The sequence below is a fragment of the Budorcas taxicolor genome, chromosome 16, assembly GCF_023091745.1.
Source record: "Budorcas taxicolor isolate Tak-1 chromosome 16, Takin1.1, whole genome shotgun sequence".
Taxonomy (NCBI): domain Eukaryota; kingdom Metazoa; phylum Chordata; class Mammalia; order Artiodactyla; family Bovidae; genus Budorcas; species Budorcas taxicolor.
The window spans coordinates 27,872,661-27,986,203 of record NC_068925.1 but is presented as its reverse complement, the minus strand read 5'-3'; the positions used below and the strand labels follow the sequence as shown (position 1 = coordinate 27,986,203).

Sequence of the window (113,543 nt, the reverse complement as noted above, 5' to 3'; positions counted from 1 at the left end):
CAGGGATCAAACTTACACCCCTTGCGGCGGAGGGTGGATTTTTAACCCCTGGACTGCCAGGGAAGTCCCAGGAATCAGCATTTTAAGCAAATGTTTCATGGGAGTTTCACACACCCTGGATTTGTTTCCTGGGGCTGCTGTAACCAGTTAACAAACTTTGTGGCTTAAAATAGCAGGAATATGTTCTCTCTCAGTTTTGGAGGCCAGAAGTCTAAAATCGGTTCCACGGGGCTGAATCCAAGACGGTGGCAAGGCCACACCCCTTCCAGAGACTCGGGGAGGATCATTCACGGCCTCTGTCCGCTTCTGGTGGCTGCTGGCATTCCTTGGCCTGTGACAGCATCACCCCAGTCTCTCTGCCTCTGTGGGTACCTTCTCCTGTTCTGTCTGTTGTTAAATCTCCCTCACCCTCTGTCTCATGAGGGTACTTGTTATTACACTTGAGGCTATGATGGTCTCCTTATTTTAAAATCCGTAACTTAATCACGTCTGCAAAAATCCTTTTTCCACATAAGGTATATACTATTCACAGGTTCCAAAGATTAGGACTAGATATCTTTGGGAGACCATTTTTCAGCGTCCCTCACCCCCAAATTTCAAAAATCACTGATATTCCTGTCCTTAGGGTAGACCAGGCCTAGGAAAATTGGAGTGCTGAGAAAAACAATCAATGCAAGGTCCCAGAGCCTGTTTTTCTACTGAGATTAGAACCCACAACTCTCTTTTTTTTTTTTTAAGATGATACTTCCAATCCAAATTGAGGACTGGCAGAATTTTTATTTGATCTTTTTGATCTTAAGTATGAATCTCCCTTACCCCATGCCCAGAATTTGAGTTCTAACGGCACCGAATTATAGAATTAGAATATAAAATACTTCTCATTTGCTTTCTTCCATAGTATGCATACAATAATTTCAAAACAATGACGAAAATTTTACTACTAACTGTATGATTAGTGAAAATAGTGTAAGATTTTTTCTTGTGGTTTCATAAGTTTTTCTTCCAAGATATGTCATATTGAAGGTTGTAACCAAATAACTTGTGTTTTTTAGCCACTTTGAATCTGAATGGTGTGCTACCAATATGTTCATCCCATTTTATTTTATGGATTTTTTTAACGACAATTTTTAGGATTAAATATTTACATGTTCCAAGTTAAACCTATAAAATAAGCCGAGTTTCTATTCTGGACCGCCCCTCCCTATTTCCTTCCTCCCCTGTATGTAATCACTCTTCATATTACGTTTTCTTTCCTGTATTAATTTTCTATTTCTACTGTAACCAATTATGACAAACTTAGTGGCTTTAAAACAACACAAATTTGGTTTCTATAGTTACATTGGAGAAGGAAATGGCAACCCACTCCAGTATTCTTGCCTGGAGAACTCCATGGACAGAGGAGCCTGGCAGGCTATAGTCTATGGGGTCATGGACACAACTGAGTGACTAAGCACAGCACATATTACATAGGTTAGAAGACTGATAGCCTTCACTGTGCAGAAAGCAATTTGTCAGCAGGCTCTGCACCTTTCTTAAGGCTCTACGGGAAAACCCATCTCCTTGCTTTTTGCAGCAAGGATGGCTTTTAGAGGCTATCCACAGAACCCACAACTCTTGATCCTCAGGCCTTCTCTTTCTGGTCCTGGTTCCCAGGAATAATGATGACTGATTATTTACTGAGTGCTTCTTATGTACTCTTCTAAGCAAATTCTATGTCCTATCTCATCACTCTTCCAAACAACCCTATATAAGGTAGGTCCTACTATTACCTTCCATTTTACAGTTGAGAAAATTGAGGGGATGAGAGGTTAAATGACTTGCCCCAGGTGACAGGGCTAATTACTGGTGGAGTTGGGATAGATGCCCAGGAAAAGGCCAAACCCTTCACTCATAGGTGGGGCCCCTTTGCTTGGGGTTACTCTGATGCTTTCCATGACTCACCCTTCTCTGATATTTCTATCTTTCTAGATATGAAATATGTAGCCAAACTTTTCTGGAAAGAAGGGTGACCCCTCCAACCCCTTTCTTTTCTGCTGAGAACCAATTCTTTGGTAAATACTGGCCTTAAGCTACCCAATAGGCCTTCTCATCTCAGCTGATGGTGCCAATGACGGGTAAGCAGGTCTTGCAAAGAGATGGGGATGGGTGACTGTGATCTTCACGAATGTCTTAGGCTTATGGCCTGGGAGGGGCCCTGGAGGGTTCCTAGCCTCCAAATTGTGTGCTGAAAGGCAGAAGGCGAGGGCAGGGCAGGTTCACCTGCACCCTGGGTACATATTTGCTCCTGGCCCTGACTCCCTGCCCTCTGGAGCGGGGCGGGCAGTGGGGTGGGGGCCCTCAGGTGAAATGTTTACCTGCTCCACCCGCCCCTCCCCTGCTTCGCATGCCTTATAGCTTCCCTCCCAGCGGGGCAGGTCTCTGAGAGCACGGAGCAGCCCTGCCCTCTGTCTACCCCACCGAGCCCTTGGCCATGGCAGCCCCGGCGGCCCGCATAGCCAGGCAGCGCGCGGCCGCTGAAGGCCTTGGCTCCAGCCAGAAGGCCGTGAAGTACTTGGGCCAGGACTTCGAGACCTTGAGGCAGCAGTGCTTGGACTCGGGGCTCCTATTTAAGGACCCAGAGTTCCCAGCGTGCCCGTCAGCTTTGGGCTACAAGGATCTCGGACCTTGCTCCCCTCAAACTCAAGGCGTTGTCTGGAAGCGGCCCACGGTAAGGAGGTGGGCATGCTGCTGAGAGTCAGGGTGGAAGTCCCTCACTTCTGGGCAGTAGTTGAGGGAGAAGTTATGATTCTTGACCCTGTTCCTGGATCCCATATTTCAGACAACCACCACCCTCTGCACCCCCACTTAAAATTTATTTTTCAGAGACAGTAAAGTATAGGGGGAAGAGTATGCATGGGTTTTGGAACAAGACAAGTTAGATTGGAATCCTGGGATCAGAATCATCCCTTACCTCCAGCTATCTCCTCCCTTTCTGTTTTCATCCTATCAGTTTTACAAAACAGTTGCTCCCCTGGAGAAGGAAGTGGCACCCCCTGCAGTACTCTTGCCTGGAGCATCCCATGGGCAGGGGAGCCTGGCGGGCTGCAGTCCATGGGGTCGCCCAGAGTCGGGCGCGACTGAGCACTGCCTCTGAGCATAACTCCCTGGCCTGGCCTCCCTCCAGCCCTCCCATGGCCATTTCCCAGCCCTCTCTGGAGCCTATCTGGGTACTTTGAGATGTTGGCAACATCCAGGCTGGGTTTATAGTCTAATGTCAGGAGTTGACAGCCATGTTTCATTTCAACGAATGGTTTCTTTTTTCTTTTCTTTTCTTTTTTTAGGCCTGTTTTGGGCCAGGCGTTGGCTCTGCCCTGTTTGGGAAGGTGGTTGGGGAGAAACTGTGGGCTCAACTGTGGTCTCAGCTCTGATGGAGGTTGTGGGGAGGCAGACAAGTGAATACAGGACTGACATCCTGGGCAGAATGGAGGAAATGCTAACAGAGACGTAAACCATGCGTGTGGGACCCTGGGATGTTAAGACTGAATGATGGGAAGACGTAAGGGAAGAGGATGCATTCGAGTGGAATGAAAGACCCCAGGGAGCCTGGGGGAGGTGAGATGGATGAGTTGGGAGGGAAGAAAGCTTCATTTGGTGACCAAAGTCAGGTATCATTAGCCTTTGCCTAGTGTTTCTCCTTTGTTTGAAATTCCTTTATATACATATATATATATGTATACTGTGTTTAGTTGCTCATTTGTGTCCTACTGTTTGCTACCCCATGGACTATAGCCTGCCAAGCTCCTCTGTCCCTGGAGATTCTCCAGGCAAGACTACTGGAGTGGGTTGCCATGCTCTCCTCCAGGGGATCTTCCCAACCTGGGGATTGAACCCAGGTCTCCTGCATTGCAGGCAGATTCTTTATCATCTGAGCCGCCAGGGAAGCCTATGTGTATATATATGTGTATGTGTGTGTATATATATATTTGTGTATATATATATATGTATATATTTGTGTGTATATATGTGTATATATATGTGTGTGTATAATATATGTGTGTGTGTATATATATATGTGTGTATATATATATTTGTGTGTATATATATATATGTGTATATATATATGTGTGTGTGTATATATATGTGTATATATATATACATTTGTGTGTGCCAGGACTTAGCTGTGGCATGCAGGATCTTTAGTTGTGGCATGTAAACGCTTAGTTGCGGCCTATGGGATCTACTTCCCGGAGCAGGGATGGAACCTGGGCCCCCTGCATTGGGAGCAGAGTCTTGGCTGCTGGGCCACCAGGGAAGTCCCTCCTTCGTGTGAAATTCTTCGAGCCCTCACCTCCTCAACCACGTTCTGCCCCTAGACTGTGTCTTCACCTGGCCTCACTATCCACATAAATTTGCTAATTTCAGAATGGAGCTCTGATTTGTGCCTGTCAGCAAAATGCTATAAAATCCAGACGATGAGGTAGTAAGTAGAACCTGATTAATGTGAAACCTAAGTACTCCCATTATTGAGAGTTTTCAGATGAGTGAATAAAAGCCTGTCACAATTTACCCTCTCCATTCCCAGTCATCAATAAGGATTTGCACATGGCTGCTTTCGGCTAGGCTGTGCTTGCACATCACGCGGCATGTTATGGGACCCAGCTTTATCCTGTACAGTCTTACAGGTTTTTGAATAGGCTCCTGACTTGGTAATGACCCTGATTCTATTACTAGAGATGTGCCTCAGGATCTGGGGAAATCAGTTTGTTCCCAAATGCTTCATTTCCTTCTTCCTTGAGGTCTCTCAGGGGCCCGCAAGAAGGTTGGGGGTGTCCAGAAATGAGGTGCACCAAGGAGTTGATTTGCCTTCTTCCCTCCTTCCCCTCTCTTCTTCCCCTCCCCACTCCCTCTTTCTTCCATCTTTCCTTCCTTCCTTCTTTTCTTTTTTTTAGGTTGTGGTAAAATACACACAACATGAAATTAACCATCTTAACCATTTTAAGTGTATAGTTCAGTAACAATAGGAGCATTGATTGCTCCTATTGATGGCTGTGCAACTGTTGTTACCAACCATCTCCAGACCTTTTATAGCTTGCAAACATGAAACTCTGTACTCATTAAACAATAACTCCACGTCTCTGCTTCCCTTCTACTTCTGTCTCTATGAGTTTGACTATTCTGGGTACCTCCTATATAAGTGAAATCATGCAATGTTTGTCCTTTTATGACTGGCTGATTTCACTTAGCATGATGTCCTCAAGATGCATCTATGTTGTGGCATGTGACAGCATTTTCTTTTTAAGATTGTATAGTATTCCACTGTATGAATATTTCATGTTTTACTCATTCATTCATCCATCAATAGACACTTGGGTTGCTTGCATCTCTTGGCCATTGTGGATATGGGTGGACAAATAGCTCTTTGAGACCTCTGCTTTCATTCCTCTTGGGTCTGGATCCAGAAATAGAATCAGTAGATCATATGGTAATTTATTTTCGATTTTTGAGGACTAACTATATTGTTTTCCACAGCCAGTGCACCGTTTTATATTCCCACCAGCAGTGTACAGGCTTCCAATTTTCCCATATCCACAGCCTCACCCTCACTGGTTTTCTGTTTCGTGGTGGTGGCCATACCAGGGAGTGTGAAGTGCAATCTCATCGTGGTTTTGATTTACATTTCCCTAATGATTAGTGATGGTAAGCATCTTTTCATACTTTTTCCCATAAATTTTCTTTCTTTTAACATTTTCTCTATTTATTTTTGGCTGTGCTGGTCTTGGTTGCTGCGTGGGCTTTCTCTAGTTTTGGGGAGTGGGGGCTACTGTCTACTTGCGGTGCTGGGCGTTGTGGTGGCTTCTCTTGTTGCAGAGCATGGGCTCTCGGGCCCATCTAGGAGCTGCAGCTCCTGGGCTCTACAGCACAGGCTCAGTAGTTGTGGCACGTGGCCTCCCCTGTTCCTCACTATGTGGGATCTTTCCAGACCAGGGATTGAACCCGTGTCTCCTGCATTAGCAGGTGGATTCTCTACCACTGAGACATCAGGGAAGCCCTCGTGTGCTTGTTGACCATTTCATACATCGTCTTTGCAGAAATGCCTGTTCAAGTGCCCAGTTGTCCGTTGAGTTGTCTGTTTTTTGTTTTACTTGCTGCTCTTGAGGGTGGCCCTTTACCTCCTGGTTTTAGGCACCTGAAGCCAGCTGCCCGGGTGTGGCTCTTAGAACCCTTGTTCCCACAAAGATGTTAATTTTTATTTCCTTTTGGGAGAAAGGCGATGAGATGGGCTAAATTTATATGGATATTTGTTTTTTCCCCCTCTCAATTATACATAAAGCTTGATACTTGGATGTTTTCCAAAATCATAAAATTTGACATCCTGCCCCCGCTGGGTGTTTCTGCCTATTTGAAGTCCTGAGTGAGAGGTTTGGGTGGGCTCTTGAAGGGTTGGAGGACAAGTTTGTGCACATGGACGATCTAATGGTCAAGCTTGGATTCTCAGGAGAAACTTTTGGCTATTTATGATCCTAAGACAACACTTCCGCTACTAGTGTTAGACATGGACCACAGTCCTGTCACAGACGATATGACTGCCTGTGAGAGCGAGGGGTACTCCTAGAAGTGGCTTTCATTTCCCAGCTTCCCCATGGCCCTGGGTTGATGCCCAGCCCGGCCTCTGTGGCTTGAGGGATGCTCAGTGGGTGCAGGCCCCGGTTCGGCCCAATCAATGGTTTTCTTCTCTGTCCTTTTTTTTTTCTTTCTGTAATTAAGCAGTTTATTGATCCTAAGGAGAAATACAGAGAGAGAGAGAAGTGAGACAATGTCAGCTGCATGGTAAGGACTCATGGAACAGCCAACTTCAGTTAAGAGAAACTGCTGGGTTGACCTTTGGGAGGTTCAGATAAGGATGAGGGGACGAGGCCTCAGGGTGGGGCTTCCACTTTGCCTGCCGCTTAGGTGAATGAATTTGGGAATTTTCAACTCAGCGTTGGTTTATTGAGTGCTGGTCATGTACAGATGCTAGCGTGGAGCCTTTGTGAGGTTTTGCTAGCTGGGGAGATGGTCAGATAGTGGACCAACAGCAGAATGGCCAAAAGCTTGGATTTGGGCGACAGGTGGATCAGGATTCTGGTTCCCTCTCTGCTGTTTGTTAGCTGTGTGGCTAAGTTACTGACCTCCCCAGGACTCAGTTTCCTCATCTATAAAATGGGAATAACATGGGACTTCTCTGGCAGTCCAGTGGTTAAGACTCAATGCTTCCACTGCGAGGGATGTGGGTTCAATCCTTAGTCAGGGAGCTAAGATTCCACATCCCACATGCCATGCAATTTGGCCAAAAAAAAAAGAATAATAATATGATTTACCTCATTGGGTTATTGCGAAGTTTGAATGAGAGGATGAATTTAGCCCAGTGCCTGGCATGTAATAGATTCTTGATTCTATGAGCTGTCTCTAGCTATTATCGTGAGACAAAACGTCCAGAGAGTGAAATGTAAATATGGACACAATGTACAGGAGTTCAGGGGCAGAAACAGTTAAACTGACTGTGGGATTGGGGCTGGTTAATTACTGCAGACATCTGAAGTGGAGGGGATGCTGGTGAAAGAAGAGGGCCATGATCAAGACTGAGAAGGCATGGTGTGAGCAGAGGCACCGGGCCATGGATGTGCATTCAGAGCTTGTTCAGAGGACGGCCGTGGCCTGGAGTCAGAGGAGAGAGAGCACCGTGGGAAGCAGAGGGCAAGCCTGGAAACGTCCAATGGGGCCAGACCCTAGCGGGACAGGAGTTCTGGGCTGAGTCCCATGGGCATAACCAATGCTGCTGCTGATGAATAGGACAGCATCATTGGGTTTCCCGGAAGTGCACAGCCAGGGCTCCTAAGATGCCAAACATCGACTATCAGACACTGACTAATATCCTAGGGGGCAGCGTTTCCAAGTCATCAAGTCACTGAGAGTGTGAGTTAAATCACTTCCTACTTTGAATTTCTTACTGATACCGGTATTTCTCTTGTGACTGTTCATTAGGGGCTGATATGAGGCTTGAGTAATTGAGTTTGTGGTGTGTTTTAATTACCTGAGAAATCGTAAACATTATTGCTAAAAAGACATGTTTGTTTTTGAGGAAGACCTCCCTCTTTGCAGGGGCTTGCCTCTTTTAAACATCTTTGACTGCCAGGTTACTTTGTATCTCTGATCTGATCTGAGTTCTGATAGAGTTAGTAATGGAGAGAAGACTTAGGAAATATTCTTCAGGCATAATGCTAAGATGTGATCTCCTTGCAAGGCTGAGGACATTCTGTGGCCCCTGAGAGATTCATACAACATATAAGTCAGGGAATTTCTTGGTTGTTTTCTCTTGGTGGGTGGTGGTGTACATTTCAGTCATGCTAATGAATAACATAATCAAATGAGCATTCCATCGCCTAGGAACCCTCTTGGGCTTCCCAGGTGGCTCTAGTGGTAAAGAACCCACCTGCCAATGCAGGAACCGTAAGAAAACGTGTATTCGATCCCTGGGTTGGGAAAATTCCCTGCAGGAGGGCATGGCAACCCACTCCAGTATTCTTGCCAGGAGAATCCCATGGTCAGAGGAATCTGGCAGGCTATGATCCGTAGAGGTGTCAAGGGTTGGACACGACTAAAGTGACTTAGCAGGCACACACAGGAACCCCTGAGCACCACTCTGGTTATAATGCTTCCTGTTATCTCTAGCCTTTGCAAACCACTCTGTTTTCCAAGCCAAACTTACCATTTTAGCTGAGCTTGGTAGACCTATTAGGTATGAGTCTAGTGTGCTTCTGACATATAGACAGTGTGACATGGGTAATTGAATGTACAGCTCGGGGGAGCGATTTGGGAGCATCAGCATATTCTATAGTTAGTAACTGAAGCCGCAGGTCTGGATGGCGTCACCCAGGGAGAAGGCTTCAGGCATGTTATTGCTCTGTGAGATGGGGTCATGCCCAGGACTGAGGACCCAGCTCAGGGGTTCCCTGGTCCTGAAGATGAACAGAACAGAGGAACTCTTGAAGGAGACTTGACAAGGAGTATAGAGGGGAGAAAGTCAAGAGCGAGTGAGGATACAGATGCCAAGAGAGGAGGGTTTCAGGTGGGAACAGGCAACAGTATCAAGTGTAAAGAGCAGTGAGATGGAGGAGACCGAAGCTCGTTCTATGAGTGCTGGTGACTCAGGTGAGAGGAGTTTCATGGAGCCCTGGGAGATCGGAGCCAGGCTTCGGGAGACGGATGGATGGATGGGAGATGAGGAGCTGGAGACTCTTTAAAGAAGGTTTTTAAGCAGAGAGATTCTGCCAAACCTCTGTTTGGTGTGCTCTCAGCCCTTCCTTCCTTATGACCCAGCAATCCCACTGCTGGGCATACACACTGAGGAAACCAGAATTGAAAGAGACACATGTACCCCAATGTTCATCGCAGCACTGTTTATAATAGCCAGGACATGGAAACAACCTAGATGTCCATCAGCAGATGAATGGATAAGAAAGCTGTGGTACATATACACAATGGAGTATTACTCAGCCGTTAAAAAGAATTCATTTGATTCAGTTCTAATGAGATGGATGAAACTGGAGCCGATTATACAGAGTGAAGTAAGCCAGAAAGAAAAACACCAATACAGTGTACTAACACATATATATGGAATTTAGAAAGATGGCAATGACGACCCTGTATGCAAGACAGGGAAGGAGACACAGCTGTGTATAACGGACTTTTGGACTCAGAGGGAGAGGGAGAGGGTGGGATGATTTGGGAGAATGGCATTCTATCATGTATACTATCGTGTAAGAATTGAATCGCCAGTCTATGTCTGACGCAGGATACAGCATGCTTGGGGCTGGTGCATGGGGATGACCCACAGAGATGTTATGGGGAGGGAGGTGGGAGGGGGGTTCATGTTTGGGACACATGTAAGAATTAAAGATTTTAAAATTAAAAAACAAACAAACAAACAAAAAAAAAACATTTGGTAATTAAGCCTCTAGAATCAAGTCTAGAATTAATGACTTAACATTGCTTCCTACCAAGACATTCTGACTTCTCTAATCTGGCAACTACCAAGAATAGCTATATCCATTTATATCTATGGGTTTTTACTCATTTTTCTATCATTACTTTCCCTTGCCACCTAAATCAAAATTTTCCAAATTTTCAAGAAAAACCCTCAAGCCCTACTTCTTTTATAAATTTTTTTTTAAAATTGAGGTATATTGATTTACACTGTTGTATTAGTTTCTGGCATATAATAAAGTGATTCACTTATACATTAAAAAAAAAAACAAAACAAACAAATTACATTCAACATTTCTTCTTGTCTCTCCATTTTTGTTAATTAAAATTTCAAATCTCTACCTTCTGCCCACCAGGAGAGGATGTCTGGACTCTGGGATCTTCTTGATCACCTGGGATTAGAATTTGCTGCTGCCCACTTTTAGAACCCCTAGTTTGGCTCATGCCACTTCTGTCTGTAAATTGCCGCTAGAAGGACAATTGGTGATCCAGTGGTTAAGACTCCGCGCTCCCAATGCACCGGCCCCAGGTTTAACCCCTGGTCAGGGAACTAGATCCTACATGCTGCATCTAAGACCTGGTGCAGACAGATTAAAAAAACAAAAAGTTGCCACTAGAGGTTGAAACAAACAAGCAGAACTAAGCTCCATTATTGGAAGGCTGGCTAAATAACTCATGGTACTTATAATGAAATGATAAAGCTCTATATGTGCTGAGCAAAGATATACAAGATAGAAAATGTACATATGTAAGGTGTTGGTCACTCAGTCGTGTCTGACTCTTTGTGATGCCGTGGACTGTAGCCCACCAGGCTCCCCTGTCCATGGGATTCTCCAGGCAAGAATACTGGAGTGGGTAGCCATTCTCTCCTCCAGAGGATCTTCCCAATCCAGGGATTGAATCTGGGTCTCCTGCATTGCAGGTAGAGTCTTTACCATCTAAGCCTCCAGGGAAGCCATATATATGTAAATATGCTTTTACATCAAAAGAGTTTCTGGAAGGGTATACAAGAAATGTTAACAGCAAGGAATCAAAAGTGAAAGGAATTTTTTTTGTTTTTATAGCATTATTTGCTGTTACTTTTTTTTTTTAACCCATGGGCACACACTATTTAAATAAAAAAAAGTTAGTGATTTTTTTTTTTTTAATATTTGGAAGAAAAAAAAGCCAGCCCAAAAGTGCTATCTCTGCCCATTTAGGCAGGAGCTTTATACAAGGGTGTTAGGGCTGCCACTCAGAAGCCTCCACCCTGCATGGTCCTGGAACCTCAGAATCCCAGCTCATAGCTGCATACCCACTCTCTCTGTCTGCCTTCAGCCCATCATTCTCTTGCTTCCCCTTTCCTTTTTGATCCACCATTTTTTTTTTTTTTTAAAATTTCTATGGAGTAAGATGGGCTTCCCAGGTGGTGCTAATGGTAAAGAACCTGCTTGCCAATGCAGGAGACATAAGAGACATAAGGTTCAATCCCTGGGTTGGAAGATCCCCTGGAGGAGGGCATGGCAACCCATTCCATTATGCTTGCCTGGAGAATCCCATGGACAGAGGAGGCTGGCGGGCTACAGTCCATGGGGTCACAAGTAGTCGGACATGATTGAAGTAACTTAGCACACAGTCACTCATGGAGTAAGATGGAAATATTTCCCATTCTCTGTGGTCAGACAGTCCCTGATGTAGCAAAACCAGGCTGGCTTCTTTTTTGTCCCTTGAGGTTCCCACCCTTTTCCCCTAAGAGTGTGCCTGGTGGTGAGGCAGACCCGCCTCTCCTTTGGGAACCACTCCTCACATCTGCTAAGTCACTTTAGTCATGTCCAGCTCTTTGCAACACGATGGACTGTGTAGCCTACTTGGCTCCTTTGTCCGTGGGATTCTCCAGGCAAGAATACTGCAGTGGGTTGCCATGCCCTCCTCCAGGGGACCTTCCACCCCAGGGACTGAACCTTTGTCTCTTATGTCTCCTGAGTTGCAGGCAGATTCTTTACCACTAGCGCCACCTGGGAAGCCCGTAGCCTGTCCTAGATTCTGCTTTTCTCATGCACATGCATCTTCTCCCATCTAATAAGTCTTTTCAGGCATAATCCCTCGTGGGCATTTCTCCCTTTTCTCCTTTTGTTTTCTGTGGTCTACATTCCAGTGTTAGGCACTAGGCTTTTCCTCTGATTTGTTTTTTTAAAGAAAATTTTTATTTATTATTATTTTTTTGGCCATGTTGCGTGGCCTGTGGGATCTTAGTTCCCCAGCCAGGGATCCAACCCGAGCCCCCTACAGTGGAAGCGCAGAGTCCTAACCTCTGGCCCGCCAGGGAAGTCCCTTTCCTCTGATTTTTACCCTGGATGTCTATCTTGGTTTCCCACGTAGGCTGAAAGCACTTGGAGGCCAAGAACCACGCGTATTCTTTCCCTCTGTGTCACCATGCTCCCATCTTTCCCCTGCCCGATATGGTGCAACCAGTACCATGTATAGAACAGGCATTGAGTACATACTTGCTGGGTAAACCAGAAAGAAAGAAGGCCTACAGGATGCCTTCTTGTGCCCTAATAGAGCCCTAGGGCCATGAGCTTGCCCGTGACAAATGCCACTCCGAGACAGATGAGCAGGGAGGCAATGGAGTGCAGGTCAGATGTGGGAGTGAGGTTGAGTTCTCCTCTCTGGACAGACACTTCCTGAAGCCCCAGTGTTTCCATCAGCACACAGGGTCCTCATCACTGAGGCAAGTGTTTAATGAGTGTCCGTAGGGTGCAGAGCATTTTCTTAGAGTGCTAAACATTAGCCTCATCCTTTCCCTAAAAGTAGGGGTGTTGTCCGAACGGTGAGATCATATTTCATCCCATCATTATCTTAGCCTTTGCCTTTCTCCTGCCTCCCCCGCCTTCACACCCACACACCCACACACCCACACTGTATGCATAGTGATAAAAAGCTTGCTCATGGGGGGAGCTGTGGGCTCCAGCTCCTGCTTTGCCACCCCTGGCTGTGTGACTGTGGGCAGCTCTCCTGCCTTCTCTGGGCTTCAGAATCCTCAGTGATAAAATGCGGTACTTGCAATAGATGATGCCTTGGGTTTCTTCCATGAATTTTATGACGATCAAGCTCCTTCACCGTCGGTGCCACCATCACTGGGCATCTTTGTGACTTGTGTTTTGTCCCCGATTTTTTCCAGGAATTGTGCCCCAGCCCTCAGTTTATCGTTGGTGGAGCCACGCGCACAGACATCTGTCAGGGTGCCCTGGGTGAGTCACTGGGGAGAGGCCTATTTGTTTTGGGAGAGGGCAGGTGTGTGTGTGTGATGAGTAACATCAGATTACGCTGTTAGGCTTGGCCGTCTACATTGGGTCTGCCCCTCACCTGTATGGGCCTTTGAGGCTGCGCTCTCCACTCTGGCTCCCACTCTCCAGGGAATACTGGAACTCCCTTTGGTTCCTTTTAACCAAGAGATTTTCCATATGCTCATTTAACCCTTTTTAATGCTAGAGTCACAAGCTAGGATTATAGGCATATGGTAGATAACTGTGCTTGGAGAGGGGCAATGGCAACCCACTCCAGTGTTCTTGCCTGGAGAATCCCAGGGATGGGGGAGCCCGGTGGGCTGCCGTCTATGGGGTTGCACAGAGTCGGACATGACTGAAGTGACTTAGCAGCAGCAGCAGCAGCAGCAAACTGTGCTGGTTGTGTTCTTTCTTTAAATATTTATTTATTTGACTGCTTCAGGTTTTAGTTGTAGCATGGTGCATCTTCAGTTGTGGCATGCAAACTCTTAGTTGCAACATGTGGGATCTAGTTTCCTGACCAGGTATCAGACGTGGGCCTCCTGCGTTGGTAGTATGAAGTCTTAGCCACTGAACCAGCGGGGGAGTCCCTGTGCTGTGTTTTGATAATAGTTTCCTGTAAGTGGACATGATTCGACCTGTGGAGTGGCCACATGTATACAATTAAGCGTGCTAAGTTTCTTCAGTCATGTCAGACTCTTTGTGGCCCCTTGGACCATAGCCTGCCAGGCTCCTCTGTCTGTGAGAGTCTCCAGGTAAGAATACTGGAGTGGGTTGCCATTTCCTCCTCTGGGGATCTTCTCGACCCAGGGATGGAACCCACATCCCTTAGGTCTTCTGCATTGCAGGTGGATTCTTCGCCACTAGTGCCACCTGCCGTCACAATGGATGCTCTCATCATGAGTAAGAAAAAAATCCTAGCTTTGTAGCCAAACTTTCTAACCTAGGCCAGGAATCATGGGATTAAGACCCTTCACTTCCCAATCTTTCATATTCCCTCCAAATCAGGCACAGTTAAGTTAGAGGAATAATGTATTTTGTTTTGTAAGTTCTTCCCTGGTGGCTCAGATGGTAAAGCGTCTGCCTACAATGTGGGAGATCCAGGTTCGATCCCTGGGTTGGGAAGATTCTCTGGAGAAGGAAATGGCAACCCACTCCAGTACTCTTGCCTGGAAAATCCCATGGACGGTGGATCGTGGTAGGCTACAGTCCATGGGGTTGCAAAGAGTTGGACATGACTGAGCAACTTCATTTTCATTTTTTAAGTTCTAGCCTTAAGTGTTGGAAACCAAGGTTCTGTTTGATAGCAGATTAGCATTGTTGATCTCATAAGCCCTCCTGATCCCAGGATCTCATGGTTTCTGCTTTGAGTTGGAGAACACTAACATTTTAGGGACAACATGGCTCTGAATTGATTTCACCGGCTTTCCAAACGGCCAGCCGGTGACAGCTGCAGGATATAGAACTGGAAACGAAGACAGGAGGAAACAAATCCTGCTTGCTTGAAAGTCAGCCAAACAAACAAAATCTCCACATCCATGTGTCCCCACCGCCCCTTATCTTTCTGGAGATTTCCCCTCTGTCTTTTTTCTCCTTGCACCGCAAACCTGTTCTCTTCAGCATGCTGGAAACCTTTATGATTTTGAAGATCACACTGGCATTCATTTTAAATGCTTCCAATGTTCTCTCCTTTAATGAGTATAGCAAATATCCCCTTAGCCAGAGCTCATGGAGCGTGAGTACAAAGCAGTGAGAACCATTTGGGTCTCACATAGTCATGTGCCCCAGTCCCTGAAAGCCACAGCCTCTGTGTCCCCAGCCTTTGAGTGAGGTGAGGGCTCCCAGAAGGGTTGTGTTCTGACCTCTTCTTGTTCTGGTAAGTGTGCTGTGCCTTTTTACTTCAAGCGAAATGTTTAACCTAATATAGCACGCATCTCAGGGAAACACAACTTCACATTTATGCTTTTAACAACTTCTTGCTGTAGAAGGGTTGACTTTGGAAAAGGTATTTAGTAAGAGTCTTTTAATTGATTGACTTGGAGAGATCCTCCTTCGAATAGTTTTAAGCTCAGAGGAAAGCGAGTTTCCCAAAAGAGACCAGAGCGTTACCATGGTGAGCGTGTGCTGCTGATGAAGCCGGCGGCTGGAGGAGCAGGAAATGAACCTGACTCCCCGAATCCAACTCACATCAAAGTGCTGGGGCGACGTCGTGGAGGCCGCCCTGGGTTAGCCCAGCGCTGCCTTGGTGGATTTTAATGAACAGAGCGGAAAGGCTTGTTGAGTCCAATTTCCTGAAGGGTGCTTGGTATGGGGCCAGAGGGCCTGTGGACCAGATGGAGCTGCAACAAGCATCGAAGTGGGTACCTGGGCGCTGGGCCTGCAACTTGGCCCCAGGGTGAATGCCAGGGGCTGAATGGCAGCAGTCCGTGTAGCCTATGAGACTTGGGCCTGGCGGCTTTAACAGTGGGTGGAGAGATTAAGAGGCGGTGTTACGTGGCACCTGTCAGGGAGTGACAGGGATTAATACTTGCCCAGTGCTTTGCAGGCTTGACAGAGTCCAACACAGTGCAGTGGGGTCTAGTGCAGATTTTAAATATTATTGTTACTTTTTTACAGTTTATCTATATAATGAAAATGATGTCCTTTACACTGCTTTGTGTCACTGTTGTTTTACTTTTATTTTTAGTACACACTGTTCAAAAATGACAACTGAAAGGTCCACAGTGAAAATTTGGCTTCCCATATATTTCCATCTATTCTACTGTTTCCCTGCAACCTTTTTAAATTCCATCCAGTATTTCTTTATACAAATTCAAGCAAATCTTAAAACGTAGTCTAATATGTATCTCTTTTTTGCCTTGAAGATAGCATTCAGGAAATACTGTTTGGCACCTTGCCATTATTTGTCATTATTTCACTTAATAAAATGTCTTGGAGATCTTTCCAAGACAGTATATGAAGCGCTTTGTTCTTTTTTTTCATTTTTATTTTTTGGCTGCACCTCATGCTATGTGGGAAAAGAAATGGCACCCCACTCCAGTACTCTTGCCTGGAAAATCCCATGGATGGAGGAGCCTGGTAGGCTGCAGTTCATGGGGTCGAGAAGAGTTGGACACGACTGAGTGACTTCACTTTCACTTTCATGCATTGGAGAAGGAAATAGCAACCCACTCCAGTGTTCTTGCCTGGAGAATCCCAGGGACAGAGGAGCCTGGTGGACTGCCGTCTATGGAGTGGCACAGAGTCGGACACAACTGAAGTGACTTAGCAGCAGCAGCATATATCATCTAGTTCTTGTGAGAGCTTCATGTGAGTCCTCACCCTGTGAGAGTCCTTGGCTCGCACCAGAGTCTGTGCTCACGTGCAGTCCAGGAGCTAACTTTCTTTGGAGACATCATTATAGGATGAAGGATTGGGAAGTCTGCAGTGCTAAAGGTTCGGTTGCTCCAGATAATTACTCACAGTGTTGTTTGCATTTTGTTGGGTGACTCAGTCTCTACCAGAGAACATGGTGGTTTGCCTTCACACACATTAACTGGGGGTCTGGTGATGAAACAGCCCCTAGACAAAAGCGCTCCCTGGATCCTCGGGCCTGGCGCTCATCACCTTGGTGCACTAAGAAGGGGTCCCCTTCAGCCTCAGCCTTTCCATGCTCCATCTTCCTGGCAGAGCCCACACTCACCAGATTTAGCAAGGGCCACACACGCAGTGTCCCTGCAGTATCAGGGGATCTAGGGGCCTCACCGTGTTACAAACGAGTAAGTTGTTAAGTGTGGGATCCCCTGCAGGGCACGCCTGTGGTGCCCATTTCCGGCGAAGGCTCATGGTTGGTACATCACCCGGGGAAGTTCAGGCACCTCTCCGGTCCCTCTGCTGTTTGTCCCCGCACTGTCTGTCTCTCTCGTTGACCCATGCGTGTTCCTCTGGGGCCACAGAAATAGATCCTGCCCACCATGAAGTTCATGTTTCTGGCTTCATTCACCTGATGCAATATGTCATGACCATCCACCGGCCAGGACTCCTTTGTCACTGGCTTCAGAAGTCCAACTCAGTCAACTTAAAGAAAAAGAAGTTGTTGGCTCCTCCCACTGGATGGGAAGGGAAGGGCAGCGCCGGCCTGGGGAAGGCTGGGTCCAGGGATCTAGGTGTTCCTGGAGCTCTCTCTGCCTGTCATGTCTCCGCTGGTCTCTGTGAGTCAGCTCCACCCTCTCCCGTGCCAGGCAGGCTCCAAGCAGTGAAAGAGACATCTAGAGTTCCAGATGTCAACTTGGTGCGATCATGAACCAGCTTTGGTTTAATCTCAGAAGAAGTCTCACCAGCAGTACGGAGTTCACAGCTGGAGTGCAAAGAGCCCTGCAGGGAGACCTGGGTCTTCACGGTCTGCCTGTGGCCGCATGACCTCAGTTAGCACAGCTGAACAGTGGGGATATAATCAAACCCAGCCTGCCTGGTGGTTGTGATGGGTAGGGAATTGACACGGCTCCTTGTTCTCCAAGCAGGGGGCAGTAAATGGGGGCAGAAGTGAATCTAATATCCCTGGGCGCCCTGCCTATATGCGCCATGGGACTGACTCTCTTCTGCGTCTCTATAATCCACAGTACCCGGAGATGTGGCAGGGCTCCATGAATGTTTACTTACATCTGATCTGTTTTCTAAAACCTTTGCCTTCTATCATTATTAAATCATGGAAACAGGGTAGCCTAAATCAGAGGCTACTTCTGTTTTTACTTCCTTCTATTGCCAATATCACTCTTAGCAATCAGGCTGGATCAAGCATTTGGAATATATTTGGAATAAAAAAATCCCATCCTGAAGTTGACAACATGTCTTTATTTTTCAGTTCAGTCACTCAGTCGTGTCCGACTCTTTGTGACCCCATGGACTGCAGCACGCAGGGCTTCCTTGTCTATCATCAACTACCAGAGCTTGCTCAAACTCATGTCCATCAAGTTGGTGATGCCATCCAACCATCTCACCCTCTATCGTTCCCTTCTCCTCCTGCCTTCAATCTTTCCCAGCGTCAGGGTCTTTTCCAATGAGTCAGTTCTTCACATCAGATGGCCAAAGAATTGGAGCTTCAGCTTCAGCATCAGTCCTTCCAAAGAATATTCACGGCTGATTTTCTTTAGGATGGACTGGTTGGATCTCCTTGCAGTCCAAGGGACTCTCAAGAGTCTTCTCCAACACCACAGTTCAAAAGCATCAGTTCTTAAGTGCTCAGCCTTCTTTACGGTTCAACTGTCATATCCATGACTACTGGAAAAACAATAGCTTTGACTAGATGGACATTTGTTGGCAAAGTAATGTCTCTGCTTTTTAATATGCTATCTAGGTTGGTCATAGCTTTTCTTCCAAGGAGCAAGCATCTTTTAATTTCATGGCTGCAGTCACCATCTGCAGTGATTTTGAAGCCCAAGAAAATAAAGTCTGTAACTGTTTCCATTGTTTCCCCATCTATTTGCCATGAAGTGATGGGACCGGATGCCATGATCTTAGTTTTTTGAATGTTGAGTTTTAAGCCAACTTTTTCACTCTCCTCTTTCACTTTCATCAAGAGGCTCTTCTCTTCCTCTTCACTTTCTGCCCCAAGGGTGGTATCATCTGTGTGTCTGAGGTTATTGATATTTCTCCCAGCAATCCTGATTCCAGCTTGTGCTTCATCCAGCCTGGCATTTCACTTGATGTACTCTGAATATAAGTTAAATAAGCAGGGTGACAATATACAGCCTTGACATACTCCTTCCCCAATTTGGAACCAATCTGTTGTTTCATGTCCTGTTCTAACTGTTGCTTCTTGACCTGCATCCAGATTTCTCAGGAGGCAGGTCAGGTGGTATGGTATTCCCATCTCTTGAAGAATTTTCCACAGTTGGTTGTGATATACGCAGTCAAAGGCTTTGGCATAATCAGTAAAGCAGAAGTAGATGTTTTTCTGGAATTCTGTTGCTTTTTCAGTGATCCAACTGATGCTGGCAATTTGATCTCTGGGTCCTCTGCCTTTCCTAAATCCAGCTTGAATATCTGGAAGTTCATGGTTCGCATACTGTTGAAACCTGACTTGGAGAATTTTGAACATTAATTTCTAGCATGTGAGATGACTGCAATTGTGCGGTAGTTTGAGCATTCTTTGGCATTGCCCTTCTATGGGATTGGAATGAAAACTGACTTTTTCGAGTCCTGTGGCCACTGCCAAGTTTTCCAAATTTGCTGGCATATTGAGTGCAGCACTTTCACAGCATCATCTTTTAGAATTTGAAATAGCTCAACTGGAATTCCATCACCTCCACTAGCTTTGTTCGTAGTGATGCTTTCTAAGGCCCACTTGACTTCACATTCCTGGATGTCTGGCTCTAGGTGAGTGATCACACCATTGTGGTTATTTAGGTCATGAATATCTTTTTTGTATAGTTCTTCTGTGTATTCTTGCCTGATGTTCCCTTGGTACCTCTAATTTTCTTGAAGAGATCTCTAGTCTTTCCCATTCTATTGTTTTCCTCCATTTCTTTGCATTGATCACTGAGGAAGGCTTTCTTATCTCTCTTTGCTATTCTTTGGAACTCTGTATTCAAATGGGTGTATCTTCCCTTTTTTCCTTTGCCTTTAGCTTCCCTTCTTTTCTCAGCTATTTGTAAGGCCTCCTCAGACAACCATTTTGTCTTTTTGCATTTCTTTTTCTTGGGGAAGGTCTTGATCCCTGCCTCCTGTACAATGTCACGAACCTCTGTCCATAGTTCTGCTGCTGCTACTAAGTCACTTCAGTCGTGTCCGACTCTGTGCGACCCCATAGACGGCAGCCCACCAGGCTCTGCCATCCCTAGGATTCTCCAGGCAAGAACACTGGAGTGGGTTGCCATTTCCTTCTCCAATACAGGAAAGTGAAAAGTGAAAGTGAAGTCACTCAGTCGTGTCCGACTCTTAGCAACCCCATGGACTGCAGCCTACCAGGCTCCTCCATCCATGGGATTTTCCAGGCAAGAGTACTGGAGTGGGGTGCCATTGCCTTCTCCAGGCACTATCAAATCTAATTCCTTGAATCTGTTTGTCATTTCCACTATATAAAATGTAAGGGATTTGATTTAGGTCATACCTGAATCGTCTAGTGGTTTTCCCTACTTTCTTCAATTTAAGTCTGAATTTTGGAATAAGGAGTTGATGATCTGAACCACAGTCAGTTCCTGGTCTTGTTTTTGCTGACAGTATAGAGCTTCTCCATCTTCAACTGCAAAGAATATAATCAATCTGATTTCAGTATTGACCATCTGGTGATGTCCATGTTTAGAGTCTTCTCTTGTGTTGTTGGAAGAGGGTGTTTGCTATGACCAGTGTTTTCTCTTGACAAAACTCTGTTAGCCTTTGCCCTGCTTCATTTTGTATTCCAGGGCTAAATTTGTCTCTTACTCCAGATATCTCTTGACTTCCTACTTTTGCATTTTAGTCCCCTAAGATGAAAAGGACATCTTTTTTGGTGGTAGTTCTAGAAGGTCTTGTATGTCTTCATAGAACCGTTTAGCTTCAGCTTCTTCAGCTTTACTGGTTGGGGCATAGGCTTGGATTACTGTGGTATTGAATGGTTTGCCTTGGAAATGAAGAGAGATCATTCTATCATTTTTGAGACTGCACCCAAGTATTGCATTTCAGACTCTTTTGTTGACTGTGAGGGCTACTCTATTGCCTCTAAGGGATTGTTGCCCACAGTAGTAGATATAATGGTCATCTGAATTAAATTCACCCATTCCAGTTCACTGATTCCTGAAATGTTGATCTCCACTCTTGCCATTTCCTGTTTGACCACTTCTAATTTACCTTGATTCATGGACCTGACATTCTAGGTTCCTAGGCAGTATTGCTCTTTACAGCCTCTGACTTTGCTTCCATCACCAGTCTCATCCACAAATGGGTGTTGTTTCTGCTTTGGCTCCATCTCCATTCTTTCTGGAATGGTTTCTCCACTCTCCTCCAGCAGCATACTGGGCACCTACCGACCTGGGGAGTTCATCTTTCCAGCGTCATATCTTTTTGCCTTTTCATACTGTTTGTGGGGTTCTCAAGGCAAGAATACCAAAGTGGTCTGCCATTCCCTTCTCCAGTGGACCACATTTTGTCAGAACTTTCCACCATGACCTGTCTGTCTTGGGTAGCCATACAGGGCCTGGCTCATAGTTTCATTGAGTGAGACAAGACTGTGGTCCATGTGATCAATTTGATTAGTTTTCTGTGATTGTGGTTTTCATTCTGTCCACCCTCTGATAAGGATAAGGATAAGAGGCTTATGGAAGCTTCCTGAGAGAGAGACTGACTGTGGGGAAACTGGGTCTTGTTCTGATGGGTGGGGCCATGCTCAGTAAATCTTTAATCCAATTTTCTGTTGATGGGCAGGGCTGTGTTCCCTCCCTGTTGTTTGACTTGAGACCAAACTGTCCTGGAGGTAATGAAGATAATGGTGACCCCCTTCAAAAGGTCCCATGCACACACTGCCACACTCAATGCCCCTGACCCTGCAGCAGGCCACTGCCGACCCATGCCTCTGCTGGAGATTCCTGGACACTCACAGGCAAGTCTGGGTAAATTTTCTGGGGGTTCTCAGGCCCTTTGCTAGATCCCCAGGTTGGGAAATCTGTTGTGGGTCCTAGAACTTTATTAACAGTGTGAGAATTTCTTTGGTATAATTGTTCTGCAGTTTGTGGGTTGTCTTTATTTTTCAAGGATTTCAAAATTCATGCAAACCAGCTTGTTGGCTTATCTATCCTCAGATCACCAAAAGTACTTAGGTCCCAGGGACATCAGGAATGACATTGTCCCAAGGCCCTGTGGTGGCTGTGAGTAAAGGAACACGGGGAGGAAGCCATCTCCTTCTGCTTGCTGGATCTTGTGGCCTCCAAGGGAGGACTCTGCTCTGAGTCAGCCTGTCTCTTCCAGGCTCAGCAGAACCACGCAGGCCCACCAACCTCGCCATACTGCTTTCTCAGGCGGGGAAACATCGAGACAGAGTATCACTTATGCCTACAGTTGTGAAAATGCAACTGGACTTTATGTGTCTTTGGGCATCTTTTGTGCCCTGCTGCTTTCAGGAATGAGGAGCAGGAGATTTTCTTCCTTAAGAAGGAGAGACAGAGAATTAAAGAATTTAGATAGGAATTAGCATGCTTTCTGAATAACAAATGTGAAACAATGTTTATCCAGGCTTTTGATCTAGTGATGATTTATTTTCCATGCGGAGCAGGATTAGTGAGGGAGCTAAACTTTCCTTTGAAGGGTTTGGTGAGTACTGGGGTCTCTGTCCTTATCTTGCTATTTTCCACTCTCCGTCTTCTCTCTCTCTCTGTGTTCATGTGTGTTTATCTCTTCCTTTCTCTAGTGGCTTGGTTTTCCTTTTCACCTTTATGAAATTGATGTCTTTTTCATCTTTGTTGTGTTTCTCCAGTAGGGTTTTTATATTTGATATTTTTGTTTCAAAAAAGGAGTGACTGGCTGGTTTCACTTGTCTCTATAGACAAAAAAGAGTGAACAGGGACACCTAAATCCAGGCACCTTCTCTGATGCAACCCTTGCATCGATTTTTCTCTGTGAGCCACACTCCCCCACCAAGAGAGGCCTGCTCTCCTGCAACAGAGGTCAGGCCCCCACAGCCCTCAGCAGTTGGGGCTGGTGTCAGCATCTTCACAGGCATTTTTCTTGATACCTTTTGATCTGTAGCATCCTTTGAGGGCTGGGGCAAAGTAAGTCAATTCACTAGTTACTTTTAATGAGAAATCCAGGGAAGCCTCAGAGAACTCAAAGGGACCAGACCCCCTCATTGGTTCTGGAGAGTACAGGGTTAGACTTCTGCAGATGACAGTAACTTGTAGCCCAGTCATTAAGTGAGATGGGGAAGTTTGCTTTTGTTAATGGTCTTCTCTTGCTTTCAGTGATTCCCCTTCTTTGTGAAATATCTTTCCCTCTATTTGATCCCTAGTGCTTACTGTCCTCATGTTTGGTGCCACTAACAGCACTGTCTCATCCACTCTGAGAAAAACGGCCCAGGACAGCCACTCACACTTTAGTATGAATTTGAACCAATGTATTAAGGAGGATTTGTATGTAGAACAGAATCTTAAGAGCATGAAAGAATTGGACTCTTACATCTTTAGTTACATTAAGGGCAGGAGAAGAAGGGGACGACCGAGGATGAGATGGCTGGATGGCATCACTGACTCAATGGACGTGAGTCTGAGTGAACTCCGGGAGTTGGTGATAAACAGGGAGGCCTGGCGTGCTGCGATTCATGGGGTCTCAAAGAGTCGGACACGACTGAGCGACTGAGCTGAACCCTCACTAAGTTACTTCCTTTTGGTATGAATGCAAGCAGTGAAGCACAGTAATAGAAATTGTGGATTATATTCATGTTACATACGATTGTTGCAAATATCTCAAAATACCACATATATTCATCTTACTTAATAATTATGCTGTTTATTAGACCCTATTCCAAATCTTTTATATAGAATATTAATAAAGAAGTAGAAACCTTACTATAATTTTTAAAACATGTTTCAATGATAGTTTCAATATAGTTTCTGTAGTCCTATATTTTATTTTATCCATTTAGAAACATTATACTGGGATCAGACCTTGATTTCACTGAACTGCCAAAGGGTCCAGACATAGGAAAGATTAAGAACTCTGTATTACTAGGATATTAGGTTGCTTCTACCAGGAGTAGATTTCATTTTGCAGCAAAGGGAATTTTATCAGTGCCCTTCAGAGATGTCCTGACTATCCCTCACTTCCTAAGAGAGATGCAAAAAGCCTTTGAGTTCCTAGGGAGACCACCTCTTGCCCTGGAGGTTACTAAATTGATAAGGAGGTGGCAAGTGATACCAGCTGGTGGGGGAAGTGCTTGTCGAGCTCCACCTTGGCTGAGCAGCCTGAGGTTTGGGTCTGAAAACCCAGTTCAGAGTGTGGTTGATTCCTGCTCAGAGAAGTGGTGGCAGACACGTTGGTCAGCCAAAAAGTTTGTTCAGATTTTTCCGTAGCAGCTTATGGAAAAACCCGAAAAAACTTTTTGGCCAACCCAATACTTCTGTCCTATATTTTTAGAGGACCATAACTGTAGCGTCATCCACGGACCCAATAGGACCCCCACTGTTAAGGCCCGACTCTGTGCCTCAGGGGACTCCCATCCCCGGGTTAGGTTCCCACATTTCAGACACCACCCCAGGGCCCAAGGACAATTTCCCCATCAGGCACTTGCTGTGAGTCTTGGGTTCCTTCCACCCTCTCTGGCTGCTTAGGGGGCATCCCACTGCCCCCTCAAATGAGGCCGGTCAAAGGGCATCACTCCAGGAGCCCGGGGGCTGGTGGCAGACAGTGTCGTTGACGGAGCACTGAGGATGCTACATCGGGTCCCCAAGCCTGCAGCGAGCCTGTGTGTGCTGTGTGCGGGGGCTCCTCACCGAGAGGAGCAGCTGAGCTGGAGGCCGCCTGGTGCAGGAGCAGGAAGTGTGAGGCTACCGGCTGTGCTTGGGGCTCCATGAAGTTTGGTTCAGTCTGGGGGCGTTTACTAGAAGCTTCCGCAGGTGCATCTGAGCTGCGGTCCACAGGTTATACCTTTGGTTCCCACCACCGCAGGACAGAAACATGGGTCCTCCTTTCCCCTCCTCTGCTGTCTCCTCCCTCAAGAGCTGGTCCTCCCGGAAGCAAATCCATGCCATCTGCTCACTGGAGGGAGGACAGATGCTTCCTTTGTTCTGAGAGGCTGCACTGATTTGAAGACGGAGAACAAGCAGTGTCTCCATTACCCTGGTTTAAGCCTTTTACAAGCCCTTCCCAGATGCTCGTCGCTTTCAGGGACTTTCTCCTGGCCCTGTCCATTTCTGTCGCCTCCCTCTTGCCATTTTGCCCTTTGCCTGCTCCTCTAGGCCAGGAGTAGGTAACAAGAGAGAGCAGTGGTGACTGTAGCAAGCGGGAGACCACACCCTGCACGGCAGGGAGCTGTCCCCCAGCTTGAATTGGATGGTACCCAAGGAACCAGGAGGCTAACCCCGACTGCCCTACCTTCAAATGCAGCTCCCTCGTGACTCTCACTCATCCCACCTGGCTTCCTTTTCCTTCATGGCATGTGTAACCACTTGGCACATGGATTTATTTAGCTTGTCTTTCCCACTAAAATGGAAACTCCATCACATGGAGGATTTCTACCCCCCCGCCCACTGTTATATCCTTACGCCCTAGAATATTGCTTGGCACAGAGTAGATGCTTAATGAATATTTGTAGAATGACTAGAGGAATTTTGGCTGGATTTGGTAGTTTTTAAGAGAAGCCAGAAATCCGGTTGTTTATGTGAAACCTCCCAATTCAGACACGCTCATCACTATGCTGGCCAGCACTGCCCAAGCCCAGCAGATCTGCAAGCCAGTGTGACTGGTTTATCCTCTTTTCTCCACACTATGGCCCTACTGGGCTCGAGTTATGCCATTGGCCCTTTGGATTTTCTGCATTCTAATTAACTTTTACCCTGCTGAGCCTCTTGAACTGCTGCTCACCATCCTTACTCTAGTGTTTCTTCGAAGAAACACTATTCTTTTGTAGACCAGCCCCAGGCACACCTGCCCTGGCTGCTGCTGGAAATTGCTTTCTCTGTGGTTCCCTGCCCAGCAACCTGGCTAGGGTCACCTCTGCCTCTCCTCCTAAGAGCTTTGATTCCTTTCTGTCTCTTTTTGCATCTTTTTGCTCTTAGTCACTGTACTCAGGATGTTTCCCCAGCATAAAAATACCTTGTTTTCTGTTGACGACACCCTACTGGGCTCCAGGTACTTTATATCTGAGCTCACTTACCTGCTCTTTTTTTGTTGTTGTTTGTTTCTTGGCTGTGCTGCATGGCATGTGGGATCTTAGTTCCCCAACTGGGGATTGAATCCCTGCCCCCTGCAGTGAAAGCACCGTATCTTAACCACTGGACTCAGGGAAGTCCTTTCACCTTATGTTTTAATATGTGGAAGGCCATCCTCATCTTGCCGTGGAGACTCTCCTTTAGGCTGTGTTTCATGTTTGTTGCACTTTGAGGACCCACATGTACATTTGAAAGCCTGAGGATCCCAGGACCGATTTGGGGGTGCCACACCGTTTACCATCGTTTTTGGAATTAGGCGTTTGATAAGCCATGGACTCTGGTTCAGGCTTCCTAAGTGGTACTAGTAAAGAACCCAGCTGCCAGTGCAGGAGATGTAAAAGAAGCAGGTTCGATGCCTGAGTCAGGAAAATCCCCTGGAGGAGGACGTGGCAACCCATTCCAATATTCTTGCCTGGAGAACTCCGTGGACAGAAGAGCCTGGCGGCTACAGTCCACGGGGTTGCAAAGAGTAGGACACGACTGAAGCGACTTAGCATGCACGCATGCTTATTCTGCCTCAGCACAAACAGTGAAGGATCACTTTTTACCTCATTGTGTTTCAGCCTTGGCCAGAGTGTGTGATGAATCTTTAGCACTTATCTTTTTATTTCTCTCTCCACTGGAACCTGGCTTCTGGCGTTTGAATCCAAAGGGTATTATAATTAAACTCAGTAAGCAAGCCAGTTCCTGGAAACTAGCTCTGAGATGTATTTACATAAACCCCCAATGTATTTACTTACTGATTTTTTTCCCCTCCTTTGAATCAATTTCATTTTTATAATCTATACAAGAAATTTCCCCTTCTAAATAGCATTAAAGTTATGATTTGAAACAGGGGGCTTGAGGATAGGATGACCTCAAGCAGTTCCATGTTATCAACCTTATTCCTTCAACAATAGGAGAAATTAGATGAGAATTGGCCTTGGGGAGGGGCTCCCTGAACAACTAGAAAGAAATTCTGAAATAATTTAAATAAGTTCCTTCAACTGTGAAGAGTTTTCTTTTTTCCTCCCCACTGATCACTTTGAAGGTAAAGCAAGATGGCCTCTGATTCAAAAGATGACCTGCCAACCTTTCCCATTTTCTTTTTCTTTTTTGATGCTGCATTAACTCTCTGGGATGCTCTGAGCTCCTGGAAGCTGAAGACCCCCCCACCATCATCCCCTCGCCCAGAATTACCCTCTGCCGAATGTAGTGATGGGTTCTAGCTGCCTTGGGTGCCCAGCTCTGCTGTCATATATGAAGGCTACCTTCTGGGTAGTCATGGGAACCAGGAGTGGCGATGCGAGCTGACCTATGGGGGGAGCCGCAGAAGTGGATTATTTAGTGAGCTTTAATATATATAGTGCAGCTTGAAAGGAGTGATTTTGAGGATGTAAAAATTATACTTGCCATAAGGAGTCATGCCATTATTGTTCAGAAAAATATCGATAGGATTTTGGGGGCTAATCCTGGAAAATGTATTGGTGATATTCCTCCCAGGGTTACCCCAGTATCACACCTCCTGCTTCTGGACATTCATAATATTAGGGATTGATGTGCCCTGGAAAAAAAACCATAGCCTTGACTGGACGGACCTTAGTCAGCAAAGTAATGTCTCTGCTTGTGAATATGCTATCTAGGTTGCTCATAACTTTTCTTCCAAGGAGTAAGTGTCTTTTAATTTCATGGCTGCAGTCACCATCTGCAGTGATTTTGGAGCCCCAAAAAATAAAGTCTGACACTGTTTCCACTGTTTCCCCATCTATTTGCCATGAAGTGATGGGACCGGATGCCATGATCTTCGTTTTCTGAATGTTGAGCTTTAAGCCAACTTTTTCACTCTCCTCTTTTACTTTCATCAAGAGGCTTTTTAGTTCCTCTTCACTTTCTGCCATAAGGGTGGTGTCATCTGCATATCTGAGGTTATTAATATTTCTCCCGGCAATCTTGATTCCAGCTTGTATTTCTTCCAGCCTAGCGTTTCTCATGATGTACTCTGCATAGAAGTCAAATAAGCAGGGTGAAAATATACAGCCTTGATGTACTCCTTTTCCTATTTGGAACCAGTCTGTTGTTCCATGTCCAGTTCTAACTGTTGCTTCCTGACCTGCACACAGATTTCTCAAGAGGCAGGTTAGGTGGTCTGGTATTCCCATCTCTTTCAGAATTTTCCAGTTTATTGTGATCCACACAGTCAAAGGCTTTGGCATAGTCAATAAAGCAGAAGTAGATGTTTCTCTGGAACTCTCTTGCTTTTTCCATGATCCAGTGGATGTTGGCAGTTTGATCTCTGGTTCCTCTGCCTTTTCTAAAACCAGCCTGAACATCAGGGAGTTCACGGTTCACGTATTGCTGAAGCCTGGCTTGGAGAATTTTGAGCATTACTTTACTAGCATGTGAGATGAGTGCAACTGTGAGGCAGTTTGAGCATTCTTTGGCATTGCCTTTCTTTGGGATTGGAATGAAAATGGACCTTTTCCAGTCCTGTGGCCACTGCTGAGTTTTCCAAATGTGCTGGCATATTGAATGCAGCACTTTCACAGCATCATCTTTCAGGATTTGAAACAGCTCAAGCGGAATTCCATCACCTCCACTAGCTTTGTTCGTAGTGATGCTTTCTAAGGCCCACTTGACTTCACATTCCAAGATGTCTGGCTCTAGATTAGTGATCACACCATCATGATTATCCGGGTTGTGAAGATCTTTTTTGAAGGCTGAGTGCCGAAGAATTGATACTTTTGAACTGTGGTGTTGGAGAACACTCTTGAGAGTCCCTTGGACTGCAAGGATATCCAACCAGTCCATTCCGAAGGAGATCAACCCTGGGATTTCTTTGGAAGGAATGATGCTAAAGCTGAAACTCCAGTACTTTGGCCACCTCATGCGAAGAGTTGACTCATTGGAAAAGACTCTGATGCTGGGAAGGATTGTGGGCAGGAGGAGAAGGGAACGACAGAGGATGAGATGGCTGGATGGCATCACTGACTGGATGGACGTGAGTCTGAGTGAACTCTGGGAGTTGGTGATGGACAGGGAGGCCTGGCGTGCTGCGATTCATGGGGTCCAAAGAGTCAGACACGACTGAGCGACTGAACTGAACTGAATTGATGTGTTCTGGGATCCTGCTTCGAGAAAAACGGTACCTTGCTCTAACGCAACCGTAAAGTGAAGAAGGTGTTCCAGTAAGGTGTGCTAGGTTCTTCATTTACAGGTACAGAAGGAGGTGGGGATTAGGTGGCAGATCCAGGGGTGGTTGACAGTGGGATGCTCCCAAGAGTGAAGTGATGTATGTCTTAACAGACATTTGAATCTGTCAGAATCAGGAAGAACTTTCATAGCTCATTCCTTCATTTTACCCATATTAAGTGTCTTCTTTGAACAAACTGGCACGGTGTCTCCTCTCCCAGTGAGGAGGGTTCCAGGCAACAGAAGGAATATAAGCAAGGCTCCTTCATCTAGGAAAAGCAAGACACCAGGGAGGACTTGAAGGAAAGTGGCGGGGCTGCAGCCCAGCGGAGCAGGGGCACAGAGGCTGGGGATAGAAAGCAGGGAGCTGCCAGATGGTGCAGGGCCGTGATGTTGGGGGAGGAATTCGGGGCTCTGGCCCTGGGCAGTGGGGCCATGTGGAAGCTTGTCACCAAGGGCAGGTTCCACTAGGTGTGCTGTAGTAGTGGGGAGAGTGGGAACACCCTTCGACAGACAAGCTGCAAGACGAGAAACCCTCATTATATGAGGATGAGCTGTATCAGAAGAGGCCCACCTTCACTGGTAAATAGTGTCTAAAAAGGTTTGGTGGATGCCACTTTGAAAAATGATACAAGAAATTCTGAAAAATGTTTTTTTAGATTTTTGTGGCACTCATGTAATAACTGCAGCTCTGTGCTAGATCTTAGAATGAATCAATTGTTGGCTTCTTTTTCCGGTTTGTGTTTTTATTTGATGTACAAGGACTGTCCTTTCATCCTTTTTCTTTCATGGGCCTCACAGATCCAGGTACTTCCAAAAGGCCATGTTAGATCTCCATGACTATAGTTTTTTTTTTTTCTTTTTCTTTTTTCATGTATACAGTTTAATGAGTTTCGAGACAGCATACACCTGTGAAACCATCACCACAATCAAAGTAATATCTCTCACCTCCAAAAGTTTCCTTGTGTTCCTTTGTTTCATTTTATTGACTTTTCTGGTAAGAACATTTCACATGAAATCTACCTTCTTAAACTGTTAAATGCACAATAGACTATTGTTAAATATAGGCACCATGTCAGATATAGTATGTCCTATAGCAGATCTCTAGAATTAATCTTAGACAACTGAAATTTTATATCAATTTAATATCTCTCTATTTCTCCCTTTCAATAGACCTTCAGTTCAGTTCAGTCGCTCAGTCGTGTCCGACTCTTTGCAACCCCATGAATCGCAGCACGCCAGGCCTCCCCGTCCATCACCATCTCCCGGAGTTCACTCAGACTCACGTCCATCGAGTCTGTGATGCCATCCAGCCATCTCATCCTCTGTCATCCCCTTCTCCTCCTGCCCCCAATCCCTCCCAGCATCAGAGTCTTTTCCAATGAGTCAACTCTTCGCATGAGGTGGCCAAAGTACTGGAGTTTCAGCTTTAGCATCATTCCTTCCAAGGAAATCCCAGGGTTGATCTCCTTCAGAATGGACTGGTTGGATCTCCTTGCAGTCCAAGGGACCCTCAAGAGTCTTCTCCAACACCACAGTTCAAAAGCATCAATTCTTTGGTGCTCAGCCTTCTTCACAGTCCAACTCTCACATCCATACGTGACCACAGGAAAAATCATAGCCTTGACTAGACGGACCTCAGTTGGCAAAGTAATATCTCTGGTTTTGAATATACTATCTAGGTTGGTCATAACTTTTCTTCCAAGGAGTAAGCGTCTTTTAATTTCATGGCTGCAGTCACCATCTGCAGTGATTTTGGAGCCCCAAAAAATAAAGTCTGACACTGTTTCTACTGTTTCCCCATCTATTTGCCATGAAGTGATGGGACCGGATGCCATGATTTTTGTTTTCTGAATGTTGAGCTTTAAGCCAACTTTTTCACTCTTCTCTTTCACTTTCATCAAGAGGCTTTTTAGCTCCTGTTCACTTTCTGCCATAACGGTGGTGTCATCTGCATATCTGAGGTTATTAATATTTCTCCTGGCAATCTTGATTCCAGCTTGTGTTTCTTCCAGTCCAGGGTTTCTCATGATGTACTCTGCATAGAAGTTAAATAAGCAGGGTGACAATATACAGCCTTGACGTACTCCTTTTCCTATTTGGAACCAGTCTGTTGTTCCATGTCCAGTTCTAACTGTTGCTTCCTGACCTGCATACAGATTTCTCAAGAGGCAGGTTAGGTGGTCTGGTATTCCCATCTCTCTCAGAATTTTCCGCAGTTTATTGTGATCCACACAGTCAAAGGCTTTGGCATAGTCAAGAAAGCAGAAATAGATGTTTTCCTGGAACTCTCTTGCTTTTTCCATGATTCAGAGGATGTTGGCAGTTTGATCTCTGGTTCCTCTGCCTTTTCTAAAACCAGCTTGAACATCAGGGAGTTCACGGTTCACGTATTGCTGAAGCCTGGCTTGGAGAATTTTGAGCATTACTTTACTAGCATGTGAGATGAGTGCAATTGTGAGGCAGTTTGAGCATTCTTTGGCATTGCCTTTCTTTGGGATTGGAATGAAAACGGACCTTTTCCAGTCCTGTGGCCACTGCTGAGTTTTCCAAATGTGCTGGCATATTGAGTGCAGCACTTTCACAGCATCATCTTTCAGGATTTGAAACAGCTCAAGCGGAATTCCATCACCTCCACTAGCTTTGTTCGTAGTGATGCTTTCTAAGGCCCACTTGACTTCACATTCCAAGATGTCTGGCTCTAGATTAGTGATCACATCATCATGATGATCTGGGTCGTGAAGATCTTTTTTGTACAGTTCTTCCATGTATTCTTGCCACCTCTTCTTAATATCTTCTGCTTCTGTTAGGTCCATACCATTTCTGTCCTTTATCGAGCCCATCTTTGCATGAAATGTTCCCTTGGTATCTCTAATTTTCTTGAAGAGATCTCTAGCCTTTCCCATTGTGTTCTTTTCCTCTATTTCTTTGCATTGATCGCTGAAGAAGGCTTTCTTATCTCTTCTTGCTATTCTTTGGAACTCTGCATTCAGATGCTTATATCTTTCCTTTTCTCCTTTGCTTTTCGCCTCTCTTCTTTTCACTGCTATTTGTAAAGCCTCCGCAGACAGCCATTTTGCTTTTTTGCATTTCTTTTCCATGGGGATGGTCTTGATCCCTGTCTCCTGTACAATGTCACGAACCTCATTCCATAGTTCATCAGGCACTCTATCTATCAGATCTAGGCCCTTAAATCTATTTCTCACTTCCACTGTATAATCATAAGGGATTTGATTTAGGTCATACCTGAATGGTCTAGCAGTTTTCCCTACTTTCTTCAATTAGAGTCTGAATTTGGCAATAAGGAGTTCATGATCTGAGCCACAGTCAGCTCCTGGTCTTGTTTTTGTTGACTGTATAGAGCTTCTCCATCTTTGGCTGCAAAGAATATAATCAATCTGATTTCGGTGTTCACCATCTGGTGATGTCCATGTTTAAAGTCTTCTCTTGTGTTGTTGGAAGAGGGTGTTTGCTATGACCAGTGCATTTTCTTGGCAAAACTCTATTAGTCTTTGCGATTGGTTCAATTGTTGATTTTTTAAAAGAAAAATATTATTTATTTATTTGGCTGTGCTGGGTCTTAATTGTGGCACACAGAATCTTTAGTTAAGGCATGCAGCATCTAGTTCCTTGACCAGGGATCAAACCTAGGCCTCCTGCATTCAGAGCTCAGAGTCTTACCTGCAGACATCCCTGGAAGTCTCAGTTGTTGACTTTTGAGTGGTGTGTTTTTTCTGAATAATTAAAAAAAAGACAAGGCCATGGGATGTGACACCTTCCACTTCTCCCTTGACTTTTGATGCAGAATCATGGAAGCGTTCAAGGCTTCCCCACTTTCCCCAAGGTCCATTCTCAATCCTTTATTGCTCTCACTGTTCCCTTGCAGTACCCACTGTGCCTGGAACCCCATCTTCTCTTCCTTAGCTGGCACTGCTGTCACTCTGCCAGGTTCTTTTTGGGTTTGGTTCAGGAACAGGTCTCCAAAGTCACTTTCATCAATTTCGCAAAATCCTGCAAATGATCCTCTTGCCCAGACATCTAGGGCATAACATTTTATATGGTGGGTTAATTCCATTTGCTTTGGCTTCCGAGGGCTCCGCGGGGTGTGGGAATGCAGCGGGCTGATCATCTTGCTGGGCTAGACCTGACTCTGACGCTGACTGACCTTGAGCTGCTCAGGGCCTCAGTGTTATGAATCTGGAAAGTGGGGACTAGAGGCCTGCTTCACCCAGTGCAGAGCTGGAAAGGTTCAAATGCAGGAAGACACCCTCCTGCTGTGGGGAACACTAACAAGGACAGGGGCACTCATGCGATTTCAGGGAAACTCTTGGAAGATGAAGGGCTGAGTCTGGAATGCCTTTTCCTCTCATTTTCCATTTTGTAAGAACTCACAGAAACCATCAGATTAATCTACCTCAGGACTTGGCAGGATTTATTGGGGATGGGATGTGCACAGTCCTTTAGCCCAGAGTACACCTGCAGGTTCCAAGAAGGTGCAGGCACTTTACACATGACCCACATCGGGAAGTGCTAATGCTGCATGGACCCGGGCATTGAAGCTGGATGTAGGCGCTCATGTCTGCCTTGTGAGTGTGACCTGTTCCCGGATGTGTTTCCTTTGACCCAGGAAAGAGACCGCAGCAGACAGAGCCTGAGAGCCCCTGGCTGCTATTCCAGGAGGCACAGAGGCTCCTGTTTGGCCTTAGAAAGGCCACTGGAGTCGTCGCTTCTGAGCAGAAATGTTGCTTATCGAGGGAGACTTCCTGAAAGTTCATCTCAGGCAGCCTCTCTGGAGTCTCTGGGTTTGGCACTTAGCACATGTCTGAGATCTAAAGCTGCTTTCATCTTCCTCAGGAGCCCTGCCTAGCGAAGTGGGGAACTACACTTAGTCCAGTTCAGCCTGAAACTTTGTCCAACCCAGTAGTTGAGCTTCTTTGGTGTAGCTCGGTCCCTTGGGGTAACTGTTTAGCCTTCCAGATCCCTCTCCTCTGCCTTCTCCTTCCCAAGATGATGACCGAGGCCCAAGATGGCGCCAGAGGCCCGGTCGGCTGGGGCCCCGTGTGCACACTAGCTGTGTCTGCCAGGGTTGCTCAGCCTGCTTCCTGCCTGCACGCTGGTGGCCTCTGCCTTTCTTTTGTTGTTGTTGAGGCCACAGGGGAGCTTGGGGGATTTTCTGAGCGTCAGCTCATGGCTCACTATATTCTTAATTTTGTGGAGGCTGCCCACTCCCTCTGTGTTGTAGAAGTTTCCCCACAGTGGTTTTCTCTGAATCCCAACTGGGGAGGGTCCAAGAGACGTTGTTCTCTGGGCTCATCTCACCCCATTCGGGTCCCTGCTTCTTGCTCTGGAGCCCACCTCTTATTGCTCATCCCTCTCTGCCCTCCCTGAAGCTGTATTAGTAAATGGAGTTGGGGTAGAGAGAAGCTGGCTTACCCTCAGGGGACCATTAATCAAGATACTCAAGAGACCCTCTAAAAATATGTCCGCTGTTACATGTACACCCGTGTGTGTCTCTCATATTTTTTATGTCCTGATGTCCTCTCTACCCAACTGAAAGTTGCTATTTATGTTTAAACATCCCTCTTGCTACAAATAAGTTCTTTTTGCTCAAATGATCCTGTACGATAAATTGTGAGATGTAAACCCATTTTACAGATTAGAAAACCATGGATCATAAGAATTAAGGAGTTGCTAGCCTTCTGCAGTGATCAATGCAAAGAAATAGAGGAAAAGAACACAATGGGAAAGGCTAGAGATCTCTTCAAGAAAATTAGAGATACCAAGGGAACATTTCATGCAAAGATGGGCTCGATAAAGGACAGAAATGGTATGGACCTAACAGAAGCAGAAGATATTAAGAAGAGGTGGCAAGAATACATGGAAGAACTGTACAAAAAAGATCTTCACGACCCAGATCATCATGATGATGTGATCACTAATCTAGAGCCAGACATCTTGGAATGTGAAGTCAAGTGGGCCTTAGAAAGCATCACTACGAACAAAGCTAGTGGAGGTGATGGAATTCCGCTTGAGCTGTTTCAAATCCTGAAAGATGATGCTGTGAAAGTGCTGCACTCAATATGCCAGCACATTTGGAAAACTCAGCAGTGGCCACAGGACTGGAAAAGGTCCATTTTCATTCCAATTCCAAAGAAAGGCAATGCCAAAGAATGCTCAAACTGCCTCACAATTGCACTCATCTCACATGCTAGTAAAGTAATGCTCAAAATTCTCCAAGCCAGGCTTCAGCAATACGTGAACCGTGAACTCCCTGATGTTCAAGCTGGTTTTAGAAAAGGCAGAGGAACCAGAGATCAAACTGCCAACATCCTCTGAATCATGGAAAAAGCAAGAGAGTTCCAGGAAAACATCTATTTCTGCTTTCTTGACTATGCCAAAGCCTTTGACTGTGTGGATCACAATAAACTGCGGAAAATTCTGAGAGAGATGGGAATACCAGACCACCTAACCTGCCTCTTGAGAAATCTGTATGCAGGTCAGGAAGCAACAGTTAGAACTGGACATGGAACAACAGACTGGTTCCAAATAGGAAAAGGAGTACGTCAAGCCTGTATATTGTCACCCTGCTTATTTAACTTCTATGCAGAGTACATCATGAGAAACCCTGGACTGGAAGAAACACAAGCTGGAATCAAGATTGCCAGGAGAAATATTAATAACCTCAGATATGCAGATGACACCACCGTTATGGCAGAAAGTGAACAGGAGCTAAAAAGCCTCTTGATGAAAGTGAAAGAGAAGAGTGAAAAAGTTGGCTTAAAGCTCAACATTCAGAAAACAAAAATCATGGCATCCGGTCCCATCACTTCATGGCAAATAGATGGGGAAACAGTAGAAACAGTGTCAGACTTTATTTTTTGGAGCTCCAAAATCACTGCAGATGGTGACTGCAGCCATGAAATTAAAAGACGCTTACTCCTTGGAAGAAAAGTTATGACCAACCTAGATAGCATATTCAAAAGCAGAGATATTACTTTGCCGACTAAGGTCCGTCTAGTCAAGGCTATGGTTTTTCCTGTGGTCATGTATGGATGTGAGAGTTGGACTGTAAAGAAGGCTGAGCACCAAAGAATTGATGCTTTTGAACTGTGGTGTTGGAGAAGACTCTTGAGAGTCCCTTGGACTGCAAGGAGATCCAACCAGTCCAACCAGAAGAAGATCAACCCTGGGATTTCCTTGGAAGGAATGATGCTAAAGCTGAAACTGCAGTACTTTGGCCACCTCATGGGAAGAGTTGACTCACTGGAAAAGACTCTGATGCTGGGAGGGATTGGGGGCAGGAGGAGAAGGGGATGACCGAGGATGACATGGCTGGATGGCATCATGGACTCGATGGACGTGAGTCTGAGTGAACTCCGGGAGATGGTGATGGACGGGGAGGCCTGGCGTGCTGCGATTCATGGGGTTGCAAAGAGTCGGACACAACTGAGCAACTGAACTGAGCTGAACATGTTACTTGGCAGGCAAAGCGGGGCCTGAAAATTTAAACCCAGGCTTTCTGAGGGCAAAAGCCGTGCTATTTTGACTCCTTTTAAGCTTGCTGGCTTCCTGAAGGCAGGGGTCATGTCTTTTACATCTCTCTTGTCCCAATGTCCTATACCAGCAATGCTTGCCAAGTGCTGGTGAGTGATGGTGACTGACATACAAGACATACTCCCTAAACCTGAAGGAAGGGAACCTCCCAGAGATGTTTTCCAAGGAGGGCTGGAGGCAGGTATGAGGCGGGGGAGATGTACTAAATGATTCAAAGAGGATTGGAATGTCAATGGAGGTTTCTGCTAGGATGCAAGGAGTGTGAATGTGGTTGATTCATTCATTCCCCTGGTCCTGTGCACCACCAGACCAGCCTGGGCAGGCACTGCTCCAGGGAGGGAGTGATGTGGCTTGGGGGAGCAGGGAGAGGTTGACAGTAATGTCAGAGTAAACAGGACCCCTGAGGATGCCAAAAGACCCTTGCAGAGCTGGAGCCGACTCTCCTGGGCTGGCAGGCATCTGTGCTTCTGGGCCAACCCTGAAGAGAGGGCAGAAGGGTTATCTGGGATGGAGGCTGGCCACCGAGGCTGCAGAGAGGGGGTGAGGGGACCCAGTGGCACTTATGTCATGCAAGTTCAGGAATGTCTAGCTTTGCCTTGACCTGCAACGGTGAAGGCTGACGTCTGTATGATTTGCAGAAAAGACGAATGGTAGAATGATATAGCTCAGGAGGTCTGCAAGAGGTCAAACGGCCACTCTTCCAAATCCAGGTAGAGGGGCCTAAGTCTAATCATGCTCCACCTGGGATCCTGAGATGAGCGAATGCTGGAAGCGGGCTAAGGTGACACCCTACTCTGGCTTGGGTGCCAACCTTGAGGAGCAAGTCAGAGCTTTCCTTTGGTTGATAACAATTTCTTTGGCAAAGACAGGTGTGAAAGAAGGAAGGGGGAAGAAGAAAGTGGCTTCCAGAAGACTCTAGGAGTAATGGACTAAGGAAACATTGTTATCATCCTCATCAGTGACATTTTCATACTGAGCCATTGTTGAGAATTGGAGACATATGCAAAGCCATTTTGTCCAATCTTTTCCAACTCAGACTTCCCTCAGCCCCCGATTTTGCTGTGGATGTTCTGGCTCATGAGGTCTCAATGGGGGTGGGAGATGATCCTCCATCCCCTATCCCAGGGCATGTTGGCAGTGTCTGGAGACATTTTTAATTGTCATGCTGGGAGGCAGGTGGTCCTGGCACCTGGTGGGCAGAGCCCAGAGGTGCTCTTGAACATCTACAGAGCACAGGATGGCTGGCAACACAGAGCCATCCAGCCAAGTGTCAGCTAGAGAGACCTGCTCTGGCTGGATATACTATGTTATGGGAGATTTTTTATTAATATTTTTCCTTTTTAAAAAATTTAGAGTAAGTTGATTTGTAATGTTGCGTTAGTTTCAGTTGTACAATGAAGTGATCCTGTTTGAAGAATCATAAATAACATATATGTATCCTTTTTCAGATTCTTTTCCATTAGGTTGTTAGGTTCCGTTATGATGTTGAATATAGTTCTCTGTGCTTCCATTATGTCCTTGTTGCTTATTTTATACATGATAGTGTATATCTATTAATCCCAAACTTATAGGAGCTTTATTAACTAGGATGCTGTGCTGTGCTTAGCCACTCATGTCTGACTCTTTTTGCAATCCTGTGGACTGTAGCCCACCAGGGTCCTCTGTTCAAAGGGATTCTCCAGGCAAGAATACTGGAGTGGGTTGCTATGCTCTCTTCCAGAGGATCTTCCCAACCCAGGGGTTGAACCCAAGTCTCCTGCACTGCAGGTGGATTCTGTACCATCTGAGCCATCAGGGAAGCCCAAGTATACTGGATTGGGTAAGCTATCCCTTCTCCAGGGGATCTTCCTGACCCAGGAATTGAACTGGGGTCTCCTGCATTGCGAGCAGATTCTTTCCCAGCTGAGCTACCAGGAAAGCCCCTATTAACTAGGATAGTAAGTCTAAATTCTCAGTCTGATTCTGGTCTTATGCAGCATGAATGTATGCTGTATTATTTTCCCGGTTCAAGATCTCAATTGCTAAATGGGCTAAGTTATGAGACTTTCTTGCTTGTAATTAAGGTATGAGTTTTCAGATCAGGTCGGTCAGTTTCCTACTGGAATGATTTCATTCACTGAAGCATTTTATGCTGAGGTCTATGAAGACATGAGCTCACTGCCTGCCTCTAGTCAGCTTTTGGTCTAGCCAGAGAGCTGGGAATTGTCAACAAAGCGAGAATGGCCACAAGCATGTGTGTATGTGTTTGAGTTCATCCAAGAAGGCAGGAGTTGGATGCAGAGGGCTGGAAAAGGCCTGTCCACCCATGGGACGGAGGGGAGGAGAGAGGCATCAGTGATTGCTTGGTGCTGATGGGTAGAGTGAAAACAGCAGCCCGAGTGTGAACCCCTGCAGCCATCTTACAGTGAGAAGCGGGCCCAGGAAGCCTCGGCTGTGACAAAACAGTAAGGATGGGTTTTTAGGAAGCAAGCACACAGTGACACGTCAGAGTCTCTGCGTTACATTCAGATATGCAATCGTCACGCAGTCTGTATCCTCGCTTCTCTCAGCTTGCTGGGGAGCCCCAGTTTCCACCAACCGTGAGTGGGAGGGACCTGGCAACTGGCCAATAAAAAGTATTTCCTCCTCGGCCTGTTTCGGGTTCTTGTCCCTTTTGGGTAAATGCTCCTCCTTCAGTCTCTCTATTTGGGTGATTTTTTTTTTTTTTTTTTTTTTTTTTGCTTCTTCAGGGCTGGCCCCTCTCCAGCCTCCCCAGGATGGCGCCTGCATGGAAGGAAAGGCCAAATGTCCTCCAGGCTATTTGAGGAGAGTGGCTGGCCCTTGTGTCCCCCTGGTTTCGTGGAGCTGGGAATGGTGTGCGATGTGCGGTCTGTGCTGCTGGTGCTGTTGGGGTCCAGTGGACCTTCTTCCCTGGCTGACCTAGGCTTGCCTCAGTATGCTGGCACACCTCCATGGCCTTGAGCCAGGCGGTCACCCACGGCCTCTGTGGTGGGATTGACCTGCCTTCTGTTCCCTGCCCTTAGCCCTGATGGCAGAGGAAGACTTGAGGGTGCTCTTTTTTTTTTAAGCATATTAGTATTTTTATTTATTTGGCTGCAGTAGCTATTAGTTGCGACATGCAAACTCTTTGTTGTGACATGTGGGATCTGGTTCCCTGACCAGCAGTCAAACCCTGGCCCCCTGCGCTGGGCGCGTCGAGTCTCAGCTGCTGGAGCGCCAGGAAGTCCCTAGAGGGCGCTCTTTACCACCTTCTCGCATCTCCCCGCGCAGCGCCCCCACCCCGCCAAACCCCGTGCTCTCCGTGGTGCCATTTTTATTCTGCTCCCCGTGTCCTCGGTGGGAAGCTGGGCATAAATCCTCTCTGCTCTGGCTTCCTCTTTCAAACTCCGTGGTTTTGCTATTGTTGCTGCTCCGGCTATTGGTAAACCTCCCGGTGGAAGAGGAATGATGACAGGGGTTCCAATGTCTGACCTTTTCTCTCTTTTTTTTCTCTTCCTCTCTCCTCCCGGTAGCCCAGAAGCATCTCCACTTCTTCCCTTGATGCTTGAAAAATTCGTTTAGACTATAGCCCCAGTTCTTGATACCTAGGGCTTATCCTAACACTGGGTGTTTAGATCATCAAGCTTTGATGGTAACATGTAAATGGAATTTTTGAATTTGGAGTTTTTCGTTTGTTTGTTTTTAACAAAGCCTGACCCTGAATTATTGTTTCCTCAGTGGCTTAAAACATGTTTTTCACAAAAGCAGGGCAGCAGCTCCATTATAATGACTGGGGTCTACCTGCTGTTTACGAGAGCCCTGAGGCCTGCTGATGCAATGAGTGGGAAGTTTGAGTGGAGTAAAAGAATAAGTCAGCTTATTATTTTAATAAATATTAAACCCATTAAATATCTAACCTGAAGAAGGAGTGGGAAGAGCAAAGCTCGGGTGGTTCCAGACTTCCCACGAGGACACGGGTACAGGAGCCATTCCCTAGCTTCCTGGTCGGTGACTCTAACCGGGACCTGCCCTCGTTGGAGGGTGGTTGGGGAGGAGGGCCTTGACCATCACGATTCTTTCCCAGTTTTTTCTGCCACTAAACTTAGATCCAAAAGCCACTCGGTCGCTTTTGGATATTAACATTGTGCTCAAAGATCAAGCTGTGCGTCCACGGAGGAGAAGTCGATGTATATGTGCAGGTGTCCAGGCAGATCCCCAGACACATCTCTGAAATGTTCTGAGCGACAGCATAAACGTCCATCCTCCCAAGAGGGTTCTGGGAAGAGGAACACGCTCATTTGGATCCATGCCTTAGAGAAAGCATCTTTGTGATGATTGTGCATCACGTCTTACGGAGTCCCTGGCAGGCATCCCAGAGCCCGGGTACCCGCTGCATCTCCTCGCAGCTCTGTGCTGGCTGCGAGAGCCAGGCAGACCCGGGGAAATGTCAGGAATGAGGCAAGTTAAGAACAAATTAAACTCTCCTCCAGCTGGGCAGCCCCTTTGATGTCAGCAGCTGAGGGACACTTTGTGTCCTTGCGGTGAATTGTAGCATCTAAGGAGTGCGCTGGTTGGGCTGTTGGAAGCAGCCTGTCTGGCAGCAAGAGCATTGGTATCAGAAGAGAACCAAGGTGGCAACTCGTGAAGGGAGGTGTGCTCGGATCTCTGAGAGGCCACCAGCCTCAGGGAGGGTTGCGGACCAGCCACTGCCCACTCCCAGAGGCCTGCGCCTCTGCGGTGGTCTTCCCTCGTCTCCCTCTGCCCTCTAGCTCTAGAGGCTGAGGCCCCTGATATTGGCGGAGCTGCCTCTTGTCACGTTCAGGGCATGTCCTCCTTGGGCTCCACCTCTCCACACACCAGGGATGTTCAGGTGCAGACATGTGAGGTGCTGTTGGGAATTTGCAGAAGAACAAAAATATGAATCATTGATTCATTTGGTCATGTATGTGGGGCTAAGTCGCTTCAGTTGTGTCTGCCTCTGCAACCCTCTGGACTCCTCTGTCCCTGGGATTCTGCAGGCAAGAATACTGGAGCGGGTTGCCATTTCCTTCTCCAGGGGCTCTTCCCCCACCCAGGGATTGAATCTGCGTCTCTTATGTCTCCGGCATTGGCAGGTGCGTTCTTTCCCACTAGCACTACCTTCACATATTTACAAATTTTTTAAAACTCTTAAACATTTTTTAAGTTATAGTTGATTTACAACTTTTGTGTACAGCGAAGTTATTTGGTTATACATATATAAATTCTTTCTCACGTTCTTTTCTACTGTGGTTCATTACAAGGTATTGAAAATAGCTCCCTGTGCTATGGTAGGACCTTGTTTATCTGTTTTATTTAGTAGTTTGTTTCTGCTAATCCCCAAAGTTTCATTTATCCTTCCCCATCCCCCTTTGGTAACCGTTAGTTGTTTACCATGTCTATGAGTCTGTTTCTGCTTCGTATATAAGCTCATGTGTATCACATTTTAGATTCCACATATAAGTGAAATCATGTGATACTTGTCTTTCTCTTGCAAACATTTATTTTTATTCATTAAACATTCATGGAGTCCCTGCTATGTGTTGGCTACCTGCTGGGGATGCCAAGATGAAGGGATCCGTGTGCCTGTTCTGCAGGAGGAGATTGCAGAGGACTGGGTGGGGGCAGGGGTGGGGACGACGGCGGGGAAGCCAGTCTCATTCAAGAGGCCCAGAAAGGCGCTGGGGGCCCTGGGGATGGAGCACATGGGGCACCGAGATGGGTCAGGAATTGCACCGAGAAGTCCTGGATTGGCCAAAAAGTTAGTTCAGGTTTTTCCTGAACAGCGTACAGAAAAATCCGAATGAACCTTTTTGGCCAACCTGATATAAACAAGGTCTTTGGGAAACACAAAGAAAAATAGGTGACCTGCGCCTGGAGGATGAGAAGCATCCGGGAAGGCTTCATGGAGGAGGAGAAAGGGGATGGTCTGAGAGCAGGGACTCTACAAGCCGGGTGGATGGGTGAGTGAAAACGTGAGCTGGGAAAGACCAGGGCATGGTGTTTATGCAGATCCAAGTTCATCTGGAGACCGGACTCACGGTGGGAGGACAGTGGGAGGCAGGCAGGGGAAGTAGGAAGGAGGCATGTCGTGAAGGGTCTTGATGCTCCATTAGTTTTTATCTTGCTCTTGAGAAGTGGAGGAAGTCGAAGATTTCTGAGCAGAGGAATGAGATGGTCACATGTTAACAGGAAGAAGGCTGGAATGAGAGAAGGGAATATGTTATTTTATCCACTCTTTGGAAGTTGTCTGTGAACGAGGTGCTGGCCTCCTTGAGTCTTCTTTAATGAGAAGCTGCAGTCCCACGCCTGCTGTACCAATTTTTATCTCCTCCAGCTACTGGGTTTGGTCCCACCTGGAGGCCCTGCTGCCGTAGGGAGGAGGGCATTTGTCAGTGAGAGTGGGAGGCAGGGAGTAGGCTGACTTCTGGGTCAGAAAAGCTCTTCAAAAAATAACTGTGTGTGAGAGAGGGAGAGAGAGAAAATACATGAGCCTGATTGGGTGAAGGCAGAGGGAAAGGAATTACTATGGGACCAAACCAGAAACCTTTCTGTTGAGAGAGATGAGGGCAGGTAGACCAAAAGGCTTTCTGGGATGACCTGTGATGGAGCTGTTCTGAGCAGGTGACGGATGCTCGGAGGTAGGTTCCTGGACCACTATTTACTTACTGCCTGCTCAGGTAGCCTGCATCTGAGAGAAGCTTGGTGTGTTCATCTTGGACTATGTATGAAACCTGGGCCATTGCACTGAAAGAAAACAGAGAGTTGGACAAGGTCCTCAGAGGAGGGTTGAAGGGACTCCCTCTGAAGATAACCTCAGGATGTTCAGATTTTGTTTCTGTGGACAAGGTGAAGGCTGTGACACACAGGCTGGGTTTTGGAGCCATTTGAGTGGGATAGGAATGGGACAAACTGGTCACCAAACCCTAGACTCCTAGAAGTGGGGCTCTGGAATGAAACGGGGAGGACGCAGCTGTTGGACATAGGATGGACTCATTCGTTCATGCAACAAGCAGCACACACGGGACCTGAGATCTCAGGGACTGGTGTAGAACAAGCAGGCAGATGGATGTGACACAGGTCTACATCAATTCCAGGATGCGAGATCCACCCCAGGATGCTAACAGGATGCTAAGGTCAGTAAGGGGTGTCTGGGGCCTGTGCTTCACCTTTGGAGTCAACACCATGGGGGATTAAGATGCCCTCCATGGAGGCAGCACTCAGGGGCTTGGGCCTGGGGGTGCCCTGACTGGCACAGAAAGCATTTTTCTGTTTTCTTTTGCATTTACTTGGATCTCCAAAGTGACCAGCGCTGAGCCCTATCATTTTTAACCTCTCTTAATTTTTATTTGTTGTGCGTAAAAGTATGATAATTTCATGCTAATTAATATCTCAGGAGTGTTATAAGCAATGAGAGATCAAGCCTGTCATGGTGAGCTCTGAAACGTAAAAGGGCAGACACTCTTCCAACAGACACGAAGAGGCAACTCTGTTACCTCTGGGTCTGGAGCCAGGAGCAAGGCCAAGGAGCAAGGAACACACACACACACCCCTGCGCTCACCACATCGCTTCAGTGTTTCCCCCCACCAAACGTTTTCTCTTTTTAATATGTATTTATTTGGCTATGTCGGGTCTTGGTTGCAGCATGTGGGATCACATGGGCTTTTCATTGCATCACATGGATTTTCCGTTGCAGCGCACGGACTCTCTACTTGTGGCACGTGAGCTCAGTAGTGGTGGCGTGTGGGCCTAGTTGCTCCAAGGCATTTGGGATCTTAGTTCCCTGACCAGGGATCAAACTCGCATCCTCTGCATTGCAAAGCAGATTCTTAACCACTGGACCACCAGGGAAGTCCCCAGATGTTTTCTTAACGTTGCTGTTAAGGAATCAAAGAGGCTGATTTTTGCTTCTTTTCTGTCTTCTACTCCACTCTTGAGTGCTTAGGACATGTGGAATGGTCTGTGTGTGTGTGTGTGTGTGTGTGTGTGTGTGTGTGTGTGTGTGTGTGTGTGGTGGTGAGGGAGGAGCTAAGAACTTCCAAGAAGGCTGTGGGACCTTCACACACTGAGGAAGAGAGTCCGACTATCTGACCTAGAAGGGAGTCACATGGCTCTGGCCTGAACGGGCCAGTGAATCAAAGAAAGCAGCGAGCCTGCAGGCCCGGCCTGACCAGTGTGTGTCCCCCTTGACCCGGCACAGGTGACTGCTGGCTGCTGGCGGCCATTGCCTCCCTCACCTTGAACCGAGAGCTGCTGTACCGTGTGGTTCCCAGGGACCAGAGCTTCCAGGAGAACTATGCAGGAATCTTTCATTTTCAGGTATCCCGCCTAACTCTCAGCAATGACCCTACTTTCCGTAGTCTGGGGACCCACACCAAGAATCGGAAATCTGGGCTTGGGGCGCAGTAGCCTAGGTTCTAACAATCCCTCCAGGGCATTCTGACGAGTCCTTGAGTTTGAGAACCATTGCTTTGACGTGTTCATCCAATCACCCACACGCCTATCCCCTCCCGTCTCCTCAAGGCCACGTGGCCTTGAGGAAAGCACTTGGAGTGAGGGTCAGGAGATGTGGGCTTGAGTCACCCACTGCTGCCGCAGCGTGGTGCAGGTTCCCTTATTCACAAAGTCGGCCTCTGAACTTGTTTTCCGCTTTCACTGGCGTCTCCCGTGGGCATGGTCAAATAAGACAGATCCTGCTCTTAAATGACAGATCCAGTTCATTAAAGGCTGGAGCATTGACCAGCTCAGAGGCTCCTTCCGAGGTCCCCTGAGGACGCTGATTCTGCCTGGCAGCTCATCCCTGTAAGCGGATGCTGTATTTCCCTCCCCCAGTTCTGGCAGTATGGAGAGTGGGTGGAGGTGGTCGTGGACGACAGGCTCCCCACCAAGGATGGAAAGCTGCTCTTCCTGCATTCCGAAGAAGGCAGTGAATTCTGGAGCGCGCTTCTGGAGAAGGCCTATGCCAAGTAAGTGGTGCAGGTAGGAGCTGGGAGACCACGCAGAGCTGGGGAAGCTTGCCTCCTCCCTCCTCGACTCTGGGTGCCCTTACCAAGTCTTTCCCAGCACCCAGACCCCACATGTACAGTATCCTCAATAACTGAGAGAAACAGAAATTTGGGCTAGGAGTTCAAAGCTCAGCTCTGTCCCACATGAATGTGTGAATTGGGATGCTGGCTTTGTCTTCTTAAAGCCTCCAGGTCAGTTCTTAGGTCAATGTGAGTTCTTTAAAGAGTAATGAAGAAGAATAAAGCAAATATGCTTAGATATCAGACTCACCAAAGTCTCTACACTTTGTTTGGGAGTCAGTCTTCTTCACTGGCATTCAATGTTCAAAGCCTTCTTTGGGGTTCTTTTAATTCATTTTATTGATGAATAAAATGCAACCCCTGTTCCTTCCCAGCCCTATTCCCAAAGCAAGCCCCAAAGGAGGCCTCTCAGCCTTGAGGGAGGGTCCCCTTCATCCTTACTCATGCCCTCAACTCCCCCAAAACCCAAGATGTCAATGTCAGCTCTGGAATGATTATACTTTGCTTTTTATTTTTATGTATTATTTTTTGGCTGTGCTGGGTCTTCATTGCTGCATTCAAGCTTTCTCTAGTTGCAGTGAGTAAAGGGTATCTATTTGCAGTGATTGGGCTTCTCTTTGGGGTGGCTTCTCTTGCTGTGGAGCACGGGCTATATAGGCATGCAGGCTTCAATAGTGTCCTGTAAACCTGTGTCCCCTGCATTGGCAGGCAGATTCATAACCACTGGACCCCACCAGGGAAGTCCTGCGCTTTGCTTTTTGAAAGAGCACTTGCCTTTGTGAGAGGTGTTCTGAGATCCGTTCCTGGCAGTGTGCTGAGCTGGCCTTGTGAAACTGTGCCTAAACCCCTCCTTGGCCCACAGACAAAACTAACTAAGGCCCTCCTGTGCCCTCCAGGGTGCGCCGCATCCTAGCAGCGCCCCTGCCCCATCCCACGTGCCCCCCTTGCTAACGGCTGTGGATGATACCCGTGTTCTTTCTTGTCCAACAGGCTCAACGGTTCTTACGAGGCTCTCACTGGAGGGTCCACGGTGGAGGGGTTTGAGGATTTCACAGGTGGGATCTCTGAGTTTTATAACCTGAAGAAGCCACCGGCCGGTCTGTTCCAGATCATCCGGAAGGCCCTCCGCTCGGGGTCTCTGCTGGCCTGCTCCATTGACGTGAGCTGGGATGGCTTCTCTTTGCTTCTCCTCTCTGTGTGTGGTAGGGAAGGGACCAGATCGGGGGCTCGAGGCTGGGAAGGCTTTGGGCCAGAGTCTGGGGCTTACGGGGTAAGGTAAGTCCCATGATAATATTGGTCCCTAGCTGGTGGGAGCTGGTGGCAAGACCTAATTAATGGATAGGAACCAGAGTTTGGTCTCATACACTCAGAAATTTTAAGAGCCCCATGTGTCAAGCCCCTTTAGTTCTGCAGGAATTGCCCTAAGAATGCAGTCTTGACCCCTCTATCCTGGGCCTTACCTTTGCTACCCCCTTTTGGGATTTTGGAAATACAGTGATCAACAATATATGACGGGGGCTTGGAGCTCACTGAAGAAAAGGGAAGAGGTTTTGAACTAGGGGTGAGGCTCTGTCTGGGGGATGGCAGTATGTGATTCCAAGGTGGCCTGGACACCAGAGCCTGGATGCCACCAGCCCCTCCACCTGCTCTTTCTCTCCTTACCTGGTGGTCTCACACATATGAATGACCAGGCAGGAACAACCTCCCTTTCTCCTCTCTATAAAAACCCCAGCAGGATATGTGTGTTTTTTTGTAGAGAAGTGCTGTGGACCCTGGGGAGGGTATGGGACTATTGAGGAGGGACTCTAGGGACCCCCGTTGGTGAACTGGGACCAGTCCAGAGGGGTTGTCATGGTTAGTCTTCTGCAGGCAGTTGTGGGATCCCTGTTGGGGAATAAATGACTTCCCAGCTTCCTATGTCATTTTAAAGGCTTGTAAGTCATTTTCCAGGAGTGGCAGGCAGGCCTGATCAAAGAGGAGGGGATGGAGAGAGCTCTGTTTACCTGGGGCTAATTGCTCTGCCTGCATATATCCCCAGTCACACTGGGACCCTCTGGCTGTGTAGCATGTGCTTAGAAGCCTTGTAGGACTGGTCCCAAGAAGGTCAGGGTCAGCCACTCTGAGTAGACTTCTTTATTCTCAATTCAGGTCTCCAGTGCAGCCGAAACGGAAGCCATCACCAGCCAGAAGCTGGTTAAGGGTCATGCATACTCTGTCACTGGAGTCGAAGAGGTAAAATTGGGCAGGGATGGATGGGTAGGGTAATGCATGATGGAATTACTGTAAATCCCTGGCATCCTAGAGAGAAAGAGAGGGGATCACCACCTAGTGCTTCCCAGCCCTGCTGGGGTGCAGCCTCTGGTTGCACAGAGCTCCTGACACCCTCCTGCTCATTACAAGGACCCTTCTTCCACTAACCCACTCAGAGATGGATTATGTAACCTCTCTGAGCCACAGCTATATGGGTTCTAACTAAATGCAGGCTCTCCTCTGAGATGTGGCCAGAAAGAGACAGAAGGTTTTGGAGGAAAGTTGTAGAAATTGTCAGTTAGATCCACACTCTTTCTAGGAGGTATGTTTGTACAGGTAAAGCACTGGAAACCCATAGGATTCTCAAGGCGAAAAAGGCAGCAATACCTGCCCCAGCTTTCAAGGTGGGGGGTGTGATAGTGAGAGGAACGCAGATATTCCTTACTCTCCAACCCAAGGAGAAAGCATGGGCTAAGCTTTTCATTATTTTTATTTACTATAGTCTGCCTACTTCCAAAAAGGATGCGCAGTGGTTTGCAATGAAAAGCACAGACTCAATGAAACCCTACAACAAAGGCAAAATACAGAAGACAGTCCAAGCTAAAGACAGTGCGCCACTGGAGAAACTGATTTTGCTTTGGGTTTCCTGAGGGCTAAGGCAAAAAGGGAAATGCAATGGTGTCTTAGTTTATGTTATTTATTAAAAAGGCCTTAATGTTCACTGTGTGTATTTGTGTTTTACAAATACGCTCCTTAATGAAGTCAATTCCCAAACTTGAATTCAGCATATATGTGTAAACACTGGGTTGAGGCCATGATGGAGGATATGAAGGAAGGTCAGATACTGAAGACTGAATAGTTCATCGTGTTTGTGTATGTGAGCAAATACACAAATGGGGTTCCATAGCGAGTAGGGGAAGGTGGATGAATGTATGGGCTTTCAGACAGGCTGCCTGGGTGCCTGTCTTCCACCTACTACTTACTAACTAGGTAATCTTGGATAATTCAACCCATCTGTCTAGGTCTCAGAAGTGTTGTTTTTTTAAAATTTTTATTGGAATATATTTTATTTACAATGTTGTGTTAGTTTCAGGTGTACAACAAAGTGAATCAGTTATCCATGTACATATATCCACTCTGTCTGTGTCTCAGAGTTTTGAGGGAGATTAAAGTGAAGATAATAATAGCACCCAGCTTATAGGATGGTTGTGAAGTTTAAATGAGGTGATAAGGCATCTGAAAGGCCCAGCTTGGTGCCCAGGTCATAGCACCAGCTCATGAAATGCTAACTGCTCTGCTCTTAGTATTTGTTGAGGGGGCATTTGTTATCAATGGGTCTCATATGTTAAGAACTGAGTCAGTCAACTATGGAATTTTAAGTCAGGTTAAAGCGACAGATGCTTGTTTTTTTTTATGCTAGACTCACTATTTATTCAACCAGATTGTGAAAAACAGAGCTAAGGCCTGAAAAAATGTGTGAAAAGAAGACATGTTTAGGGGCCTTTGAGGAATTGAATGCAAGTCCGCTCAGGTGTAGACACGAACGCAGGGCGGCAGGGGTGGGTGTGGAGATTCAGTTGCCTTTGTGTGTGGCCCTTGCAGGTGGATTTCCGGGGCTGTCCAGAGAGGCTGATCAGACTCCGGAACCCGTGGGGCGAAGTGGAGTGGAAGGGGGCCTGGAGCGACGAGTAGGTTCTCCCTTCCCTCCCTGTCTGTGCCCACCTCCCTCTGCGGGGAAGGCGTCAGGCAAAACGCGCGCAGTGATTCTGAGACCCCCAGGGCAGTGCGCTCGCAGCGCTTCCTGTCCGCAAATCACACAGCCTGTTTAGAAAACAACGTTAGACGGTTCCAGGTGGGGAAAAGCCAAACAAAACCCACTCAGCAGTAGTCTTTGATTCCTTGCTGTGCTCTGGCATTTGCAAGTTTGGCAGCTCAGTGGAATTTTACTTAGCGCCCGAGGGTTCACTTGTTTTCTGTGTACCACGGTGGTCATCCAAAGGTGAGACCCATCACTCTCGATCGAATTCTTTCCACTTCGCAAAGTCTGGTTACTCTGACAAAGGCCAAACCCCTCAGCACGAGGAAGAAACGCGCTTAGAAAGAGGAACTGAATCTTAGAGGTGCCACTGGCCGCCGCAGGCAGGAGGATGAACGGGACGGGTGCCCGCTCGCTGAGAGCTCATTTCTGGCGGGTACTGATCTCTCCGGACAAAGCCGTTAATGACTACTGGAGGGACCCAGGCCTCTCAGAGATGGTGCCTGAACCCAGACCTTCCGTGGTGTCCCGGGACAGCTGTGTTCTGGAACCAGTGCCACCGTGGTGCGGGAAGATGGAGAGAGCATGGTCTGGTTTCCGCCCTAGTTAGCGCTGCTGGCACGGGGGAGGCAGGTTGGCGCCGCTGGGGGTGGATGAGCACACACCAGTGTCATGGATGAAGAGCCGCCAGAAATGGGAATGGTCATACAAACACCCTCCCCAAAAAGCACATCCTTAAGCCTCATATGTACCCCATGTTCTGTCTGTACGGCATGAGGCCACCAGGGCTTTGGAAGGTAACTTTATTACTTTTATGAACTAATCACACATCATTACTGCTCTTAACTGCAGTCCTTCCCTTAGGTTTGTGTCCCGAAGAAACACAGGTCCCCAGGGCCACAGATGGCCTCCTGTATTAAAGACTTGTCATTCTACTGCCTGTGATGGAGCAAAACCCAAAACCTTAGTTCCACCAACTGCCCCAAAAGCGTGTCATGGCTGAATGAAATCAAAACCCTGAGTTTTGGCCATTTTAAGCAGCAGCTGTTTCCCAAGCTGTTGACAGGGTGTATGGGACTTCATCTCCTTTCCCTGATGCCGCTCAGTCTATAACAGGCTGGGACAGGTCCAGGGGTTCGAGGTGATGACTGGTGGGCCCCACCATCTGGAGACACAGCCTGGGGTGTTTATATATGGGTGTTGTAGGGGAGGGTGCTGCAGCTCTTTGAGATGCCCCCTAGCCTCAGCCCAATGTCTTTAAATTAAAAAAAAAATTTTTTTCCAGTTAGTTTCAAGAAACCAACTGGGATATTTAGGTCAGATCTCAACTTCTCCAACTTGTCTCCTAATCTTTGTTTATGACAAGCACATTCTGAGCTTTGGTTCTGATTCAGTGACTGTTTCCATGAATTACAGAGGCCCTGAGAGCTCCTCTGCCTGATCCTTAGGGGACCTGAGAGCCCCCCTGGAGGGAGAGGCTGGGCTTAGTCCTGGTGTTCATGCAGCCAAGGGGAGGTCTTCACGTTTTGCCAAAAGCATTCAGAGAAGGGATTTTTTTTTTTTTAAAGATGGATCTCGATGCTGCTTAGTTATTTAGACACTGCATACATATTTCAGGGAAACCTCACTTCTTAAAGGTCAGGTAGCTGGAGATGGCATTTGAACAAACTATGTGGGTATTGCCATGGAAAGGCTGCCAGCAGGGGGCCTCGCAGGGTGCCATTACTCCAGGGAAACTGTCACAGAACTGGGTGTGATTGGCAGGCTCGGCAAGGGGACTACGTTTATGTGTCCGAGATGCTTAGCCCCTCTCACGGTATCTTCACCTCAGATAAGCCAGAAGGATGTCTCCCCAGCTGAGAAGAGGAGGAGGTGGCCTTTCTCTGCTGGCCATTCTCACAGCTCTCCCCCCGGACTTGCCCAGGCCTGTGATCCAGGGCCTGGGGGGCTGAATCAGACGTGAATGTAGAACTTGGCTGGAGAGTGAAATTAGAGCAAAGCCATGGCCCAGGCTTCCTCCTGCTGCATGTCTGGGCTCACCCTGCTCGTGTGCCTGTGGAGTCCCGTCCCTTCCCCAGCTGCACCCCCTACCGTCTCATACCCTCCCCACCTCAGTCATTTCAGTATCCCCCACGTTTGGGGTTGGTGGTGGGGCTGGGAGCTGGGGAGGGTAGGAAGCTGAGAGCTGCAGTAAACAGCTTGCTCTGCAGCAAGCTCTTCAAGAACCATCACCTCTGCTTCCTTAAAAAACAACAACTTTATTCTTTCTTTCCCAGTGCACCGGAGTGGAATTACATAGACCCCAGGCAGAAAGAACAGCTGGGCAAGAAAGCCGAGGATGGAGAGTTTTGGTGAGAGGGTCTGCAGGAGTGCTGTCCTCTTGGCTGTGGGTTCCTTCCTGGTTTGCACATGGGCAGTTCTCTCCAGGTGTTCCAGGAAGTCAAGGTGGTTTCCGGCCAGGGGGCTTCTTTCTTCTTCCCCTTTTACTCCAGTAAAAGGTAGAAACCAAGATATCTGGGCCTCAACATGGATTAGCTATGAACCTGACTTTCTCAGTTTCTGTATATTTTCAAAGTCCAAGGTTTAGATTAGCATCAAAATACGATAACTTCCTTCACTCCCTAAGGAAGATAATACGGACACGGTTAGACTGTGTGGCTTAGGGACCATCTCTAGGCTGAACACCAATCAGAGTTAACCAGTCACCTCGAGGTGGTGACCTGGTTCATTTTACTTCCCAGGGTCTCTGCAGTTTACGGTTCAGTCTCTTTGCTGGTTGGTTGAATATACGAGGGGAGCTTTTTAAGAACAGAGATGCAAGCAATAGTGAGGAAGTTGCCAATACTGTACACTTTCTTCACTGCTGTTAAAATACCATTGTTTGACTGGTAAATTATAAGTCATTTAAAAAGAAATAGTGAGACATTTAGCCAATGATCACTGCATATTTGTACAGTGGCGTGTAGGAAAGATTTAGTTGGCCCATGGCCTCTGTTCTGTCCTGTGCCCACTGGGCCACACCTTCCAACCACCTTTCCAGCCCAGCTCTCTTGACCAAGAGCTCACTGATCCCTTTGCCCCCAGGATGTCTTTTTCGGATTTCTTGAGGCAGTTCTCTCGGCTGGAGATCTGCAACCTGTCCCTGGACTCACTGAGCAGTGAGGAGGTGCACAAGTGGAGCCTGGTGCTGTTCAATGGGCGCTGGACTCGGGGCTCCACGGCTGGAGGCTGCCAGAACTACCCAGGTGAGATGGGGGGAGGAGGGTAATGCTGTGTCCACCTTGTCTTCTGTATTGTCCTCCCTGGGCTGGACATCCTTATCCGTTAATCTTGGGACAGTGCCTTTGCACTCTGTCCTCTGGCTCCTGACACCACGTGGTGGCCCAGCCTCTTTCTGGGGCTTGGAGGCCAAGGCAGCAGGGGTGGGTGGTGACTCTGCAGCCCCTTACCTGCGGCTCGATCTCAGCATCTCTGTGTGTTCAGACTTTCTGCCCCTTGCCCCCAAAGGCTATTCTTCTTTGTACTAACCATGCACTTGGCATCCTGCACCAAGGTCTCTTGTTCTTCTCTGGGGCTTCCTCCATCTCCACCCGGCCCAGCTGGCTGGCACTGGCCCACTGCGCCCTAGGACAGGTGCAGTGCCACTGTGTCAGGAGACCACATCCGAGTGGCTGTTCTGCTTTGTTGTACCTAAGTTGGAGGTGGCGGGGCCTGACAGCCTGATCAGGGGTGGTCACACGCAGGGCGTGGGAGTGGCCACTCTCTGCTCCCCCTGGGAGTCATCAGAGCACCCTCCCTGGTGGGGAGAGTCTGGTGCAAACCACTGCTGCTGTGCTAACCTGGGCCCTCATCCTTAAAGGTGGGAAGCCTTCCCGTTGGCGGGAGATCACTAATGTCTACACATACAGGCTCCTCCTAGGTCGAATCACCTGAGGCAGCAGCAGAGGAAGAAACTCCGAAAAACAGCCCCACAGCTCTCAGGAGAAATGAAAGAAAGCAAAACCCGCCCTCTCCACTTCCCACCTCCCCAGGCTCCATGCTCCCTCTCTTAGTTTGATGTTGACATTGTTGATGGACGTATAAGCGCTGGGCTTCGTTCTCAAGACGGAGCTCAGTGCAGGCCTGTGCTCAGGGTGTGGAAGCAGCATTAGAACAAAGTCCCACGTGGGTGGAATCCTGGGGCTTGACTGGGTCTCTGGTTCTTTGTCCCCCTCCAACCTAAGCTCCCATTTCTGATGGCCAAGATGAACACTGAGCAGAGACGGAGGAGGGAGTTCCTTTCATGCCACAGTTGCTCAGACGCTCAGTCTAATGGCTCTGGGACCCTGGGAGGGTCATTTCCCTGTTCTAAGCTTCAATTTCCCAATAGTCAAAGTGGAGGGATAATACTAGCTTTTGGAAGTGCTTTGTAAACGGTGTAGTGTTATACAAATGGGATGTATTATTTTTATGACCCATTCTCTTCTTCGAACTCCGTTAAGGAGTAAACAAAAATATGTAGGGATTGCAGTGATGTTGCATTTGGGAGAAATTAAAATATGCTCACCATTAGCAAGCTCTTAGAAAATGTGTTGGAAATTTGCATGGATCGTTTTTTTGGGAGCTTTGCACTGTAGGGGGTGCCTAAGGTATCTGTATGCACGAAATTGCGACCCCATCTGTGCCGCCAGCTAGCTGTCGAGAAGAGATGGATGGTTCCTGCCCTTTGGTAATGATGTAAGTACAGAAGATTGCAGAATTGTCTCTGGCTCCTCTGGAGTCGGCAGATATTTGGCTTTAAAATCTACACACTTGTGTCCTAAAAAAAAATAAATAAATAAAAATGGAAGTGGAGGTTCTGGGAAGGTGGGATTGTAATTTTATTGTTAAGAAAGTATAATAACCAGTGGCTGTTGGTCATTTGTGAAAGCCTTGTTATTTCATCAAATTGGACCCTTATTTAGAGGATCCCTTCTTCTCCTACTACTCCCCGCCCCCTGCCCCCTGCCCTGCCTGCCCCCAGGCACATCATTATTGACATTGTTGAGGCCCTGGCATGGAGATGGCCCATCGAGCCCGTCTTCCTCAATTATGTTCTGCTACTTGAGTCTGACATAGAATTGCTGTCTGCCCCTGGGTGACCCATTTGCCCTCTCTGTGCCTTACCTTGTACAGTCGCTATTTGGAGAGATTTTTCTTAAAAGATTATATTTGAAATGAAGCAGTCTTTTAAAATATCCACAGGTGGTGTGGCAGACATGCTTCTTAATCGCCAGTTAGGCTTCCCAGGTGGTGCTAGTGGTAAAGAGCCCGCCTGCCAGTGCAGGAGACATAAGACACTTAGGTTTGATCTTTGGGTCAGGAAGATCCCCCGCAGGAGAGCATGGCAACCCTCTTCAGTATTCCTGCCTGGAGAATCCCATGGACAGAGGAGCTTGGTGGGCTCTGGTCCATGGGGCCACAAAGAGCTGGAGACTACTGAAGTGACTTGAAGTGCTAGTCAACTCAGTTGTGTCCAACTCTTTGCGACACCATGAACTATAGCCCACTGGGTTCCTCCATTCATGGGATTCCCCGACAAGAGCATTGGAGTGGGTTGCCACTTCCTTCTCCACTGTACCCTTGAGGGAGTGTATCTCATCACTGGCTGCAATGCCGAATCATCTAGAGAGGCCTCGGGGCCTCTGGACAGAGGATCTGTAACCAGGACTGTTTCAGGCTGTGATCTGAAGCAGGGGCCCATCAGATGGGGCTTCCTGGGGGCAAGAGTGGTCATCTTTACAGCCTGTCAGGAGAGGCCCCCTTGGTTCCTAGTCTTCACTGGACTTTTCTCATCTGAGCCGGAGACCTGCTTGTTCCCCAGACACCTCCTTTCTCCAGGAGTTGGGCTCATCTTCACAGGCCAGGAGCTGGGAACAAGGAGATGTTAACCATTTCCCCAGGAAGACGTGGCCTTTCCCAGAGGGACCTCGTGTAGCCCTGGGACCTCGGGACCTTGAATATCCCAGTCAAGCATATCAGGGCCCCTGGTTGATGAAATGGACAAGTGCAAAGTTTGCACATGCTGGGGGTGTGTGTGTGCTGGTATGTGGGCAGGGTAGGGAGATAGGAGGAAATGCCGATGACCTTGGGAAGCAATCTTGCTGAGGCCTGCTTACCTGGCACAGTTTGGCCAGAGTTATGTTTTCTGGGGATGATCACAGTTCCTCCCTTTCATTCTGTTCTTCCTGATCTCCTCACCTGCCTTGTGGGGAACCACCGTCTCCTGGGTGACTTCCAGCCACTTACTGGACCAATCCCCAGTTCAAAATCCATCTGGATGAGGTGGACGATCACCAGGAGGAGAGCGTCAGTGAACCCTGCTGCACGGTACTGCTGGGGCTGTTGCAGAAGAATCGCCGGCGACAGAAGAGGATGGGACAGGGCATGCTCAGCATCGGCTATGCTGTCTACAAGGTACTCTGCAGCTGGAGTCAGCCATCATGGCACACCTAATGTCTTTGGTCAGAATATTTTGGCCAGCAATTGAAGTGCATCTTTCTTTTTGTTTGGCTGTTCCTAATCAAGCTTTTTCCGTGCTCCCCTAAAATGCTTCTCTCAATGGCCTCACTGAGGCCTGAATTTCACAATTAGAGATTCATTCCTTTGGCTTAAATCTCTATTATTAACATCGAGATGTGTAATTCATTAAACTTTTCCCTGTCATTGCCTGTTCAGTGTAAACATACTTATTAGACTCTTTCCAGGTATAGGCTTCTCAGGGGACAGGAGCCAAGAAGGTGACACAGGAGTTTGAGGACATCACAGAGTAGGGACAGGGAAGCTGGTTATGGAAGCCAAAGACAAACACCCTCCTCTTGGGGTAACCCCAAGACACTTGTTGGGACACACCAGGCTGGGGTAAAAGGAGCCACAGGTCATTTTCAGTTCTGGTATCTCTGGACTGAAGGTCATAGCTGGCTCTTGGCCCAGGCTGCAGTGCCTGGCTTAATACCCCAATTTGCCCCGGTAACCACCTCAGTATAGATTTCACAGCCTCACAGATATGTTCGAGCAAGACCTCTGGGTCTTGATAAGCCTAGCCAGGGTCAAATTGGAATCCACTTTTTAATACAGGCAAAGACTTTCTATAATGAATTCTGGAGGGATTCGTGGTGGTTGTTTTGATAGATTTTTGTTAAAAATGAATTTCTTGGGAAAAATACAAGTCTAATCAGAAGGACCAAGAGCTGGCTGGAGGCCCAACACCTCAGTATAAATTACTGCATGAAAAAGAAGTATTATAATAAGAAACCAGTAAGGAAAATTGTGACTGTTAAGCTCATACAACTTCCAGCCCCTTTCTTTCTCTTATTTAGGAACTTAGGGCTTTAGAGTTTAGGGGGTGTGTGTGTGTGTGTGTGTGTGTGTATTTTGTGTTGAAGAAATGGGGAATTGAAAAATAATTGCTGTTTGATGGCTGGAGAAAAGAATTTCAAATAAATAAGCTCCAGTTCTATTCCAGCTTAGCCCTTCCACCTCCACCTAGAATGTAAGTAGTACTCAACCAGATTCTTTTTTTATAGAAAGTGAAAGTGTTAGTCACTCAGTCATGTCCGACTCTTTGTGATCCCATGGACTGTAGCCAGCCAGGTTCCTCTGTCCATGGAATTCTTCAGGCAAGAATACTGGAGAGGGTTGCCATTCCCTTCTCCAGGGGATCTTCCTGACCCAGGGATCGAACCCAGGTTCCCCGCATTGCAGGCAGATTCTTTGTCAAAACTGAAGAAGCACTTAGCCCGTGCATATCAATTCAACCCATCTTTAGTGTGTATCCACCAGGTCCCTTGCTGAAGGCTGAGATGCAGAGGAATAGCACAAGGTTATTGCCCTCAAGGTGTTCATAATCTCAAGGGGAAAACCACACACACACACACACACACACCACTAACTGTGGGGTGGTCAGATCTGCTGTGATGAGGACCCACACTGTGGGCTGAGGCCTCCTCAGAGAGGGACAGCTTCGTGAAGACTTTGATCAGGGCATCAAAAAGTGAGCTGGATTTCAAAGATGAATGAGGGAGAACTTTCCAGCCACAGGGGGACAGCGTGTGCTTCTTGACAGCAGGAGAGAAAGCGACAGTTTTGGAGAGTGAGCAGCAGGCAGGTATGGCCGAAGGGTGGGCTGCAACAGGGGCTGTGGCCACCAGCTTTCATCCACAGGGTCTACCTTCTCTAACAGGATCAGAAAAGCTTTCTTTCTTTGGAACATGAGCTAACGCACGGAAATAGCTTTGTGGGCATGGCATTTGCTCTCATAAATAATATATACAGCATGTCAGTTTTTCAGACATCAGTTTATAGCTGCTTTTAAAATAACGCCATGTATGTGATCTGTGGACCTGCTTATAGCCAGAGGCTTCTAATCTAGAGCATGACATCTGTGAACACAAACTTTAGGGTTAGGATGAGGGCATGTGCAGCACTGTAGGGATGTCTGAGGGTGGAGGCAGTGTCTGGGCTTGTTCAAAGGACCTCGTGTTGGACAGAGGGAGTGCAGGGGTTGTAGGGGGTACTGTTCTCTGACCCTTGGAACTGCCTTCTCTGGCTTTGAAAGTATTAGCCGCTGAGTCATGTCCAACTCTTTGCGACCCCATGGACTGTAGCCCACCAGGCTCCTCTGTCCGTGGGATTCTTCAGGCAAGAAGACTGGAGTGGGTTGCCATTTCCTTCTCCAGGTGATCTTCCCGATGCAGGAATTGAACCCCTATCTCTTATGTCTCCTGCATTGGCAGGTGGGTTCTTTACTGCTAGCGCCACCTGGGAAGCAACCCCCGCCCCACCCCCCCCGCCCCCACCCCCCCCACCTTTCTGGCTTTAACTGTCTGTAAACTGGAGTCTGGCTTGAGGTTGGGAACTTGACACTGATTGAGAAGCAGCCAGAAAGCCCCGAAGGCTAAAGAGCCCTGCTTGTCTGGCCTCCATTCTCTCCCCTGTTATCTTCCTGTGGTGACAACAGGCTCCTGCCAGGCAGCCCTGTCATTTGCATTCAGGATCCTACATTTCAAAGGTGACTGTCCCCTTCCATCCATCAATGGGCGAGGCTGGCCTTGTCTTCTGCCTGGATACTGCCTGGCTCTGTTCCTGTCCAGGGACTCTTGGCTGTGGTTTCAGAGCATATTGCCCGAGGTGGTGGGCAGGTTAAATGGAAAGACCTCTGAGGTGGTTAAGGGAGTCTCTGCTGAGTGGGTGGTGAAGGCGGTTAGACAGGTACTAGGAGGCAGTCCCCTGAGGACCTCTGCTCTCCCGGACAGCCAGGGCCTCTGCATGGGGGATCTCAGCTTTAGACGCAAAGTCAGAGAAGTGCCAGTGGCCCCAGACTTTTCCATCTCTGCTGCCAGTTATAAACGGGGGCTCCAGAGTGAGGATGCCAGCTGATACAGATTTCCTTTTTTTCCTTCAGTGTTGGCAGTTGCCCACAGACCTAAGCCACAAACAATGCCCTTCCGGCTCTTCTGGTCTAAACAGCCTGTGTGGCAGGGGCCACGTTGGGGGTTGAACCTTCTCTCTATCTGGGCACGTGGGGCCTCCCACTCTGCATCCGAGATCTCCTGTGGGCATCACAGTTTCCAGCTGCAAATAACAGACCCAGCTAGACTAGGGGCTTCCCTGGTGGCTCAGCTGGTAAAGAAACCGCCTGCAATGTGGGAGACCTGGGTTTGACCCCTGGGTTGGGAAGATCCCCTGGAGGAGGGATAGGCTACCCACTCCAGTATTCTTGGGCTTCCCTGGTGGCTCAGATGGTAAAGAATCCACCCGCAATTCAGGAGGCCTGGGTTCAATCTCTGGGTTGGGAAGATCCCCTGGAGGAGGGCATGGCAACCCACTCCAGTATTCTTTCCTGGAGAATCCCTATGGACAGGGGAGTCTGGTGGGCTACAGTCTATGGGGTCGGAAAGAGTTGGTCACGGCTGAGTGATTAAGCACGCACACAGACTAGTGAAAAGGAATCTACCAGCTCATGTAAGCAAACCCAGAGAACGACAGGAATGCTTGGGACAGGGGACTTGCCTGCTCTCAGGACCCTTTATCTCCACATCTGCCCTCTGGTGTCAATGCCATCCTCCCGGACTTGCTTTCTGCACAATCTCCCTAATGTCGTCCACGTAAAAGAAGAACCCTCTTCCCTTAGTTCCAATTCGAAAATCATAGCGAAGTCTCTGATGGACTCGACTTGGGTCACGTGCCTCTTCCTGGACCAATCCCTGTAGTGAATGGTGATTAAATTATGTCTTGACTTGAGTGACACCCTCTTCTGGACAAGTCCTTGATCTGGAGCCCAGGTCTGTAGGCCTGTAAGATGTTAGTTCTCATGTAAACCCCAAGGCTATTACTCTTAAAACATTTGGGATCCTGGTAGATTACACAACAAGAAAATTAAGTAGAACTCTTTTTTTCCCTTTCTTTCAGATTTCTAGGGCTCACTAGTCTACAGATGGTCTTGCTCTTCAACAATGACTTTCCAGGTTCAGAAATGCTGATGAGTCTCTCACTTTAGCACAGGCCTCCTCCCACTGGCCCAGGACTGCACAGTCTGCGCTAGATGTGGGGAGGGACGAAACACCACAAGGGGAGGGGCGAGGCACCCTTGGGTGACCTGTTCTTTTCTCCTTTCCTGTAGATACCCAAAGAGGTATGTTCATGCTGATGGAGATGTCCCCTCTTTGGTAAGGAAGAGCTGGGCAGCCTCTACAGATGGGCACCTGGCGACATCAGCTTCCTCTGATGGAAGCTGGCTCTCCCACAGACCAACTCTACAGGATCTGGTGAGCTGGTAACCTTGAGACCTGGTAAAGATATTTGGGACCCACCCGCCAAGAAGGGCACAGTGGTAACCCTTGCCCCCTGTGTGCCTGGTGCTCTGATCCAAACAAGATGACTGTAGCTCACTCAGGCTCCTGTTTATCTAGCTAACAGGAATAAATGCCCTCGTGTCTGATAAGAAAAGGAAGCACCAGTTTTATCTTTTTGGCTCCTGGCTGTTCCTGTGCTCCTCAGTGATTTACAGCTGGGTTTGAGAGAAACGTCATCAAGGTCTTCCTTACCTCTGGGGTTTCCTGCTGCCGTCCCAGACCTCAGCCAGCAATGCCAGTGGCCTCATGGGCAGGGGCTGGTAGGGCACACTTGTAAGAGTGCCTTGTCCACGCAGCTGGTACCCAGTCAGGTCCCAGCTCATCCCAACCCGGCAGGCCTCCCCTCGGCTGCACGCTGGGGATACCAGGCAACTCAGACATCTCATGCCCTGAGCAATTGTAGCAGAACCTCTGTGGTAATTCCAATGTGCAGCTGAGGTTAGGAAATGCTTCTGTCTGGAGTTCCCCCAGCCAGAGTCTGTTATTCTAGTTATGTAGAAGTACGTTTGCCCTGCTGTGCTTACCCCTCCCCCCCGGGTTCTCAACCTTGGCCACCTGGTAGCATGTGCCAGTGAAGCCCAAGTTCACAGGCTCCAGCCCATGCCTTGTTCCAAAGGTGCTGACTACTGATCTACCCTGCCCGTTGACTCCCAAATGCATATTATTGGTTATGACGGCGACAGAAAAGGGGGTATGAAAAGGGGGTATGGATGATTCAAGGCAAGCCCTTGTCACCACTCAAAAGTAATTAAACAGACTTGTGTTAAGTCTGATGGGTGGTGATTCCCACCAGAAATGGCTAGTTCCTGGGAGAGGCCCCTCTGCACGCCTGGAGAAGCCTCTACCTGCAGAGTTTCCCTGTGCCCTCTGAGTGACTCTGTGGATCCCGTGATCCCCAAGTGGTGTGGAATCTTTGGTCAGTGGTTCCGAACCACTGCTCAGAAGCCCCTGGGGGTTTGTGAAAGCATTAGCCCACTGCCCCCCACCCCAGAATCTCTGAGTCTGTAGGTCTGGTGTGGGGCTCAAGAACTTGCGTTCCCAGCGAGTCCCCCAGGGCTGCTCATGCTGGTCCTGGGCCCACACACTGGTGGCTGGGCCAGGCCACAGGGAGGTGCGAGAGCCGGGAGCCTGGAGCACGTGTGTGTAGAGTCTCCAGTAAGACGGAGGGGTACCAGCTCCTTCCTCTGTGTTCTCCATCTCTCACTCTGGCCTCCCGAATGAGGCTTCTGTAATCTGTCCCAGCCCTCGGTTCTTACTAGAACTCGATTTGCCTTTCTCCCAACACAACCCCCACCCCCACTTCTACGTTACTGGTACCTCCCCCTGCTGATTGCTCTCATCAGGGACGGCAAGAATGACATTTATCCCAGTAATGCTTAGACTTGGCCAAGACCTTGCTGGCATGCCCCCAGAGTATAAAAATTTTCAGGGAGGGATCCCAAGGCTGTGGCTGCCCTTGCACCCAGGTCATCAGGTGCTCACTGGTGGGTCCTGTGGGGTCCTGACCAGGGCAGTGGGGGCTGGTGGCCCTGCCTTCCTCCCCTGTTTAGCAGACCTGGGATCTAAAGAGGGTCTGGTGACCATGAGTGGACACTGTGAGTCTGGGGTAGGCAATCCAGCTCCAGGTCACACAGAAGTCACTGCCCTTGTAGCTTACCAGCACCTGCCCTCTGCCACAGGTATCTTGATGAAGATTGATCATAAAATACAGTGCTAAGGGGAGGCTTAATTACAGCAATCATAACGTGGGCACCTATGTTTTCGAAGCACTCTGCAGCCACTAATTAGCTGGTGTCATCACTCCTAGCCTCCGCCTCCCTCCAACAAACAAGTGGGTTATGGGAGCATCTTTTCCCTCAGATGAGAGCCAAGGCACCAAGGGAGGTCTGGCTGTGGCCGCCTCCTCTGTCTGCCTCCCTGACTGTCCAGCCTAATGCCCTGGTTACCTGGCAGGGCAATTTCCCCAGCCAGATAAAGATGAACAGGTCCTTCTGGCTGCTGATGCTTGAGAACTGGGATTTAAGCCACAGGCCTGTACTGGGTAGCTCAGAGCCACTCCCCAGGTATAGATGCTGAGAAAGAGTCTGTTGGGTTCAATGAGGGGTGATTCACAAGGACAAATATCCAGAGAGAAGCCAAGCACACAATGGAGACCCTGTTGACCAACCTTTACTTAGCTGGGAAGAGGGCAAGGGGTCTGGCCAAGGTTGTGTAGTCAAGGTCAGTTCCTCGACTGGGGGCCGGGCACCCAGAAGGTGTTCAGAATGCACCTGCTGCTGGACACAGGGTGAGTTTGCAGAGTCCAAGGGCTATGGATTCTGTCAGTCAGTCAGTTCAGTCGCTCAGTCGTGTCCGACTCTTAGACCCTGCAAAGAGTGAACCGCAGCACGCCAGGCCTCCCTGTCCATCGCCAACTCCCAGAGTTTACTCAGACTCATCTCCATTGAGTCGGTGATGCCATCCAACCATCTCATCCTCTGTCGTCCGCGTCTCCTCCTGCCCTCAATCTTTCCCAGCATCAGGGTCTTTTCCAATGAGTCAGCTCTTCGCATCAGGTGGCCAAAGTATTGGAGTTTCAGCTTCAACATCGGTCCTTCCAATGAATACCCGGGATTCTTAGCCCAGGGTTAAAACTCAGCGAGCCCAAAATCAACGCAATAGAGCCCAGCTCCGCGGCCCTCATCTTCCAGGATGTGGGCAGACACTGACCCCGATGTTGCTCTGCGCAGCTGGAGAGTCACACGGACGCGCACCTGGGCCGGGACTTCTTCCTGGGCCGCCCGCCCGCTGCCCGCTCCAGCACCTACGTCAACCTGCGCGAAGTCTCGGCGCGCGTGCGGCTGCCCCCCGGGGAGTACGTGGTGGTGCCGGCCACCTTCGAGCCCTTCCAGGACGGCGACTTTTGCCTGAGGGTGTTCTCGGAGAAAAAGGCCAAGGCCCTGTGCGTGTCCTTCCCCTGCGGGCTGGTGGCAGGGGCCGCAGAGGGAGCTGGCCCCGCGAGGGTGCAGGGCGCTGTCGGTGTGTGGGACCCACCCCCGGCCCCCGGAGGAAATCTGTTGCCCCTGCAAGGGTTCTTCATTAGGGGGCCCCCTCCTGCTCCTCCACGTTGGTCTGTAGGAGGGGAAGAGTTTTCCTTCTAAAAAGATCAAGAGAGGGCATCAGTAACAGCTGGGTGAGAGCATTTTCCTCCCAGTGGGGAGGGCGCCACATAGAGGAGGAGCTGGGTGAGAACACTGCCTTTTCCCTTATACTCGTCTTACACACCACACACTCATACGCCACATACACACATCACACACGCACACGCTGCATGTACCATGCACACCGACGTCACATACACACACCACACACACCCATATCACACACCACACATATATGATGCATGCACATCTCACATACACACACCACACACACATGCCACACACACCCCATATACTGTGCACCTGCATACCGACCCATTACAGACATACCACACATGCCACACACACACCATGCGCACATACACACATACCATACATACAGGCAGACTGCGTGTCCCTTACATATATATACCACGCATACATGCCATACGCACACCTGACATATACTTTCTGGACATACTTCACATATACCACACACCTATACACCACACACATACTGCATATACACATAAAACCACACACACACAAACACCACATACACACACTTAACACATAGTATAGCTGCCCGTACCACACACACACCACACACACACACACCACACACACACACAACATACACACGACACCACACACACACCCACACACCAACACACACCATACACCCACACACCACACACGTACCCCATATACTGTGCACCTTCCTACCAACACAGTACAGACATACCACACACACTACATACACACTGTGTGCACATACACACATGGCATACATACATGCAGATTACATATCCCTTACATATATATACTACACATACACCACAAACACACCATACACACACCTGATATACACACATCACATGTATCACACACATACACACCACACACATACTACCTACACACATAAAACCACACACAAACACCACGTACACACACTTAACATGTAGTATCATCCCCCCACACCACACACACACACACACACACACACACACACACACACACTGCCCCACATACCGTGTACATGTATGCATGGACTCATGGGTTGTGGGCTTGGTGACTCATTCCCCAGATACCGTTTCAGCAGGGATTCACATAGCTGGGAAGATGAGATTAGTAACTGGGAAAGGTGGGGAGAGGATTCCTCAGAAGAGTAGTCCTCCAGGGTGAACATTCTGGATTCCATGAAGGGCCCACTGAACTTGGCAGCTCTTGTCGCTGGTGAAAACTCAGGGTGGGGTGGGAGTTGGAGGCATGAAGGGAGGGATCCTGGTTCAGTTTACGCAGTTTGGTGATAGTAGGAACCAGGTCTTCTGCTGGGAAGCTGGTCCCTCAGCTGGGCCACAGACTTCCTGAAAGAACCTAGCCTTTAGCTATATGTTTTGTTAATCCTTACCCATGTTTGCTATTTCCTTTCTCTGTGTTTCAGGGAAATTGGGGATGTGGTAGTTGGAAACCCACATGAGGTATGCTACCTTTAAAACGCCAAGCTCTGACACTGACCTGTAGCAGTCATTCGGGGCTTCTTATTGGTTGCCTAGGAATCCCCTCAACCCCTGAGCCTGGCTGGATGGGAAGCTCCTGGGGCCAGGACCCTGGACCCCTCCTGTTTATCACCATGCCCCGCCTCATCCCCACCTAGTGCCCAGCACACAACAGACCAGCGACAGATGTAGTGAATGATGCATAGATGAATTTTAAATCTTCATCTTTCATTTTTCTCAGTGAGTCCCATCTTAACTTTGTAACTGCCCCGCCTTTTAGCCACGACCCAGCGAGGTGGAGCAAGAAGATGGCCAGCTGAGGAGCCTGTTTGAGAAGTTTGCCGGGAAGGTGAGTGGAGGGCGAACACGAGCTCCCACACGGGCAGGAGAGTGTTCGAGAAAGCTCAGGTCACCTGAGTCTTTTGTTGTTTGCATCTCCTTGAATAGCAAGGGCCACAGGTCTTAGGCCTCCCAGGTCTGTCTGTTGCCTCTTCCTGTCTGAAGCCTGAGGTCTTTCCTGCACTGCTGGCGAGAGGACTGTGGGGTTGACCACGGCCAGTTTTCTTGCTGTGTCGTCTTGCATTTTGAGAAAGTAGAAAATTTGAATCTCCAGGTCCTGCCAAAAGCCTTTCTGTGTGTAAACTGACCCTGGCGGATCGGAGCCCTGACTAGAAAACCAAGAGGCAAAACTTCCCGATATCCTTCAGAGATGAGAGGAATCGCCCAGCCCAGGTGGCCGGCAGCTCAGTCAACCAGGCCTGGGCTAAGTGCTTCATGTCCTGCTGCCTCGCCTGCCCCCAGGGACACCGGCGGAGCTGGGCTTGTGGGAGTCAAGCTTGGCCCAGATGCCAGCGCCGCTCGGGGGCTTGTGGAGCTGGTGTGCCCACTGCTCCTTCCAGCCCCGTCCTGCTGACTTGGCTTATTGTGATTCTGGTCCTGAGGCGCTGTAAGTCAGAGCAGACTCCAGACTCCGAGTGTCACAACTGGCCCCATAAATACAGTGAATGCACTGCTCTTTGAAGGATAATAGGTTTGCCAGAGGGCCTGGAAAGGCGTCCATCATCTTGGACTGCTATAACAAGGTACCACAGACTGGAAAGCGTTTGAACAACAGAAGTTTATTTCTCACAGTTCTGGAGGCTAGCAGTCTGAGATCAGGGTGTTGGCCTGGTCAGATTCTGGGGAGGGCTGTCTTCTAACTTGCGGACTCACGTCTCACTGTCTCATGTGGCAGAAAGAGGATTAGGAATCCATCTGGGGTCCCTTTTGTAAAGGCACTAATTCCACTCACGAGGGCTCCACCCTCATGACCTAATCACCTCCCAAAGGTCCCTCCTCCTATACTTTAATATTGGGGGTTGGATTTCAACATACAAATTTTGGAGGATGCAAACATTCGTTCTGTAACAGAAGGAGAAAAACAATGCTCTCCACCCTTGGAAAGCTCTGAGCCACTTTATAGACTTAAGGACGGAGTAGAAGAAAATACTTTAAAATCCCTGGCAGAAAATAAAACCTGGGAACACAATTCCTTTATATAGCCATTAAAGAAGGCTTTGCAAAATTGAGGCAATTTATGTTTTAGATAGACACTTAGACCAATGTTTTGGCTAACAAAACCTTGTTGCCTTAGCTTCCAAGGGACCATATTTTATTTGGAACATCAAGACTGATAACAAAATGAAAGCTCCTATTTGTGTAGTTCTTCATGTACCTTATCTTTTCTCTCTTGCCTGGTGGGGCAATATCAGTCACTGTCACTGTTCTCCTGGTGCAGGGTCGGGCCCAGAGAGGTTAAGGAGCTGGCTGGGACATGAGGCCTTGTGAAGGACAATCAAGGTCTCAACAGCCCATTCTTGGCCTGGAGGCTTTTCAGGATGTCCCCAGGTCTTATTATTGAGGCTGACCATTCTGTGCCTGAATGAGGCCAGCTGCACTCACAGGCAAGCTCACAGCTCCCACCTCGCTTATTTCTAGTCGAGCAGCTTGGGCCTGGCTGGTGGAAGAGGGGAGAAATGGGGCCCCGTGCAGACAAGTGTTAAGACCACACCTCACCAGGGGAAGTGACGTGGCTAAGGTCCCATGGCGAATAAGCGGGGTAGGTATGACTGGAACCCAGATTTTAGTCTGGGGCCCCTTCTCTAAGCCTCACTGTCTCTGAGCTTCTTTCAGCATCCTGCCTGAGGTCTGTCCTCCAGCTGGTTGTTAAGGGACCAGTAATCCTGAGGCTCAGTGTTTATCCTCTGCCCCGTGCAGGTGAAGAACCCTAGTCCCCCAAATCTCTACTTCCGGGATGAGGTGGGCTTTATGTGAAATGGCAGCTCCCACAGATGCAGTGGGAGAGCGAGTGCTTTGGGGTGAGACAGACTTAGGTTTCGAATGCCAGTTCTGCCACTGGCGACTGTGAACTCCAGCAATTACATTGCAGGCAAATGGCAATTACATGGTAAAGGTATATGGCGTTTGGTGGTGGTCTGGTCGCTAAGTCATGTTCAACTCTTGCGACCCCATTGACTATAGCCCTCCAGGCTCCTCTGTCCATGGGATTTCCCAGGCAAGAATACTGGAGTGAGTTGCCTTCTCCAGGGGATCTTCCTGGCCCAGGGACTGAACCTGGGTCTCCTGCATTGCAGGCAAATTCTTTACTGACTGGGTCACCAGGGAAGCCCATATGGTGCTCCGCAGTTTACAAAGTCAGAGCTTCCTTCACCCTAACACGAGGACAGTGCTGTTGTGAGGTTTTGAGGGTGCTCCACCCCAGGCACGTGGCCGTCAGTGCCAGCTCCTTTTCTGCTTTTTGCCCGTCTTGGTCTCGGGTTGGGAAAGTCTGAGAAAGGCAGTAGATGCTGTATGCAGCCTTTTGCTATGAGTGTGCCCTGCTCACGCCATTAATATACACTTCTCACTGGGCTGTGGGGGCCCCAGAGAGGCTGTGAATTCGATTTTTTTTTTTTTAAAGCTATCATAGCCTTTTAAAAATCATAGGGTCAGTGGACCCGGTGTCTGAATCTACGTTCATTTTGTGTCTTGAAACACTCATTAAGGTCTGACATGCTTTGCATTCGGGTTCCTCTTTCTAGGATTCTGAGATCAGGGCCAGTGAACTCAGAACAGCTCTGAATGAAGTGTTTTCCAAACGTAAGTTCTTCCTGGGGGCCCTCCGCCAGTGAGGGTGGGGGTGGGCACTGGGCCAGGGGCACTGCAGATGGGGACCAGGGCCCTGATTCCATCTGGACTGAGAGAGCATCTGGCAGGTGGGAGAGGCTGGAGCAGAGGGGTGGTGGGCAGGGTGAGAGCGGGGCTGATGCTGGGGTCAGTTGGCCCTACAGCAAAGAGTCCTGAGTCCTGGCAGGAAAGAAATTGGGCTGAGAGTGATGTAAATGAAAATCTCCCACAAAATTAATAACTTGGTACTGTGGAAGCTATGCAGCTTGAAAATCCTGTTCTGTAGTGCCCCTCTGGGGAAGGCGTGTAGAGCGGAGGATTCTGCCTGTCCTCGATCATAACGGTTCTCCGTCTTCAGACTTTAGCTAAAGTCCTGAGGGCTGGCAGAGGATCAAACTTCACCCAGGCTGAGGAAAAGCATGTTCCTCTCCTATGAACTGCAGATCCATGGAGCTGGTTTCTTGCCCAGCTTGGGGATGGGCCAGGTTAAGGCTTCAGGCTGGTTGAGTGATGGACATGTTTACCCATGGCAGCCAGAAAGGGTCTGAGCATGAAGGGCACAGGGGCAAAGCCGGATGTGAGCCCACCCTGGGGCTGAGCACCTCCCTGAGGTTGAGAGCCCAGGCTTGGAGGCCCTCCCCACCCTCTGCTCCAGCTATTCCTCCTGCCTGGCAGAGAAAGAGTCCAGGGAAGTGGAGAGGGCTGCAGGGTCTTTGGTGTCTTCCTGCCTTGGCTTTCAAGTGTGAGCAAGTTGAGCATGGAGCCAGGGATGGCTGTAGATCCCAGAGATGCCTGCAATTTAGAAGTAACATTAACAGTTACTGTTTGAGAGGCTGTGTGTTGTGGTTAAAAGCTTGGGCTATGGAGCCAGATAGCCTGTGTTTAGATCCCAACTCTGCCTGGGTTCTGTGATCTTCAGCAAATTATTTAACCTCTCTGGGCCTCTGTTTCCTTATCTATAAAATGGGTATGAAGGTATTTACCACATGGGGTACAGTTCTTAGAGGGCTCCTCTGGTGGCTCAGTTGTAAAGAATCCACCTGCCAATGCAGGAGATGCAGCTTTGATCCCTGGGTTGGTAAGATCCCCTGGAGAAGGGAATGGCAAGCCACTCCAGTATTCTTGGCTGGGAAATTCCATGGATGGTGAAGCCTGGAGGGCTGCAGTCCATGCATGCATGCTAAATCACTTCAGCCGTGTCTGACTCTGTGATATTATGGACACAGGCTCCTCCGTCCATGGCATTCTCCAGGCAGGACTACTGGAGTGTGTTATCATGCCCTCTTTCCATCTTTCCAATCCAGGTATCAAGCCCATATCCCCTGAGACTCCTGCATTGCAGGCAGATTCTTTTCTGCTGAGCTACTTGGGCTGTAGCCCAAGGGGTCTCAAAAGAGCTGGACTTGATGCAGAGACTAAACAAAATAGAGTGCTTCAAACAATACCTGGCCAATAAAAAGTTAGCTGATTTATTAAGAACTTGTCATAGACCAAGCACCATGCTAAGAACTTCACTTACATTATCTAATTTTGTCACCAGTTAGCTTTGCGGGCGAGTATTATTGTTGTTCTTATTGATGGAGCAGAAAAGCACAGCTCAGAGATACTAGCTTGCTGAAGTCTGTGGCTTGTGAGTAGCAAAGCTGAGATTCTGACACTGAATCCTGAGGCCAGCATCCACCTCTGGGACTCCAGGGGGCCTCTTCCCAGGAGCCCGCCACCAAGCTCACTTGTTTATGTGGAGCTCACATTTGGCTCTGTACTCTGGCTGGTGTCTTTGGTGGCCTTCTACCAGGGCGATTATTTCCCATGCCTTCAAATGATCCTGACTCTGCCCTCCCCCCCCCCCCCTTTCTATTTAAATATTTAGGAACAGACGTCAAATTTGATGGATTTGACATCAACACTTGTAGAGAGATGATCAGCCTGATGGATGTATCCTTTAAATGTCACATTATTTTTACTTTGATCCTGGTTTTCTTGACTCCTCCACCTGAGATGGAGGCAGGGGAAAGAGAGAGAAGGGAACCAGCATTTTCTGAGCATATGGCAGCTACATGCCTGAGCTGGAAAGAAAAATCATCTCATTTTTGCTCTTCAGTAAGCCTGAGATGCTCTCTGTTTCACAGGTGAAGAAACTGAGGTGTGCCATGTTTAAATGACTTGTTTAAAATCCTCTTTTTTTTGGTGTTTCACATTTTTTTTTCATTTTCACCAAGAACTTAATTTTTTTATTGTGGCATAATTGCTTTCCAATGTTGTGTTGGTTTCAGCTGTATAATAATGTGAATCAGTCATAATTACATATATATCCCCTCCCTTTTGAACGTCCACCCTACCCCAATCCCACCCCTCTAGGTCATCACCGAGCACCATGCTGAGTTCCCTGTGCTGTCCAGCAGCTTCCCACTAGCTATCTGTTTTGCACATGGTAGTGTATACATATCAATAATTCAGAGATAGCAAAAATGGCATTTGTGGCCTTCCTCCCACTTATCATAGCATTCCTCCCACGGGGCTCGGTTCCTCTCTTTCCTCTCCCTGGCTCTCTCCATCCCCATCTGTCTCTGTCTCCCATCCTTGACACCAATTGTTGAGAATTTGATCACACAGGATAAACCTGTTTGTTTGCTCTGACCTGATTTGACCCTTGTTCTATGTTGAAGAATGAGAAAGAGATTTGGGGAGGAATGGAGAAGGTTAGGGCATTCTAGACGGAAGGAAAACCTTGAGCGCAGAGTGGGGAAGGGCAGGGCACCCCTTCCTTGAAACTTGGTCTTGGGTGGGTCCAGGTTACCGTGTCCCATGGTGCTGCTGGTGAAGGCGATTTCTTTGGAAACTGGAGCTTTGGAGAATGTACTTCAGCTCTGGGGGCTTCATCTGTGATGAGATATGATGACCTCTGGGGTGGGAGGATTGAGTTGTACTTGCCCTGTGGCCATGCACAGAGGGCTTGGACAGCTGGCTTGAGTGTGCTGACCTCTACTGGGGGTGTCAACCATGGAGAGCTGGTTCTATCCTTGTGGTCCTGGACTTTCAGATGCTGGGCCTGCCCAGCCCTGTGGGCTTCTTTGAGGCCAGTGTGGTCCTTCAGTGAGGTCCATGTTTAAGAAGCCATGGGCCATGAAGAACTGTTAACGGTTGATTCATTTTTTGCAAACAGTCATTGATTTCTGAGTCATTCTTCTTAAACTTGCCTGTGAACTTTCATTTAGATTTGAGGGTGACCTTGTGGTCCCTCAAACATTATTCCCAGGGGTGTTTGCATTTTCATGGCTCTAAGAGGACTGTGACTCAATCATTCTTCAAGAGCATCTGTTTCACCATTTAGATGCTTAGGGGGCAGTGGTTTTGAACCAGAAAATACAGCAGAACTGCCCATGGTGGAAGTTGCTCAGTTGTGTCTGACTCTTTGTGACCCCAGGGACTATACAGTCCATGGGATTCTCCAGGCCAGAATACTGGAGTGGGTAGCCATTTCCTTCTCCAGGGGATCTTCCCAACCCAGGGATCGAAGCCAGGTCTTCCACATTGCAGGTGGATTCTTTACCATCTGAGGCACAAGGGAAGCCCCATGGAACCTTGTGTAGCTTTTTGCGTATTTTTGCTCAGTCATTCAGTGGCGTCTGACTCTGCAACCCCTTGGACTATAGCCCACCAAGCTCCTCTGTCCATGAGATTTCTTCAGGCAAGAATACTGGAGTGGGAAGTGATTTCTTCTTCCAGGGGAGCTTCCCGATTCAGGGATGGAACCCATGTCTCCTGTGTCTCCTGAACTGCAGGTGGATTCTTTACCTGTTGAGCTATCGATATCGAGACATAATTCACATACCATCCCATGTACCCATTTAAAGGGTACAGCTTCATGGTTTTTTTTAGTATATTCACAGAGTTGTGCAACCACCACCATCCATTTTAGAGCTTTTTATCACCCCTAAAAGGAACTCTGCACCCATATTTGCAGTCATTCACCTTTCCGCTCAACAACCCCAAACCCTCTGCCGTACTATCACTTTCTGTCTCTATAGATTTGCCTATTCCGGATATTTTCATGTTAATAGAATCGTATAGCATGTAGTCCAGTGTAGCATGTATCAGCACTGAAAAATCATGGAGTTTTAAAAATCCAGTTGCCTGGGTCTCACTCCTGGAGATGCTGATTCAGGGCATTTGGGACAAGGCCTGGGAGTCGGCAGCTTCATCTGGAATTGAGGATATGTTGGTGCTCCGAGACAGTGCTTTGGAACAGACAGGAGATCCAAGTTCTGGCCCTACTACAGTTATTGAATACTGTGAACCTCATGTATTCTCCTGGAAAATGGGATAACAGAATGTAGCTCCTGTAGTTTTGTGAGGCTGAAATGAGATACAAGTATACACAGGTCTGGCTAGACCATAGTGTTAGCCCTCTTTGTGGATTACTATCCTCAGGTATGTTGGTAGACATATTAGTGAGGATTGGAAGGTTGTGGTGCATCCGACACTCAGCATAGATTGTGGAGATAAAAGACACAGACTTTCTTAAAGGGTGAGGTTTACAGTCTTGAGTGCAAACATGACTTTTTGTTTGGCTAGTTGAAGGAGGTGAGAATGATGGTCTGTTTCAGAATTTTAACACCTGAGTTGTAACACGCTGGTGTCTATTGATTAATTGGGATGGCTGAGAAAAGGGTAGTTTCAAAGAGACTGAACTTCACAAACAGTTCAAAAGCACCCCCCAGGTCTAGCCCAGTGCTTAATCAGTATTCACTGGACACAGAGGATTGCACAGAACCCCTGGCCCATTTTGGCTGAGCCAGCTGTCCTGCTCGGACCATGTCCCAGGATCCCTGGGAATCAATGGTGAGAAGCTCAGAGCCTCTTCAAAGCACCAGACAAATATGTGTAGACTGTGTGTGGCTAAGAATCCCAATCCCATGCTCCTGAGGACTCTTCTGGTACCATTTTGCCATCAACTCTAATATCAATGGCAGACATTTAAATCTGGAAGAGAATTTACTACAGATTATTTAGCTCCACCCTCTCAAAATCCCACGGTGATGAGGATGCTGAACACTAAATGAATGATATTGTAGGAGGGCTTTAGGCTCCTGACTTGCCCTTAGCCCCTAGCTCTGTGCCTGACCTCAAACAAGGGCCTTTGTGAGCATTTGACTTCTTTAATCTTTATTTGAACTTGTCTCCCACCAATCCTTCCCACCATGACTCCCAGGGCCCTGCTTACTGCAGACATGGATGTTCACTGAGGTCTTAAGACACTCACTGTGCAAGGTCACAGAGAATGTGATCCATAAAGCATGTGGAAACTGGGCTTGATCGTGTTGGCCTTAACCCGCCTAGAGCAATGGGACAGGCTCCCTGGAACTGGTGGAATTCAAGACGCTCTGGTTGAAGATCCAGAAGTATCTGGTAACCCGTTTCTCCCTGTTGGGTAACCTCTGGGCTCTGGTCACTCTCCTCTGTTCTCTTTCTAGCACCTTGCCCTTCCTGACACCCATTTCTGATCAGTTTCCTGCACTGGTCTAACCAGATCCTTCATCATGGTCAAAGAGAACACCAGACCTGGACACATTGTCCAGGAAGGACTAAGCAGGCCCCTGCACCAGTGCCGCCAGCGGAAGTCCCACTGTTCACAGAGCACAAGGACTACCACTGGCTCTCAGCACAAGCTCCTATTTTTGTTCTGGAGACTTCTTGGGAGGAATCAGTGAAGCCTCTGAGGGTGTCCCTGGCCTCTTGAGGAAGCAGTGGGGTAGAGGGAGATGGTTCTGCAGGGGCTGCAAGCAGTTGTTTTCACCTGGAATTTTTCTCCTGCTTTAGGCGATCTTTCAGGAGACCGATCATAACCACTCGGGGACTATCGATGCCCATGAGATGAGGACAGCCCTCAAGAAGGCAGGTGAGGACACATCCCGCAGGGAAGATCCTGAGACCAGGATGTGCTCATTGAAAATGTGCTTAATATGGTGGTGGTTGCTAATGGCCAACAGTGGTAATTACCTTGTGCTGGATGTCTGTGTGATAACAAAGATGTGTTGAGTACCTTCCTTATCTGGGGAGCAGGGAATGCTGCTGGATTCTTTAGACTTTTTCCAAGGACTTTGCCTGTTCCTGGGAAGGTGACAGCAATCACAGGACTGGGCTGTGAAGGGGATGGGCAGGAGAGGCAGTCCCTTCACCTTCCCTGTTTTTTTTTTTTTTTTTTTGCTATGGTCCATGTGATGCAAAGCTAAGTTAGTGCTGGAGCTCCAGGCCTATTTTTGGACCAGGGAGTGGGGTTCATCCTGTTGAGGATTTTCTAAAAGGAAACTGATCTGATGACCAGAATCCTCTGGAATCCTTTGAAGGGGGCAGCATCAGGCGAGAGTTAGCCCTGAATTCTGTTGGAGATAGAACTGAGGCCCCCATTCCATCTATGACCCTGGCCCCCCTCTGCCCACAGGTTTCACCCTCAGTGACCAGGTCCAGCAGACCATCGCCATGCGGTATGCATGCAGCAAGCTCACCGTGGACTTTGACAGCTTCATTGCTTGTATGATCCGTCTGGAGACCCTCTTCAGTGAGTCATGCTCTCCTTTAAGTGAAAGTGTTAGTTGCTCAGTGGTGTCTGACTTTTTGCAACCCCATGGACTGTAGCCCACCATACTCCTCTGTCCATGGGATTTTCTAGGCAAAAATACTGGAATGGGTTGCCCGTTTCTTCTCTAGGGGTTCTTCTCAACTCAGGGATCAAACCGGGGTCTCCTACATTGCAGGCAGTTTCTTTACCATCTGATCCACCAAGGAAGCCCCCTCACCCCCACCCTGACCCATCCCACTTCTCCTGAGGTATAGGAAGGAGCAGGGGGCAGGGCCAGAAGGCAGAACCAGAAAGGCTTAGGTAATTGTGGCATCCTTGAGGGAGGGGCAGCAGAAACTGAAGGGGCTGAGGAAGCTGGCCATGCCCAAGGTGTTGCCTTCTCTGGGAGATTTTTGTGCACCTAGTGTGTGCAGTCACTGCAACAAATGAATGAGTCCTGCAATGGTCCTTAAATGGCTTTTGGTATCTGTTCGCATCGATGGGAATCATATTGAGAGCAGGTATCACCTCCCAGAGAGGGAATAGGGGTCTCCTTCTGGGAGGCTGTGGATAGTCTTCTTCCAGGCTTATGCTGTAATGCTGTGCTTAGCCCCTCAGCTGTGTCTGACTCTGCGACCCCATGGACTGTAGCCCACCAGGCTCCTCTGTCCTTGAGACTTTTCAGGCAAGAATACTGGAGTGGCTTGCCGTTTCCTCCTCCAGGGGATCTTCCTGACGCAGGAATCAAACCTTCATCTCCTGCATTGCAGGCAGATTCTTTACCCACCCAGCCATGGAGAAAGCCTCATGCGTATGCTAATATATCCTATTAAGGGAGGGAGTTTGGGGAAAGGTCAGGCAGCCAGAGGCGAAGCTTCGCCTCTGGATTACTCACACTTGGGGCAACCACCCCCATTCCATGACCCCAGCCCCCACCCCTGTTGAAAGAATTGCAAGTTTCTAGAGCTCTGGGTGTGCAGATGGCAAAAGGAACTTCTCTGCTCACAACTGGAAGTTTGTCTCATTGGGCGAGTGGACATCTGCTGCCAGAAGCCCATTGCTCTGGGCACTGGGTCCAGATCTAGGCTTCCGGGGCCCCGGAAGCCAGGGGGAAGCTGGAGAGGGTGTGGGAGATGGAGGGAGGGTGCCAGGTGGGTGTGGGGTGGACAGAGGCAGCTCTCCGGCTGTTCCAAAGTCCAGGAGCGTCCTTATCTGACTTCATTCCTTCTCTGGCTTTCTAGAACTGTTCAGACTTCTGGACAAGGACCAGAATGGCATTGTCCAGCTCTCTCTGGCTGAGGTACGTAGTTTTGGTAAACTGCTTGCTTGTGGTACTTGAAAATTCTTGGGTGGTATTGCTGCCAAGCGCTGTTTATTCGCACTGGCTTATCTTATTTCTTTGTGGAAACAATGCTTGTTCTGTGACAGGCATTTCTGGGAGGAGTATGATTGTCATCAATTATATCTCAGATCACTTCAAGGATGCAAGCTCTTATTAATTTGGATGAAATTGGGGGTGGTGGGTACAGTTTAAAACGCCTAACTTCTCAGGCAGAAGGTCTTTGATTGACATATAGAAGGAAATCAGAAACAAAGAATTAAATTGCAGCAAGGTAGAGTAGATGCTGAAGTTCCAATACTTTGGCCACCTGATGCGAAGAGCCAACTCATTGGAAAACACCCTGATGCGGGGAAAGATTGAGGACAGGAGAAGGGGGCATCAGAGGATGAGATAGTTGGATGGCATCACCAACTCAATGGATGTGAATCTGAGCAAACTCTGAGAGTTGGTGATGGACAGGGAAGCCTGGCGTGCTGCAGTCCATGGGGTCAAAAAGAGTCGGACACAGCTGAGTGAACAGCAACAAGAGCAGATGCAAAATAAATGGGTGTAAATTATTGCGTACAAGGCCCATCATATCTTACGCAGAGAACACCATGCCCTTCCCCTGTGGAGGGCTGCAGCCTGGGCAGCAGGGCCTTTACTGGCCTGTGGAGATGCAGGTGTGGGCATGTCCTGAGGATTCAGGGGTGGGCCATTGCCCTTGACCTGCTTCTCAGGCAGAAGAGCTAGAGCACCGGCTTATTCCTGGTCCTGCCTAGCTGTCTGGGTACAAGCACTTCTATTCTGCCCTAGAATGGCAGTGTTGCTGATCCCTTTCCAGTGATCTAGGGAAGGCCTTTCTAGAAGCACATTAGGCTCAATCGAGTTGAACCTGAAATTTTTGGAAGTCCCTGTGGGGCTAAGGGCTTCCCTGGTGGCTCAGAGGTTAAAGCGTCTGCCTGCAATTCAGGAGACCGGGGTTCGATCCCTGGGTTGGGAAGATCCCCTGGAGAAGGAAATGGCAACCCACTCCAGTACTCTTGCCTGGAGAATCCCATGGAGGGAGGAGCCTGGTAGGCTAGTCCATGGGGTTGCAAAGAGTCAGACACGACTGAGCGACTTCACTTTGCTTTGCTTTGCTTTGTGGGGCTAAGCTTTTCCTAAGACATATTTCTGTGGGGCTCTGACTGGGGAGCAGTGACTTAGTGAAGGGCTTCCTTGCTTACTCTTATGGAGCGAGGCACTTCCTGGGGAAGGAGCTAGAGCAAGTCACACCCATGTGAAGCTGGAGAACATCGCTGGTGCAATCACACCAGCTCCCAGAGGACCCCTGAACTTACTTCTATCTCCTTCTTTTTCAGTGGCTGTGCTGTGTGTGCTTGGTCTGACCCAGGGTTTTGGTCATCGGTGATGCTCCATGACAACCTGCCTGCATCTTTTCTCCCCTTCTTTGCAGTTTTGTGAACTTTTATCCTTAAGGGGGCATTCATTAACTTTTCATCTCTTTCTTGTTGTTTACTGTTTCCTGAAATCCTGGCCTGTCTCACCGGAGCAATCAGGGAGTCTGAAGTCTCTTTCAACAGCATTTACACTGGTCCCAGGGCACCATGGAGGGACAGAAATTGATTAAAGTTGTGGGCCAAAAGGGTTTCTGCCTTTCTCTATTGATACACAATCTGGGGGTTGCTCTGGGGTGTTCCTACTTTAGGAAACAAGATGTCCGTGAGAAATGACGAGTCATTTCTTACAGCCCAAAGCTGCTGCAAGATGAGAAATGTGGGTGGATCTTGGAGAAAAGGCCTGCTACAGATTCAGCTGCCTCCGGGGACCACCTGCAGGAGAGGAGCTGCTCCCCACCCTTCTGAGATAGGTGCTGGGATGAGCTGCAAGGGGAGGAGTTCTTTCTTCTCCACTTGCAGATGGAGAAATTGCTACATTGCAAGTCAGCATTGCCCAAGGGAAAGGAAAAGAAGGGAAAATTCTTGCTGCGGGGAATTCTTACCTGAGGGGAGATGAGGTTCAGGTTAGTTTTGCTCACAGTGGAACAGGAGGATCTTTGTTATTGGTAAGAAAATAGATGCCATAGCCCAGCGTCCTGATGGGCACTTGGGGACGGAGCCGGCTCTCGCGCACTGACTGTGGAAATGAAGTATAAAGGAAGATGAATGTCTTAGTCTATTTGGGCTGCGCTCGCAAATACCAGAGACCAGGTGGCTTATAAAACACAGACATTTATTTTCTCACAGTTCTGGAGGCTAGAAGTCTGAGATTGGTGCAGCACACTTGGGTTCTGGTGAGATCTCCTTCTGGGCTACAGATTGTGGACTTCTCATTGTGTCCTTACACCGCAAGAGCAGAGGGGAGGCAGGCTCTCAGTCGTGACTCTTGTAAAGGCACTAATCCTAATCCTGTGGACAGAGGAGCCTGATGGGCTAGCAGTCCATGGGGTCACAAAGAGTCGGACATGACTGGGCTACTAACCCTTCAATCCCATTCATGAGGGCCCCACCCTCATGACCTTACGTGTGTGTGTGTGTGTGTGTGTGTGTGTGTGTGTGTTAGTCGCTCAGTTGTGTCTGACTCTTTTGTGACCCCATGGACCATAGCCTGCCATGCACCTCTGTCCATGGAGTTCTCCAGGCAAGAATACTGCAGTGGATTGCCATTCCCTTTTCCAGGGGATCTTCCTGACCCAGGGATTGAATCTGGGTCTCCTGCATTGCAGGCAGATTCTTTACAGTCTGAGCCACCAGGGAAACCCCGATCTTACTTAACTAACCCTAAGGGTCGGACACGACTGAGCGACTGAACTGAACTGAATTATAACCTACAGTCCGACATCCTAAAACTACCCACAGTGTGGTGTGGGGTTTCAACATCTAAATCTGAAGAGGGCACAACCATTCAGTCCACTGCAGTGAGCTACTGGAGAGAAAACACATACTCACACCTTGGTCTCGGTAGTAGTCTGATTAAGGGTTAGTATTTGACCTCTATAAATGCAACTGGATGAATCTTCTTTATAGGAACATGACTTACAAGTATGGAGTAACACAAGTCAAGATTTTTTTTTAAAAAAATGAAGTATAGTTGATTTACAAGATTGTATTAGCTCAGGTGTAAGGCAAAATGATTCAATTATATATATATATATATTCAGATTTTTTTCTATTATAGGTTATTACAAGATATTAAATACAGTTTCCTGTACTATACAGTAAATCCTTATTGCTTATCTATTTTATGTAAAATAGTTTGTTAACCCCAAATTCCTAATTTTTCTCTCCTCACCACCCTTTCCCCTTTGGTAAGCATAAGTTTGTTATCTATGTCTGTGAGTCCATTTCTGTTTTGTATATTATTTTTTAAGTTTCCACATATAAGTGATATATAATATTCGTTCTTCTTTGTCTGACTTACTTCACTTAGTATGATATTAGGTCCATCATGTTACTGCAAATAGCATTATTTCATTATTTTTATGGCTGAGTAATATTCCAGTGTATATATGTGTGTGTGTATACATATATATATAAAATACATGTATATGTGTATATACCACATTTCCTTTATCCATTCATCTGTAGATGGAGACTTGGTTTGTATCTGTGTCTTGACGATTGTAATCTTTTCAAGTTAGTGTTCCAATTTTTTTCTGGATATATACCCAGGACTGGAATTTCTAGATCACATGGTAGCTCTATTTTTGGTTCTTTAAGAAGACTTCATACTGTTTTCCATAGTGGCTGCACCAGTTTACATTCCTGCCAACAGTGTGGGAAGGTTCCCTGTTCTCCACACCCTCTCTAGCATTTATTGTTTGTAGACTTTTTGATGATGGCCATTCTGACTGACCACCGGTCAGCTTTACTACTGCCTTCGACTCTCCCAAGGCCCGGGGGGAAGTGGGGGTGGGCCCTTAAGTGAAGGGGATGCTAGGAGCTCTGGGACCTCACTTCTAGGGAGAGGCTTTGGGATGGCGCCCCTGTGGAGAAAGCTCAGTTCATTGGAGGGTGGAGAAGGAGCTCTAGTTGATTGGCGGCCTGTGGGTCCCAGAAGGAAAGAGGCCCTTCCTCGTCCAGTCAGAGGTATGCGGGAGTGTTCATCACCAGAGCTGCCATCAGCAGGACCCAGGAGGTGTTATGTCCAATTGCCTGCCCCGTCAGCCCAACTGGTGTTAGTCTGATGCTCACTGATCAGGTACAGGTCCCTGTCCCACCCTATTTAGAAATAAAGTGCTACCCTGTATAGCACAGGGAACTATATTTAGTATCCTGTGATAAACCATAATGGAAAAGAATATGAAAAAGAATATATACATGTATAACTGAATCACTTTGCTGTAAAGTAGAAATTAACCCAATATCATAAATCTACTGTACTTCAATAAAATAAATTAAAAAAATATAAAGTGCTACGAAGCAATTCTAATATTTTACATATAGCATGGCTGCCTAAATGAAAAGTACTGTGTTATAATCGACTTGCAACAGTTAGCTTTATTTTGAAGGCTTACAGGCTACTTTAGGGGATAGTTTGCTAACCAAAAAACATATACTTTCAATACAAAATGGATTTGCTTTAGGGGTCTTGGGTCCCAGGTAAGGTTTTTCCTGAAGACTTCTTACCAATACAGCCCACGAGGCCAGTTAAGGATCTTAACACCGCATAGATTTCCTGTTAAACATTTGAGAGTTTGCTTCATGCTCCGTTCTTTCCACTGGGTTAAGGCAGTGGAGCTGCTGCATTTTGGTGTGGCCTTGTCACGCCCCAGATGTGGCTGTGTCTCAGGAAAGCTCAGCCCCTCCTGAATGGTGGCTCCTGGATGGATTCCCCAGGGAGGCTCCTCTGGCTTCCCGCACTCCCCACACGCTGTTGCTTTAACGTGGTTCATGGCTTCCCTGTTGCCATGGGTGGTCCGTGAATGCAGAGTGTTCCCAGTTCGCCCAGAGCCTAGTACAGTGCCCATGCAGAATAGGTGCTCAGTGAATGAAAACCGTGTCCTTTCCTTTGCAAATGAGGAGGCTCTGTAGCTTGGGTCCCACTTGGTTTCCCCAGTAGACACTGGGTCTGCACAGGTCCCTCACAACGGTTTCCAGCAGCAGAAGCCCTAGGGGGACTGCTGATATTTGGATTAGAGCCAGCCTCTGTGGGTGGGTGAAGGGCTGGGCGGATGGGAAGAAGATGTGTCCCCTTGCGGGGGGAGTCCCTTGATGAGCTGCTCCCCGCCCCCACCGCATACAGATTCAGGGCAAGGAGTAGAGGGAGCTGTTGCCACCAGTGACATGGCCGCCTCCTGTGATTTGTGCAAAGAATCTGTGGGGGCTCTTGGGTCCCCCACTTTCTGGAAGGACAGGGAAGTGGCTCAGTGGAGGCTCAAGATAGCCTGGGAGGCAGCTGTGGGGCTTGGGTGATCCTCCCTCCCTTCCTATCCATCCTCCCCCGCCTACAGAGCCCTGTCATCTCTCAAAGGCAGAGTTTGTTTCCTCATTAGTGAATGCGGAGACACACATGCCCCATGCAGCCCCCAGACTCAACTGAGACCTTGGGGAACAGGGAACCTGATGATGGGGTGGGAAGCAGTCAGGGTGTAGCAAATTTTCTGGGTAATTCCACTCTAGCAAGGCATCTCTAGCAAGTCCGCTTTCCTGCGAGAGCTCAGGGCCTCGCGTTATGTGAGCTTTCTCTCACATCACGTGCCCAGGTAAGGCTTTTGGTGGTTATGCACAATTGCAGAAGCCACGTTGAGCAGGGTTGAGAGAACCCGGGCAGTGGCCCTGCCACATGTGGCAGGGGCTCTTCCCACCAAGGTCCTGATAGCATCCTATCGGGTCGCAGAGCATCCTGTGCCTCCTGCCGTTGTAGCTGGTGGAGGCCCCCGCCCTGCCCAGTGCTCCCGTCGCTCCTCTCTGCCTCCCTAATACCAGCCACTCCTCTGGGCTGGGGCAGCGGGGCCACAGAACAGAGTCCTCCCTTCCTTGGTCAGCTGTGCTCAACCTGCCGAACTAGGGCCGGCTTCTTTCCTCTCACTCCAAGCTTCAGGTTGTCTAGCCTCTCAGATGCCCAGCGTTTTCAGCTTTAGATGTCCCAGTTTCTCATCCTGTGATTGCTTCTGCTCTGGCTTCAGGACACAGCCACCCCCTGCACCAGCCATGCGTCTCTATGCTTCTCTTATGGGGGGGCCCCATTTCCCAATTGTCATCTCCCTTCGTACATGAACTGTTCCCTTTGATTGAGGGGCTGGGCCAACCTGGAGAGCTCACATGCTTGACAGTGAACAGTCAAGACCCTCTGCCCCAAGGCCATTTTCTGCACTTCAGAGCAGACAGTGTCCGGAAGGACCTCATGAGGGAGCGCTTGCCCGCTTTGTTCTGTTCCTCAGCTCTGGGTTACAGGTGGGGCGATGGGAAGCCCGTCTGTGTGATACGGACAAGGATGGAGACACGCAGCCTGGATTCCACCTCCATCAGCTCTGTCTGATGCACACCTGTCAGGTCTGCGAAAAGGAAGCAGCGGTCACTTAACCGGGCTTCCCTGGTGGCTCAGAGGTAAAGAATCCACCTGCAACGCAAGAGACTTGAGTTCATTCCCCGAGTTGGGAAGATCCCCTGGAGGAGAGCATGACAACCCACTCCAGTACTCTTGCCTGGAGAATCCCATGACGGAGGAGCCTGGCAGGCTACAGTTCATAGGGTCGAATGAGTCAGACACATCTGCGCACATGCACAGTCACTTACTAGTGGCAGCTGCATGGAGACAGAGGGCCCCTCAGTGGGGGAAAGGGTGATGATTTGGAGTTTGCAAGTCATCAAGACAGATGTCAGCTCCTTACAATTTTGGGAGGCCTGTGCTTGTTTCACCAGTTGATTAAACATAGGGCTGTATGGGGGATGGAAATAAGAGAGGAACACTGTCCCACACTGACCTTCACGGAGTTATGAAGGTCTCATGAAGGCCAGTGATGCTTCTCCCAGCTCCCTTCTGTGCCTGGTGCAGAGCCTGGGGGGCAGGCATGTGGGGACACCTGGCAGTTTACTGCCTTCTGCTGAAACTTGCTTTTTCTTTTTGAAAAATTTTATATTCATTATATTCACATTCTTATATTTTATAAATTTACTTCTATTAAAATGATTTTATGTTATTTATTATCCATTTATGTATTTTATGTTATAAATTATTGATATATAAATATTAAGATACATAATAAATATCAACTGTATACTGAAGTCTCATGTATTATTCATTAGAGTGAATAATTTTTAATATTTTACCATATCTGTTTTATCATTTTTTTACTGAAGAAGTTTTTGTTAATCACAGGTTTCATGACATTTTATTCTCTGCTACGCATCTCTAGCAAAGGACATTATTACACAGCCACAATACTGTTATCCAACCTAACAAAATTAGCAATAATTCTCAGTCACATCTTATAACCAACCTATACCCACATTTTCTTGATTGACTTTAAAATGTACTTTTACAGTTGGTTTATTAAAGTGGGAATTCAACCAAGGTCCTCATTTTACCAGTTTTGACCTACAGCCATGTTCCCTTTCTTTGAGGTCTTGAATGACTGATACATAATTGCAGTTTTAGGGAAGAAGGTTGGTAATATGAATTGGCAGTCTCTTGCTTCTCAGTCTAATTAAATCTCTTGCAGAGTGCCCATCCTCTCCAGCTTCCTCCCTCTCCCCAGGAGCATGCAGGATGGTTTGTAGGGACTGGGATCTCAGAAAAGGGCGTCTAGTGTTCCCTGCACTGTGGCTGCCATCCAAGCGCACCCGGTCTTGCAGGTGGCATCTCTTGCTGGTGGCCCTTTGGCTCCACGATCACCTAGGCAGGAACCTCCCTTCTGGGCCTTACCTGTGCTTTTGTTCAAGTTGTCTTGTTCTCTGACCCCAAGGTTCAGCCAGTTTCCTAGAGTCCATGCACCAAGGCACTCCTTTCAGCCAGTGGTCTGGGCAGTACTTGTCCTGACCCTGAGGATACCAGGCTCTGGGGAGGCAATGGGTGGGCACTGTAGACCAGCAATCTGCCTCTGAGTATTCACAGAGGGGAATGGCTCTGTTAGTAAAATCACAGGAAAGCACAAGGGAATTCTCTGGGGTTTAGAAGGCACGGTGATTCCATGTGGAGTGTAAGCCTTCAATTTTGGTTTGTTGAATTGAATTCAACAAGGAAGAGAAGATTAGGAGATGAGAGACATTATCTGGTGATGAAATTCAAGCCAAAATGTCCCTGTAGTCAGTTACTCTGTTCATGGTCTGGCAGGGGGGATTGGCAGGCAGCTCGTTCCAGAGCCTCACAGACACTTAAGCGTGGATTTTCAAGGTGGGCTTTCCTGGTGGGCATGAGGGGCTTCTATTTGGTCCCTAGGCCCCTCCTGGAGACCTGGAGTGGAATCCCCTCAGCCTTCTGAGGGCAGTGGGGTGGGCGCTCAGGAGGTGGAGCCACGCTCTTCAGTCTACTCACTAATTCAATCAGTGACTGTCTAAAGCACCAACTACAAGTCAGGATCAGTGCTCACCTAGGGAGTTGTAGTGGGGTTGGGTGGGGGTGAAGTGAGGTGGGCAGTGCAAATATGAGTAACAGAGGTTTCTGCCTGCCAGAAGCTTACAGGCGAACGGGGGAGTCAGAGTCACACACAACTAACAACAATTTAAAACAGTGTAACATCACTGCTGGAGGAGGTACAGAAAAGTCAGGCCACAAGAGAAGAGAGGTCAGTGCTGTTTCAGGAGAGGGAGCAGGCTTCCTGAGAGATGGATAGGAACTGAGCAGCTAGGACTTCATTCATTCATTCATTTGGTAAATATTAAGCATAGTTATTTACTATTCTAGTATATATATATGTATATATGTACAGATATGTACACATATATGGCACTAGGTCACTCAATTGTGTCCGACTCTTTGTAAGCCCATGGACTGCAGCCCGCCAGGATCCTCTGGTCATGGGATTCTCCAGGCAAGAATACTGGAATGGGTTCCCATTTCCTTCTCAAGTACATATATATACATATATATGTATATATATATACACACACACTATTCTAGGTATATATAGTCAAAGCTATGTTTTTTTCAGTAATCATGTATGGATGTGAGAATTGGACCATAAAGACAGCTGTGCACTGAAGAATTAATGCTTTTGAACTGTGGTGCTGGAGAAGACTCTGAGAGTCCCTTGGCCAGCAAGGAGATTAAACCAGTCAATCCTAAAGGAAATCAATCCTGAATATTCATTGAAAGGTTGATGCTGAAGCTGAAGTTCTAATCTTTTGGCCACCTGATGTGAAGAGCTGATTCATTGGAAAAGACCCTGATGCTGGGAAAGATTGAGGGCAGAAGGAGAAAGGGACGACAGAGGATGAGATGGTTGGATGGCATCACTGACATGGACGTGAGTTTAAGCAAGCTCCAGGGGAGAGTGAAGGACCAGGAAGCCAGGAGTGCTGCAGTTCATGGGGTCACAAAGAGTCGGACATGACTTAGCGACTGAACAACAATAACTATTCTAGGTATTATGCAGGCACCTGTCAGCGAGAGGGAAAGGCATTCCAGCTGGAGGGAAAGGCATGAGGCAAGGGAACAGCATAGGAAAAGACAGCCTGTTTGGAGAGGCCTGGGCTCTTCTGGAAGATTCGGGGCTTTGCTATGACACTGAGGCCATCACTGCACCCCCACAGGACCTCCTGGGCCAGAAAGCAGCCACCTTCCTTGCTCATTCCTGTCTTCTGAGCCATGATCCTGCAAGGGGTGGGGGGCACTTTGCCTTTCTACATCACAGGGAAAGAATTTCAGGCTATTCCCCAGAGAGGGCAGGATTCTTGGCCTCCTGAGGTTCAGTTGTGGGGTAACAGCCACTCTCTCTGCTCCCAGAACCAGAGGCACCCCCGGAGCTCTTTGGGCAGTGGAGAGCCACCTTCTGTGGCTGCTGTCCAGCACTGGGTCAGAGGACCTTGATGTACAGCCTGCCGTGGCCTCTGCAGCTGTGTTCTCACCACCCAGGGTGAAGATGAGAGGGCCAAGCCCCAGAAAGCCCCTGAAGGAGGCAAGAAACATTCCTCTGGAGCTGAAAGCAAGGACGAAGGAAGTGCAGCCAGCTTCCCACTTCCACCTGCACTCCTGAAACATTTACTACTAATTAATTTCTGAATTACACAACAATGCACTTCCTAATTACTCAGGGGAAGCACTAGAAGCTATAAAGGGGTCGTTATTTATTGCACAAGTGATTCTAATAGATGTTCTTCCAGAAATGAGAGAAAGATGGAGGGGCAGGGTGGAGGAAGGAGGGGGTGGGGAGAGAGAGAGAGAGAGAGAGAGAGAGAGAGAGAGAGAGAGAGGTTGACTATGGATCAATTGAAACAGAAGGAACGCCTGGGTGGCAGGGTCCTCCTAGTCTCAGAGGCTGGTTGTCATCTGGAAGAGCAGAGTTGTCTGGGGAACCTCAACAACCCTTTGAGGAGACATGCAGACGTCTCTGGGCTCAGAAGGAAGCTTCCTCGGGAGCCCTGCCAACTGTGCAAACACCAACACAGAAATGTAAATAATAACACGCAGACAGGATGCAAACGTAATTATAGCTGAACATTACGAGGAGAGACTCACTGGGGACTGGCCACGTTTTCACGTCTGAGAGTCGCATTTTGCATTGTGGTGATTAAAGCAGACCAATTTTTTTTCATTTTGTTTTTACTGCCACATGGATTTTTTTTTTAATACTAGGTTGGATAGTACATTAAAACAAGTAAATAGCTTTCATTCATATTGTTTTGGAATAGATGGATTATCACATGTCTATTAGGCTCACCAAACTTACTGAGCTCCTACTGTTTGCAGGCGGCATGTTAGCCAGTGGGTTACACAAATAAGATAGGGCCCCTGCCTGCAGGTCTGTCCCTGTAGTCTAAGGAGAGAGACAGGTGTCAACACAAGTGGCTTCAGCATGAGCTGGAGGCAGGCGCAGGGAGCCACGAGGACACTAGCTGCCTCTCGGGGTTCGGGCAAGTCTGTGTGGAACAGAGGAGAGTGTGAACTAGGAGTTCCCTCCACTCTTACCTGGATCGTGAGGGCTGGAGCTCTCCCCCACCCTCAGCATCTGGCTTACAGGTAGAATGCCAGGTACAAAGGCTGTCAGCTATGAGGGGTCCTCCTGAGCGGTGGGTTGTATCTGCCACAGTCCATCAAGGGACAGAAACCACAGCAGTTATTTGAACAGAAAGAATTAAACATAGCAAATTGTTACCTAGGTAGAAAGTTATAATTAGTAATTGAGTGGATAAGAGGAGTACTTAAGGGTACTGTGGAGTAACAGCTGCGAATTATTAAAACATTGAAATTTAGAGACTCCCTCCGACCCGGCTTCTCCCTCGCCCGCTTCGCACCGTCCGAGACGCTGGTGTCTCTGGAGAGGGAGGTTGCACCACAAGGGGGCAGGTTTTACAATTGTAGGAATAATCGCAGAGCGGGTTTACTGCTGCTGGCGCCCTCTGTTGGCAGCGCCTAGTATCAGTCAGTTCAGTCTCAGTCGTGTACGACTCTGCGACCCCATGAATCGCAGCACGCCAGGCCTCCCTGTCCATCACCAACTCCCAGAGTTCACTCAGACTCACGTCCATCGGAGTCAGTGATGCCATCCAGCCATGTCATCCTCTGTCGTCCCCTTCTCCTCCTGCCCCCAGTCCCTCCCAGCATCAGAGTCTTTTCCAATGAGTCAACTCTTTGCATGAGGTGGCCAAAGTACTGGAGTTTCAGCTTCAGCATCATTCCCTCCAAAGAAATCCCAGGGCTGATCTCCTTCAGAATGGACTGGTTGGATCTCCTTGCAGTCCAAGGGACTCTCAAGAGTCTTCTCCAACACCACAGTTCAAAAGCATCAATTCTTCAGCGCTCAGCTTTCTTCACAGTCCCAACTCTCACATCCATACACGACTACTGGAAAAACCATAGCCTTGACTAGACGGTAGCGCCTAGTATGGTAGCCGCTAATATGGGCTGGGAGGGATTGAGGGCAGGAGGAGAAGAGGACGACAGAGGATGAGATGGTTGGATGGCATCACTGACTTGATGGACGTGAGTCTGAGAGAACTCCGGGAGTTGGTGATGGACAGGGAGGCCTGGCGTGCTGCGATTCATGGGGTTGCAAAGAGTCGGACACGACTGAGCGACTGAACTGAACTGAATATGGGCTTCCCTGGTAGCTCAGCTGGTAAAGAATCTGCCTGCAATGCAGGAGACCCTGGTTTGATTCCTGGGTTGGGAAGATCCACTGGAGAAGGGATAGTCTACCCACTTCAGTATTCTTGGTCTTCCCTGGTGGCTCAGCTGGTAAAGAATCCGCCTGCAATGCAGGAGACCTGGGTTCGATCCCTGGGTTGGGAAGATCCTCTGGAGGAGGCCATGGCAACCCACTCCAATATTCTTGCCTGGAGAATCCCCATTGACAGAGGAGCCTGGCGGGCTACAGTCCATGGGGTCGCAGAGTCAGACACACTCAGCGACTAGGTACAGCAATATGGAGCCAGTGGGCAGAGGCTAAGAAAGTCGGGGTGGTCCCAGGAGCTGGAGATTCATTCATTCAACTTAGATTTTTGAGTATTCACAAAAAGTCAAAATTTATGACCCTGGGGACACAATAGTGAGCAAAATAGACAAAAATCCCTTCTTTTAAAAAAGAATTAATTTCTTTATTATAATTGGAGGCTAATTACTTTACAATATTGTAGTGGTTTTTGCCATACATTGACATGAGTCAGCCACGGGTGTACATGTGTCCCCCATCCCAACCCCCCGCCACCTCCCTCCCCATCCCATCCCTCTGGTTTGTCTCAGTGCATGGGCTTTGAGTGCCCTGTTTCATGCATCGAACTTGGACTGGACATCTGTTTCACGTATGGTAATATACATGTGTCAATGCCACTCTCTGAAATCATCCCACCCTCACCTTCTCCCACAGAGTCCAAAAGTCTGTTCTTTATATCTGTGTCTCTTTTGCTGTCTTGCATATAGGGTCATTGTTACCATCTTTCTAAATTCCATATATATGTGTTAATATACTGTATTGGTGTTTCTCTTTCTGACTTACTTCTCTCCGTATAATAGCCTCCAGTTTCATCCACCTCATTAGCACTGACTCAAATGCCTTCTTTTTCATAGCTGAGTAATACTCCATTGTGTATATGTAGCACAACTTTCTTATATTCATCTGCTGATGGACATCTAGGTTGCTTCCATGTCCCGGCTATTGTAAACAGTGCTGTGATGAACACTGGGGTACATGTGTCTCTTTCAATTCTGATTTCCTCGGTGTGTATGCCCAGCAGTGGGATTGCTGGGTCGTATGGCAGTTCTATTTCCAGTTTTTTAAGGAATCTCCACACTGTTCTCCCTAGTGGCTGTACTAGTTTGCATTTCCACCAACAGTCTAAGAGGGTTCCCTTTTCTCCACACCCTCTCTGGCGTTTATGGTTTGTAGAGTTTTTGACAGCAGCCATTCTGACCAGCTTGAGAAGGTACCTCCCTGTGGTTTCGATTTGCATTTCTCTGATAATGAGTGATGTTCAGCATCTTTTCATGTTTGTTAGCCACCTGTATGTCTTCTTTGGAGAAATGTCTGTTTAGTTCTTTGGCCCATTTTTAGATAGGGTCATTTATTTTTCTGGTACTGAGCTGCATGAGCTGCTTGTGTATTTTTGAGATTAATTCTTTGTCAGTTGCTTCATTTGCTATTACTTTCTCCCATTCTGAAGGCTGTCTTTTCACCTTGCTTATAGTTTCCTTCATTGTGCAAAAGCTTTTAAGTTTAATTAGGTCCCATTTATTTATTTTTGGTTTTATTTCCATTACTTTGGGAGGTGGGTTATAGAGGATCTTGCTGTGATTTTTGCCAGAGAGTGTTCTGCCTATGTTTTCCTCTAGGAGTTTTATAGTTTCTGGGCTTATATTAAAATTTTTAATCCAGTTTGAGTTTATTTTTGTGTATGGTGTTAGAAAGTGTTCTAGTTTCATTATTTTACAGGTGGTTGACCAGATTTACCAGCACCACTTGTTAAAGAAATTGTCTTTTCTCCATTGCATATTTTTGCCTCCTTTGTCAAAGATAAGGTCTCCATTCAGTTCAGTTCAATTCAGTCACTCAGTTGTGTCTGACTCTTTGCAACCCCATGAATCACAGCACGCCAGGCCTTCCTGTCTATAGGTGTATGGAAAAATCCCTTCTTTATAGTCTTTTACATCCTAGCTGACAAACAATAAACAAAAATAAATGAGAAATTATATAGTATGTTAGCATTTATATGAAGAGAAATGAAACATAAATGTGTGTGAGTGTATGTGAGAGACAGAGTCTGGGGCAAGCATTGATTAATTAATTAAAAGTATAGTTGATATACAGTACGTGTTAGTTTTAGGTATACAGCAAAGTGATTCAGTTATACATCTATTCAGTTATGTATATATTTTTTCTGATTCCTTTTTATTATTGGTTATTACAAGACATTGAATTGAGTTCCCTGTCCTATACAGTAAGTCCTTGTTGTTTATGTATTGTATATATAGTGGTATGTATCTGTTAATCCCATACTCCTAATTGATACCCACCCGTCCCCCTCTGGTAACCAGAAGTTTGTTTCCTATGTCTGTGAGTCTGTCTCTGTTCTGTATATAGGTTCATTTGCATCATTTTTTAAAGATTCCACATATAAGTGATATCATATTATATTTGTCTTTGGGCCCTTCATTCAGCACAATCAGCTCTAAGTCCATCCATGTTTCTGTAAATGGCAATACTTTGTTCCTTTTATATGGCTGAGTAATATTCCACTGTATAAGTATACCACATCTTCTTTATCCATCCCTTTGTCAATGGACACTTGGGTTGCTTCCATGTCTTGGCTACTGTGAATAGTGCTGCAGTGAAGATCGGGGTGCAGGTATCTTTTTGAATTAGAGTTTCCATCTTTGCTGGATATGTCAAACACTCAATTTTAAATAGGCAAGGCATCTCTGAGAATAGCAAGGCATCTTGGAAAATGTAGTCTATGAAAAAAACACGTGGGTTTGGGAGGGAGCTGTCTGGATACTCACGGAAATAGCAAAGTAGAGAAAACAAAAGAACACTGAAAGGAGATGTTTGAGGAAGAGCAAGGAGGCCTGCAGGGCTGAAGCAGGAGATGGAGGGAGGGAGGGAGCAGCTGCTGAGTCATGGTGGGCCTGATCCTTACGCATCGCACTGGGGACTTCGGGTTTAACTCTTGAGATGGGAAGTCTTTGGAAGTTTTGAACCAAAGCCTGACAAGGCCCTACTGCATTTTTTGTTTGTTTATAATTTTATGTATTTATTTTGCCTGCAGTGGGTCTTCACTGCCGCCAAGGCCTTTCTCTAGCTGTGGTGAGTGGGGCTACTCTCTAGGGGCAGTGTGTGGGCTTCTCATTGCCGTGGCTTCCCTTGTTGCAGAGCGTGGGCTCTAGGGCAGGTGCGCTTCAATAATTGCAGCTCCCAAGCCCTAGAGCACAGGCTCAATAGTTGTGGTGCACGGGCTTAACTGCTCCTCAGCATGTGGGATTTTCCTGGCTCAGGGGTCAAACCCATGTCTCTTGCATTGGCAGGTGGATTCTTTACCACTGACCCACCAGGGAAGCCCCTGTCCTACTGCATTTTATGAGGACCATTCTGGCACGTGAGTCCAGGAGCAGTGGGGGCTGTGGGAGCAGTGGGGGCTGTGGGAGCCCGAGGCCACAACCTGCATGAGTGGTGATGGTGGCTTGGACCAGCCTGGCAGCTGTGGAGCTGGTGAGGCGAGTTTATAGGATCTGCTGTCGGTTAGACATGGGGCATGAGTGGGAGGGAAGAGTCAAGGATGATTACAATATTTTTGGCTGGAGCGGCTGAACGATGGAGCTGATATTAACTGCAAGTTAAAAAAAAACTTATGCCATCTATGATGATAAAGTTATGAAAAATTTTTTATTTTAATTCATTAAGAGAAAATTAATCTGAAGAATGGAGTCTTAATAACCTGAGAGGTAGAAATCATTTTGAATAATCCAGGATATTTGCATGCTTCCTGTTCACTGTGCTGTGCTGTGCTTAGTCCCTCAGTTGTGTCCGATTCTTTGCGACCCCACGGACTGTAGCCCACCAGGTTCCTCTGTTCGAGGGGATTCTCCCGGCAAGAATACTGGAGTGGGTTGCCATGCCCGCCTCCAGGGGATCTTCCTGACCCAGGGACTGAACCCAGGTCTCCTGCATTGCAGGCAGATTCTTTATCATCTGAGCCACCAGGGAAGCCCAAGAATACTGGAGTGGGTAGCCTATCCTTTCTCCAGGGGATCTTCCCAACCCAGGAATCGAACCAGGGTCTCCTGCATTGGAGGTGGATTCTTTACCAGTTGAGCTACCAATGAAGCCCTTATTGTTTACAACTCTTATAAAATTCTTATTTTTCCAGAAAAAGAATGTAACTTCAATTCCCTAAGAGTTTAAATGATTTTGGACACTCTGGGGCTTTATTTTCTCACAAAAAACCTTCTCGAGTCATTTTGTTTTTGCGTTTTTGACTCCTGCAACCTATCCCTGGGTGCCCTCCCCTGACTCATTGCTCACTACAGAGGATGTGTCTGTCCTCATCTTTATCTGCTCAGCATTCTCCAGAGTTTCCTTCTTGATTTCTCCTCTTTCCCTTCTCAGTATCCTCTGATTCCTTTAGTGAAGTCAACCTCCAGATCTCTATCCTTTCTCCAGCCCAACTACCTCTTACTTGATCTTGAGTTTCCAACCCCTTTCTGGGTATCTCCACAAGACTATCCTGAAGACCCATGAGGTTATCAAATGAATATCAAATGAAGCCAAATGAATTCAATCTTCTCCCTTTATACCTGATTTGCACCTACCCCTCTCAAATCCTGGATGTCACATAACATCATTGCCTAGCCATTCTGGCCCAAGCGTAGGCATCTCTGATGCCTTTCTCTCACTTATCCTCAGAGCTGATCCATCACTGATTCCTATCAGCTCTCTTTTCACTCCCTCCTAGTTTCCGCCTTTCCTTTCCACTGCTCAAATTCAGGCTATTTCCCCGTCTCTCATGGCCTGTCCTGGTGCAGAGGCCTCCTAATTAATCTTTCTCCTTTGAAGCTCTTTCCTTTCTGTCCCCTGCATCAAAACTGCTTTCTAAAGCATCAGTGCATCACACTGTCTACCCTCAAAGCTTTCAGTGGTGTCCTTGCCAGTAAAATGACCGTCAAACTCACAGTGTCCAAGAGCCTCCTGGGATGGGTCCCAAGTTATCTTTCCAGACTCCAGCCTAGTCTCACTGCCGTGTTTTAATAATGCAGGATGCTGCTGCTGCTGCTAAGTCACTTCAGTCATGTCCGACTCTGTGTGACCCCATAGATGGCAGCCCACCAGGCTCCCCCGTCCCTGGGATTCTCCAGGCAAGAACACTGGAGTGGGTTGCCATTTCCTTCTCCAATGCATGAAAGTGATAAGTGAAAGGGAAGTCCCTCAGTCGTGTCCAACTCTTCGCGACCCCATGGACCGCAGCCCACCAGGCTCCTCTGTCCATGGGATTTTCCAGGCAAGAGTACTAGAGTGGGGTGCCATCGCCTTCTCTGATGACTCAGTGTTAACTAATATCAGTAAGCACACTAACTTTGCTGGGACTATTCCTTCTACCTGTGCTTTCCTTGTGTCCCTCTTCCCCTTCTACAAATGCCCCACCCACCCTACTCTACTTTTTCCCAGCCTCCATGAAGGTGAAGAAGACAGTTTCTTTACTTTTTCCAACATGTCCAAACTCAAATTATGTCCCATTCAGTTCAAGCCTGCCAGCCTGGCAGGGGAGAAGGCACGGAGCCATGAATCAGAGAGGGTCTGCAGAACCCTAACTTGAGCCCCTGGTGGCCCGTCTGCCCACCCCAGGCACAATTTCAGTCCAGTCCAGAAGGTGGTTTTCTACCGTGTCTCTGGAGAAGGAGCTGTTGTGCTGCAGTCTGTCGTGGGCAGGCCTTTGTATGAATTAACCAGCAAATTCCCTGTATTTGGGCTTCCCAGGTGGCTAAGTGGGCAAAGAATCTGCCTGCAACACAGGAGATGCAGGTTTGATCCCTGGATTGGAAAGATCTCCTGGAGGAGGGCACGGCAACCCACGCCAGTATTCTTGCTTGGGAAATCCCATGGACACAGGTAGGCTATAGTCCATAGGGTTGCAGAGTCAGACATGACTGAAGCAACTTAGCATCCACGCATGTCCCCTTGTATTTAGCTAAGTGTCTTCAAGGAAAACCACTGCAGACTGGAGGGGCGTCTTCTGGACTGTCTCTGGCCTTTTGCTCTCACTGAGTTCCTGGTATCCCATGGTCCCCTGTGCAGCCTCTCTTTAACTGGAGCTCTCAGCACCCCCTTCTTGGGTCTCTTCCAGCAGCTGGGACTGCCCTCTGTTCAGCACCATGCTAATCCCTCACCCCTGGGCTCTAGAAGGGAGAGATGGGCATTCCTGGGTCAGTCCTGCTTGTTCTTCGCCAGCAGGGCAGTGACTGCTTCGTAGGCTTCTCTTTTTTTCCCCTGTGGGCGCTGGTGAGTGTTTTTATTTCTCTCTCTCCCTTGGCCCCACCTCCCAACCATGCCCCCAAGTGAAGCCTACCAGCGCAGAGGCCTGCCTGGCTCAGGGATGTACCGCCAGGGACCACCCAGGGTAAGTCCATACAGCACAGCGCTTACCAATCCTCGGGCTCATCTGCTTGTAGTCTCTGGGTTTTCCAAGTGGACAGTTCCTTAGAGGTACAGCTCTGAGCCAAGGGGATTAGAGGCTCCCCCTTCCCAGCCAGAGAAGGAAGAGATCGCACTTCAGAGAGGTCTCATGACAGCTTCATGTGGAAGGTGGATGTCGCAGTGGGGCTGGGAGTTCCTGTCTTGGCTCTGTCATGAGCTGTCCAGCGATCTTAGAGAAGTTGCTTTACCCTCTCTTGCCCTCGGGAAGGCTATATGGGGAGATTGTGTCCTAGTTCTGGTGGGCTGTCAAGGAGGTGTCCCTTGGCTCCTTGGAGCAGCTCCTGGGTCGTCCTGGGAATGGGATGATGCTCCTGATGGTGCGCGGAGTGAGGCTATGTCCTGCATGCCCATCCTGCCTCACCAGGCCCTCAGCCCCTTCCTGGCAGCCTGGGGCTCTGTTCTGCAGTTCAAGTATGTTGAGTTGATTATTACGTTGGAATTCAGTGTCCATAAATTCTTTTATTTTGTTTCATATGCTGAGTCTCTAGAGCACAGTATGCAAATTTATGGAAAGCAATATGCAAAGAAGACTGTGGAACATTAAGCCTGCGGTAGAGGAACTGTCAGGGGACCCAGGCTCCCTGCTGGCTCCGCTCTGTGACGTTCCCAGGTCTCAGCCTCCTCACCTGTAACGTGAGGAGCCTGGGCTAGAGGGTCACTCAGTACTTTCCCAGCTCCCCAAACCCAACCTTCTATTTTGGGAAAATTACATAAGTGTCTATGGAGGGAGAAGCTTCTGAAATGGAACCCTGTCTGCAGAGAGGTGGGCTAGAGTGGGAAGCAAGGGACCCAGGGTTGTAGGGTCCCTCCAGTGGAATTTCTACATTACCCTCCTGTTTGGCTTTTCCTCTCCATCTCACTAATGTGCAAAATTAACAGCAAAAACAGCTAACAGTATTTGAATTTTTATATATTCCAGAATTTCTATGAAATATTTTATGCTTTATCTCCTCTAATTGACAGAGCGTATTGGCTAAGAGTAAGGGGCATGGAGGTGCCCTCTAGCTGCCATCTAGCTGCCATCTAGCTGCCACTCAGGTGGCTTTGGGCCACCTGTTGATTGTTCGCTTTTCTGATCCTCAATTTTCTCATCTGACAGCGGAAAAAGTTATGGTACCTACGTCATAAGGTTGCGATCATGGTTAAATGAATTGGTCCATGTGTTCAGAACAGTGTCCAGCATGTGGTCAGTACTCCATTAAAATCTAGCTATTAACACTACAAGTGACAGCCTTCCCAAAACACCTGTCAGAGGGTACTGTTATTCCAGCTGGCTGCTGAGGAAACTGAGGCTTAGCGAGGCTGAGGGTAGGTGGCAGTCTTGGTCCATCCCAGCTGCTATGACGAGGTACCATAGACCGGGTGAAATAGACATTTACATCTCACAGTTTTGGGAGCTGGAGCCCAAGACCAGAGTGTCAGCCCAGGTGGTTCTGAGGAGGGCCCTCTTCCAAGTTGCAGACTGCCATCATCTTATTGTGTCTTCACATGATGGAACGAGGGTTAGGAGGCTCCCTGGGGTCCCTTTTATGAGGGCACTAATCCCATTCATGAGGGCTGCACACTCATGACCTAATTGTTGCCAGAGGCCCCAGGCCCCACCTCCAAACACCATCACACTGAGGGGTGGGTTTTACATGAATGTTGGAGGGAAATGAACACTCATCCACAGTGGTCAAGGAGGAACTCCAGCCCGTGACTGTTCACACACGCCTACTGCACAGCACCCGGTGTTTCCAGACTGGCCCTCCCTAGCTTGCTCCTCAGCACAGGGTCCAGGCTTCCCTCCCCTCGGGGCACAGTATCTAGCTGCTCTTGTGTGTTAGTCGCTCAGTGATGTCTGACTCTTTGTGACCCCCTGGACTGCGTGGTTTTCCTTGAAGACACTTAACTAAAACGAGGGACATGAGTGGGTGCTAAGTCATTTCAGTCATGTCTCACTCTGCAACACTTTGGACTATAGCCTGCCAGACTCCTCTGTCTATGGGATTTTCCAGGCAAGAATACTGGAGTGGGTTGCCATTCCCTTCTCCAGCAGGTCTTCCCGACTCAGCGATCAAACCCAGGTCTCCAGCATTGCTGGCAGATTCTTTACCATCTGAGTCACCAGGGAAGCCCAGCTGCTCTCGGAGGCTCTCAAATTGAGAGAAAAGCAATCAACAAGTCAATTCACAGATTTTTCTCCTGGAATCAAAGGGAAGGCCAAAAGGCAAAGCAACCAGGGAGGAGGTCTTTTCTGGATGGATGCTGCTCTCAGGACTAATGGCTGTGGCCCTGGAGGGCCCATGGGCGGACCCAAGGCCACGTTGCTAGCCACAGACTAGAGCTTTCCTGAGGCGCTAGGGCTCCTGGCACTGGTCCACGTGAGCTTGTCTCTGCCCACCACGCCCACAAACACTGGCTTATCTACAGGACTAATGAATTCTGCCAACGCCATAATCAGCAGGAATGGAAAAGTCAACCAGAGCTAATGCTTTCCAGAGTGCAATGTAATTAATTGAAAATGACTTATTTAGTAAAATGGTAATGACGAGGCTAATGTTATCTCCCCAGATGACAAGCCTATTAGTTGTATGCTGCCTTCAGGGTGAAACAGGGGAGCAGGCCTGTTTCACAGAAGTGAAACAGGGCTGTCCTGCCGGGTTGCCTCCACTGGCTCCCTGGCCTCTGCCCAGGGCTGCAGCCTGATTGCTTCTACGTTTCCCCCAGGACAGAGCAACTGTTGGAGGTCCCTTCCCTCAGTGCCATGGTGCCCAGGGACAAGCCCCATGCAGCCAGGTGGCCTCTTCTCTAATTGTCCAGGTGACACTACTGTGGCTGGAGGGAGGCTGATGGATGTTTTTGTTCAGAAGGGAGTTCAGGGGAGGGTCTTACAGACTCAAGGAAGCATCTTCTGTTCATGTAGGCCTAGATTTAAATCGCATGGCCACCTTCCAGTCACCTGGTTGTGTGACCTTGGCTGAGTCTCTCAACCTTCTGGTCAGTTTCCTCACCTGCCTCAGCTATTGCTCAGGTCCTCCTGGCTGCAGTGGGTATTCGAGGCAAAGCTATGGCCCATGCAGAGCACAGACTTTATGGACATATTTGGCACTTTAATCTTGGTTTATGTGCCCTGTTACTTTTTTCTTCTGCTTCTGCTTTTAATTCATGCTAGTTGGCCTTTTATGTAGTCTCACAAGGCTTCTTAACCCATTTCTGAAGTAAAGTGGGGGATAAATCAATTACAGGTAGTTGTGAGGATGAAGTGACAATTACGACATGTCTAGCACTTTACGTCTTTCTCTCCCTCCCTCCCTCCCTAATGGAATTTCTTGTCTGTTTCCCACTGAGGGTGGGGGAGGGCTGCACAGCTTCGGGGGGTGAGGGGGTGGGGGTGGGATAGGGGGCACTGATTTTTCAGGGAAGTGGGCAAGGGGAGCCAATGAGCCGACGCTGGAAGCAGAGTCTGATGCGGCCAAGGTCTGAGCTGAACGGATGGTCCAAGAACTAGGTTACCACGAAGGCAGATGGGAAACACAGAGTAAGCAAATGATGTGAATTTAGGGGTTTCTGCTGATGAGGAGGGTCAAAGTGCATGGTGTGGGTTCTTAAGCTGAGATGGTCACACCAACAGCAGGGTTTATGGGGTGGATAGGGTATGTTAAAAGAGTCGGAGTAGGGGAGACAGTTGGGATCCCATTTGGTAACTATGGAGCACAGATTGTTTGGAAGGGTGCTGTGTGTCCAGGAAGGATGAGGGAGGGATGTTCTGATGGGTGGGGATGGGGGCTGATTGACCCCAGGCAGACAATGCAAGTGCTGTAAGCTAGTGGACAAAGTCCAGGGGACCAGCCTAACTGAGGTTCAGTAAGCTCTTTTCAACCGCCCCACTGGTCAAACGAAACTGTTAGAATGTGCATCTCAGGGAAGTATGGCTGAAGGCTGGGTTGCCAATAATCCTTCAATCCTAAAACCATCCAGCAGCATCAGCACATCACGCTCTGACTCACTTTGGCAGAGAGAATGTTTCTGGAATTTGCACTTTGGATCAAGAAATAAGTGAGCATCCACATGGGTAGAACATTCTTTCTCTGGGCAGAAGTTTCACTTTCTTAAGCCTGACAAAAATTAAGTATTAGAAGCAGTATAAATAGAGAAAGTTTAGACAAGATTCCAGAATAAAGTCAGGATATGTGTTGACTAAAAACTCAGGCTCTGAGTCAGACAAACTCAGAATCCCCATTTCATAGCCATGAATTACTATCAACTGAAAAAAAAATGTACAGTGTAAAAGTTAAGAGCTATGTTTTATTTGGTGAACGTTCTTAGGACTCCAAGCCTGGGAGACAGCATCTCAAATAACTCTGAGAGATTGCTCTGAGGAGGCTGGGGTGGGGGTTGGGGGACAGGGGGGTAGAGCGGGCAGGTTATATCAGAGTTTTTTGCTCAAAAGGCAGGTAGTCTGAACGTCAAAAGGTTCAGTTCAGTTTAGTTCAGTTGCTCAGTCATGTCTGACTCTTTGTGACTCCATGGACTGCACTACACCAGGCTTCCCTGTTTATCACCAGCTCCCAGAGCTTACTCAAACTCATGTCCATTGAGTTGGTGATGCCATCTAGCCATCTCATCCTCTGTTGTCCCCTTCTCCTCCCACCTTCAATCATTCCCAGCATCAGGGTCTTTTCAAATGAGTCAGTTCTTCCCATAGAGTGGCCAAAGTATTGGGAGTTTCAGCTTCAGCATCAATCCTTCCAATGAATATTCAGGGCTGATTTCCTCTGGGATGGATTGGTTGGATCTCCTTGCAGTCCAAGGGACTCTCAAGAGTCTTCTCCAACACCACAGTTCAAAAGCATCAATTCTTCGGCGCTCAGCCTTCTTTATAGTCCAACTCTCATATCCATATGTGACTACTGGAAAAAACCAAAGCTTTGACTAGATGGACCTTTGTTGGCAAAGTAATGTCTCTGCTTTTTAATATGCTGTTTAGGTCGGTCATAGCTTTTCCTCCAAGGAGCAAGCATCTTTTAATTTCATGGCTGCAGTCACCATGTGCAGTGATATTGGAGTCCCCAGAAATAAAGTCTATCACAGTTTCCACTGTTTCCCCATCTATTTGCATTGAAGTTATGGGACCAGATGCCATGATCTTAGTTTTTTGAATGTTGAGCCTTAAGCCAACTTTTTCACTCTCCTCTTTCACTTTCATCAAGAGACTCTTTAGTTCTTCACTTTCTGCCATAAGGGTGGTGTCATCTGCATATCTGAGGTTATTGATATTTCTCCCGGCAATCTTGATTCTAGCTTATGCTTCATCCAGTCCATCATTTCTCATGATGTACTCTGCATATAAGTTAAATAAGCAGGGTGACAATATACAGCCTTGACGTACTCCTTTCCCTGTTTGGAACCAGTCTGTTGTTTCATGTCCAGTTCTAAACGCTGCTTCTTGACCTGCATACAGATTTCTCAGGAGGCAGGTCAGGTGGTCTGGTATTCCCATTTCTTTCAGAATTTTCCACAGTTTATTGTGATCCACACAGTCAAAGGCTTTGGCATAGTCAATAAAGCAGAAATAGATGGTTTTCTGGAGCTCTCTCACTTTTTCGATGATCCAGCGGATGTTGGCAATTTGATCTCTGGTTCCTCTGACTTTTCTAAACCCAGCTTGAACATCTGGAAGTTCTCAGTTCATGCACTGTTGAAGCCTGTCTTGGAGAACTTTGAGCATTACTTTGCTAGCACGTGAGATGAGTGTGCAATTGTGAGGTAGTTTGAGCATTCTTTGGCATTGCTTTTCTTTGGGATTGGAATGAAAAGGAATCAAAAGTTATCGTTAACTAAAAAAAAAAAAACCCACAGATATCTCAAGGAATTTAGCTCTTTACTATGTATGAAAAGATGCAAGAGTCTGGGCTCGCTGAAATCATTCTTTTGTGATGGACCTCAGCTATATGGGGCCAGAATCGTGTGTTTTCTTATCCTGAGTCATCTCAGGTGCACCATCGGGGGTGGTTGCAGCAGCTGATTCCTAGGCAGACTTGGCAGCCGGCAGTCTGTTTGTCTCCTGTTTCCTCAAGGCTCACCATCCAGGCGGATGTAATGTTTACTGATATGTCAGGAAATACTTAGTCTTCGTTACTTAACCTCACCAAGCCTCAGTTTCTTCATCTGTAAAATGGAACCACAATGGTTCTGACTGGCCTGAGTTGCTGTGAGGGTTAATATATGTTCTTGAGTTAATGTATGTTCAGCTCTGGATTTAGGCTTGGGCCCAGAGCAGACATTCCATCAATGTCAGCTCTTTTCATTCTTAAAAGTAAAAATCCCATTCAGAAAATTTTACCCTTTAAAAATACATTTTATTTCTCTACTTTCTTGACGTTGGAAGGCACTTAGTGGAGAAAATACAGTAACTTCTTTTGTTATAGTAATTCTCACAACTGCTTCCACTGTCTGACTTTCATTCATTTTTTCCAACCTGATGAAAATAACAAGATGCCATATTGCTGAAGAATTCAGTTTCCAATAGCTCCATTTGAAATGAAAATTTAAAACATTTTGAAGTAAATTCTATTACATTAAAAAATATTGTGTGACTGGTGACTCATTTACATTTAATTTACCAAATATAATTATTTTAAATGGAAACAAGTTAGACACGATCCATTTTTCTATTTCCTCACACCTATGGGAGACTTAAAAAGATACAGCCTGTGGGGATAGCAACCTGTGGAGTGGGTCTGGGCATGCCCTCTGGGGTGGTGGGGGAGGGGATACTGCACGGCCTTCCTTCCCAAGTGTTATGGCACAGTCGGGGGAGGGCACACATGGAGGAGAGGGGTGTCGGGTGTGATGTGGGACAGGAAGGATGGTGCAGGCCTCACACTCTGGTCCTCTCCCCCACTCCGTGTCAGGAGCGGAAGAGCTGCCTTTTCCGTCTTGGGGAGGCAAGGGTCCGGGGATTGGGAAGCCCAGAAGTGGAAGCCTTGCTGTATCAGTTCATGGGTGGAAAAGAATGGAGGTGAAACATGGGGGGAAGCTCCAGGTGAACACCCCAGCTCTGTCCGGAGCCACCAGGCACAAGGAGAAGCTGCCACCAGGTGTCTTCTGGACAGTGGTCATCGAAAAGGAGGAAACCTGGGCCAGCGGCGCAGTGTGACACTCCACCTCAAGACAGCTGAGTTACCTCCCATGTGTTCTGCTGACTCACAGCTTCTAGATTATGTCTTTTTCCTAAAAAAAAAAAAAAAAAAAAAATCCTTTTGGGGGCAGAGATTATATGCAAAACATTTTTTTTTACCTTTCCCTCAATTTTACTGTGAACTGAAAACTGCTCTAAAAAATTGTCTTAATAAAAACACAAAACCCCAGATTTCACTGGAAATGAACAGCCAGACCATTCAATAGGGCTGAAAAGGGACTAAACCCTAAAAATAGCAAATTAGAAAACAAAATCCTTTCCTGTAGTTTTAATGGGGTTTAAGGAAGGGTGAAATGGTAGAGGCAAGTGTTTAATCTGCTATCTTACACAGAAGTGTACTTTAAAAAAATTATTCATTTACTTATTTGGCTGAGCTGACCTTAGTTGTAGAACATGATCTTTCATTGTGGCACGTGGGTGTAGTTGCCCAGCTGCATATGGGATTTTAGTTACCCTGCTGCTGCTGCTAAGTCACTTCAGTCGTGCCCGACTCTTAACGACCCCATGGACTGAAGCCTACCAGGCTCCTCCGGCTATGGGATTTTCCAGGCAAGAGTACTGGAGTGGGTTGCCATTGCCTTCTCCAGAGATCAAACCCATGTCGCCCGCATTGGAAGATGGATTCTTAACTGCTGGACCATCAGGGCAGTCTATTTCAAGTCAGTAAGTTGTTTAGGAAATCATTCAGTTCATCCAGGTTTTAACTTTATTGGCGCAAAAGTGTGCATGCATTTTTTTTTTTTTACAATGTTTAAGGTATTTGAAGTCATAGCCTGTTTCATTCCTGTTGTATTTTTTTGTATTCTCTGTCTCTTTGATGAAATCTTGCTTGAATCTTGTCTATTTCCTTGGTGTTTCAAAGTGTTGGCCTTTCCATACTCCCTGTTTGTACCATTTGAGATCAGGCTTGGCTTGTCACCAGGATGGGTCTCTTTTTGTTTGTTTCAAGCTGAGAACTAGGACCCAAAGTTGCCTCCCTAAAGGACTGTGTGCAGACTTTTATACAATTGTATTTTATTTCTGAGAGCTTTTTCACACTGGGAATGAAGCCAACTTAACACCATCCAATTAAACATGGAGAGAATATATGTGAGGGTAGTTTGACCTTGAGCTGTCCTTGTAAATGACATCTAACTAATGCTAAATGCCACACTATTGGAGGAAAGCAAACTGCCCTTAACAGGCTCCAGGAGAATAAAGAATTAGCAACCCCAGATAAAATGGAAAAATAATGGTTATGTTTGATCATCTCACTCTCTGCTAAGAATTAAAAGCAATCATAGGTAGAATCAGCGCCACTGTGAGTCCCCCACATCAGGGCTGATTTAATATTTTAAGTGGATTTTACTGCCAGAGATTTTTTAAAACATGCTCATGTCTCTTTCTGTCTGCACATGGCAACTGGGGAATGAAGACCAGGGACAGGGTCCCGGCTGACATTTAATTCTCAGGATGCCATCGATGACTTCCTCCAGAGAGACCTGCTTTCCTGACTCGGTGTGTGTCTCTGCCTCTGGCGATAATTTCCCCCTGCCATCTCTAGCATTTTATATATATGACAATCACTTACAGGAAGAGTTATTTATGTGGCACCTTGCAAAGTGCTTTAAAAATACAATTGCTATTCGGTTATTCCTTACAACTCCCTTGTGCCGAAGATCATGTCTACACATCAAGCTTTAGAGGATCCGGAGGCATAATGCTTCTTGCTTGGGTCCCATAAGAAGTCACAAACAGGAATCCTGGCTGCCACCCCAGGGCTGCCCACGGGCTTGGGGTATCTCTATTTATGCTGGAAGCTTCCTCTGCAGGAGATAGTTCCAATTCAAAATGGGAGATTCGTGGGGATTAGAAAGATCAGGAAAGCAGGGTAGCTGGTGTTTGGTTAGGGCATGGAGCTCAGGGCAGAGTCGCTGGAATTTTGGAGCAGAAGAGCTCATCTCTACAGACAGTGACTTCCCGGAGGACATGCTTCCAGAACGGTCCACGTACGCTGTTTTTCTCACTTAGATAATCACTGACTTTGCAGTGTAACTGGGACACGGGTGGGTCCCGTCCAGGCACTCCCAGGGCGAGGTGGGAGGGAGGTGGGGCTGGTGTCCTTGGTCTCTGGTCAAAACTGCTCCTGCCAGGTGGTCGAAGCTGGGGGTAGGGAGAGCAGACCCAGGCTGGGTGCTTGGGAAGGAAGAGGCAGGAGGGGGGAGCCCGGACCTAACACCAGCAGCTGTGCCCCTTTTTGGGGGTAAGTAAAAGACAGCTCCCAGCGAGTGGGGTGGCCAGAGGTGCACCTGTGATTTCTCCAAGGAACCATCCAGACCTTGGCTGATGCTCCGAGCATGGGGACTCATGGGAGGGCTTCCCTGCCTGCCTCATGCTCCCTGACCGAGAGGCTCAGAGCTGTGTTGGGGAGAGAGAACACCTGTGCTGCAATGAAATACAGCCTCTTGCTGCTGCCAGGAGCCGGGAGGCAGAGTAGGGAGAGGACTAGGAAGGGAGATGGTCACGGTGACGTCGCAGTCCAGGAAGAGCCACCCCCACCTGGCTCATCTCTTTTAATGCTGGAGGCAGTTCTGCGCAGTCCACATAATTAACTCCATTTTACAGATGAAGAAACCAATATTCAAAGTGGTTATGCGGCTTGTCCAAGATTATACAACTAATTAGGAGTGGAGAGCGGGCTCATTAGCCTCTCCAATGAGCCAAAGTACCTGTGTGCCTCTCTGGGGCTCCTGTTTCCTTAGGTATAAAACGAATGCTTTGCTTTCCTTCTGCCTTGATGGTCTGCACCCTCTGGGCTGCTCCAGCGCTCACCACGGGCTCAGCTGAGGCTAAGTCTGTGTCCAGACTCGTCACTTCCCATGGTCTTTGCTGAAATCTCACTTTTCTGTGGTTTCTTGGAGGAAGCTGAGTGGACACAGACAGAGGCCACGTAAGTGCTGAGATCAATGAGATTCGGTTACCAAGGCAAGTGGAAGAGGTGGTGACGTTTTAGTGAGTCCCATCTCCATCTTGAGGAAAGAGGAGGCATCTGGTCCACGTGTCCCCGTTGAGGATGGGGACCTTTGCAAATCCAGCACCATTCACCTCTGAACGACTGTTCTCTTCTCTTGAAAGCCATTGAGTTTCAGCTCCTCTAAAGGGCCCTGCATGATGCATTCGTTTAACTTGAGAGTGCTGCCCTCAGTTTCCATGGGAATGTGAACCAGGTCCCTCTATTTCCGGATCTGAAGGCAGGCTTTCCTGAGGTCAAGCCCGGGATGGGCTCTCTCATCTCTGTGGGGACCACCGTGTGTCTGCCAGCAGCTCTTCTCCTCTGGGGTCCCCAGGCTCCTACTGCCTGGGCACGTTGACACTTACAGGAGATGGTGACAAAACATAGAAATAGTTTCATTCCTTGATTCCTGGACCAGGCTTATCAGACACTTCCAGGAAAGGAAGAAGGAAAATGGGGCTAGTTCTTGGTGCCTGTGACGGAGGCTACTAAGCCTGGACATTGAGACTGACTGAGTGAGCACTGCTCCCAGCTGGCTCTTGGATATTTTACTTCTTACCTTGTGTCTACTGAACACCTACTATGTGCAGCACACTGAGCTGTGGCTTCAGGAAGGGGCAGAGTTGGTTATCAGTTGCTGAACCAATAACATTTCCCACTCTCTTCCTTCCTTTCCCAACCTTGATTAAGGAGCCTGCAAGGAAAGTCACACACACAAAAGGAAAGTCTTCCAGGGAAAGATTTCCTCTGTGGAAAAAAGAGAAATGGGGAACGAGGTTGTCCTCCTATTTTGTGATGTGATTTCCTGAGGCTGTGTGGTTGGCCACCATCTTGCCACTTTGAGGGGAAAAGGCAGACACTACGGATGGAAGAGTGCGAAAGTGGAAGGCAGTAAGTCCTTGCTGACTTCATCACACTGAATTAACCAGTTCTAGACCTGGGGATATTCTTAGGCTTCTTGATGTGTAAGATAATCAATATCCTTATTGTTTCAGTTATTTTGATTGGGATATGATATTCTGTTTCTTACAGCCAAAAGCATCCTAACTGATAAACACAGTAGAATCTTTCCCTTTAGGAGATTAGCATCCAAGGGAGATGGGAAATGCACCCCTGAGACCTCTGGGAAGCCCTTACTGACTCTTGCCGTACTCATAATGCATAGCTGGGTCTTATTTTATTAAAAAAGATCCTTTCATAGAAACCATGTGTTATACCAGTTATAATTCTCCAGTGACTTCAAAACACTTTCTAAGATACTTTGGCTGAATTAATGATTGGTTTTCCACTCACAACACCTCTTAATACTGTAGAGTTTCTTTCCTCTGTTTTGACAAGTGGTAAACATCTGAAAATCCCTATCGTTCGAATGAAGTGTTTTGTAAACAAGGTATCCTTTACCAAATCAGTATTACTTTATCTCGTTTAATTTCAGATTTTGGAAACAAGTGTCTTAAAGAGAAGGTTTCTCCTGAATATCAGGCTGTATGATCACATCTATTATTTCCAAAGACCAGACTCAGGATGTTCATACCTTCATTATTCCAAGTGTTAGTGTATCCTAATTGTTCCATGTGTGATGTTAAAATGTGATGTTAAAATGGTGCTTGTGGCTGAAGCTTGTGGACCATACATACATCATTCAAAGGAGTGGGGAGACTGCAGGATTTACTGTGGAGTTTTCCAAAATTTAGTAACATGAGTCTCAAACTCCTCATTCTTAGTAAAGACTTTGAAGAGTGGTGATGGGAAATTAGGAAATGCATTTCAAGAAGGAGAGCTCCTGCTGAGCCCAAGGCAGGAATCATTCATTGCCACTCCCCCAACCCCACCCCTACTTTAGCTCTCTGCTCTTTAGCTCTCCTCTTTAGAAGTCTAGGAGGCTTCCCTGGTGGCTCAGAGGTTAAAGCGTGTGCCTCCAATGCGGGAGACCTGGCTTCGATCCCTGGGTTGGGAAGATCCCCTGGAGAAGGAAATGGCCATCCACTCCAGTATTCTTGCCTGGTGGACGGAGAACCCCATGGACGGAGAAGCCTAGTAGGTTACAGTCCACGGGGTCGCAAAGGTCGGACACGACTGAGCGACACTTCACCTTCACCTTAGGAGTCTAGAGGCCAGTTCTCAGACTAACTTGTTTGGTGAGTGGTTTAATTCTGCCAGTGAGATGCCCTGGAGCTAGATTTGAAAGCCAAGTAGCAGTCAGAGCTATTCTTTCTCCTCCAGCATGGCAGAAGTAGTGAGTGCTCTGGCCAATTTGAATTTTCCCAGTGGATTCTCTGTTTTCCAGTCAGTATCCTGCCTCAGGGCTGATGGGAGGCTGTGAACATCAGCAATGGTTTCTGCAGTTTTCAGACTCCAGGTAGCACAACAACTTCATGATCTTTAGGATCACTGCCATGGTGATAAACCTAAAATTCTGTGACGGGCTGGACAGGCACTCCTAAATCTCTCTCCTCTAGCCTTTCCAAGAATTTCACTGACACCTGATTTCTGCAAAGTTAGCCAACTGGAAATTTAAAGGGGACTTTCCACTAGACTTCTCACACTTCTAACACCTATTGCAAGTTCAAGAGCTTCCAAAAGACCTTCAGTTATGATAACTCACTAGAAATACTCATAGAACTCATTAAGATCGTTATATTCACAATTATGGTTTATTATAGGAAAAGGGGATAGATCAAAATCAGTCAAGGGAAGAGAAGCATACAGCAGAGCCCAGGAAAGTTCCAAGTGTGGGCTCTTCATTTTCTTCTCCCTGTGGAGCCGGGATGCTTTCGTCTCTTGGCGTGTGTGACAACACACACAGAATACTGCCAACCAGGGAAACTTACACTCTTTTACCTTTCTGATGGAAATAATGAGTGGTTTCTATTTTCTTGTCTGAACCATGACCAATACAGGGACATGGAAGATATATCCTCCTTCATCTCAAGTCCAGATGAAAGAGTTTTAAATATGATCACCCAGCTCAATATGGATCCCCTTCAGATTGGAGGGTACATAGTCCATGGTCTGAGTCCCCCTTGAAAATATAAAAGGCAAGAGACAGCAGCTTTGTGAGGAGAGGAGCAAGGCTGGGAAGTTTCTGCCACCCTAGGATTGACCTGCACTCCTGGCATCTGCCAGGGCAAAGGGTGCAGGGTGACACCCTGGACCACTTTTGACCAGGTGTGAGGGACGGCTAGTGTGGGCCATCTTAGGATCTGTCCTAGAGAGTCACCTGGAAGGACAGATAGAACCAGCTGAAAGAATTTGAAGGAAGTGCTGACAGCTTAGGGGCTGAGGAAAGAGTAGGGAACCAACAGGAATGGAGGTACTTTGACATAGGTCAGGGGAACTGTGGACAAGAGAGCCCCAGCTTTGAGGGTGTCTCCAGACGTGCCCTCATAAATGCACTTGAGACAAGAGTCTTCCTTCACTTAAGAGGGAGTCATGCCAGATCACGCAGCAGTGCCAGTCAAGGGAGAATGTCCGGCTCTCCACTTCCTGTTTCTCTTCCCTCCATCAGCCCAGTTCCTATCCAGTTCTGAAGCTGGACAGAAGGAGTAGAATCCTATGGTTGGAGGGGCTGGAGAAGACAGTGACCACATCCACCTGTCCAGCCTCGCTGCCCCCAAGGCGTGGGATCCAGGAGGGGAGGGAGAGGTCTCCAGCTTGGATCAAGAGTGGAGTCTTGACTAATCCTCAGGGCTGGCATTTTAATTATTAATATTAAACCTAGATTTGTGATCATGAGGACTGGAGAACTGTTGTATTACATAGGAGTGTTCAGGAGAGTCGTGGGGCTGCCATATTTTCATCCACGGCAGGGAAAATGGGCATCCAGGAATATGGTTTAAAGGAAATTGGGAGGTAAAACTAGAGTTGTTGACTCAAGGTAATAGTTACACAGATTTGCTCTCTCCTCTTGGTGGTTTCTTGACTGTGGCTGGGGGATGTGTGTGTGTGTTTTATTTGCAAACCCCTATATATTGTGCCTGGTACCTTACTTTCAATAAGTGACTGGGGGATGAGTGTCAGTTTCTTTGGGTTGCAAGGTTCTATACCAACTATCAGCTATTGCCAAGGTGACTCTGCTCAACAAGCCACCCCAAGCTTAGTGGCCCCAAACAAAGAATATTTGCTCCTTGTTTATGGGAGGGTTCAGTTGATCTCAGCTGAGTTTATCTGGGCTTGGCTGCAGATTGTGAGGTGCGCCCAGGTCTGCTTCATGTGTCTCTCCTCTTTTGGGGGGCAGGGGCCACCCTGGGTGCGTACTTCCCATGGTGAGAGGCAGGTGTGCAAGAGGGCAAGCCCAGCTGCTCCTATTGTTCAAAGTGAGTAATGTGGATGAAATTCAAGCAGCAGTGAGATGCACTCAGGCTGACCCTGAAGTCAATATGCTAAGAAGGGAGTGAGAGATTAGGGTCAGTAATTCAATTGGCTGCAGCTACCAAGTACATTTTTGGTCCACACCTAATCAAAGATAAGGGATGGCCTTGAGTCACCCACTTTGCGAACTGAGGTCTCAGGTGCAGGAGGGGGTGCTAAGGCCACTGCTGGGAAGTCAAGTCACTGTGGACACTTAGCCTGGCCTTGGGAGCGCTGCATGCTCATTCTCACTCTGCTGAAGTCCCAGAATTCTCTGGGTTGAGACTCTTGAATTCAAAAGACGGCCTTGGCCCCTTCAGCTGAAACTAGTGCTGGTCAGTCCCAGGGGCAGGAATGACCCCTGTGCCCTGGGTAGGGTCCATGCTTGGTGTAATGCTGCGCTATCACCGTCTTGAAATACTGAATCATATTTGTGGACAAGGAGCCCTATTTTTTCATTTTGCACTGGGCCCCACAATTCCTTTAGCAGGACCCGCCCATGGGGATGCAGGTTTCCTGAAGATTTACTGATGTAATTCCAGCTTTGGAGAGACTGCAGCTCACTCGCCGCTCATTCTTTCAGCAATAATAGCAAAGATTACGGCCACCATTTATCCAGTGTCCTGTAGCACCAGACGCTATGCTAATAAAGGTTTTACAAACATCATTCCAAGCCTTACATCAGCCTTGCAAGTTTTTCACGAGACTAAATGTCATTGTATTGAATAACATATAATTCATCCAAGATCACACAGCCAGTTCTTGAATCTAACTTCATTTCTCTCCTGTGGCTTTCTCTTAAATGATTTTGCTGTTTTGTCACATAAGCTGAATAGAGATCTGGGGATGCAGGGTACAGCCCTTACTCTCAAGGGGTTAAACATCTTAGTAATGACACTTGCAAACAGAGCACTGTGTATCAGACAATGTTCTAAGCAATTTATACATATGTTAATTCATACAAAAGCAATCCATTGTTTTTGGCCTCATTTTATAGAGGGGGGGCTTCTCTGGTGGTTCAGATGGTAAAGAATCCACCTGCCAACGCAGGAGACTGGGTTCAATCTCTGAGTCGGGGATGGCTACCCACTCACTCCAGTATTCTTGCCTGGAAAAGTACAGAGGAGTCTGGTGGGCTGCAGACCATGAGGTCACAGAGTTGGGCATGACTGAGTGACTAACACTTCCACTTTCACTTTATAGGGGAGAACACTGAAGTATAGTGGAGGTGAGTTCCTCGTCCATGGTCACCTGGCTGGAAGATGGTAGGGCCAGGCTTCAGGCTTAATCACTTGCTATACCACCTCTCACCTTGGCACAGCCAGGTTCGTCTCTGCTTTGGTGATGAGCAGAGAAACATAAGTGAACTACCTCTACCCTGTATCGGGTTCTGTGGATACAGCTGTGGGAGTGGAAGGGAGACAGGCTGGGACCTGAGACCTGGGACCCTTTACCAGAGTCCTTGCACCTAGACAAACCTCTCCTCCAGCAACAGAATACGAAGAAATTACAAGGGACTGAAAAGAACTGCACGCATGCTCAGCTGGGACAACTATAAACAGTAAGATACAAAAAGGCCACAAACCAACTGCCACGTCTGAGCTGCCAAGAGCAAAAGCAGGGGACTGTGCGTGATCCTCACATTCTGCAGGCCATCTCCTGCCCAATCCTGTGCCTGCTGTTACCCCATTTAAGGAACCAGCTGGCACGCCCCCCATCCCCCAGGGAGTGGGCAAGGCACCTGTTACTAGTTTTCATTCCCTCCTGCTGTAGCACGAGTCCCAGTAAAAGCCTTGCCTGAATTTCTCTTCTGGACTCTTATCGATTTCTATTCATTGAAGAGTCCCAGGACCCAGGTCAGTAACAGAAGGGAAATGGGAGGCAGGTGAGCTGGGAGGTTGGGACTCCGATGTGACATGATAAGGTACTGAGGTAAGGGGGTGGTGTGGGACACGGACATGAGGAAGCAGACTCTGCACACACAGCTAGAGGGAAGTTACCCCGTGATGGGGATTCAGAGCTGTCTCCTCCAAAGCATGCTGACTGCTTGTTCTATGCTTGGATCCTGGGGGTTTATTTTTTCATGTGTCTTCTCAGCATACGCTCTGACCAGGCTGCTCCCTTTTGAAGAAAAGTCTTTCCATCCACCCATCCTGAGTCCTTTGGTGCCATTTGTGTCTCCCAAGTAAAGCCAGACATGAGGAAAGGCTTAGCCAGGCAGAGCCGCCTCCAGGCCTGCCGGAGACTGTGGCACTTTGTCGGGGGACTGTGTGTGCTTGTCACTGCAGTCTTGTTCGGCCCCACACAGAATTCACCTCACACCAGGAACCCTGCCTGCAGAGGTTCATTTGAACAGTAACTAGCAGAGGCATGCTGGGGAGCTGTAGCTTATGAAACCATTTCCCACATTCCAAATGGCAGTGTCTGTGGTTCTGGGCTGGTTTTGCTGCCTTTGATCACTGTGCAGATAACTGAGGACTGATGGGTGATCTTTACTAGTATTTAGGCAAGGACGGTCTACTGAATGTGTGAAACCAAACTTGGATGGAGGAGAGCCTGCAGGTGAGGGAGGGAGAGACAGAAAGGGAGGAGCAGGGCAGAGTAGATGGGGAGAGGGCGGGGTGGGGGGATGGGGAGAGGGCGGGGTGGGGGATGGGGAGAACAGGGAACAGGCTACGGCTCCCTGCAGAGTTTGGGCGCTGGAGTGTGATCTCCACTGGACTGGTGGGGTCCTCTTCAAAAGGGCTTTTTAAAGAGAAAGATTACACCCTGGTGGCTCAGTGGTAAAGAACCCGCTTAGCACGCCCCTGTGACCCCAAGACGAGCCCCAAGACCCAGAGAGACTGCTGGCTGGGGTTTCGAGCAGGGCTGAGAGCTGACCCTCCTAGATGGGCAAGAGCCCTCCCTTCCCCGAAATCTCTGAATGTCTGTGGTCCTGGGTGCCACCTTCAGACACTTTCACCCTGAGAAATGGTGTTCGATGTCACATGAGACAGAGACGCGGCTTTTCCCTGCCTTCAGTGCAGGCCCCCATGTCTCCTGACGCCCAAGGGCTGTGCCTCTCCTTGCAGCTGCCTCTCAGCCTGGGGCGTGGGGTGCAGACGGCAGAGAGAGGAAGGGCAGAGGGATGTAATTGAAGTCATTTTCCCTCTTCTTCTGAATCTTTTTTTTTTCCCCTTTGAATAAAGATTGAGGCAAAGTCAATTAAATGGAAAAGTCAGTATGCTTGGGTTGAGAAATTAAACAGAAAATCAGACTGTGCAAGCATTACACAATTCTTACAGGAATGTTAATTCAACTTAATGGTGGAGTTTCGTCTGGGTTGTGGTTCTGATCATTTGGAAGCTTGCAAGAGAACTGTATTCATAATGCAATTTTCATCATTTCATATTGAAGGCATTCCTAATACAGTTTATGAGCCTCCTTGCTCAGGTCACTATCATAAATGAGAAGTTATTCCCAAAGGATATTATCTGGGACAATAAGTGGATAAAAGTATTGAATTTATTAAACAGTCTGAAAAATGGAGTTGTAATTAGTCAGCTCACAAACATTTACCCCCAATGATAAGTAACAGACTCTTTAGCAACAGCCAGCAATGGGAGACATATTATTTTTTAAAACAATAATAATATTTCCATAGCAGCTCCTATCTGAGAAGTTCAAAGCCATCCCCACAATGTTAATCACTTTAAAGACTTTCTGAAATGGGAGCAGGTAATTACTGTTTTCTTGGGCTTTCTAATGTGGAAATGAGGCTGAGAAGGTAGGGTGAGTGTCTTTGCCCAAGGTTGTGGTGTTGTCAGTACACACT

At 47.8% G+C, this 113,543-nt stretch overlaps 1 protein-coding gene across 1 annotated transcript; it reads left to right on the top strand.

The window, feature by feature from the left end:
* The first annotated feature begins 2,470 nt into the window (after positions 1-2,470).
* Positions 2,471-77,814, top strand: CAPN8 (calpain 8). The gene is made up of 21 exons (XM_052654142.1): positions 2,471-2,707; positions 13,163-13,232; positions 45,058-45,176; positions 45,690-45,823; positions 46,874-47,042; positions 48,032-48,115; positions 49,736-49,821; positions 52,166-52,240; positions 52,974-53,134; positions 56,149-56,324; positions 60,529-60,540; positions 63,490-63,701; positions 65,324-65,360; positions 65,659-65,727; positions 68,459-68,516; positions 70,414-70,478; positions 73,884-73,952; positions 74,364-74,442; positions 74,986-75,102; positions 76,344-76,402; positions 77,788-77,814. Exons 1-21 carry the CDS (start codon positions 2,471-2,473, stop codon positions 77,812-77,814), a joined length of 2,115 nt encoding a protein of 704 aa, XP_052510102.1.
* Positions 77,815-113,543: the final 35,729 nt, after the last annotated feature.

Bases quoted from the DNA above. Each gene is read 5' to 3' on its own strand.
- CAPN8 (XM_052654142.1), top strand. From the start codon at position 2,471: ATGGCAGCCCCGGCGGCCCGCATAGCCAGGCAGCGCGCGGCCGCTGAA. The intron at 63,702-65,323 runs GTGCGTGTCCTT...TCTGTGTTTCAG, and splicing joins GAGAAAAAGGCCAAGGCCCT to GGAAATTGGGGATGTGGTAG. The intron at 73,953-74,363 runs GTAACCCGTTTC...CTCCTGCTTTAG, and splicing joins TGAAGATCCAGAAGTATCTG to GCGATCTTTCAGGAGACCGA.